The sequence below is a fragment of the Idiotropiscis lumnitzeri genome, chromosome 8 (genome assembly GCF_059441095.1).
Source record: "Idiotropiscis lumnitzeri isolate Australia: NSW breed Sydney's pygmy pipehorse chromosome 8, RoL_Ilum_1.0, whole genome shotgun sequence".
Taxonomy (NCBI): Eukaryota; Metazoa; Chordata; class Actinopteri; order Syngnathiformes; family Syngnathidae; genus Idiotropiscis; species Idiotropiscis lumnitzeri.
The window spans coordinates 29723-173901 of NC_142398.1; the positions used below are offsets into that span (position 1 = coordinate 29723).

Here is a 144179-nt window from a genome sequence, read left to right on the forward strand (position 1 = left end):
ACAACATGGCTAATATAAAGGCATTGGCAAACAAACTTCCATACAGACTTATAGAATCTTGGAGAAAATTTGCCTGCAATCTCCAAGAAAGAACAAATAGAAGAGTGAAGTTTAAGGATTTTGTTGACTTTGTTGACAAGCACGAAAGATTTCTATAAAACAGAAAACAAAATCACAACACACAGAAACAACAAAATCAAAGAAAGTCTTCACAACAGTCATTGTGCCCGCCAAGATGGAAAACAACAAAACCACCACGCCAAAGGCAGAACCTGTTTCAGTGGATGCTATTGCCAAACCATGTGCTAATTGTAATGGAGAGCAACACAGTCTCACAATTGGTAAGGAATTTAGGAGAAAGCATCACAAGGATAAGATTGACTTCTTGAGGAGCAAGGGTCTGTGTTTTGCATGTTTGATGCACGGTCGCATTAGCAGTTGCTGGAAACAAAAGCTTCAATGTCAAGAATGCTCTAGACTGCATCCTACAGCACTACACATTGTCCATAAACTTCTGCAAAGAAACAGCCTAAGACGATTGTGAATAGCAGTACCTATTAAGCGCCCTCGTACAAACAACAGAAACCTGGGGTGTCACTGGGGCCTGTAAATAGGACTGCATCCTTTCAATAATTCCGGTATGGGTCAAGGCACAAAAAGGAACCAAGACAGTGGCGACTTACTGTCCGGTTTAAAAATGCCCTGACGCCTTTTTTAGACTGAAATAACTTACTAAAGTTTTCGTTTTGTGCCATTCAGAATGGGAGAGGGAGCCAGGAGGCGAAACAGCCGTCTTGCCAGTTCAATCCCGCACACCCTCTGACTCTCACCCTCCGTTCTGCCTTTTTATTGAAACTAACTCATCAATAACTAATCACCAGAAGACAGAAAAGCATCAACAACTAATCACCAAGAGACAGAAAAGATCAATAACTCACGGTATAAAGGTCAGTTTAACTAAAGCATCAATAACTAATCACCAGGGACTCCAGCAGGCAGAAAATCATAACCCAAGGTCAGTTTAACTAAACACATCTTCAGGATACGGTGTCTGTGTGTGTGTGTGTTAAAATAACAAGTAAGTGTCTCTGTGTGTGTTCAACATTAATGAGTGTATAAAAACATGATTATGAATACACAAACTGATTACCTATCCTCAGCCCATCTTACATTTCCCTCCTGTTGTGGATTTAAAAATCATGTCCTTACGGCTTTAAGACAGATCATCATAATGAAATCATACAACAGTGTGATCATCAGTGGAGGAGCGAAAACCTCACATTAGGGAAAAATTCCCCTCCTCCCTTCCGGCGTAGAATGAGATCCTCATAATTTGATGACCATCAGGGAATAAAACTTGTCCCTGGGGTGACTTGGTGGAGGCCCTTGCCTCGTTGTAGGAGAGATAAGATAAGATAAGATAAGATAAGATGTCCTTTATTAGTCCCACAATGGGGAAATTTGAGGTGTTACAGCAGCAAAGATATAGATCACACAGAGTCGGCGGCGTAATGTAGCCGTTAATGTATAACATTAGCAGCAGACATTCAGAAAAAGCATGCAAATATACACAGTATAAACGTATCTAAGTGTAAGGAAACACTCCTAATGTTTGTCCATTATACGGAGGGGGAAACGCTGTAATGATAAAAACTACTGAATGATTGAAAATACTGCAATCATAAAAATATTGCAATGATAAAAGTACTGTAATGGTAAGAGTACTGAAATGATAGAAAAGTACTGCATGATAGAAAATACTGCAATGGTAAAAGTACTGTAATAGTAAAAGTACTGCAACGATAGAAAAATACTGCAATGATGAAAGTACTGCAATGGTAAAAGTACTGCAATGGTAAAAGTACTGTAATAGTAAAAGTACCGCAATGATAGAAAAATACTGCAATGATAAAAGTACTGCAATGATAAAAGTACTGTAATAGTGAACATCCTGCAGTGGTAGAAATACTACAGTGATAGAAGTATTGTAATAAGAATACTGTAATGGTAAACAAAATACATCATTGGTCAATATTTAAGTACACCCTTGGCTGAAAGTACAGTAGTAGTTAATATTGCATCCTAGGACTGCACAATTGCACTAATGCCCTCCCGTTTGTAGGCCTGACCCAATGTTCTTGTTAAAAAGTCTGACAGCAGTTGGCAGGAAGGAGCGGCGAAATCTCTCTTTGGTACAGCGAGGGTGTAAAAGTCTGTCACTGAAGGAGCTGTAAAGTGTTCTCAGAGTGTCATTGAATGGGTGGGCTGGTTTGTCCAGCATTGATGACAGTTTTGCCGTCATCCTTCTGCCCCCCACTGAGTCCACAGAGTCCAGGGAGCAGCCCAGGACAGAGCTGGCCCTCCTCACCAGTTTGTCCAGTCTCTTTTTGTCTCGGCCCGAGATGCCTCCTGCCCAGGAGACCACTCCATAGAAGATGACTGATGAAACCACCGAGTCATAGAAGTTCCTGAGGAGTGTTCCCCGAACGCCAAAGGACCTCAGCCGCCTGAGTAGGAAGAGTCTGCTCTGACCCTTCCTATAGAGAGCGTCTGTGTTGTCGCTCCAGTCCAGTTTATTGTTCAGATGAACACCCAGGTACTTGTAAGTTGAGACCCTCTCAACGTCTGTTCCCTGGATATTCACTGGTGCAGGTGGAGAGTGCCGACGCTTGCGGAAATCCACCACCAGCTCTTTGGATTTCCCAGCGTTGATTTGGAGGCGGTTCTGCTGACACCAGTCCACGAACCCCTGCGTAACCCCTCTGTACTCCCGATCGTCATCGTCAGTGATGAGGCCAACAATCGCAGAGTCATCAGAGAACTTCTGCAGGTGACAGGTTGTGGAATTGTATTTGTAGTCCGAGGTGTAGAGGGTGAACAGGAAGGGAGCCAGCACAGTTCCCTGCGGCGCTCCCGTGCTGCAGAGGAGCACGTCAGACACACAGTCCTGTGTTCTCACGTACTGTGGCCGGTTTGTGAGGTAGTTGTGAATCCATGTGATGAGGTGGTGGGCCACTCCCGCCTGCTCCAGCTTGTCTCCCAATAAGGCGGGCTGGATGGTGTTGAAAGCACTTGAGAAATCAAAGAACATGATCCTCACCGTGCCCCCCGCCTTCTCCAGGTGGAAGAGTGAAGTGTGGAGCAGGTAGATGATGGCATCATCCACACTGATGCCAGGCTGGTATGCAAACTGGAGTGGGTCCATTGAGGAGCTGACCAGGGGGCGCAGATGGACGAGGACCAGTCTCTCCAGGGTCTTCATCAGATGAGACGTCAGCGCCACTGGTCTGAAGTTGTTGAGCTCCTTCGGATGGGGTGTCTTTGGAACCGGAACCAGGCAGGATGTTTTCCACAGCTGGGGGACTCTGCCCAGCTTCAAGCTCAGGTTGAACATGTGCTGGACGATTCCACACAGCTGGTCTGCGCAGGATTTGAGGAGCTGGGAGCTGATCCCATCTGGGCCTGCCGCCTTCCTCGCCTTCATCTTCCTCAGCTGGTTCTTCACCTGAGATGTTGTGAGGAACAAGGCTGAGCAGGAGGAAGTGGTGGTTGTCTGATGAGGCTGGGAACTGGAGCCTGTGGAGAGAGAGAGGGGCGAGAGAGGGGGAGAGAGGGTCTTGTTCGCAGTGGCAGGAGGGGTGGGTGGGGGCTGCATCAGGGAAGCCTGAGCGGGGTCAGACATTTGATCAAACCTATTGAAAAATAGGTTCAACTCATTTGCCCACTGAAGCCCCCCCCCCTTCTGGGTCTTACCTGCTTGTCCGTGGCCTGAGATGGTCTTCAGGCCCCTCCAGACATCCCTGGCATTGTTCCGCTGCAGTTGTTCTTCCATCCGCATCCTGTAGGACAGCCGTCCTTACCTCCCGGATCTTCGTGTATGGTGTGTGTGTGTGTGCACGTGTGAGGACAGGGGCAAGAAGTCCATGTGTTTTTACGTTTCAGTGTCCAGTTTGAGTTCGTCATTCTCAACATTAATCAGGTTGTAATGGTACATTTGGGCAACAAACCTACGATTAACCATCGTCTTTGTCATAAAAATAATGCAACATGAACAGACTACACATAACAAAATGAAAACTATAATTATCCCTATATATAGTTTTTTAAATTCTTCATAGTGGTCATAACATCAATAATTGTTTCATTTTTATTAAAAATTTAAATGCAGTAATGTACTCCAATCAAGGCTGATATTCCTTTATGTACGTCATTAATTTCCAAACAATATCTAATCTTTTTGTTCTGTGGCTTCAACATATTTATCATCTCATCAATATTAGCACCACAGAGTACTGAGTTTCGAGATCCTCACAATAGTCGTTCTCAAAATGATATTTTATTTTTATCAATTTAGCTTTGTTAAGGTAAGATATTTTATTGACAATCTAACATTAATATGCAAAGAACATGTACATTAGTACGAAATGTAAAAGAAAATTGTGGTGGGGGGGTGCGAATTGTTTTCTTCTTGGTAGGGGGGGCATGACAGGAAATAATTGAGAACCACTGGTCTAGTCACACACCAGCTCGGGTTCATTCCCTACCAGAGAAATGACATTCCATGTCCCCAGAGCTAGGCGCTTTATGTTGCCGGGGATTGGACTGCCTTTGACTGCCTCCTAGCTCAAAGGAAACCCAAATTCTTTGGTCCCGCCCACTGGTAGTGAGCCGAAGCCCTTGTATTAAATAATAAATAAATACATAAAATAAAAAAATTAATAAATTTAAAAAACGGACCGATCCACTGCTTGGGTTAGTTTGACCCACCTTGAGATCCGTTCCCACTCAGTGACAGTGTCTACAAGCCACTGCCACCAGGCCAGTGAACCCAACGTCCAGGCAGTGACAAAAAACGTGATCAAATTACATTGCTCATCATAAGGTGTTTGTGAGACGCTCTTTGTATGTTTCCTCAATTAAGACCTGTTTTCCATTGGTGTATTTGAAAAAAGTGGTGAACCTGTTAAATTCACTACAAAACGTTCAGAAGATGAAAGTAATGTTTGAAAATATTATTTTTCTATCGACATGCCGGCGGGCGGGCACAGATAGAGAGTGATAAAGCAGCACCACCCGCGCGGGGCGTGCTGACGAAAAGGCAAGCGCTCCTCCTCTCATCGCGTCCTTATTAAGACAGAAAAAAGACGCTGTTGAATTTTACCTATTCGCAGTTCGAGCAGGTGCTTAACGCTGGAGAATATCACCACTTCGAAGTTCGAACTGCTGTTGAAACGGAGAGGTAAGTGTTTTTCGTTGGGTTTTTTTCAAAACATGCGTCGAGTGCATTTGTTCATAGTTAGAGATAGTTGTGTGGAAAACACTATACAAAGTAGCACCATGGATGTGGGCCTACAACACTGGCCTAGCAAACATGTGCTCCTACATTGACATAATTGACGAGCTCCAGTTAAGCATTGAATAATTATAAAACGTCATGGTGCTTTTACTCATTTAAAGAACTAAACCGACGCGTATTGTCATCCGGTGGTCAGGTTTGCATTGAATGTGAGCACGAGGGACGCTAGCTTGTTGCGTTAGCTTTGCGGAGCTAACAGCTTGCACTTTTGTTATAGAACAACAGAATGCAAGTACCATGATAATTTCTGTCATTAATTTTTGTGTAAGACACGATGTTCACTGGTTAATTACATGATTCTTAAAGCAAAGGTTACTGTGAATGCAATTTTGGTAAGATTTTTGTAGTCACACTGCATAAATCTGTCTGTGTCTGTTGTTTAAACTTCAATATAAACTATTTTGGTTGAAATCGTTAATTGGGATGGAGGAATTGATATTTTTTTAATTTATAATTTATTTTTCTTACACTGATATTGTTAAAACTCCATTTAGCCCATAGTATTAATAATTCTCAACACAATACTGTCTTTTTTCTTTATAGAATAAACAATGCCTTCCCTGAGATGCAGGAAGTCCCCAAAGCAGGATACTATTGAACATGCAGTCAAGGGTCTGGACAAGACTGCAGAGTTAGAAGCGAAGTATATAAACTAATTTAAAGGTATGATGTTAACGCTTTTGCTAAGATGTATTATTGTTTTCTGATAACCAAGCTGACATCGTTTTTTAAGTGGTTATTTTACATTAAGAGTGTCTTGACCTTTTCTTTTGCCACTTTTGTCAGTTTCAAGTTATTTCAGTGAGTGTGAAACCTGATGGTAGGAGTTCTATCTAAATTAAGGCTGTACTTGATGACGCCCTCCGGCATTTTTATACCACAATAGACCGGTGAACAAGTCCGATATTGATAGTCTAGTGTAAAGCACGTAATACGTCACAGAGATCACGTGACGCGATCCAATATGACTGTGTACAGTGTATGTCATTGTTTTGAAACTAAATAATCTTAAAGTTTTTTTTTTACGTAACCAGGTGCAATTGACATTTGTACTTTCAGTCCTAATACATACTGGCTAATGCAATGCTGGAAAATGAATTTTGGCTGGTCTGTTCCTTTAAAATCATAAAGAAGGGCTCTGCTCTATCCCTCACAAGAAGCAATGTTTCAAACCACCCTACATTAGTATAGTGGCCCAAATGAATATGATGACTCCTTATTTGTGTGCTTAAAAATATGACGAAGCTAACTTGATTTCCCTGTTAACTAGGTCGAGGAGTATTTACCAAGGCCCCTTTCAGGAAAGACGACTTTATTCTTTATTATGGAGTACAGAGGAAAATTGATAGATTCTGATGAATCTCAACGCAGGAAGATGGATGGAAGAGGCACTGTCTTTTTGTTTGACTTCCGCCGGCAAGAAAAAACTTGGAGGTGAGGCAAAGATTGAGATGTTATCTTATTTTTGTTTTTATTTAAAAAAATAAACACATACTCATCCCATAAGTGTTAGGGGAAAAATCATTCTCTAAGCAAAAATGTATAATTACTTTTATTCATGCGTTGAATCTGTACAAATGAAAATATAGATCATGAAGTCTCAAAGACAAGCTGTTAATAGGGTCTGATTCCAATAGAAATTTCTTGTATGATTTGATTTAGATTTAAAAATTGTGGATTTCCTATTTTTATGTTTTGTGTACACAAGATTGTCTCAAAGATTAATTTCTGACATTGATTGAATAATTGTTTTTTTTTTTTTAATCTATTTTAAGTGTTGATGCAGCTCAAGAAGATGGCAGTCTGGGAAGACTGGTTAATGATGACCACATGCACCCCAACTGTAAAATGAAGAAGATGACAACAGAGGACAGACCACACCTCTGTCTGTTTGCGCTCCGAGACATTGATGTTGGCGAAGAAATAACTTAAGACTATGGACCAGCTGGACTTGGAGAACACAGGTTTGTAAGATGCATCTTTAAGTACAATAACAGAGCCCACTTGTGGTGTTCTGGTGATGTAGTTTCCAATTAGTTTGGCAATCTAATAAATGTATGTGAGGTTTCTATGGAAGTTGAACATGCTGACTGACTGGGGGAGTTCTCCATTGTCCACTATCTGTAATTCAAATTTGTGGGTCTGAGTCAAAGTTTGGCTCTGCAGGAACAACGAACTGGTCAGGGAGTGACAGTATTACAAAGTTCTGCGTTACTCCTTTCTGGGCGGTGGCCCTGTTAGGCCATCATATGCCATATTGCAAATATCCCCATTGTGGGACTAATTAAGGACATCTTTATGTTGTGGTTTCCCTACCAGAACCAGCACCAACCCTGTATATTCATGATATAAAACACTGTTTCAATTTGATATTTAGCCTTTCTATACTGTAAAAATAGAAGACCCCAGGCTTTCCTGCGCGCCCTTGCCCAATTGGTGGTGTTCAGGAGACAACCTGGGACTGAAATATCAGTCACAACCAGTGTTGTTTTCGTCACTGATGACTATGACGAAAATACTTCGTTAACGCCCCTTTTTTAATGACGATGACAAGCTATACGAGGTTCTTTTATGACGAAAACATGACGTGATGTACATGAATTTTTTTCGTTGACTAGACAAAATTGTTAGCATGTGGTTCATAAATTATTTTATGTTGCTTTTAGTGAAATAAAGCCACAACAGTTGCCCAACAAAATGTTTTGCTTCTCTGCTTATTTTGGAGCAGTGAGTATTGATTCCACTGTTGCCACTTTTTTCTGTTTGTAATGAAGAATCCTTAGTAGTCCATCCAAAAGTCTTTGTTATTGGGTGGAAACCTTGAATGCCTTGTTTTAACTCAAATGGACTTAAACCCATCCATCCATCCATCCATCCGTTATCTGTACCGCTTCTCCTCACTAGGGTCGCGGGGGGTGTTGGAGCCTATCCCAGCTGTCTTCGGCAGTAGGCGAGGTACACCCTGAATTGGTGTCCAGCCAATCGCAGGACATGCATAGACGAACAACCATCCACGCTCACACTCATGCCTCGGGGCAATTAGAGTGTCCAAGCAACTTGCCATGCATGTTTTAAGAATATGGGAGGAAACCGGATTACCCAGAGGAAACCCACGCAGGAAGGCCGGAGCCAGAATCGTACCTACGACCTCAATATTGTGAGGCCATCATGCTAACCAGTTGGGCCACCGTGCCGCTTGGACTAAAACCTTTGTGAATAAATTGACGAAAACTAGGGTAAAACTTTTTTTGCGTTTCCGTCGATTAAAACTGGACTAAAACCCTTTTTTTAGTTTTCGTTGACTAAAACTGGACTAAAACTATAACGAATTGGGATGACTAAATGTGATGTAAACAAATCAGCACTTTGTCCAAATGACTTGGACAAAATCTAAAATGCCTGCCAAAAACAACACTGGTCACAACACGTGTCTACAGAAGATTAATTGGCATGGGCGAAATTAATTAGTTTTATTTCATTCATGAGCTTATGTTTTGTTTTGGGTGGCTAAGGCTTAAAATGTGTAAAAATCTAATCCAACCTCAAATATAATTAATTCAATAAATTTATGATGCTACTAAAACATCGAAGCAGCCTCCTCCAGGCTTTACAGACTCAGAAATGGAGGTATGCGTATCGTGTGCTCATCCTGTCGTGTCTCGAGATGTTAAAATTGCAGTTAGATAGACGTGTGCTGATTAGACAAGACTTCTAATATATCTGGTGTCACAGGATATTTGTCAGTGAATGTGTATGTCTGGTTTGAGGCTCACTCAGCTTTTTCTTGTGTTGTGGGGTCCAGTTGAGTTGAATTGCGAGTCAGGTATGTTGGCCATCTGACACCCAACTGTCAGGTTTGCGTTCGTGGGGACCCCGTAGAGCCATTTTTATTGTTGACATAAATCATAGCTAATCATCTTTTCCTTCATTATCATATGAAATACAGTTAGGAGTTGTATGTGCCTTTACTATGTTATAATCTTAGAACCTACCAGCCACTACAGCTGTCCGACAAGAAGACTTTTGGCTGTCCTGTGCTCCATTGCGGCCCTGGTGGCGTTCAAAAGACAACCTGTGACTGAAATATCAGTCACAACATATCTCTACTGAAGATTAATTGTCATGCGCTAAAGTAATTGGTTTTGTTTCATTCGTGAACTTGTTCGTTAAAATGTGTAAAATTCTGATCCATTTTCTTTTTTTTAATTCATTAAATTAATATTCAACTTGTTCATTAGGATGGAGGACAACCGACAATGACTGAATCGGCTGAGGTTGATGCCACCAGAACATCGAAGCAGCCTTCTCAAGGTTTGACAGACTCTGAAAAGGAGGTATGCGTATCATGTGGTCATCCTGTCGTGTCTTGAGATGTTAAAATTACAGTTAGATAGACCTGTGCTGGTTGGACAAGTTTTCTAATATATCTGGACATAAATCGTAGCTAATAATATTTTCCCTCATCATCATATGATATACAGTTATGCGTAGTGTATGTCTTTACTATGTTACAATCTAAGAACCTACCAGCCACTACAGTTCTCTCATTGGGAGACTTAAGCTTTCGTCAGGCTGTCGACTGCTGCATTGCCCTCTTATTGGCTTTAAGTACACAACCTGTAACTGAATTATCTGTCAGAACAGAACCTATGTGTCCACAGCAGGTGATTTGGCATGTGGATTCTTCAGATTTTTAGAAAATAGGTAAAATTGTGATCAAAAGTTTAAAATGTATAAAATTCTGGTATAGTTTGCAATAGTATATCTATTAAATCAATCAAAACTTCTTAACAAGGATGGAGAACATTGGCTGTGACCGAATTGGTTGAGGTTTACATTACCAGGACCATTGAGCAGCCTCCTCGGGATCTACAAATTTAGGAATGAAGATATGCATCCCATGTTACAATCCTGTTATGGCCCGAGGTTTTGAAGTTGCAGTTACATATTGGGCTGGGCGATATGGCTGATAAGTACATAGCGATATAAGTATTTCATATGGGTCCATCGATACACATTGAATTCTTTTTTCAAATTATTTTATTCATTATTTTTTTTATTTTCCAATATTTTCACTGCCCTGTTAAAAAAACATTTAATGTAGTTTTCCTCCCGGGAGCTTTTTGTTACGGTCAATTAAGTGTTTTTGTTAAATATAGCTGCGTAGAATAATTATATGCATTATTATCGGACCACAATGTTTTGGTTTTGCAAATAATTTCCTAAAATCATTCTAATTTTGTTATTACATTATTTTGTCATAATATCATTCATCAATATTTTAGTTTTTTTTTTTTTTCAAATAGAATTAAGACCTTTTTCTGTGCAGATTCCTCTGGGGATTAAGTATTTAATGGGTTCTCAATTTTCTCTTGGACTCTGATGCAACCCAGTCTCCTCCCTTGGACAAAAAATATGGGCTGAATCTTCCTTGGAATAACGACACAGATTCTGACGAATCATTGTCAAATCCTGCCCCTGAACTTTGTGCCTCAGACCCAGACCATATTACTATCCCAAGGCTCAGGAGGACCAAAAGTATACAGGTAAACAACCCATATAGATTTCAGGGAATCTTACAAGCAAATTGCATATATTTTATTGGTCTCCTGCCTTCTATCCTTTATATTTCGTTGTTGTTGTTGTTTTTTAGATTAAAAAAACAGGCTGACTTTGGAATGGATAAGCATTATTACTCCAACTCAGATGACAGTGGAGATGAATATATTCCGGATACAAGTGAGGCCTCTGATTCAGACGGAAGTGAATCTTTGAAAATTGTGGACCCTCTCTTGAAGTCTAAGAATGCCTTCAGAGATTTTTCTCCCACACCACGAATCTCAAAAGCCACCTCAACGCAGGTTGTTAATCAAGGGCGTTCACCCGTTCGGAGGAGTAGCAGCACTGGTGTGATTCTTGAATTCTATGGCTCTTCAAATATTTGTGCAGTTTAACACAAATCATCCAAAATAGAATTCAAGCACATCTGTGACAGAAATTCAAATTCAGAAGTCAAAGAGAGAGAACAAAAAAAAAAATCTAATGCTGCGCTTCTTCCGAAGACATATACTGTAAACATTAAATGTATGTTAGGACAATCTTGAAAAAAGTATTAGAACACCCTTTACTTTTATTTCTTGTTAATTTTATTAACCAAAATATGTCCATTTTTATTACAGATTAATGAATACAAAATTAAAACTCTAATCAGCTACTTTTTAATCGTTATATTTGTATAAACAAATGTTATACATCTGTGTGTTAACTTATACAAGAAATGACGGAAAAGCAAGGGTGGTTTATTATTTTTTTATCGTATATAGTCTGTATAATATCTTTAACCTATGCTGATGCTGTTTAATACTGATTTAAATAATAATAATAATGTCATAATCTGTTGGTTTTACATGAACAAAACCTTTCAAGCACTTTTTAAAATTCTAAATACTACCTCTTGTCAGTAAGTTGGTTCACAGCACTGCCTTGGAGTGAAAGTGTGTAGTGCTGAGACAGTCGGTATGTGCTGAGTCGTCTGACGTTTGTGTGACTGGTACCCAGGAAGGTAGCAAAACCAGGCAGTGTGTATGTCGTACCCAGGAAGGCAGAGAAACCAAGCAATATGTATGTGGTACCCACGAAGGCAGAGAAACTAAGCAGTGTGTATGTGGTACCCGGGAAGGTAGCAAAACCAGGGAGTGTGCATAGATACAGACCCCAAAAGTGATTAAAACCAAATAAAGTCCCCAGAAGATCATCTGTAGTCAGGTGAAGGACCCTGTACTTTGTTCAACTCATTTACTCCCTTAGACGTACAAAGACGTCTTTTAATGCAATGGCGCCCTCTACCAAAGACGTATAAGTACGTTTCCTGTCTTTTTTACGTCATAGTGTACATAAGGGTCTGATGCAACCTCTGACTGAGAATCAGCCTTGTCCGCATTGTGAATCATGTAAAAATCACCCAGCAGGGGGCAGAGGTGCAAAAGATCCGCCTTGAATCTGCGCCAGAGGTACAAATGGGGGGGCGGGATCCTGGGGTAGACTTATAAGTGTGGAGAGCAGCGTGGGTAGCAGCAGCATCGGCAGCACTAGCAGCAGTCGCATTAGTAGCGTTAGCAATGAAATCCTCCAAGCAAATGACGATCGAGGAATGCTTTTTTGTAAAAAAAAGCTTCCTAAAAGCATCAAGGCGATGGAGACGCTTTGGTTGAGAGGATGACGCTTCGTCGTCGTCACAACAAAACGGCGTCTAAAGAGGGTGCGCGTGCCTTGCGGCCTGCATCGCCTGCCTTCGGACAATAGCCAAAGCAGCTGAGAGTCCTCACCAGATCCCCCCGAACGAGGAGGTAAGCGCTCGCAAGTTACCATTGAACATGTGGTTTTACCCCTCATGCTTTTATTGTACATATCATGCATCTTGCGGGCAGAAAATGTCGCGTAAATGTGCAGTTAGACGCGAGCTTGCTCGCTGACTTCCTCGTCCGGCCGCCTCTATTGCACAATTACACGCGAGCGTAAGTCCTCGCCGACGAGGAAGTAAACGCTCGCAAGTTACCATTAAACATGTGGTTTTAGCCCTCATGCTTTTATTGTACATATCATGCATCTTGCGGGCAGAAAATGTCGCGTAAATGTGCAGTTAGACGCAAGCTTGCTCGCTGACTTTCTCGTCCGGGCGCCTATTGCACAATTACACGCGAGCGTAAGTCCTCGCCGACGAGGAAGTAAACGCTCGCAAGTTACCATTGAACATGTGGTTTTAGCCCTCATGCTTTTATTGTACATATCATGCATCTTGCGGGCAGAAAATGTCGCGTAAATGTGCAGTTACGCGCGAGCGCATCTCCTCCCCGACGAGGAAACAACAATACTGAATGGTGTGGTAATCATGCATACTTTCTAAAATTCACAGATTGTGCATCCCGCGGCAAGAAAGTTCCTCCTCGTCTTGTTGGTGTAAAGAAAGGTAAATTATAATATGAAACTTCACACGCCAGCAATAAAATGCAGCAATAAATATATATTTCCAATTGTTTATATTTCTGTAATTTACAGGTTGTGCATCAGGAAGCAGTGGTTCCGGATGGCGTCACACTGGATGGCAACCGAGGAAAATCGACTTTACAGCAACCCCTGGACCACTGAATGCCGCTGCCCATTTGGAGTCTGAGGAGCCAGCTGATTTCCTGCAGCTGTTTCTCACGGATGAGCTTCTGCAGCACATCGCGGATGCCAGCAATCACTTCCCAGACAATTATTTTCACACAAACCCCAGTGGACAAACACAAGCTCGCCTATTTTCCACGGACCAGCAAAGCCAGACCACAACGAAAGTGTCGGGTCTGTTTGTGCAAAGGCAAACGGAGTGAAACAAGAATGTGGTGTGAACTATGTTGTGTGCCCTTGCATCAAGGCAACTGTTTTATTTTATATCACACAAAAAAAAAGTATGTATGACACTGATGTATTTCATTTTTGTACATAGTTCAACAGTTCAGTCGTTTAGTGTTATGTGCAAATAAATTTATTTTATCAAAAACATTTTTTGTGCTTTTTTTTGTTATTTTATAGAAGGCATGCATTATTTAGATGTTAGAGGTGTCATAAAAGCCATAAATAATAGTGTCAAAATTCAAATTATGGTCAAAATGCATCAGTTTACAAAAAGCTCATTTTCTCAGTTTTTTCCCCAGGGATTGGAGTTTTCATGAAATTTAGCTATTTTCAAATGCCGATTGCTCAAGAATGGAAAAAGATAGGAACAAACATTTTTTTCTGTTGAAAGAAGAGAGTCTCATCTTTCTTCGGGTGTGCTCCATGTCTATATAGCATTAGAATACTATATTCTGTGGGCCTTGCAATATTAGTCAAAACCCAGGAAAACGCTGGGATTGAGCGGGTTGCTCCAGTGAAAATGGCTGGTATTTAATGAGTTAAGACTGGTTAGGACATCCGGCTCGCAGTCCCAAGGTGCAGGGTTCGATCCCGGGACCCAGCTTTCCTGTGTGGAGGTTGCATTTGTGAGTGAGTTTGAGCGCAGATGGTTGTTCGTCTTTGCGTGCCCTGCGATTGGCTGGCAACCACTTCAGGGTGTGCCCCGCCTACTGTCCGTTGACAGCTGGGTAGGCTCCAGCACGCTATCCTTGTGAGAATAAGCGGATTGGATATTACATGTATGTGTTTATGCCCTAGGCCAGGCGAGGGCAAACTACGGCCCGGGGGCCACATGCGGCCCGTTAAGTTTTAATCCGGGCCGCCGAACTTGAAAAAAATTTAATGAATAAACCTTGTTAATGTTTTATTTTCTAAACACTGTGGTTTTCAAAGACAAATATTATTGTTGGAATGCTTTTATTCACTTTCATTTAAAATTAAATGTATTTTTTTTCTCAGATGAGGTGAGGTTTCCAAAACACTCCATCCATCTGCTCCTGGTCCGGCCCCTCTGTCATATTTTAGAACCCATTGTGGTCCTCCAATCAAAAACTTTGCCCGCCCCTGCCCTAGGCTTTGTGTCTTTGCTTGGTTGACTGTGTAATGAGTGTATGAATGCATTTCTTTCTACCAGACACCTTGGACTTCCCATGGCAGATTAATAATCTATTTTATCTATCCATCAGGGTCACGAATGTCATTTGATGAGTAGAGAATTTAGAGTCTCCAATTAACCTAATATACATGGATTTGCGCATGGAAACCTGAGAAAAAGCCCTTAGTCCTACTTTTCCATCTGAACCACTTTATCCTCACGAGGGTCACAGCCGTGACATCCCAGCTGACTTCAGAAAGTAAGTGGGCGACGACTCATGATCTCTTGGTTGAATAATATTGTTAGGGGCTCAAAATGGCCCTCTACAATAAAATGGCAGAAGAATATTACATACTCTCTGGCAGAAGAATATTGCGTTTTTTTTGTTTTGTCCAATTAACTTAAATAAAACTTGGGAAAATTTAATGATTACATGTAAACCAGCTGGTCTTCCCCATACCAAGCCCTGGCTAAAACTGACTGAAAAATGCATGATGTGTGCCTTTTAAACTCCTCGGCCCATCCACTATGCCAGGGATGGGCAAACTTTTTGATTGGGAGGGGGGGGGCACAATGAGTCCTAAAATACATTTAATTTTAAACGAAAGTGAACAAAAGCATTACAACAATATATATGTCTTTGAAAAACCACAGTATTTAGAAAATAAACCATTAACAAGGCTTATTCATTTAATTTTTTTCAAGTTTGGGGGGCTGGATTGAAACGTTTAACGGGCCACAAGTGGCCCCCGGGCCGTAGTTTGCCCAAGTGCCCTAAGCCAATTGATTCTAAAAAATAACAGTTTTCTTCATCAAAACAACATTTTATGATCAACATAAATGTTAGTGAGTACATAAAGGTATACTCATTCGATCTATCATAACCCCATGCACTTAGACTGTACAAAAAAAAGAAAATTTTTATTTTAAAACCTAGTATTTCGCCATGACGTCACACGCTAGCGTCAAGTGCTTGGCGCTAAAAACCCGGAAGTAACAGCGGCGCTTGGTTTGAAAGTGGAGAGTTGTGCATGGTAGGCGAATTCGGGAGAAATGTTTGTTGAACACGAGGACTGTGGCGTAGAAGATGGTTTAACAGCGATCTAGTGCGCACCCAACCGTGATGGCTGACCAACGAAATAAATGCGGACCGACGGAGTGGACTGACAGGACGTGGAAAACAGGTGTGTGGCATGTGTGCGTGTGCACGAATGTGGGAGCGCGTTCACTATGGTGGCAGCGATCGCAAAGCAGCAGCACCACTCCTTGACAAAAGTATTGTACTTTCTCTGATGTTTTGGGTTTGCTCTGCTTTGGGGTTTGTAGTTCTGGCCACGCAAAAGTAACAAAGCAAGTTCTTGGATGTCTGCTTTTTTCTTGAACTGTTAATTGGTTAACATCGTGGCTCTTATTTTTATCTAATGTATGGAGTTTGGTGGCTATCTATATGCACAACTATATTAGTTGCACTTGAAATTGCATACAGAAAATTAGTATAAATAGGTTACGCTATAAAGTATAACAATATTAACAATCGTTATTGTTGTTACTGTTTATTTATTTTATTTTGCAATAACTGTGCTCCAAGCTTAGCTGTTGTGCCAGCTGCCAAGTAAAAATATGTAATCTCACTCAATAATAGGAATAAATACTTAACTAACATCTCAATTTTTCGGGTTGGGCTGTGGGGGAGGGGAGGGTGGCTGCCTGACATAAAGCAGACTGTCCTGCACATGCGCAGACCAGCCGAGTGTGTGAAGTGTGCGTAAGTGCAGTACCGGGACCGACCACTAGACAGCGATCCTGAGTAATTTTTCCGCACACACATTTCTAGCACACTCGTCTTGTTTTTGTGACCTTCCTGGGAAGCCCTGAAACTTTGACAGGACCTCCCCCTGAGCTTCTTATCACTGAATTCAATGCTCTTTTTTGTGGGGCCCAGATTTTTGGTCCCCACAAAAATTTTGGTCCCCTACAGTGGGTGTGCTGTCCGATGTTGGTCCCCAACATGTAGCTTATACAAACACACACACACACCCCTACTTGTTTTTGTGACATTGTTGGGCCACCTGAGCAAAACTCACATTGTGGGAACCACCCTTTCTAGTGGTTGTACAGCTCTGAAAAAAATCAGGCAGTGTCCAGGAATTTAGTTAAACACAAAAACCACTTCAAATTACCAATTAATGACCTGGAGGTCAAATGAGTGACTCAAGTGCATGTAATTCAGTCACTGTAGCCCAAAGATTCTCTGGGCCAGTGGATGAACCATTATTCGTCTTGGACAGCATTGAAGCAGGCCGTAGCCTGGTTTCTAAAGCTGAAAGACTTACTGACAGAGTAAAGGAAAATAGAAAGGAGTTAATCACATTAGGTGAAGAAGGCAAGATGAATTTATTCAAGAGAACTGTCAAAGGAAAGTATTTGACCTGCGACGACTTGGATAAAGCAGAAAGAGAACTTGTGAAATACTGTCAAAGGCGAAGTTTCAAAAAAGATTTAGCCATATTTGAAAAACAAAAAAGGGTGAAGAAAAGTAGCCCACTTTACAAGTTCAATATAGTACTTCAAGATGGTGTCATGAGGGTTGGTGGACAGTTGAGCCACGCAGCCATGCCTGAAACAGCAAAACAGCAAGCCATCTTGCCAAGGATTCACATAACACAAAGCTAGTCCTGAGATACATTCATGAGATTACAGCTCACGCTGGAAGGAACCACATGATGGCTAATCTGCATCAACAGTTTTGGATACCTCGAGCTGCTAGAGTCATCAGAAGAGTGCTACCTGACGATCCGCCTTTCAAGAGAATTGGCGTTGATTATTTTGGTCCATTCTAAGTAAGTAGGGTTAGAGGACAAGTAAAGAGATACGGCGTGATTTTTACATGTCTCGCTGTACGAGCCGTACATCTGGAAATTGCATCTTCACGTGACACAGATGCTTGTCTCAACGCAATCCGAAGATTTCTTGTCAGAAGAGGACAAGTGAGAGAGATGTATTCTGATAACGGAACCAACTTTAGATCAGCTGACAGTGAAATGAAGAAATCAATCAAAGAATGGAACACTAAGTAAATCGAGAAACACTTGCTGCAAAAAGGTATTCAGTGGCATAGCAATCCCCCAGCAGGTTCCCACCACGGAGGAAGCTGTGAGCGACTTATTTGGTCTGTGAGAAAAATCCTGAATGTCACTGTAAAAGAACAAATTTCGGGTGAAGAAAGTCAATATACCTTGCTTGGTGAGGCTGAAGCAGTTATAAACAGCAGGCCTATCACAAGGACATCTTCCGACCTCAACGACTTGGAAGCACTCACACCCAACACTCTGTTGTGGCTGAAGGTCAAACCTGAGTTACCTCCTGGAGTCTTCTGTAAAGACGACCAATACGCCCCAATACGTACCTCTGGGAATGAGCTGGTCAGCTCTTTAAAGAGTATTATGTAAGTTGAAATACATTAATCCATTTTTCTTTTTTGGACCATCTTTAACTGTGTAGTGTGTAATGTCTAAAATACAAAATGATCAGATTTTAGGGTGCAGTTGACGACTGTGGCACAGGTCCTCGCTCTACAAGTGCTAATAGTCTTCGGCAAAGAGAAAAATCTGCCATAAGGTACAGAAAACATTGGCATCAGAGTAAATGGATGCATGTTTTTGCAATGTGCGAGGAAACTGGCGAACTCAGAGAAAACTACGCAGGCTTGGGAGAACATGCAAACTCTACACAGGAAGGCCGGAGCCGGAATCGATCCCACAACCTCTGCATTGTGAGACCATCGTGCTCACAAGTCGCCCACCGTGGCGGCCGTCCATTATGAATGCCATCCCACCATCCATTATCTGTACGGCTTCTCCTCACAAGGGTTGCGGGGGGTGCTGGAGCCTATCCCAGCTATCTTGGGGCAGTAGGTGGGGTACACCCTAAACTGGTTGCCAGCCAATCGCAGGTCACACAAAGACAAACAACCATCCGCGCTCACACTCACACCAATTTAGGGTGTCCAAACAACCTGCCATGCATGTGTTTGGAATGTGGGAGGAAACCGGAGAACCCGCGCAGGCGTGTGGGAAACATGCAAACTCCAAACAGGAAAGCCGGAATCAATCCCGCGACCTCTGCATTGTGAGACCATCGTGCTAACAAGTCGCCCACCATGCATCCCTGCTAAATAAATGATTAATTTTTACATTTTAGTATTTGTAAGCGATCTTGTGTTCATGACAGCATTTTCAACAGTGTGGGTGTTTGTATGAAAGCATTTCACTCGTGTATGGGCATGAGCATGTTTCAGTTGTATTTATGAATAACAATAATTTCACAATTGTGCCTGAGCGCCTTTCACTGGTGTGTATGAGAATGTTTCACCTATGTGTATGAGCGCATTTGACGAGTGTATGAGCAACAACTATTTCACTAGTGTGTATGAGAGCGTTTCACTCGTATGTATGATAGTGTTTCATAAGTATGCATGAGCAACAACAATTTCACTGGTGTGTAAGAGTGCATTTCAGAAGTGTGAAGCGATTCCTGACTTTTGTCCCCAACGGCACCTCATACTCCCCATCTCCCGCTCACTTCTCCTGACCCCATGAGCCATCCCCGTTGCTACTACATGGAGATTTGATGTGTTTTTTTGTTTTTTTTGTTATTAGCTTCTTCAACATCTCTTCTGATTCTCATCTCTTCTCTGGCGCTCGTCTCCGCCTGTCTGATTTGAAGTCGACCTCAGAATTTGCACTATTTTGACATGACTTCTGTGGTAATCACTACTGACATATTGTGTCATTTGCTCAATAATACATTAAAATTATAATAAATAATTAAAATGGGTCCGGTGCCGAGCTCTGGCTTCATATCTTTAAAAGTGGTCTTCTCAAATCTGTTACTAATGGCCTCTAAATCAGTTGTGGTAGAGAAGGGGCAAATTAGACCTTATGGCATCTTAATTTGGTCAAGTCTTGTACCCATTTTCAAGGCCAGCGACTATTGCTTTAGCTATATACAAGAAAAGGATTACTCTGAATATACACAACAACAAATTCCAGATGTCCAACCCAAATGTTGTTTCAAAATAATCCAGTTCAGATGATAAACAAATGTATTGGTATGTTGAGGTCATTATTTCAAATCAAAATATACACTTCTTTTTCAGACAATGGGGAGGATCGAAGAAGTGGAAAAGTTGCAGGAGTAACTTCAAAACAATGCAAAGAGACAGAATCTGGAAGAATGTCAAGTTTGTCCATGTTTATATTTCTGGAATTTAGTGGGCGTGCATCTCGAAATGTTTGGGGATGGTTCGGGCTGCCAGACAAGACTTTCACTGCGAGCGCTGGACCACTGGATGCTGCGGCAAACAGCGGACTTCTTGCAGCTATTTATTACCAACAAGCTACTCCTGCACATCAATGATGCGGATGGCACAGACTGCTTTGCAGACAATTATTTTGAGGCAAAACCAAGAGGTCTGTAAGCACTCTGAAAACAAAGTAAAATATTTGACACCCACAGCAAAAAAAGCCATGCTACAGCATAGGGCTGGGCGATAAACCGAAAATTTACCGTTACCGAAATTTATTACAATGACCGAAATCATTTTGCCCATGTCAGTAAATTCGATGAATAAAAAAAGAAAAGCCTTTTGTCTGCGGCAATGTTCATGCCCCTTTAAGACCGCTACAGCGCCTCTAGTCATGTGACTCCACCCGTCTGTCGCTCTCGTTGCTGGCGATTCAAATCCAGAAGCTTTCTCACCACCCACAACACAACCATGCTGTGCTGAAAGTTCAAAGTGAGAAGCAAGGTTCGACAAGTGACAACAGCCCATGAACGGAGGCGACACCATACGAGAGAACGTCTCAGAGGTGGACGCGATAGCTTAGCACATAGCTAAAGATAAAGCTCCTCTAGTTACGTGGCGCGCACAGGATTTAAACGCTTCATGAAAGCCGTATTTCCCGATATGGACTACATCGGGCCGGGAGCTTAGACATGTCAAGCATTTTGCATCTACATCCGACTTGTGGTCGGGTCGCAACATGGATCCCTGATTGAGCCTAACTGTGCATTACATAGATGACAAGTGGCGACTGCGCAGCAGAGTACTCGAGACGGCACATTTTCCCCGATAATACCCACTTGTTTATTTGGCTTGCATTGACATTTTCTTTCATTTTATTTAGCGTTTTTTTATTTGCCATTATTTACATCATGAGAGCATCTTGGCGCAATCTATTTGCAGAAAAAGATTTCGCAAGAGGTACCCTTTTTCTTTGTGACATTGTTCAAGTCATGCAAAGCAAGCTCAGGGTTCGCGGTTAACCGCTTCCCGATTGCCCGGGGCAAGTGAAATTTGGCCACGGGCAAGGTAAAATTATGGGCAACTTGCCCGACCGGGCAAGCATTTTTTAAAGCAGCCAAATATCTTTAATTTTGACGAAAACGGTGGTGTGATCTGTTTGTGTGCACTGTATGGTGATGGTTTAACCCAGACAACCCCTTATGTTTTGGTATGGTCCATTGGCCTTATCGGGGGCAATGGGCGGGCGCTACGGGGATCAGTTAGTTCAGTGAATGTCGAGTTAAAGTGGACGTCAATAAATCCCGCAGTATTGGAACTCGCTGTCGTAGCATCCTCATTTGAAGTTTGAAAAACACAACAAAAACCTACGATATTTTGGCCGAAAATTGGCGACGAGTTCGTTCAAATCCGAACATTTCGGATTCCTCTGACATGACTAAAATAGCTCGAATATTTTTAAGTAGACAATTCAGTTGTGAGTAAGGAAGGGAGTAATATTTGATTATTGGCTGTTAATTCATTAGCTCCATGATGTGACCTGACATAGTGTCAGTGACTGTGTTCTGTTTATGCTATGAAACTTATGGAGGCAGCACCACAGGCACTGGTCTTAAAGGAATACACAAATTTGCCACACTCATAATTTACTCATGTGATTCCTCAATTAATACGCTCTCCTGGACTTAAAATTGATCATCTGGATTGCTGTAATATCATTTTCCCAATTTAACATGCAGATTTGTTAATTATTAAAACTACAATTAACATTTTCAATAACTGCACAGGATGATACATTTGCTCTTGTGAGTAGGGTTTCATGGTTGATGATGAAAACAAGATTAATTTATGCTTATCAGATTATATGTTTATTTACATTTGTGGCGCACATTTTACAACCATAAACATTTTATTCTTAGAGAAAAAAAATTGTCACTTGCCCAAGTCGGGCAAGTAATTTGGCCACTCGGGCAAGGCAAATTTTAGTGGCACTTGCCCTATGGGCAAGCAGTTTTTAAAGTTAACCGCGAACCCTGCAAGCTATTTGGAATGTTCATACAAATGATTTTTGTACTTTTATTTTTCATTGAAAGTAAAGTGTACCAGTTGGTCAATAAAAAAAACAGTCAATATGCAATTCCTGCATTTATTTTGATTTTAGTCCACGTGGGAATTTATCGTGCATTTATCGTTATCGAGGTAAAATTGCTCGATTTCTCGCGATATTGATTTGAGGTCATATCGCCCAGCCCTTCTACAGCATGTATACAGTGTGAGACGTGTTGTGTTCACTTGCTCCAAGGCAATTGTTTTAGTGTATACCACATACCCAACGAATTGTGTAATTTGTATGGCGGGGTGTACACATGCGTTGCAAAAACACATGCACACACTGTCACTCACGCACTTCCGTATATAGTTTATTTCAGCACCTTTTGTCATGCTGTTTTTATTTTATAGAAGGAAAGCATTATTTTGATGTCTGAGCTGTCACAAAAGAAAAAATAGAACTGTTGAAGTCAAGTCAAGCTTGTGCTTGAAATGTTTGTTCTTAGTTTCTCAGTTTTTCGTGAGCAATGGGAATTCAGTTATATTCAAACGCTGTCAGGTAAAGGCTCCATATTTTTATAGCATTATAGCACACTATTCTGTGGGCGCTAGAATTGAAGGGTTTGCGTTAGTAAAAATAGGTGGGATTAAATGAGCTGAAGTGTATCTCTTGAGTGCTCCTTAAATATTTGCCTGTGTTGGTATATTTTATTTTGGTCGTGTCATGTTTATTCTTACGCTGAAAGAGACATGAGGTGTTCGAAAAAAATAAATGATTTTTTTTTCCCGGTCAAAACTACCAATGGTGTCTGTTTTTTTTCCCTCCGTGAAATGTACGAGTTATCACTTTGACGCGCATGATGTCACGTGGCTGGAGGACTGGAAACTTGCACGAACAACATTTACGTTGAAATGTAACAATGACACATATATCGACATCTAACAAACATGCATGGGCATCTAACATTGACACTTACATTGACGTCTATAACATAAACCATTACAATCACATCTAACAAACACGGACATCTAACAGACACATCGACATCCATCATAAACATTTACATAGACATCGACATCTAACCAACCTTTACATAGACATCTTACACACATCGACATCTAACAAACATTTACATAGACATCTAACATAAACACATCTAATATAGACACATAGATTGACATCTAACATCGACACATTGAGATCTAACATAGACATACATTGACATCTAACATAGACTGTTACATCGACAACTAACATCGACACAAGGCTTTGTCAAATGACACGTCATGACGACATATACAGAGACACAAGGCACAACAGCATATTTTTGGTACAAATTGAACCCGATATGTTAGCTACCTCGTTCGACTTAAAGGGTTAGCGAACTTGTTATGGTGGTTGAGGCGTGGTGGCTACCCAGCTCGTGTAGTGTATATTAAACTTAAGTTAATAATTTATGACCAGTAAACACGGATGTTGTAACGCAAAACAATGTTCAAATGTTAGTTTTTTTTCAACACATTTCATGAGAAAAAGCTCTACTTGTCTGTGAGAAATGTATGTTGTAGACCCATTATATAACACAATATTACACAATTTTACATTGGAATTTCATTTAATAAAACATTGACAATTATCTTTACAAACACTGTGTATGATTCATCTTTTCATTTGTTGTTCAATGAGCAAAACAGTGGTGATCAAAACAGTGCAAATTAAATGACATTTTATAGGTATCTGGCTGCAATACAGTGAACCCTCGCTACTTCGCGGTTCACCTTTCGCGGGTTCAGTGCTTCGCGGGTCTAAAAAATATTCGGGGGCATTGTAGTTTCGCCGAGCGGCACGACGGGGCGCTGGAGTGGTTAGACGGCCGGCGTGCGCCGAAGAAGAACGTGGGCGAAGAGGAGAGTGGACAAAGAAGAGCACGTTCCCCCGGGCACGATTTGGGGCGACGTTTCGCGCGGTTCGGACCGTACCAGAGCTCCGGCCAGCGTGCGTGGCAGTTAAGCCGAAGAGGAACAACTTCCGCCCGGGCACTAGCGGGGCGACATTTCGCTCCGTTCGGGACCGTGCGAGAGCTCCGGAGGAGACCGGCCGGCGTGCGTGGTTGTTAAGCCGAAGAGGAACACCTTCCGCCCGGGCATGAGCGGAGCGCGAGGCTGTCAGTTATGAATGAATAAATGAATAAATAAATGAAGAATGCCAGGGCACACCGGACGGCGTACCAGCAGGTAAAAGTCGAAGTAATTAAATAAATACAAAAAGAAGTAATTGAATAAATACAAAAATAATGGCTGGGGAATAAAAAAATGTTTTAATAATTTTTTTTTTTGTTATAACATGAATTTCACCCTCTCTCTCTCTACCCGTATATATATATATATATATATATATATATATATATTATTTTATTTATTTATTTTTTTAAGCATTTTTGAAGGTGCGCCGCTACTTTGCACTTTTTTTTTTTAAGCATTTTTGAAGGTGCGCCGCTACTTCGCACTTTTTTTTTTTAAGCATTTTTGAAGGTGCGCCGCTACTTCGCGGATTTTCAGTTTTCGCGGGTGGTCTCGGTCCCCATTAACCGCGATAACCGAGGGTTCACTGTAGTAAGTTACATTCTAATTTACATTTACAGGTAATGGAAATGACTACTGGTAACCTCAATTTAACTGTATTTCAGTCAGAATGCCTCAAACATCATAAAAAAATAAAACGTTGAGTATTATTTCTCCTTCAAAATGTCAGAAGAAATACTCTATAATGGCCTGACGACATTAACATAGTTTATAGTATATAGCAGGGGTGGGAAAACTTTTTTATTGGCGGGCCACAATGGGTTCTAAAATTTGACAGAGGGGCTGGACCAGGAGCAGATGGATGGAGTGTTTTGGTAACCTCATCTCATCTGAGAAAAAAAATACATTTAATTTTAAATGAAAGTGAACAAAAGCTTGTCTTTGAAAAACCACACTAATTTGAAAATAAAACATTAACAAGGTTTATTTTTTTTTTTTTCAAATTCGGCGGGCCGGATTAAAACGTTTAACGGGCCGCATGTGGCCCCCAGGCCGTAGTTTTCTCACGACGGTATATAGCATAGCGGCATAGGTTCCCTCGTCAACATCAAGTGAGTTACCCTCTTACCAAGACCAAAATACGGGGCTCCCCATCTCCCGGTCACTTCTCCAGACCCCAACAGTCACCCTCGTTGCGAGAACTTTAAGATTCGATGTTTATTTTTTTTCGCTTCTTCAACTTCGTGTCTGATTCTTTTCTCTTCTCTGGCTCCAGGATTCCGCTGTCAATCAGATGACGATTGAGGCGGGACTTCCGGTTCAAAGTCACCCTCAGAGTTTGCAACCATTTGAGATGGCTTCTGTGGTAATAACAACTGTCATAGGTGCAATTTGCTCTATAAAGCATTAAAAAAAAATAATAATAATAAATTACAAAAAATAGTCAAGTACAGCACTCGTCTCATAAACTAGGTAAGAATTTAGCGTTACTAACGTTGCTACACTATAAAGAGTGTTTTACTGACTAGCTAAACCCAGTTTTGGTTTAGCTGTTATAAAAGTTTGGTTTTTTAGTGCTGTAAATGCATTTTCAGCTCGCGCTGTACACATTTGCTATGAGAGGCATTATCTCATAAGGGAAATATTGGACAATCAAATTAATGACTGCCCAGGCATCAGGATGTCTTTTTACACTATATAAAGGTGGAAATTTACATTGGAAACGTTTAGTTTAGCTGTTAATGAAGTTTCGTTTTTTTTAGTGCTGAAAATTCATTGTCTGCTGGCGCTGTACACTTTTTCTAAGTGTTGCAATATCTCATGAAGGAAATACTGGACAATCAAATTAATGACTTTCCAGGCTTCAGGATGCCTTTCTACACTATATAAAGGTGGAAATTTACATTGGAAACGTTTGGTTTAGCTGTTATAAAAGTTTGGTTTTTTAGTGCTGTAAATGCATTTTCAGCTCGCGCTGTACACATTTGCTATGAGAGGCATTATCTCATAAGGGAAATATTGGACAATCAAATTAATGACTGCCCAGGCTTCAGGATGTCTTTTTACACTATATAAAGGTGGAAATTTACATTGGAAACGTTTGGTTTAGCTGTTATAAAAGTTTGTTTTTTTTAGTGCTGAAAATGCATTTTCAGCTCGCACTGTACACATTTGCTATGTGAGGCATTATCTCATAAGGGAAATACTGGACAATCAAATTAATGACTGCCCAGGCTTCAGGATGTCTTTTTACACTATATAAAGGTGGAAATTTACATTGGAAACGTTTGGTTTAGCTGTTATAAAAGTTTGGTTTTTTAGTGCTGAAAATGCATTTTCAGCTCGCACTGTACACATTTGCTATGTGAGGCATTATCTCATAAGGGAAATACTGGACAATCAAATTAATGACTTCCCAGGCTTCAGGATGCCTTTTTACACTCTATAAATGTGGAAATTTACATTGGAAACGTTTGGTTTAGCTGTTAATGAAGTTTCGTTTTTTTAGTGCTGAAAATTCATTGTCTGCTGGCGCTGTACACTTTTTCTAAGTGTTGCAATATCTCATGAAGGAAATACTGGACAATCAAATTAATGACTTTCCAGGCTTCAGGATGCCTTTCTACACTATATAAAGGTGGAAATTTACATTGGAAACGTTTGGTTTAGCTGTTATAAAAGTTTGCTTTTTTAGTGCTGTAAATGCATTTTCAGCTCGCGCTGTACACATTTGCTATGAGAGGCATTATCTCATAAGGGAAATATTGGACAATCAAATTAATGACTGCCCAGGCTTCAGGATGTCTTTTTACACTATATAAAGGTGGAAATATACATTGGAAACGTTTAGTTTAGCTGTTAATGAAGTTTCGTTTTTTTAGTGCTGAAAATTCATTGTCTGCTGGCGCTGTACACTTTTTCTAAGTGTTGCAATATCTCATGAAGGAAATACTGGACAATCAAATTAATGACTTTCCAGGCTTCAGGATGCCTTTCTACACTATATAAAGGTGGAAATTTACATTGGAAACGTTTGGTTTAGCTGTTATAAAAGTTTGTTTTTTTAGTGCTGTAAATGAATTTTCAGCTCGCGCTGTACACATTTGCTATGAGAGGCATTATCTCATAAGGGAAATATTGGACAATCAAATTAATGACTGCCCAGGCTTCAGGATGTCTTTTTACACTATATAAAGGTGGAAATTTACATTGGAAACGTTTGGTTTAGCTGTTATAAAAGTTTGGTTTTTTAGTGCTGAAAATGCATTTTCAGCTCGCACTGTACACATTTGCTATGTGAGGCATTATCTCATAAGGGAAATACTGGACAATCAAATTAATGACTTCCCAGGCTTCAGGATGCCTTTTTACACTCTATAAATGTGGAAATTTACATTGGAAACGTTTGGTTTAGCTGTTAATGAAGTTTCGTTTTTTTAGTGCTGAAAATTCATTGTCTGCTGGCGCTGTACACTTTTTCTAAGTGTTGCAATATCTCATGAAGGAAATACTGGACAATCAAATTAATGACTTTCCAGGCTTCAGGATGCCTTTCTACACTATATAAAGGTGGAAATTTACATTGGAAACGTTTGGTTTAGCTGTTAATGAAGTTTCGTTTTTTTTAGTGCTGAAAATTCATTGTCTGCTGGCGCTGTACACTTTTTCTAAGTGTTGCAATATCTCATGAAGGAAATACTGGACAATCAAATTAATGACTTTCCAGGCTTCAGGATGCCTTTCTACACTATATAAAGGTGGAAATTTACATTGGAAACGTTTGGTTTAGCTGTTATAAAAGTTTGGTTTTTTTAGTGCTGTAAATGCATTTTCAGCTCGCGCTGTACACATTTGCTATGAGAGGCATTATCTCATAAGGGAAATATTGGACAATCAAATTAATGACTGCCCAGGCTTCAGGATGTCTTTTTACACTATATAAAGGTGGAAATTTACATTGGAAACGTTTGGTTTAGCTGTTATAAAAGTTTGTTTTTTTAGTGCTGTAAATGCATTTTCAGCTCGCGCTGTACACATTTGCTATGAGAGGCATTATCTCATAAGGGAAATATTGGACAATCAAATTAATGGCTGCCCAGGCTTCAGGATGTCTTTTTACACTCTATAAAGGTGGAAATTTACATTGGAAACGTTTAGTTTAGCTGTTAATGAAATTTCGTTTTTTTAGTGCTGAAAATTCATTGTCTGCTGGCGCTGTACACTTTTTCTAAGTGTTGCAATATCTCATGAAGGAAATACTGGACAATCAAATTAATGACTTTCCAGGCTTCAGGATGCCTTTCTACACTATATAAAGGTGGAAATTTACATTGGGAACGTTTGGTTTAGCTGTTAATGAAGTTTCGTTTTTTTTAGTGCTGAAAATTCATTGTCTGCTGGCGCTGTACACTTTTTCTAAGTGTTGCAATATCTCATGAAGGAAATACTGGACAATCAAATTAATGACTTTCCAGGCTTCAGGATGCCTTTCTACACTATATAAAGGTAGAAATTTACATTGGAAACGTTTGGTTTAGCTGTTATAAAAGTTTGGTTTTTTAGTGCTGTAAATGCATTTTCAGCTCGCGCTGTACACATTTGCTATGAGAGGCATTATCTCATAAGGGAAATATTGGACAATCAAATTAATGACTGCCCAGGCTTCAGGATGTCTTTTTACACTATATAAAGGTGGAAATTTACATTGGAAACGTTTGGTTTAGCTGTTATAAAAGTTTGGTTTTTTAGTGCTGTAAATGCATTTTCAGCTCGCGCTGTACACATTTGCTATGAGAGGCATTATCTCATAAGGGAAATATTGGACAATCAAATTAATGGCTGCCCAGGCTTCAGGATGTCTTTTTACACTATATAAAGGTGGAAATTTACATTGGAAACGTTTAGTTTAGCTGTTAATGAAGTTTCGGTTTTTTAGTGCTGAAAATTCATTGTCTCCTGGCGCTGTACACTTTTTCTAAGTGTTGCAATATCTCATGAAGGAAATACTGGACAATCAAATTAATGACTTTCCAGGCTTCAGGATGCCTTTCTACACTATATAAAGGTGGAAATTTACATTGGAAACGTTTGGTTTAGCTGTTATAAAAGTTTGGTTTTTTAGTGCTGTAAATGCATTTTCAGCTCGCGCTGTACACATTTGCTATGAGAGGCATTATCTCATAAGGGAAATATTGGACAATCAAATTAATGACTGCCCACGCTTCAGGATGTCTTTTTACACTATATAAAGGTGGAATTTACATTGGAAACGTTTGGTTTAGCTGTTATAAAAGTTTGGTTTTTTAGTGCTGAAAATGCATTTTCAGCTCGCACTGTACACATTTGCTATGTGAGGCATTATCTCATGAAGGAAATACTGGACAATCAAATTAATGACTTCCCAGGCTTCAGGATGCCTTTTTACACTCTATAAATGTGGAAATTTACATTGGAAACGTTTGGTTTAGCTGTTAATGAAGTTTCGTTTTTTTAGTGCTGAAAATTCATTGTCTGCTGGCGCTGTACACTTTTTCTAAGTGTTGCAATATCTCATGAAGGAAATACTGGACAATCAAATTAATGACTTTCCAGGCTTCAGGATGCCTTTCTACACTATATAAAGGTGGAAATGTACATTGGAAACGTTTGGTTTAGCTGTTATAAAAGTTTGGTTTTTTAGTGCTGAAAATGCATTTTCAGCTCGCACTGTACACATTTGCTATGTGAGGCATTATCTCATAAGGGAAATACTGGACAATCAAATTAATGACTGCCCAGGCTTCAGGATGTCTTTTTACACTATATAAAGGTGGAAATTTACATTGGAAACGTTTGGTTTAGCTGTTATAAAAGTTTGGTTTTTTAGTGCTGAAAATGCATTTTCAGCTCGCACTGTACACATTTGCTATGTGAGGCATTATCTCATAAGGGAAATACTGGACAATCAAATTAATGACTTCCCAGGCTTCAGGATGTCTTTTTACACTATATAAAGGTGGAAATTTACATTGGAAACGTTTGGTTTAGCTGTTATAAAAGTTTGGTTTTTTAGTGCTGAAAATGCATTTTCAGCTCGCACTGTACACATTTGCTATGTGAGGCATTATCTCATAAGGGAAATACTGGACAATCAAATTAATGACTTCCCAGGCTTCAGGATGCCTTTTTACACTCTATAAATGTGGAAATTTACATTGGAAACGTTTGGTTTAGATGTTAATGAAGTTTCGTTTTTTTAGTGCTGAAAATTCATTGTCTGCTGGCGCTGTACACTTTTTCTAAGTGTTGCAATATCTCATGAAGGAAATACTGGACAATCAAATTAATGACTTTCCAGGCTTCAGGATGCCTTTCTACACTATATAAAGGTGGAAATTTACATTGGAAACGTTTGGTTTAGCTGTTATAAAAGTTTGTTTTTTTAGTGCTGTAAATGCATTTTCAGCTCGCGCTGTACACATTTGCTATGAGAGGCATTATCTCATAAGGGAAATATTGGACAATCAAATTAATGACTGCCCAGGCTTCAGGATGTCTTTTTACACTATATAAAGGTGGAAATTTACATTGGAAACGTTTAGTTTAGCTGTTATAAAAGTTTGTTTTTTTAGTGCTGTAAATGCATTTTCAGCTCGCGCTGTACACATTTGCTATGTGAGGCATTATCTCATAAGGGAAATACTGGACAATCAAATTAATGACTTCCCAGGCTTCAGGATGCCCTTTTACACTCTATAAATGTGGAAATTTACATTGGAAACGTTTGGTTTAGCTGTTAATGAAGTTTCGTTTTTTTAGTGCTGAAAATTCATTGTCTGCTGGCGCTGTACACTTTTTCTAAGTGTTGCAATATCTCATGAAGGAAATACTGGACAATCAAATTAATGACTTTCCAGGCTTCAGGATGCCTTTCTACACTATATAAAGGTGGAAATTTACATTGGAAACGTTTAGTTTAGCTGTTAATGAAGTTTCGTTTTTTTAGTGCTGAAAATTCATTGTCTGCTGGCGCTGTACACTTTTTCTAAGTGTTGCAATATCTCATGAAGGAAATACTGGACAATCAAATTAATGACTTTCCAGGCTTCAGGATGCCTTTCTACACTATATAAAGGTAGAAATTTACATTGGAAACGTTTGGTTTAGCTGTTATAAAAGTTTGGTTTTTTAGTGCTGTAAATGCATTTTCAGCTCGCGCTGTACACATTTGCTATGAGAGGCATTATCTCATAAGGGAAATATTGGACAATCAAATTAATGACTGCCCAGGCTTCAGGATGTCTTTTTACACTATATAAAGGTGGAAATTTACATTGGAAACGTTTAGTTTAGCTGTTAATGAAGTTTCGTTTTTTTAGTGCTGAAAATTCATTGTCTGCTGGCGCTGTACACTTTTTCTAAGTGTTGCAATATCTCATGAAGGAAATACTGGACAATCAAATTAATGACTTTCCAGGCTTCAGGATGCCTTTCTACACTATATAAAGGTAGAAATTTACATTGGAAACGTTTGGTTTAGCTGTTATAAAAGTTTGGTTTTTTAGTGCTGTAAATGCATTTTCAGCTCGCGCTGTACACATTTGCTATGAGAGGCATTATCTCATAAGGGAAATATTGGACAATCAAATTAATGACTGCCCAGGCTTCAGGATGTCTTTTTACACTATATAAAGGTGGAAATTTACATTGGAAACGTTTGGTTTAGCTGTTATAAAAGTTTGGTTTTTTAGTGCTGTAAATGCATTTTCAGCTCGCGCTGTACACATTTGCTATGAGAGGCATTATCTCATAAGGGAAATATTGGACAATCAAATTAATGGCTGCCCAGGCTTCAGGATGTCTTTTTACACTATATAAAGGTGGAAATTTACATTGGAAACGTTTAGTTTAGCTGTTAATGAAGTTTCGGTTTTTTAGTGCTGAAAATTCATTGTCTGCTGGTGCTGTACACTTTTTCTAAGTGTTGCAATATCTCATGAAGGAAATACTGGACAATCAAATTAATCACTTTCCAGGCTTCAGGATGCCTTTCTACACTATATAAAGGTGGAAATTTACATTGGAAACGTTTGGTTTAGCTGTTATAAAAGTTTGGTTTTTTAGTGCTGTAAATGCATTTTCAGCTCGCGCTGTACACATTTGCTATGAGAGGCATTATCTCATAAGGGAAATATTGGACAATCAAATTAATGACTGCCCAGGCTTCAGGATGTCTTTTTACACTATATAAAGGTGGAATTTACATTGGAAACGTTTGGTTTAGCTGTTATAAAAGTTTGGTTTTTTAGTGCTGAAAATGCATTTTGAGCTCGCACTGTACACATTTGCTATGTGAGGCATTATCTCATGAAGGAAATACTGGACAATCAAATTAATGACTTTCCAGGCTTCAGGATGCCTTTTTACACTATATAAAGGTGGAAATTTACATTGGAAAGTTTGGTTTAGCTGTTATAAAAGTTTGTTTTTTTAGTGCTGTAAATGCATTTTCAGCTCGCGCTGTACACATTTGCTATGAGAGGCATTATCTCATAAAGGAAATATTGGACAATCGAATTAATGACTGCCCAGGCTTCAGGATGTCTTTTTACACTATATAAAGGTGGAAATTTACATTGGAAACGTTTGGTTTAGCTGTTATAAAAGTTTGGTTTTTTAGTGCTGAAAATGCATTTTCAGCTCGCACTGTACACATTTGCTATGTGAGGCATTATCTCATAAGGGAAATACTGGACAATCAAATTAATGACTTCCCAGGCTTCAGGATGCCTTTTTACACTCTATAAATGTGGAAATTTACATTGGAAACGTTTGGTTTAGCTGTTAATGAAGTTTCGTTTTTTTAGTGCTGAAAATTCATTGTCTGCTGGCGCTGTACACTTTTTCTAAGTGTTGCAATATCTCATGAAGGAAATACTGGACAATCAAATTAATGACTTTCCAGGCTTCAGGATGCCTTTCTACACTATATAAAGGTGGAAATTTACATTGGAAACGTTTGGTTTAGCTGTTATAAAAGTTTGGTTTTTTAGTGCTGTAAATGCATTTTCAGCTCGCGCTGTACACATTTGCTATGAGAGGCATTATCTCATAAGGGAAATATTGGACAATCAAATTAATGACTGCCCAGGCTTCAGGATGTCTTTTTACACTATATAAAGGTGGAAATTTACATTGGAAACGTTTGGTTTAGCTGTTATAAAAGTTTGGTTTTTTAGTGCTGTAAATGCATTTTCAGCTCGCGCTGTACACATTTGCTATGAGAGGCATTATCTCATAAGGGAAATATTGGACAATCAAATTAATGGCTGCCCAGGCTTCAGGATGTCTTTTTACTCTATATAAAGGTGGAAATTTATATTGGAAACGTTTAGTTTAGCTGTTAATGAAGTTTCGTTTTTTTAGTGCTGAAAATTCATTGTCTGCTGGCGCTGTACACTTTTTCTAAGTGTTGCAATATCTCATGAAGGAAATACTGGACAATCAAATTAATGACTTTCCAGGCTTCAGGATGCCTTTCTACACTATATAAAGGTAGAAATTTACATTGGAAACGTTTGGTTTAGCTGTTATAAAAGTTTGGTTTTTTAGTGCTGTAAATGCATTTTCAGCTCGCGCTGTACACATTTGCTATGAGAGGCATTATCTCATAAGGGAATATTGGACAATCGAATTAATGACTGCCCAGGCTTCAGGATGTCTTTTTACACTATATAAAGGTGGAATTTACATTGGAAACGTTTGGTTTAGCTGTTATAAAAGTTTGGTTTTTTAGTGCTGAAAATTGCATTTTCAGCTCGCACTGTACACATTTGCTATGTGAGGCATTATCTCATGAAGGAAATACTGGACAATCAAATTAATGACTTTCCAGGCTTCAGGATGCCTTTTTACACTATATAAAGGTGGAAATTTACATTGGAAAGTTTGGTTTAGCTGTTATAAAAGTTTGGTTTTTTAGTGCTGTAAATGCATTTTCAGCTTGCGCTGTACACATTTGCCTATGAGAGGCATTATCTCATAAAGGAAATATTGGACAATCGAATTAATGACTGCCCAGGCTTCAGGATGTCTTTTTACACTATATAAAGGTGGAAATTTACATTGGAAACGTTTGGTTTAGCTGTTATAAAAGTTTGGTTTTTTAGTGCTGAAAATGCATTTTCAGCTCGCACTGTACACATTTGCTATGTGAGGCATTATCTCATAAGGGAAATACTGGACAATCAAATTAATGACTTCCCAGGCTTCAGGATGCCTTTTTACACTCTATAAATGTGGAAATTTACATTGGAAACGTTTGGTTTAGCTGTTAATGAAGTTTCGTTTTTTTAGTGCTGAAAATGCATTTTCAGCTCGCACTGTACACATTTGCTATGTGAGGCATTATCTCATAAGGGAAATACTGGACAATCAAATTAATGACTTCCCAGGCTTCAGGATGCCTTTTTACACTATATAAAGGTGGAAATTTACATTGGAAAGTTTGGTTTAGCTGTTATAAAAGTTTGGTTTTTTAGTGCTGTAAATGCATTTTCAGCTCGCGCTGTACACATTTGCCTATGAGAGGCATTATCTCATAAAGGAAATATTGGACAATCGAATTAATGACTGCCCAGGCTTCAGGATGTCTTTTTACACTATATAAAGGTGGAAATTTACATTGGAAACGTTTGGTTTAGCTGTTATAAAAGTTTGGTTTTTTAGTGCTGAAAATGCATTTTCAGCTCGCACTGTACACATTTGCTATGTGAGGCATTATCTCATAAGGGAAATACTGGACAATCAAATTAATGACTTCCCAGGCTTCAGGATGCCTTTTTACACTCTATAAATGTGGAAATTTACATTGGAAACGTTTGGTTTAGCTGTTAATGAAGTTTCGTTTTTTTAGTGCTGAAAATTCATTGTCTGCTGGCGCTGTACACTTTTTCTAAGTGTTGCAATATCTCATGAAGGAAATACTGGACAATCAAATTAATGACTTTCCAGGCTTCAGGATGCCTTTCTACACTATATAAAGGTGGAAATTTACATTGGAAACGTTTGGTTTAGCTGTTATAAAAGTTTGGTTTTTTAGTGCTGTAAATGCATTTTCAGCTCGCGCTGTACACATTTGCTATGTGAGGCATTATCTCATAAGGGAAATACTGGACAATCAAATTAATGACTTCCCAGGCTTCAGGATGCCTTTTTACACTCTATAAATGTGGAAATTTACATTGGAAACGTTTGGTTTAGCTGTTAATGAAGTTTCGTTTTTTTAGTGCTGAAAATTCATTGTCTGCTGGCGCTGTACACTTTTTCTAAGTTTTGCAATATCTCATGTAGGAAATACTGGACAATCAAATTAATGACTTTCCAGGCTTCAGGATGCCTTTCTACACTATATAAAGGTGGAAATTTACATTGGAAACGTTTGGTTTAGCTGTTATAAAAGTTTGTTTTTTTAGTGCTGTAAATGCATTTTCAGCTCGCGCTGTACACATTTGCTATGTGAGGCATTATCTCATAAGGGAAATACTGGACAATCAAATTAATGACTGCCCAGGCTTCAGGATGTCTTTTTACACTATATAAAGGTGGAAATTTACATTGGAAACGTTTGGTTTAGCTGTTATAAAAGTTTGGTTTTTTTAGTGCTGAAAATTCATTGTCTGCTGGCGCTGTACACTTTTTCTAAGTGTTGCAATATCTCATGAAGGAAATACTGGACAATCAAATTAATGACTTTCCAGGCTCCAGGATGCCTTTCTACACTATATAAAGGTGGAAATTTACATTGGAAACGTTTGGTTTAGCTGTTATAAAAGTTTGTTTTTTTAGTGCTGTAAATGCATTTTCAGCTCGCGCTGTACACATTTGCTATGAGAGGCATTATCTCATAAGGGAAATATTGGACAATCAAATTAATGACTGCCCAGGCTTCAGGATGTCTTTTTACACTATATAAAGGTGGAAATTTACATTGGAAACGTTTAGTTTAGCTGTTAATGAAGTTTCGTTTTTTTAGTGCTGAAAATTCATTGTCTACTGGCGCTGTACACTTTTTCTAAGTGTTGCAATATCTCATGAAGGAAATACTGGACAATCAAATTAATGACTTTCCAGGCTTCAGGATGCCTTTCTCCACTATATAAAGGTGGAAATTTACATTGGAAACGTTTGGTTTAGCTGTTATAAAAGTTTGGTTTTTTAGTGCTGTAAATGCATTTTCAGCTCGCGCTGTACACATTTGCTATGAGAGGCATTATCTCATAAGGGAAATATTGGACAATCAAATTAATGACTGCCCAGGCTTCAGGATGTCTTTTTACACTATATAAAGGTGGAAATTTACATTGGAAACGTTTGGTTTAGCTGTTATAAAAGTTTGGTTTTTTAGTGCTGAAAATGCATTTTCAGCTCGCACTGTACACATTTGCTATGTGAGGCATTATCTCATAAGGGAAATACTGGACAATCAAATTAATGACTTCCCAGGCTTCAAGATGCATTTTTACACTCTATAAATGTGGAAATTTACATTGGAAACGTTTGGTTTAGCTGTTAATGAAGTTTCGTTTTTTTAGTGCTGAAAATTCATTGTCTGCTGGCGCTGTACACCTTTTCTAAGTGTTGCAATATCTCATGAAGGAAATACTGGACTATCAAATTAATGACTTTCCAGGCTTCAGGATGCCTTTCTACACTATATAAAGGTGGAAATTTACATTGGAAACGTTTGGTTTAGCTGTTATAAAAGTTTGGGTTTTTAGTGCTGTAAATGCATTTTCAGCTCGCGCTGTACACATTTGCTATGAGAGGCATTATCTCATAAGGGAAATATTGGACAATCAAATTAATGACTGCCCAGGCTTCAGGATGTCTTTTTACACTATATAAAGGTGGAAATTTACATTGGAAACGTTTAGTTTAGCTGTTATAAAAGTTTGTTTTTTTAGTGCTGTAAATGCATTTTCAGCTCGCGCTGTACACATTTGCTATGAGAGGCATTATCTCATAAGGGAAATATTGGACAATCAAATTAATGACTGCCCAGGCTTCAGGATGTCTTTTTACACTATATAAAGGTGGAATTTACATTGGAAACGTTTGGTTTAGCTGTTATAAAAGTTTGGTTTTTTAGTGCTGAAAATGCATTTTCAGCTCGCACTGTACACATTTGCTATGTGAGGCATTATCTCATGAAGGAAATACTGGACAATCAAATTAATGACTTTCCAGGCTTCAGGATGCCTTTTTACACTATATAAAGGTGGAAATTTACATTGGAAAGTTTGGTTTAGCTGTTATAAAAGTTTGTTTTTTTAGTGCTGTAAATGCATTTTCAGCTCGCACTGTACACATTTGCTATGTGAGGCATTATCTCATGAAGGAAATACTGGACAATCAAATTAATGACTTTCCAGGCTTCAGGATGCCTTTTTACACTATATAAAGGTGGAAATTTACATTGGAAAGTTTGGTTTAGCTGTTATAAAAGTTTGTTTTTTTAGTGCTGTAAATGCATTTTCAGCTCGCGCTGTACACATTTGCTATGAGAGGCATTATCTCATAAAGGAAATATTGGACAATCGAATTAATGACTGCCCAGGCTTCAGGATGTCTTTTTACACTATATAAAGGTGGAAATTTACATTGGAAACGTTTGGTTTAGCTGTTATAAAAGTTTGGTTTTTTAGTGCTGAAAATGCATTTTCAGCTCGCACTGTACACATTTGCTATGTGAGGCATTATCTCATAAGGGAAATACTGGACAATCAAATTAATGACTTCCCAGGCTTCAGGATGCCTTTTTACACTCTATAAATGTGGAAATTTACATTGGAAACGTTTGGTTTAGCTGTTAATGAAGTTTCGTTTTTTTAGTGCTGAAAATTCATTGTCTGCTGGCGCTGTACACTTTTTCTAAGTGTTGCAATATCTCATGAAGGAAATACTGGACAATCAAATTAATGACTTTCCAGGCTTCAGGATGCCTTTCTACACTATATAAAGGTGGAAATTTACATTGGAAACGTTTGGTTTAGCTGTTATAAAAGTTTGGTTTTTTTAGTGCTGTAAATGCATTTTCAGCTCGCGCTGTACACATTTGCTATGAGAGGCATTATCTCATAAGGGAAATATTGGACAATCAAATTAATGACTGCCCAGGCTTCAGGATGTCTTTTTACACTATATAAAGGTGGAAATTTACATTGGAAACGTTTGGTTTAGCTGTTATAAAAGTTTGGTTTTTTAGTGCTGTAAATGCATTTTCAGCTCGCGCTGTACACATTTGCTATGAGAGGCATTATCTCATAAGGGAAATATTGGACAATCAAATTAATGGCTGCCCAGGCTTCAGGATGTCTTTTTACTCTATATAAAGGTGGAAATTTACATTGGAAACGTTTAGTTTAGCTGTTAATGAAGTCTCGTTTTTTTAGTGCTGAAAATTCATTGTCTGCTGGCGCTGTACACTTTTTCTAAGTGTTGCAATATCTCATGAAGGAAATACTGGACAATCAAATTAATGACTTTCCAGGCTTCAGGATGCCTTTCTACACTATATAAAGGTAGAAATTTACATTGGAAACGTTTGGTTTAGCTGTTATAAAAGTTTGGTTTTTTAGTGCTGTAAAGCATTTTCAGCTCGCGCTGTACACATTTGCTATGAGAGGCATTATCTCATAAGGGAATATTGGACAATCGAATTAATGACTGCCCAGGCTTCAGGATGTCTTTTTACACTATATAAAGGTGGAATTTACATTGGAAACGTTTGGTTTAGCTGTTATAAAAGTTTGGTTTTTTAGTGCTGAAAATTGCATTTTCAGCTCGCACTGTACACATTTGCTATGTGAGGCATTATCTCATGAAGGAAATACTGGACAATCAAATTAATGACTTTCCAGGCTTCAGGATGCCTTTTTACACTATATAAAGGTGGAAATTTACATTGGAAAGTTTGGTTTAGCTGTTATAAAAGTTTGGTTTTTTAGTGCTGTAAATGCATTTTCAGCTCGCGCTGTACACATTTGCCTATGAGAGGCATTATCTCATAAAGGAAATATTGGACAATCGAATTAATGACTGCCCAGGCTTCAGGATGTCTTTTTACACTATATAAAGGTGGAAATTTACATTGGAAACGTTTGGTTTAGCTGTTATAAAAGTTTGGTTTTTTAGTGCTGAAAATGCATTTTCAGCTCGCACTGTACACATTTGCTATGTGAGGCATTATCTCATAAGGGAAATACTGGACAATCAAATTAATGACTTCCCAGGCTTCGGGATGCCTTTTTACACTCTATAAATGTGGAAATTTACATTGGAAACGTTTGGTTTAGCTGTTAATGAAGTTTCGTTTTTTTAGTGCTGAAAATTCATTGTCTGCTGGCGCTGTACACTTTTTCTAAGTGTTGCAATATCTCATGAAGGAAATACTGGACAATCAAATTAATGACTTTCCAGGCTTCAGGATGCCTTTCTACACTATATAAAGGTGGAAATTTACATTGGAAACGTTTGGTTTAGCTGTTATAAAAGTTTGGTTTTTTAGTGCTGTAAATGCATTTTCAGCTCGCGCTGTACACATTTGCTATGAGAGGCATTATCTCATAAGGGAAATATTGGACAATCAAATTAATGACTGCCCAGGCTTCAGGATGTCTTTTTACACTATATAAAGGTGGAAATTTACATTGGAAACGTTTGGTTTAGCTGTTATAAAAGTTTGGTTTTTTAGTGCTGTAAATGCATTTTCAGCTCGCGCTGTACACATTTGCTATGAGAGGCATTATCTCATAAGGGAAATATTGGACAATCAAATTAATGGCTGCCCAGGCTTCAGGATGTCTTTTTACTCTATATAAAGGTGGAAATTTACATTGGAAACGTTTAGTTTAGCTGTTAATGAAGTTTCGTTTTTTTAGTGCTGAAAATTCATTGTCTGCTGGCGCTGTACACTTTTTCTAAGTGTTGCAATATCTCATGAAGGAAATACTGGACAATCAAATCAATGACTTTCCAGGCTTCAGGATGCCTTTCTACACTATATAAAGGTGGAAATTTACATTGGAAACGTTTGGTTTAGCTGTTATAAAAGTTTGGTTTTTTAGTGCTGTAAATGCATTTTCAGCTCGAACTGTACACATTTGCTATGTGAGGCATTATCTCATAAGGGAAATACTGGACAATCAAATTAATGACTTCCCAGGCTTCAGGATGCCTTTTTACACTCTATAAATGTGGAAATTTACATTGGAAACGTTTGGTTTAGCTGTTAATGAAGTTTCGTTTTTTTAGTGCTGAAAATTCATTGTCTGCTGGCCTGTACACCTTTTCTAAGTGTTGCAATATCTCATGAAGGAAATACTGGACAATCAAATTAATGACTTTCCAGGCTTCAGGATGCCTTTCTACACTATATAAAGGTGGAAATTTACATTGGAAACGTTTGGTTTAGCTGTTATAAAAGTTTGGTTTTTTAGTGCTGTAAATGCATTTTCAGCTCGCGCTGTACACATTTGCTATGTGAGGCATTATCTCATAAGGGAAATACTGGACAATCAAATTAATGACTGCCCAGGCTTCAGGATGTCTTTTTACACTATATAAAGGTGGAAATTTACATTGGAAACGTTTGGTTTAGCTGTTATAAAAGTTTGGTTTTTTAGTGCTGAAAATGCATTTTCAGCTCGCACTGTACACATTTGCTATGTGAGGCATTATCTCATAAGGGAAATACTGGACAATCAAATTAATGACTTCCCAGGCTTCAGGATGCCTTTTTACACTCTATAAATGTGGAAATTTACATTGGAAACGTTTGGTTTAGCTGTTAATGAAGTTTCGTTTTTTTAGTGCTGAAAATTCATTGTCTGCTGGCGCTGTACACTTTTTCTAAGTGTTGCAATATCTCATGAAGGAAATACTGGACAATCAAATTAATGACTTTCCAGGCTTCAGGATGCCTTTCTACACTATATAAAGGTGGAAATTTACATTGGAAACGTTTGGTTTAGCTGTTATAAAAGTTTGGTTTTTTAGTGCTGTAAATGCATTTTCAGCTCGCGCTGTACACATTTGCTATGAGAGGCATTATCTCATAAGGGAAATATTGGACAATCAAATTAATGACTGCCCAGGCTTCAGGATGTCTTTTTACACTATATAAAGGTGGAAATTTACATTGGAAACGTTTGGTTTAGCTGTTATAAAAGTTTGTTTTTTTAGTGCTGTAAATGCATTTTCAGCTCGCACTGTACACATTTGCTATGAGAGGCATTATCTCATAAGGGAAATATTGGACAATCAAATTAATGACTGCCCAGGCTTCAGGATGTCTTTTTACACTATATAAAGGTGGAAATTTACATTGGAAACGTTTACTTTAGCTGTTAATGAAGTTTCGTTTATTTAGTGCTGAAAATTCATTGTCTGCTGGCGCTGTACACTTTTTCTAAGTGTTGCAATATCTCATGAAGGAAATACTGGACAATCAAATTAATGACTTTCCAGGCTTCAGGATGCCTTTCTACACTATATAAAGGTGGAAATTTACATTGGAAACGTTTGGTTTAGCTGTTATAAAAGTTTGGTTTTTTAGTGCTGTAAATGCATTTTCAGCTCGCGCTGTACACATTTGCTATGAGAGGCATTATCTCATAAGGGAAATATTGGACAATCAAATTAATGACTGCCCAGGCTTCAGGATGTCTTTTTACACTATATAAAGGTGGAAATTTACATTGGAAACGTTTGGTTTAGCTGTTATAAAAGTTTGGTTTTTTAGTGCTGTAAATGCATTTTCAGCTCGCGCTGTACACATTTGCTATGAGAGGCATTATCTCATAAGGGAAATATTGGACAATCAAATTAATGGCTGCCCAGGCTTCAGGATGTCTTTTTACTCTATATAAAGGTGGAAATTTACATTGGAAACGTTTAGTTTAGCTGTTAATGAAGTTTCGTTTTTTTAGTGCTGAAAATTCATTGTCTGCTGGCGCTGTACACTTTTTCTAAGTGTTGCAATATCTCATGAAGGAAATACTGGACAATCAAATCAATGACTTTCCAGGCTTCAGGATGCCTTTCTACACTATATAAAGGTGGAAATTTACATTGGAAACGTTTGGTTTAGCTGTTATAAAAGTTTGGTTTTTTAGTGCTGTAAATGCATTTTCAGCTCGAACTGTACACATTTGCTATGTGAGGCATTATCTCATAAGGGAAATACTGGACAATCAAATTAATGACTTCCCAGGCTTCAGGATGCCTTTTTACACTCTATAAATGTGGAAATTTACATTGGAAACGTTTGGTTTAGCTGTTAATGAAGTTTCGTTTTTTTAGTGCTGAAAATTCATTGTCTGCTGGCCTGTACACCTTTTCTAAGTGTTGCAATATCTCATGAAGGAAATACTGGACAATCAAATTAATGACTTTCCAGGCTTCAGGATGCCTTTCTACACTATATAAAGGTGGAAATTTACATTGGAAACGTTTGGTTTAGCTGTTATAAAAGTTTGGTTTTTTAGTGCTGAAAATGCATTTTCAGCTCGCACTGTACACATTTGCTATGTGAGGCATTATCTCATAAGGGAAATACTGGACAATCAAATTAATGACTTCCCAGGCTTCGGGATGCCTTTTTACACTCTATAAATGTGGAAATTTACATTGGAAACGTTTGGTTTAGCTGTTAATGAAGTTTCGTTTTTTTAGTGCTGAAAATTCATTGTCTGCTGGCGCTGTACACTTTTTCTAAGTGTTGCAATATCTCATGAAGGAAATACTGGACAATCAAATTAATGACTTTCCAGGCTTCAGGATGCCTTTCTACACTATATAAAGGTGGAAATTTACATTGGAAACGTTTGGTTTAGCTGTTATAAAAGTTTGGTTTTTTAGTGCTGTAAATGCATTTTCAGCTCGCGCTGTACACATTTGCTATGAGAGGCATTATCTCATAAGGGAAATATTGGACAATCAAATTAATGACTGCCCAGGCTTCAGGATGTCTTTTTACACTATATAAAGGTGGAAATTTACATTGGAAACGTTTGGTTTAGCTGTTATAAAAGTTTGGTTTTTTAGTGCTGAAAATGCATTTTCAGCTCGCACTGTACACATTTGCTATGTGAGGCATTATCTCATAAGGGAAATACTGGACAATCAAATTAATGACTTCCCAGGCTTCGGGATGCCTTTTTACACTCTATAAATGTGGAAATTTACATTGGAAACGTTTGGTTTAGCTGTTAATGAAGTTTCGTTTTTTTAGTGCTGAAAATTCATTGTCTGCTGGCGCTGTACACTTTTTCTAAGTGTTGCAATATCTCATGAAGGAAATACTGGACAATCAAATTAATGACTTTCCAGGCTTCAGGATGCCTTTCTACACTATATAAAGGTGGAAATTTACATTGGAAACGTTTGGTTTAGCTGTTATAAAAGTTTGGTTTTTTAGTGCTGTAAATGCATTTTCAGCTCGCGCTGTACACATTTGCTATGAGAGGCATTATCTCATAAGGGAAATATTGGACAATCAAATTAATGACTGCCCAGGCTTCAGGATGTCTTTTTACACTATATAAAGGTGGAAATTTACATTGGAAACGTTTGGTTTAGCTGTTATAAAAGTTTGGTTTTTTAGTGCTGTAAATGCATTTTCAGCTCGCGCTGTACACATTTGCTATGAGAGGCATTATCTCATAAGGGAAATATTGGACAATCAAATTAATGGCTGCCCAGGCTTCAGGATGTCTTTTTACTCTATATAAAGGTGGAAATTTACATTGGAAACGTTTAGTTTAGCTGTTAATGAAGTTTCGTTTTTTTAGTGCTGAAAATTCATTGTCTGCTGGCGCTGTACACTTTTTCTAAGTGTTGCAATATCTCATGAAGGAAATACTGGACAATCAAATCAATGACTTTCCAGGCTTCAGGATGCCTTTCTACACTATATAAAGGTGGAAATTTACATTGGAAACGTTTGGTTTAGCTGTTATAAAAGTTTGGTTTTTTAGTGCTGTAAATGCATTTTCAGCTCGAACTGTACACATTTGCTATGTGAGGCATTATCTCATAAGGGAAATACTGGACAATCAAATTAATGACTTCCCAGGCTTCAGGATGCCTTTTTACACTCTATAAATGTGGAAATTTACATTGGAAACGTTTGGTTTAGCTGTTAATGAAGTTTCGTTTTTTTAGTGCTGAAAATTCATTGTCTGCTGGCCTGTACACCTTTTCTAAGTGTTGCAATATCTCATGAAGGAAATACTGGACAATCAAATTAATGACTTTCCAGGCTTCAGGATGCCTTTCTACACTATATAAAGGTGGAAATTTACATTGGAAACGTTTGGTTTAGCTGTTATAAAAGTTTGGTTTTTTAGTGCTGTAAATGCATTTTCAGCTCGCGCTGTACACATTTGCTATGTGAGGCATTATCTCATAAGGGAAATACTGGACAATCAAATTAATGACTGCCCAGGCTTCAGGATGTCTTTTTACACTATATAAAGGTGGAAATTTACATTGGAAACGTTTGGTTTAGCTGTTATAAAAGTTTGGTTTTTTAGTGCTGAAAATGCATTTTCAGCTCGCACTGTACACATTTGCTATGTGAGGCATTATCTCATAAGGGAAATACTGGACAATCAAATTAATGACTTCCCAGGCTTCAGGATGCCTTTTTACACTCTATAAATGTGGAAATTTACATTGGAAACGTTTGGTTTAGCTGTTAATGAAGTTTCGTTTTTTTAGTGCTGAAAATTCATTGTCTGCTGGCGCTGTACACTTTTTCTAAGTGTTGCAATATCTCATGAAGGAAATACTGGACAATCAAATTAATGACTTTCCAGGCTTCAGGATGCCTTTCTACACTATATAAAGGTGGAAATTTACATTGGAAACGTTTGGTTTAGCTGTTATAAAAGTTTGGTTTTTTAGTGCTGTAAATGCATTTTCAGCTCGCGCTGTACACATTTGCTATGAGAGGCATTATCTCATAAGGGAAATATTGGACAATCAAATTAATGACTGCCCAGGCTTCAGGATGTCTTTTTACACTATATAAAGGTGGAAATTTACATTGGAAACGTTTAGTTTAGCTGTTAATGAAGTTTCGTTTTTTTAGTGCTGGAAATTCATTGTCTGCTGGCGCTGTACACTTTTTCTAAGTGTTGCAATATCTCATGAAGGAAATACTGGACAATCAAATTAATGACTTTCCAGGCTTCAGGATGCCTTTCTACACTATATAAAGGTGGAAATTTACATTGGAAACGTTTGGTTTAGCTGTTATAAAAGTTTGGTTTTTTAGTGCTGTAAATGCATTTTCAGCTCGCGCTGTACACATTTGCTATGAGAGGCATTATCTCATAAGGGAAATATTGGACAATCAAATTAATGACTGCCCAGGCTTCAGGATGTCTTTTTACACTACATAAAGGTGGAAATTTACATTGGAAACGTTTAGTTTAGCTGTTAATGAAGTTTCGGTTTTTTAGTGCTGAAAATTCATTGTCTGCTGGCGCTGTACACTTTTTCTAAGTGTTGCAATATCTCATGAAGGAAATACTGGACAATCAAATTAATCACTTTCCAGGCTTCAGGATGCCTTTCTACACTATATAAAGGTGGAAATTTACATTGGAAACGTTTGGTTTAGCTGTTATAAAAGTTTGGTTTTTTAGTGCTGTAGATGCATTTTCAACTCGCGCTGTACACATTTGCTATGTGAGGCATTATCTCATAAGGGAAATACTGGACAATCAAATTAATGACTTCCCAGGCTTCAGGATGCCTTTTTACACTCTATAAATGTGGAAATTTACATTGGAAACGTTTGGTTTAGCTGTTAATGAAGTTTCGTTTTTTTAGTGCTGAAAATTCATTGTCTGCTGGCGCTGTACACTTTTTCTAAGTTTTGCAATATCTCATGTAGGAAATACTGGACAATCAAATTAATGACTTTCCAGGCTTCAGGATGCCTTTCTACACTATATAAAGGTGGAAATTTACATTGGAAACGTTTGGTTTAGCTGTTATAAAAGTTTGTTTTTTTAGTGCTGTAAATGCATTTTCAGCTCGCGCTGTACACATTTGCTATGTGAGGCATTATCTCATAAGGGAAATACTGGACAATCAAATTAATGACTGCCCAGGCTTCAGGATGTCTTTTTACACTATATAAAGGTGGAAATTTACATTGGAAACGTTTGGTTTAGCTGTTATAAAAGTTTGGTTTTTTTAGTGCTGAAAATTCATTGTCTGCTGGCGCTGTACACTTTTTCTAAGTGTTGCAATATCTCATGAAGGAAATACTGGACAATCAAATTAATGACTTTCCAGGCTCCAGGATGCCTTTCTACACTATATAAAGGTGGAAATTTACATTGGAAACGTTTGGTTTAGCTGTTATAAAAGTTTGGTTTTTTAGTGCTGTAAATGCATTTTCAGCTCGCGCTGTACACATTTGCTATGAGAGGCATTATCTCATAAGGGAAATATTGGACAATCAAATTAATGACTGCCCAGGCTTCAGGATGTCTTTTTACACTATATAAAGGTGGAAATTTACATTGGAAACTTTTAGTTTAGCTGTTAATGAAGTTTCGTTTTTTTAGTGCTGAAAATTCATTGTCTACTGGCGCTGTACACTTTTTCTAAGTGTTGCAATATCTCATGAAGGAAATACTGGACAATCAAATTAATGACTTTCCAGGCTTCAGGATGCCTTTCTACACTATATAAAGGTGGAAATTTACATTGGAAACGTTTGGTTTAGCTGTTATAAAAGTTTGGTTTTTTAGTGCTGTAAATGCATTTTCAGCTCGCGCTGTACACATTTGCTATGAGAGGCATTATCTCATAAGGGAAATATTGGACAATCAAATTAATGACTGCCCAGGCTTCAGGGTGTCTTTTTACACTATATAAAGGTGGAAATTTACATTGGAAACGTTTGGTTTAGCTGTTATAAAAGTTTGGTTTTTTAGTGCTGAAAATGCATTTTCAGCTCGCACTGTACACATTTGCTATGTGAGGCATTATCTCATAAGGGAAATACTGGACAATCAAATTAATGACTTCCCAGGCTTCAGGTTTCATTTTTACACTCTATAAATGTGGAAATTTACATTGGAAACGTTTGGTTTAGCTGTTAATGAAGTTTCGTTTTTTTAGTGCTGAAAATTCATTGTCTGCTGGCGCTGTACACCTTTTCTAAGTGTTGCAATATCTCATGAAGGAAATACTGGACAATCAAATTAATGACTTTCCAGGCTTCAGGATGCCTTTCTACACTATATAAAGGTGGAAATTTACATTGGAAACGTTTGGTTTAGCTGTTATAAAAGTTTGGGTTTTTAGTGCTGTAAATGCATTTTCAGCTCGCGCTGTACACATTTGCTATGAGAGGCATTATCTCATAAGGGAAATATTGGACAATCAAATTAATGACTGCCCAGGCTTCAGGATGTCTTTTTACACTATATAAAGGTGGAAATTTACATTGGAAACGTTTAGTTTAGCTGTTATAAAAGTTTGTTTTTTTAGTGCTGTAAATGCATTTTCAGCTCGCGCTGTACACATTTGCTATGAGAGGCATTATCTCATAAGGGAAATATTGGACAATCAAATTAATGACTGCCCAGGCTTCAGGATGTCTTTTTACACTATATAAAGGTGGAAATTTACATTGGAAACGTTTAGTTTAGCTGTTATAAAAGTTTGTTTTTTTAGTGCTGAAAATGCATTTTCAGCTCGCACTGTACACATTTGCTATGTGAGGCATTATCTCATAAGGGAAATACTGGACAATCAAATTAATGACTTCCCAGGCTTCAGGATGCCTTTTTACACTCTATAAATGTGGAAATTTACATTGGAAACGTTTGGTTTAGCTGTTAATGAATTTTCGTTTTTTTAGTGCTGAAAATTCATTGTCTGCTGGCGCTGTACACTTTTTCTAAGTGTTGCAATATCTCATGAAGGAAATACTGGACAATCAAATTAATGACTTTCCAGGCTTCAGGATGCCTTTCTACACTATATAAAGGTGGAAATTTACATTGGAAACGTTTGGTTTAGCTGTTATAAAAGTTTGGTTTTTTAGTGCTGTAAATGCATTTTCAGCTCGCGCTGTACACATTTGCTATGAGAGGCATTATCTCATAAGGGAAATATTGGACAATCAAATTAATGACTGCCCAGGCTTCAGAATGTCTTTTTACACTATATAAAGGTGGAAATTTACATTGGAAACGTTTAGTTTAGCTGTTAATGAAGTTTCGTTTTTTTAGTGCTGAAAATTCATTGTCTGCTGGCGCTGTACACTTTTTCTAAGTGTTGCAATATCTCATGAAGGAAATACTGGACAATCAAATTAATGACTTTCCAGGCTTCAGGATGCCTTTCTACACTATATAAAGGTAGAAATTTACATTGGAAACGTTTGGTTTAGCTGTTATAAAAGTTTGGTTTTTTAGTGCTGTAAATGCATTTTCAGCTCGCGCTGTACACATTTGCTATGAGAGGCATTATCTCATAAGGGAAATATTGGACAATCAAATTAATGACTGCGCAGGCTTCAGGATGTCTTTTTACACTATATAAAGGTGGAATTTACATTGGAAACGTTTGGTTTAGGTGTTATATAAGTTTGGTTTTTTAGTGCTGAAAATGCATTTTCAGCTCGCACTGTACACATTTGCTATGTGAGGCATTATCTCATAAGGGAAATACTGGACAATCAAATTAATGACTTCCCAGGCTTCAGGATGCCTTTTTACACTCTATAAATGTGGAAATTTACATTGGAAACGTTTGGTTTAGCTGTTAATGAAGTTTCGTTTTTTTAGTGCTGAAAATTCATTGTCTGCTGGCGCTGTACACTTTTTCTAAGTTTTGCAATATCTCATGTAGGAAATACTGGACAATCAAATTAATGACTTTCCAGGCTTCAGGATGCCTTTCTACACTATATAAAGGTGGAAATTTACATTGGAAACGTTTGGTTTAGCTGTTATAAAAGTTTGGTTTTTTAGTGCTGTAAATGCATTTTCAGCTCGCGCTGTACACATTTGCTATGAGAGGCATTATCTCATAAGGGAAATATTGGACAATCAAATTAATGACTGCCCAGGCTTCAGGATGCCTTTTTACACTCTATAAATGTGGAAATTTACATTGGAAACGTTTGGTTTAGCTGTTAATGAAGTTTCGTTTTTTTTAGTGCTGAAAATTCATTGTCTGCTGGCGTTGTACACTTTTTCTAAGTGTTGCAATATCTCATGAAGGAAATACTGGACAATCAAATTAATGACTTTCCAGGCTTCAGGATGCCTTTCTACACTATATAAAGGTGGAAATTTACATTTGAAACGTTTGGTTTAGCTGTTATAAAAGTTTGGTTTTTTAGTGCTGAAAATGCATTTTCAGCTCGCGCTGTACACATTTGCTATGAGAGGCATTATCTCATAAGGGAAATATTGGACAATCAAATTAATGACTGCCCAGGCTTCAGGATGTCTTTTTACACTATATAAAGGTGGAAATTTACATTGGAAACGTTTGGTTTAGCTGTTATAAAAGTTTGGTTTTTTAGTGCTGTAAATGCATTTTCAGCTCGCGCTGTACACATTAGCTATGAGAGGCATTATCTCATAAGGGAAATATTGGACAATCAAATTAATGACTGCCCAGGCTTCAGGATGTCTTTTTACACTATATAAAGGTGGAAATTTACATTGGAAACGTTTGGTTTAGGTGTTATATAAGTTTGGTTTTTTAGTGCTGAAAATGCATTTTCAGCTCGCACTGTACACATTTGCTATGTGAGGCATTATCTCATAAGGGAAATACTGGACAATCAAATTAATGACTTCCCAGGCTTCAGGATGCCTTTTTACACTCTATAAATGTGGAAATTTACATTGGAAACGTTTGGTTTAGCTGTTAATGAAGTTTCGTTTTTTTAGTGCTGAAAATTCATTGTCTGCTGGCGCTGTACACTTTTTCTAAGTTTTGCAATATCTCATGTAGGAAATACTGGACAATCAAATTAATGACTTTCCAGGCTTCAGGATGCCTTTCTACACTATATAAAGGTGGAAATTTACATTGGAAACGTTTGGTTTAGCTGTTATAAAAGTTTGTTTTTTTAGTGCTGTAAATGCATTTTCAGCTCGCGCTGTACACATTTGCTATGTGAGGCATTATCTCATAAGGGAAATACTGGACAATCAAATTAATGACTGCCCAGGCTTCAGGATGTCTTTTTACACTATATAAAGGTGGAAATTTACATTGGAAACGTTTGGTTTAGCTGTTATAAAAGTTTGGTTTTTTTAGTGCTGAAAATTCATTGTCTGCTGGCGCTGTACACTTTTTCTAAGTGTTGCAATATCTCATGAAGGAAATACTGGACAATCAAATTAATGACTTTCCAGGCTCCAGGATGCCTTTCTACACTATATAAAGGTGGAAATTTACATTGGAAACGTTTGGTTTAGCTGTTATAAAAGTTTGGTTTTTTAGTGCTGTAAATGCATTTTCAGCTCGCGCTGTACACATTTGCTATGAGAGGCATTATCTCATAAGGGAAATATTGGACAATCAAATTAATGACTGCCCAGGCTTCAGGATGTCTTTTTACACTATATAAAGGTGGAAATTTACATTGGAAACGTTTAGTTTAGCTGTTAATGAAGTTTCGTTTTTTTAGTGCTGAAAATTCATTGTCTACTGGCGCTGTACACTTTTTCTAAGTGTTGCAATATCTCATGAAGGAAATACTGGACAATCAAATTAATGACTTTCCAGGCTTCAGGATGCCTTTCTACACTATATAAAGGTGGAAATTTACATTGGAAACGTTTGGTTTAGCTGTTATAAAAGTTTGGTTTTTTAGTGCTGTAAATGCATTTTCAGCTCGCGCTGTACACATTTGCTATGAGAGGCATTATCTCATAAGGGAAATATTGGACAATCAAATTAATGACTGCCCAGGCTTCAGGATGTCTTTTTACACTATATAAAGGTGGAAATTTACATTGGAAACGTTTGGTTTAGCTGTTATAAAAGTTTGGTTTTTTAGTGCTGAAAATGCATTTTCAGCTCGCACTGTACACATTTGCTATGTGAGGCATTATCTCATAAGGGAAATACTGGATAATCAAATTAATGACTTCCCAGGCTTCAGGATGCATTTTTACACTCTATAAATGTGGAAATTTACATTGGAAACGTTTGGTTTAGCTGTTAATGAAGTTTCGTTTTTTTAGTGCTGAAAATTCATTGTCTGCTGGCGCTGTACACCTTTTCTAAGTGTTGCAATATCTCATGAAGGAAATACTGGACAATCAAATTAATGACTTTCCAGGCTTCAGGATGCCTTTCTACACTATATAAAGGTGGAAATTTACATTGGAAACGTTTGGTTTAGCTGTTATAAAAGTTTGGGTTTTTAGTGCTGTAAATGCATTTTCAGCTCGCGCTGTACACATTTGCTATGAGAGGCATTATCTCATAAGGGAAATATTGGACAATCAAATTAATGACTGCCCAGGCTTCAGGATGTCTTTTTACACTATATAAAGGTGGAAATTTACATTGGAAACGTTTAGTTTAGCTGTTATAAAAGTTTGTTTTTTTAGTGCTGAAAATGCATTTTCAGCTCGCACTGTACACATTTGCTATGTGAGGCATTATCTCATAAGGGAAATACTGGACAATCAAATTAATGACTTCCCAGGCTTCAGGATGCCTTTTTACACTCTATAAATGTGGAAATTTACATTGGAAACGTTTGGTTTAGCTGTTAATGAAGTTTCGTTTTTTTAGTGCTGAAAATTCATTGTCTGCTGGCGCTGTACACTTTTTCTAAGTGTTGCAATATCTCATGAAGGAAATACTGGACAATCAAATTAATGACTTTCCAGGCTTCAGGATGCCTTTCTACACTATATAAAGGTGGAAATTTACATTGGAAACGTTTGGTTTAGCTGTTATAAAAGTTTGGTTTTTTAGTGCTGTAAATGCATTTTCAGCTCGCGCTGTACACATTTGCTATGAGAGGCATTATCTCATAAGGGAAATATTGGACAATCAAATTAATGACTGCCCAGGCTTCAGAATGTCTTTTTACACTATATAAAGGTGGAAATTTACATTGGAAACGTTTAGTTTAGCTGTTAATGAAGTTTCGTTTTTTTAGTGCTGAAAATTCATTGTCTGCTGGCGCTGTACACTTTTTCTAAGTGTTGCAATATCTCATGAAGGAAATACTGGACAATCAAATTAATGACTTTCCAGGCTTCAGGATGCCTTTCTACACTATATAAAGGTAGAAATTTACATTGGAAACGTTTAGTTTAGCTGTTAATGAAGTTTCGGTTTTTTAGTGCTGAAAATTCATTGTCTGCTGGCGCTGTACACTTTTTCTAAGTGTTGCAATATCTCATGAAGGAAATACTGGACAATCAAATTAAAGACTTTCCAGGCTTCAGGATGCCTTTTTACACTATATAAAGGTGGAAATTTATATTGGAAACGTTTGGTTTAGCTGTTATAAATGTTTGGTTTTTTAGTGCTGTAAATGCATTTTCAGCTCGCGCTGTACACATTTGCTATGAGAGGCATTATCTCATAAGGGAAATATTGGACAATCAAATTAATGACTGCCCAGGCTTCAGGATGTCTTTTTACACTATATAAAGGTGGAAATTTACATTGGAAACGTTTAGTTTAGCTGTTATAAAAGTTTGTTTTTTTAGTGCTGAAAATGCATTTTCAGCTCGCACTGTACACATTTGCTATGTGAGGCATTATCTCATAAGGGAAATACTGGACAATCAAATTAATGACTTCCCAGGCTTCAGGATGCCTTTTTACACTCTATAAATGTGGAAATTTACATTGGAAACGTTTGGTTTAGCTGTTAATGAAGTTTCGTTTTTTTAGTGCTGAAAATTCATTGTCTGCTGGCGCTGTACACTTTTTCTAAGTGTTGCAATATCTCATGAAGGAAATACTGGACAATCAAATTAATGACTTTCCAGGCTTCAGGATGCCTTTCTACACTATATAAAGGTGGAAATTTACATTGGAAACGTTTGGTTTAGCTGTTATAAAAGTTTGGTTTTTTAGTGCTGTAAATGCATTTTCAGCTCGCGCTGTACACATTTGCTATGAGAGGCATTATCTCATAAGGGAAATATTGGACAATCAAATTAATGACTGCCCAGGCTTCAGAATGTCTTTTTACACTATATAAAGGTGGAAATTTACATTGGAAACGTTTAGTTTAGCTGTTAATGAAGTTTCGTTTTTTTAGTGCTGAAAATTCATTGTCTGCTGGCGCTGTACACTTTTTCTAAGTGTTGCAATATCTCATGAAGGAAATACTGGACAATCAAATTAATGACTTTCCAGGCTTCAGGATGCCTTTCTACACTATATAAAGGTAGAAATTTACATTGGAAACGTTTAGTTTAGCTGTTAATGAAGTTTCGGTTTTTTAGTGCTGAAAATTCATTGTCTGCTGGCGCTGTACACTTTTTCTAAGTGTTGCAATATCTCATGAAGGAAATACTGGACAATCAAATTAAAGACTTTCCAGGCTTCAGGATGCCTTTTTACACTATATAAAGGTGGAAATTTATATTGGAAACGTTTGGTTTAGCTGTTATAAATGTTTGGTTTTTTAGTGCTGTAAATGCATTTTCAGCTCGCGCTGTACACATTTGCTATGAGAGGCATTATCTCATAAGGGAAATATTGGACAATCAAATTAATGACTGCCCAGGCTTCAGGATGTCTTTTTACACTATATAAAGGTGGAAATTTACATTGGAAACGTTTGGTTTAGCTGTTATAAAAGTTTGGTTTTTTAGTGCTGTAAATGCATTTTCAGCTCGCGCTGTACACATTTGCTATGAGAGGCATTATCTCATAAGGGAAATATTGGACAATCAAATTAATGACTGCCCAGGCTTCAGGATGTCTTTTTACACTATATAAAGGTGGAAATTTACATTGGAAACGTTTGGTTTAGGTGTTATATAAGTTTGGTTTTTTAGTGCTGAAAATGCATTTTCAGCTCGCACTGTACACATTTGCTATGTGAGGCATTATCTCATAAGGGAAATACTGGACAATCAAATTAATGACTTCCCAGGCTTCAGGATGCCTTTTTACACTCTATAAATGTGGAAATTTACATTGGAAACGTTTGGTTTAGCTGTTAATGAAGTTTCGTTTTTTTAGTGCTGAAAATTCATTGTCTGCTGGCGCTGTACACTTTTTCTAAGTTTTGCAATATCTCATGTAGGAAATACTGGACAATCAAATTAATGACTTTCCAGGCTTCAGGATGCCTTTCTACACTATATAAAGGTGGAAATTTACATTGGAAACGTTTGGTTTAGCTGTTATAAAAGTTTGTTTTTTTAGTGCTGTAAATGCATTTTCAGCTCGCGCTGTACACATTTGCTATGTGAGGCATTATCTCATAAGGGAAATACTGGACAATCAAATTAATGACTGCCCAGGCTTCAGGATGTCTTTTTACACTATATAAAGGTGGAAATTTACATTGGAAACGTTTGGTTTAGCTGTTATAAAAGTTTGGTTTTTTTAGTGCTGAAAATTCATTGTCTGCTGGCGCTGTACACTTTTTCTAAGTGTTGCAATATCTCATGAAGGAAATACTGGACAATCAAATTAATGACTTTCCAGGCTCCAGGATGCCTTTCTACACTATATAAAGGTGGAAATTTACATTGGAAACGTTTGGTTTAGCTGTTATAAAAGTTTGGTTTTTTAGTGCTGTAAATGCATTTTCAGCTCGCGCTGTACACATTTGCTATGAGAGGCATTATCTCATAAGGGAAATATTGGACAATCAAATTAATGACTGCCCAGGCTTCAGGATGTCTTTTTACACTATATAAAGGTGGAAATTTACATTGGAAACGTTTAGTTTAGCTGTTAATGAAGTTTCGTTTTTTTAGTGCTGAAAATTCATTGTCTACTGGCGCTGTACACTTTTTCTAAGTGTTGCAATATCTCATGAAGGAAATACTGGACAATCAAATTAATGACTTTCCAGGCTTCAGGATGCCTTTCTACACTATATAAAGGTGGAAATTTACATTGGAAACGTTTGGTTTAGCTGTTATAAAAGTTTGGTTTTTTAGTGCTGTAAATGCATTTTCAGCTCGCGCTGTACACATTTGCTATGAGAGGCATTATCTCATAAGGGAAATATTGGACAATCAAATTAATGACTGCCCAGGCGTCAGGATGTCTTTTTACACTATATAAAGGTGGAAATTTACATTGGAAACGTTTGGTTTAGCTGTTATAAAAGTTTGGTTTTTTAGTGCTGAAAATGCATTTTCAGCTCGCACTGTACACATTTGCTATGTGAGGCATTATCTCATAAGGGAAATACTGGACAATCAAATTAATGACTTCCCAGGCTTCAGGATGCATTTTTACACTCTATAAATGTGGAAATTTACATTGGAAACGTTTGGTTTAGCTGTTAATGAAGTTTCGTTTTTTTAGTGCTGAAAATTCATTGTCTGCTGGCGCTGTACACCTTTTCTAAGTGTTGCAATATCTCATGAAGGAAATACTGGACAATCAAATTAATGACTTTCCAGGCTTCAGGATGCCTTTCTACACTATATAAAGGTGGAAATTTACATTGGAAACGTTTGGTTTAGCTGTTATAAAAGTTTGGGTTTTTAGTGCTGTAAATGCATTTTCAGCTCGCGCTGTACACATTTGCTATGAGAGGCATTATCTCATAAGGGAAATATTGGACAATCAAATTAATGACTGCCCAGGCTTCAGGATGTCTTTTTACACTATATAAAGGTGGAAATTTACATTGGAAAAGTTTAGTTTAGCTGTTATAAAAGTTTGTTTTTTTAGTGCTGAAAATGCATTTTCAGCTCGCACTGTACACATTTGCTATGTGAGGCATTATCTCATAAGGGAAATACTGGACAATCAAATTAATGACTTCCCAGGCTTCAGGATGCCTTTTTACACTCTATAAATGTGGAAATTTACATTGGAAACGTTTGGTTTAGCTGTTAATGAAGTTTCGTTTTTTTAGTGCTGAAAATTCATTGTCTGCTGGCGCTGTACACTTTTTCTAAGTGTTGCAATATCTCATGAAGGAAATACTGGACAATCAAATTAATGACTTTCCAGGCTTCAGGATGCCTTTCTACACTATATAAAGGTGGAAATTTACATTGGAAACGTTTGGTTTAGCTGTTATAAAAGTTTGGTTTTTTAGTGCTGTAAATGCATTTTCAGCTCGCGCTGTACACATTTGCTATGAGAGGCATTATCTCATAAGGGAAATATTGGACAATAAAATTAATGACTGCCCAGGCTTCAGAATGTCTTTTTACACTATATAAAGGTGGAAATTTACATTGGAAACGTTTAGTTTAGCTGTTAATGAAGTTTCGTTTTTTTAGTGCTGAAAATTCATTGTCTGCTGGCGCTGTACACTTTTTCTAAGTGTTGCAATATCTCATGAAGGAAATACTGGACAATCAAATTAATGACTTTCCAGGCTTCAGGATGCCTTTCTACACTATATAAAGGTAGAAATTTACATTGGAAACGTTTAGTTTAGCTGTTAATGAAGTTTCGGTTTTTTAGTGCTGAAAATTCATTGTCTGCTGGCGCTGTACACTTTTTCTAAGTGTTGCAATATCTCATGAAGGAAATACTGGACAATCAAATTAAAGACTTTCCAGGCTTCAGGATGCCTTTTTACACTATATAAAGGTGGAAATTTATATTGGAAACGTTTGGTTTAGCTGTTATAAAAGTTTGGTTTTTTAGTGCTGTAAATGCATTTTCAGCTCGCGCTGTACACATTTGCTATGAGAGGCATTATCTCATAAGGGAAATATTGGACAATCAAATTAATGACTGCCCAGGCTTCAGGATGTCTTTTTACACTATATAAAGGTGGAAATTTACATTGGAAACGTTTGGTTTAGCTGTTATAAAAGTTTGGTTTTTTAGTGCTGTAAATGCATTTTCAGCTCGCGCTGTACACATTTGCTATGAGAGGCATTATCTCATAAGGGAAATATTGGACAATCAAATTAATGGCTGCCCGGGCTTCAGGATGTCTTTTTACACTATATAAAGGTGGAAATTTACATTGGAAACGTTTAGTTTAGCTGTTAATGAAGTTTCGTTTTTTTAGTGCTGAAAATTCATTGTCTGCTGGCGCTGTACACTTTTTCTAAATGTTGCAATATCTCATGAAGGAAATACTGGACAATCAAATTAATGACTTTCCAGGCTTCAGGATGCCTTTCTACACTATATAAAGGTGGAAATTTACATTGGAAACGTTTGGTTTAGCTGTTATAAAAGTTTGGTTTTTTAGTGCTGTAAATGCATTTTCAGCTCGCGCTGTACACATTTGCTATGAGAGGCATTATCTCATAAGGGAAATATTGGACAATCAAATTAATGACTTTCCAGGCTTCAGGATGCCTTTCTACACTATATAAAGGTGGAAATTTACATTGGAAACGTTTGGTTTAGCTGTTATAAAAGTTTGGTTTTTTAGTGCTGTAAATGCATTTTCAGCTCGCGCTGTACACATTTGCTATGAGAGGCATTATCTCATAAGGGAAATATTGGACAATCAAATTAATGACTGCCCAGGCTTCAGGATGTCTTTTTACACTATATAAAGGTGGAAATTTACATTGGAAACGTTTGGTTTAGCTGTTATAAAAGTTTGTTTTTTTAGTGCTGTAAATGCATTTTCAGCTCGCACTGTACACATTTGCTATGAGAGGCATTATCTCATAAGGGAAATATTGGACAATCAAATTAATGACTGCCCAGGCTTCAGGATGTCTTTTTACACTATATAAAGGTGGAAATTTACATTGGAAACGTTTACTTTAGCTGTTAATGAAGTTTCGTTTATTTAGTGCTGAAAATTCATTGTCTGCTGGCGCTGTACACTTTTTCTAAGTGTTGCAATATCTCATGAAGGAAATACTGGACAATCAAATTAATGACTTTCCAGGCTTCAGGATGCCTTTCTACACTATATAAAGGTGGAAATTTACATTGGAAACGTTTGGTTTAGCTGTTATAAAAGTTTGTTTTTTTAGTGCTGTAAATGCATTTTCAGCTCGCACTGTACACATTTGCTATGTGAGGCATTATCTCATAAGGGAAATACTGGACAATCAAATTAATGACTTCCCAGGCTTCAGGATGCCTTTTTACACTCTATAAATGTGGAAATTTACATTGGAAACGTTTGGTTTAGCTGTTAATGAAGTTTCGTTTTTTTAGTGCTGAAAATTCATTGTCTGCTGGCGCTGTACACTTTTTCTAAGTGTTGCAATATCTCATGAAGGAAATACTGGACAATCAAATTAATGACTTTCCAGGCTTCAGGATGCCTTTCTACACTATATAAAGGTGGAAATTTACATTGGAAACGTTTGGTTTAGCTGTTATAAAAGTTTGGTTTTTTAGTGCTGTAAATGCATTTTCAGCTCGCGCTGTACACATTTGCTATGAGAGGCATTATCTCATAAGGGAAATATTGGACAATCAAATTAATGACTGCCCAGGCTTCAGGATGTCTTTTTACACTATATAAAGGTGGAAATTTACATTGGAAACGTTTGGTTTAGCTGTTATAAAAGTTTGTTTTTTTAGTGCTGTAAATGCATTTTCAGCTCGCGCTGTACACATTTGCTATGTGAGGCATTATCTCATAAGGGAAATACTGGACAATCAAATTAATGACTGCCCAGGCTTCAGGATGTCTTTTTACACTATATAAAGGTGGAAATTTACATTGGAAACGTTTGGTTTAGCTGTTATAAAAGTTTGTTTTTTTTAGTGCTGAAAATGCATTTTCAGCTCGCACTGTACACATTTGCTAAGTGTTGCAATATCTCATGAAGGAAATACTGGACAATCAAATTAATGACTTTCCAGGCTTCAGGATGCCTTTCTACACTATATAAAGGTGGAAATTTACAATTGAAACGTTTGGTTTAGCTGTTATAAAAGTTTGGTTTTTTAGTGCTGTAAATGCATTTTCAGCTCGCGCTGTACACATTTGCTATGAGAGGCATTATCTCATAAGGGAAATATTGGACAATCAAATTAATGACTGCCCAGGCTTCAGGATGTCTTTTTACACTATATAAAGGTGGACATTTACATTGGAAACGTTTAGTTCAGCTGTTAATGAAGTTTCGTTTTTTTAGTGCTGAAAATTCATTGTCTGCTGGCGCTGTACACTTTTTCTAAGTGTTGCAATATCTCATGAAGGAAATACTGGACAATCAAATTAATGACTTTCCAGGCTTCAGGATGCCTTTCTACACTATATAAAGGTGGAAATTTACATTGGAAACGTTTGGTTTAGCTGTTATAAAAGTTTGGGTTTTTAGTGCTGTAAATGCATTTTCAGCTCGCGCTGTACACATTTGCTATGAGAGGCATTATCTCATAAGGGAAATATTGGACAATCAAATTAATGACTGCCCAGGCTTCAGGATGTCTTTTTACACTATATAAAGGTGGAAATTTACATTGGAAACGTTTAGTTTAGCTGTTATAAAAGTTTGTTTTTTTAGTGCTGTAAATGCATTTTCAGCTCGCGCTGTACACATTTGCTATGAGAGGCATTATCTCATAAGGGAAATATTGGACAATCAAATTAATGACTGCCCAGGCTTCAGGATGTCTTTTTACACTATATAAAGGTGGAAATTTACATTGGAAACGTTTAGTTTAGCTGTTATAAAAGTTTGTTTTTTTAGTGCTGAAAATGCATTTTCAGCTCGCACTGTACACATTTGCTATGTGAGGCATTATCTCATAAGGGAAATACTGGACAATCAAATTAATGACTTCCCAGGCTTCAGGATGCCTTTTTACACTCTATAAATGTGGAAATTTACATTGGAAACGTTTGGTTTAGCTGTTAATGAAGTTTCGTTTTTTTAGTGCTGAAAATTCATTGTCTGCTGGCGCTGTACACTTTTTCTAAGTGTTGCAATATCTCATGAAGGAAATACTGGACAATCAAATTAATGACTTTCCAGGCTTCAGGATGCCTTTCTACACTATATAAAGGTAGAAATTTACATTGGAAACGTTTGGTTTAGCTGTTATAAAAGTTTGGTTTTTTAGTGCTGTAAATGCATTTTCAGCTCGCGCTGTACACATTTGCTATGAGAGGCATTATCTCATAAGGGAAATATTGGACAATCAAATTAATGACTGCCCAGGCTTCAGGATGTCTTTTTACACTATATAAAGGTGGAAATTTACATTGGAAACGTTTGGTTTAGCTGTTATAAAAGTTTGTTTTTTTAGTGCTGTAAATGCATTTTCAGCTCGCACTGTACACATTTGCTATGAGAGGCATTATCTCATAAGGGAAATATTGGACAATCAAATTAATGACTGCCCAGGCTTCAGGATGTCTTTTTACACTATATAAGGGTGGAAATTTACATTGGAAACGTTTAGTTTAGCTGTTAATGAAGTTTCGTTTTTTTAGTGCTGAAAATTCATTGTCTGCTGGCGCTGTACACATTTGCTATGTGAGGCATTATCTCATAAGGGAAATACTGGACAATCAAATTAATGACTGCCCAGGCATCAGGATGTCTTTTTACACTATATAAAGGTGGAAATTTACATTGGAAACGTTTGGTTTAGCTGTTATAAAAGTTTGGTTTTTTAGTGCTGAAAATGCATTTTCAGCTCGCACTGTACACATTTGCTATGTGAGGCATTATCTCATAAGGGAAATACTGGACAATCAAATTAATGACTGCCCAGGCTTCAGGATGCCTTTTTACACTCTATAAATGTGGAAATTTACATTGGAAACGTTTGGTTTAGCTGTTAATGAAGTTTCGTTTTTTAGTGCTGAAAATTCATTGTCTGCTGGCGCTCTACACTTTTTCTAAGTGTTGCAATATCTCATGAAGGAAATACTGGACAATCAAATTAATGACTTTCCAGGCTTCAGGATGCCTTTCTACACTATATAAAGGTGGAAATTTACAATTGAAACGTTTGGTTTAGCTGTTATAAAAGTTTGGTTTTTTAGTGCTGTAAATGCATTTTCAGCTCGCGCTGTACACATTTGCTATGAGAGGCATTATCTCATAAGGGAAATATTGGACAATCAAATTAATGACTGCCCAGGCTTCAGGATGTCTTTTTACACTATATAAAGGTGGACATTTACATTGGAAACGTTTAGTTCAGCTGTTAATGAAGTTTCGTTTTTTTAGTGCTGAAAATTCATTGTCTGCTGGCGCTGTACACTTTTTCTAAGTGTTGCAATATCTCATGAAGGAAATACTGGACAATCAAATTAATGACTTTCCAGGCTTCAGGAGGCCTTTCTACACTATATAAAGGTGGAAATTTACATTGGAAACGTTTGGTTTAGCTGTTATAAAAGTTTGGGTTTTTAGTGCTGTAAATGCATTTTCAGCTCGCGCTGTACACATTTGCTATGAGAGGCATTATCTCATAAGGGAAATATTGGACAATCAAATTAATGACTGCCCAGGCTTCAGGATGTCTTTTTACACTATATAAAGGTGGAAATTTACATTGGAAACGTTTAGTTTAGCTGTTATAAAAGTTTGTTTTTTTAGTGCTGTAAATGCATTTTCAGCTCGCGCTGTACACATTTGCTATGAGAGGCATTATCTCATAAGGGAAATATTGGACAATCAAATTAATGACTGCCCAGGCTTCAGGATGTCTTTTTACACTATATAAAGGTGGAAATTTACATTGGAAACGTTTAGTTTAGCTGTTATAAAAGTTTGTTTTTTTAGTGCTGAAAATGCATTTTCAGCTCGCACTGTACACATTTGCTATGTGAGGCATTATCTCATAAGGGAAATACTGGACAATCAAATTAATGACTTCCCAGGCTTCAGGATGCCTTTTTACACTCTATAAATGTGGAAATTTACATTGGAAACGTTTGGTTTAGCTGTTAATGAAGTTTCGTTTTTTTAGTGCTGAAAATTCATTGTCTGCTGGCGCTGTACACTTTTTCTAAGTGTTGCAATATCTCATGAAGGAAATACTGGACAATCAAATTAATGACTTTCCAGGCTTCAGGATGCCTTTCTACACTATATAAAGGTGGAAATTTACATTAGAAACGTTTGGTTTAGCTGTTATAAAAGTTTGGTTTTTTAGTGCTGTAAATGCATTTTCAGCTCGCGCTGTACACATTTGCTATGAGAGGCATTATCTCATAAGGGAAATATTGGACAATCAAATTAATGACTGCCCAGGCTTCAGAATGTCTTTTTACACTATATAAAGGTGGAAATTTACATTGGAAACGTTTAGTTTAGCTGTTAATGAAGTTTCGTTTTTTTAGTGCTGAAAATTCATTGTCTGCTGGCGCTGTACACTTTTTCTAAGTGTTGCAATATCTCATGAAGGAAATACTGGACAATCAAATTAATGACTTTCCAGGCTTCAGGATGCCTTTCTACACTATATAAAGGTAGAAATTTACATTGGAAACGTTTGGTTTAGCTGTTATAAAAGTTTGGTTTTTTAGTGCTGTAAATGCATTTTCAGCTCGCGCTGTACACATTTGCTATGAGAGGCATTATCTCATAAGGGAAATATTGGACAATCAAATTAATGACTGCGCAGGCTTCAGGATGTCTTTTTACACTATATAAAGGTGGAATTTACATTGGAAACGTTTGGTTTAGGTGTTATATAAGTTTGGTTTTTTAGTGCTGAAAATGCATTTTCAGCTCGCACTGTACACATTTGCTATGTGAGGCATTATCTCATAAGGGAAATACTGGACAATCAAATTAATGACTTCCCAGGCTTCAGGATGCCTTTTTACACTCTATAAATGTGGAAATTTACATTGGAAACGTTTGGTTTAGCTGTTAATGAAGTTTCGTTTTTTTAGTGCTGAAAATTCATTGTCTGCTGGCGCTGTACACTTTTTCTAAGTTTTGCAATATCTCATGTAGGAAATACTGGACAATCAAATTAATGACTTTCCAGGCTTCAGGATGCCTTTCTACACTATATAAAGGTGGAAATTTACATTGGAAACGTTTGGTTTAGCTGTTATAAAAGTTTGGTTTTTTAGTGCTGTAAATGCATTTTCAGCTCGCGCTGTACACATTTGCTATGAGAGGCATTATCTCATAAGGGAAATATTGGACAATCAAATTAATGACTGCCCAGGCTTCAGGATGCCTTTTTACACTCTATAAATGTGGAAATTTACATTGGAAACGTTTGGTTTAGCTGTTAATGAAGTTTCGTTTTTTTTAGTGCTGAAAATTCATTGTCTGCTGGCGTTGTACACTTTTTCTAAGTGTTGCAATATCTCATGAAGGAAATACTGGACAATCAAATTAATGACTTTCCAGGCTTCAGGATGCCTTTCTACACTATATAAAGGTGGAAATTTACATTTGAAACGTTTGGTTTAGCTGTTATAAAAGTTTGGTTTTTTAGTGCTGAAAATGCATTTTCAGCTCGCGCTGTACACATTTGCTATGAGAGGCATTATCTCATAAGGGAAATATTGGACAATCAAATTAATGACTGCCCAGGCTTCAGGATGTCTTTTTACACTATATAAAGGTGGAAATTTACATTGGAAACGTTTGGTTTAGCTGTTATAAAAGTTTGGTTTTTTAGTGCTGTAAATGCATTTTCAGCTCGCGCTGTACACTTTTTCTAAGTGTTGCAATATCTCATGAAGGAAATACTGGACAATCAAATTAATGACTTTCCAGGCTTCAGGATGCCTTTCTACACTATATAAAGGTGGAAATTTACATTGGAAACGTTTGGTTTAGCTGTTATAAAAGTTTGGGTTTTTAGTGCTGTAAATGCATTTTCAGCTCGCGCCTTACACATTTGCTATGAGAGGCATTATCTCATAAGGGAAATATTGGACAATCAAATTAATGACTGCCCAGGCTTCAGGATGTCTTTTTACACTATATAAAGGTGGAAATTTACATTGGAAACGTTTAGTTTAGCTGTTATAAAAGTTTGTTTTTTTAGTGCTGAAAATGCATTTTCAGCTCGCACTGTACACATTTGCTATGTGAGGCATTATCTCATAAGGGAAATACTGGACAATCAAATTAATGACTTCCCAGGCTTCAGGATGCCTTTTTACACTCTATAAATGTGGAAATTTACATTGGAAACGTTTGGTTTAGCTGTTAATGAAGTTTCGTTTTTTTAGTGCTGAAAATTCATTGTCTGCTGGCGCTGTACACTTTTTCTAAGTGTTGCAATATCTCATGAAGGAAATACTGGACAATCAAATTAATGACTTTCCAGGCTTCAGGATGCCTTTCTACACTATATAAAGGTGGAAATTTACATTGGAAACGTTTGGTTTAGCTGTTATAAAAGTTTGGTTTTTTAGTGCTGTAAATGCATTTTCAGCTCGCGCTGTACACATTTGCTATGAGAGGCATTATCTCATAAGGGAAATATTGGACAATCAAATTAATGACTGCCCAGGCTTCAGAATGTCTTTTTACAATATATAAAGGTGGAAATTTACATTGGAAACGTTTAGTTTAGCTGTTAATGAAGTTTCGTTTTTTTAGTGCTGAAAATTCATTGTCTGCTGGCGCTGTACACTTTTTCTAAATGTTGCAATATCTCATGAAGGAAATACTGGACAATCAAATTAATGACTTTCCAGGCTTCAGGATGCCTTTCTACACTATATAAAGGTGGAAATTTACATTGGAAACGTTTGGTTTAGCTGTTATAAAAGTTTGTTTTTTTAGTGCTGTAAATGCATTTTCAGCTCGCACTGTACACATTTGCTATGTGAGGCATTATCTCATAAGGGAAATACTGGACAATCAAATTAATGACTTCCCAGGCTTCAGGATGCCTTTTTACACTCTATAAATGTGGAAATTTACATTGGAAACGTTTGGTTTAGCTGTTAATGAAGTTTCGTTTTTTTAGTGCTGAAAATTCATTGTCTGCTGGCGCTGTACACTTTTTCTAAGTGTTGCAATATCTCATGAAGGAAATACTGGACAATCAAATTAATGACTTTCCAGGCTTCAGGATGCCTTTCTACACTATATAAAGGTGGAAATTTACATTGGAAACGTTTGGTTTAGCTGTTATAAAAGTTTGGTTTTTTAGTGCTGTAAATGCATTTTCAGCTCGCGCTGTACACATTTGCTATGAGAGGCATTATCTCATAAGGGAAATATTGGACAATCAAATTAATGACTGCCCAGGCTTCAGGATGTCTTTTTACACTATATAAAGGTGGAAATTTACATTGGAAACGTTTGGTTTAGCTGTTATAAAAGTTTGTTTTTTTAGTGCTGTAAATGCATTTTCAGCTCGCACTGTACACATTTGCTATGAGAGGCATTATCTCATAAGGGAAATATTGGACAATCAAATTAATGACTGCCCAGGCTTCAGGATGTCTTTTTACACTATATAAGGGTGGAAATTTACATTGGAAACGTTTAGTTTAGCTGTTAATGAAGTTTCGTTTTTTTAGTGCTGAAAATTCATTGTCTGCTGGCGCTGTACACATTTGCTATGTGAGGCATTATCTCATAAGGGAAATACTGGACAATCAAATTAATGACTGCCCAGGCTTCAGGATGTCTTTTTACACTATATAAAGGTGGAAATTTACATTGGAAACGTTTGGTTTAGCTGTTATAAAAGTTTGGTTTTTTAGTGCTGAAAATGCATTTTCAGCTCGCACTGTACACATTTGCTATGTGAGGCATTATCTCATAAGGGAAATACTGGACAATCAAATTAATGACTGCCCAGGCTTCAGGATGCCTTTTTACACTCTATAAATGTGGAAATTTACATTGGAAACGTTTGGTTTAGCTGTTAATGAAGTTTCGTTTTTTTAGTGCTGAAAATTCATTGTCTGCTGGCGCTGTACACTTTTTCTAAGTTTTGCAATATCTCATGTAGGAAATACTGGACAATCAAATTAATGACTTTCCAGGCTTCAGGATGCCTTTCTACACTATATAAAGGTGGAAATTTACATTGGAAACGTTTGGTTTAGCTGTTATAAAAGTTTGTTTTTTTAGTGCTGTAAATGCATTTTCAGCTCGCGCTGTACACATTTGCTATGTGAGGCATTATCTCATAAGGGAAATACTGGACAATCAAATTAATGACTGCCCAGGCTTCAGGATGTCTTTTTACACTATATAAAGGTGGAAATTTACATTGGAAACGTTTGGTTTAGCTGTTATAAAAGTTTGGTTTTTTTAGTGCTGAAAATTCATTGTCTGCTGGCGCTGTACACTTTTTCTAAGTGTTGCAATATCTCATGAAGGAAATACTGGACAATCAAATTAATGACTTTCCAGGCTTCAGGATGCCTTTCTACACTATATAAAGGTGGAAATTTACATTGGAAACGTTTGGTTTAGCTGTTATAAAAGTTTGGTTTTTTAGTGCTGTAAATGCATTTTCAGCTCGCGCTGTACACATTTGCTATGAGAGGCATTATCTCATAAGGGAAATATTGGACAATCAAATTAATGACTGCCCAGGCTTCAGGATGTCTTTTTACACTATATAAAGGTGGAAATTTACATTGGAAACGTTTGGTTTAGCTGTTATAAAAGTTTGGTTTTTTAGTGCTGAAAATGCATTTTCAGCTCGCACTGTACACATTTGCTATGTGAGGCATTATCTCATAAGGGAAATACTGGACAATCAAATTAATGACTTCCCAGGCTTCAGGATGCATTTTTACACTCTATAAATGTGGAAATTTACATTGGAAACGTTTGGTTTAGCTGTTAATGAAGTTTCGTTTTTTTAGTGCTGAAAATTCATTGTCTGCTGGCGCTGTACACCTTTTCTAAGTGTTGCAATATCTCATGAAGGAAATACTGGACAATCAAATTAATGACTTTCCAGGCTTCAGGATGCCTTTCTACACTATATAAAGGTGGAAATTTACATTGGAAACGTTTGGTTTAGCTGTTATAAAAGTTTGGGTTTTTAGTGCTGTAAATGCATTTTCAGCTCGCGCTGTACACATTTGCTATGAGAGGCATTATCTCATAAGGGAAATATTGGACAATCAAATTAATGACTGCCCAGGCTTCAGGATGTCTTTTTACACTATATAAAGGTGGAAATTTCCATTGGAAACGTTTAGTTTAGCTGTTATAAAAGTTTGTTTTTTTAGTGCTGTAAATGCATTTTCAGCTCGCGCTGTACACATTTGCTATGAGAGGCATTATCTCATAAGGGAAATATTGGACAATCAAATTAATGACTGCCCAGGCTTCAGGATGTCTTTTTACACTATATAAAGGTGGAAATTTACATTGGAAACGTTTAGTTTAGCTGTTATAAAAGTTTGTTTTTTTAGTGCTGAAAATGCATTTTCAGCTCGCACTGTACACATTTGCTATGTGAGGCATTATCTCATAAGGGAAATACTGGACAATCAAATTAATGACTTCCCAGGCTTCAGGATGCCTTTTTACACTCTATAAATGTGGAAATTTACATTGGAAACGTTTGGTTTAGCTGTTAATGAAGTTTCGTTTTTTTAGTGCTGAAAATTCATTGTCTGCTGGCGCTGTACACTTTTTCTAAGTGTTGCAATATCTCATGAAGGAAATACTGGACAATCAAATTAATGACTTTCCAGGCTTCAGGATGCCTTTCTACACTATATAAAGGTGGAAATTTACATTGGAAACGTTTGGTTTAGCTGTTATAAAAGTTTGGTTTTTTAGTGCTGTAAATGCATTTTCAGCTCGCGCTGTACACATTTGCTATGAGAGGCATTATCTCATAAGGGAAATATTGGACAATCAAATTAATGACTGCCCAGTTTTCAGAATGTCTTTTTACACTATATAAAGGTGGAAATTTACATTGGAAACGTTTAGTTTAGCTGTTAATGAAGTTTCGTTTTTTTAGTGCTGAAAATTCATTGTCTGCTGGCGCTGTACACTTTTTCTAAGTGTTGCAATATCTCATGAAGGAAATACTGGACAATCAAATTAATGACTTTCCAGGCTTCAGGATGCCTTTCTACACTATATAAAGGTAGAAATTTACATTGGAAACGTTTGGTTTAGCTGTTATAAAAGTTTGGTTTTTTAGTGCTGTAAATGCATTTTCAGCTCGCGCTGTACACATTTGCTATGAGAGGCATTATCTCATAAGGGAAATATTGGACAATCAAATTAATGACTGCCCAGGCTTCAGGATGTCTTTTTACACTCTATAAAGGTGGAAATTTACATTGGAAACGTTTGGTTTAGCTGTTATAAAAGTTTGTTTTTTTAGTGCTGTAAATGCATTTTCAGCTCGCGCTGTACACATTTGCTATGAGAGGCATTATCTCATAAGGGAAATATTGGACAATCAAATTAATGGCTGCCCAGGCTTCAGGATGTCTTTTTACACTATATAAAGGTGGAAATTTACATTGGAAACGTTTAGTTTAGCTGTTAATGAAGTTTCGGTTTTTTAGTGCTGAAAATTCATTGTCTGCTGGCGCTGTACACTTTTTCTAAGTGTTGCAATATCTCATGAAGGAAATACTGGACAATCAAATTAATGACTTTCCAGGCTTCAGGATGCCTTTCTACACTATATAAAGGTGGGAATTTACATTGGAAACGTTTGGTTTAGCTGTTATAAAAGTTTGGTTTTTTTAGTGCTGAAAATGCATTTTCAGCTCGCACTGTACACATTTGCTATGTGAGGCATTATCTCATGAAGGAAATACTGGACAATCAAATTAAAGACTTTCCAGGCTTCAGGATGCCTTTTTACACTATATAAAGGTGGAAATTTACATTGGAAACGTTTGGTTTAGCTGTTATAAAAGTTTGGTTTTTTAGTGCTGTAAATGCATTTTCAGCTCGCGCTGTACACATTTTCTATGAGAGGCATTATCTCATAAGGGAAATATTGGACAATCAAATTAATGACTGCCCAGGCTTCAGGATGTCTTTTTACACTATATAAAGGTGGAAATTTACATTGGAAACATTTAGTTTAACTGTTAATGAAGTTTCGTTTTTTTAGTGCTGAAAATTCATTGTCTGCTGGCGCTGTACACTTTTTCTAAGTGCTGCAATATCTCATGAAGGAAATACTGGACAATCAAATTAATGACTTTCCAGGCTTCAGGATGCCTTTCTACACTATATAAAGGTGGAAATTTACATTGGAAACGTTTGGTTTAGCTGTTATAAAAGTTTGGTTTTTTAGTGCTGTAAATGCATTTTCAGCTCGCGCTGTACACATTTGCTATGAGAGGCATTATCTCATAAGGGAAATATTGGACAATCAAATTAATGACTGCCCAGGCTTCAGGATGTCTTTTTACACTATATAAAGGTGGAAATTTACATTGGAAACGTTTGGTTTAGCTGTTATAAAAGTTTGGTTTTTTAGTGCTGTAAATGCATTTTCAGCTCGCGCTGTACACATTTGCTATGAGAGGCATTATCTCATAAGGGAAATATTGGACAATCAAATTAATGGCTGCCCGGGCTTCAGGATGTCTTTTTACACTATATAAAGGTGGAAATTTACATTGGAAACGTTTAGTTTAGCTGTTAATGAAGTTTCGTTTTTTTAGTGCTGAAAATTCATTGTCTGCTGGCGCTGTACACTTTTTCTAAATGTTGCAATATCTCATGAAGGAAATACTGGACAATCAAATTAATGACTTTCCAGGCTTCAGGATGCCTTTCTACACTATATAAAGGTGGAAATTTACATTGGAAACGTTTGGTTTAGCTGTTATAAAAGTTTGGTTTTTTAGTGCTGTAAATGCATTTTCAGCTCGCGCTGTACACATTTGCTATGAGAGGCATTATCTCATAAGGGAAATATTGGACAATCAAATTAATGGCTGCCCAGGCTTCAGGATGTCTTTTTACACTATATAAAGGTGGAAATTTACATTGGAAACGTTTAGTTTAGCTGTTAATGAAGTTTCGGTTTTTTAGTGCTGAAAATTCATTGTCTGCTGGCGCTGTACACTTTTTCTAAGTGTTGCAATATCTCATGAAGGAAATACTGGACAATCAAATTAATGACTTTCCAGGCTTCAGGATGCCTTTCTACACTATATAAAGGTGGAAATTTACATTGGAAACGTTTGGTTTAGCTGTTATAAAAGTTTGGTTTTTTTAGTGCTGAAAATGCATTTTCAGCTCGCACTGTACACATTTGCTATGTGAGGCATTATCTCATGAAGGAAATACTGGACAATCAAATTAAAGACTTTCCAGGCTTCAGGATGCCTTTTTACACTATATAAAGGTGGAAATTTACATTGGAAACGTTTGGTTTAGCTGTTATAAAAGTTTGGTTTTTTAGTGCTGTAAATGCATTTTCAGCTCGCGCTGTACACATTTTCTATGAGAGGCATTATCTCATAAGGGAAATATTGGACAATCAAATTAATGACTGCCCAGGCTTCAGGATGTCTTTTTACACTATATAAAGGTGGAAATTTACATTGGAAACATTTAGTTTAACTGTTAATGAAGTTTCGTTTTTTTAGTGCTGAAAATTCATTGTCTGCTGGCGCTGTACACTTTTTCTAAGTGTTGCAATATCTCATGAAGGAAATACTGGACAATCAAATTAATGACTTTCCAGGCTTCAGGATGCCTTTCTACACTATATAAAGGTGGAAATTTACATTGGAAACGTTTGGTTTAGCTGTTATAAAAGTTTGGTTTTTTAGTGCTGTAAATGCATTTTCAGCTCGCGCTGTACACATTTGCTATGAGAGGCATTATCTCATAAGGGAAATATTGGACAATCAAATTAATGACTGCCCAGGCTTCAGGATGTCTTTTTACACTATATAAAGGTGGAAATTTACATTGGAAACGTTTGGTTTAGCTGTTATAAAAGTTTGGTTTTTTAGTGCTGTAAATGCATTTTCAGTTCGCGCTGTACACATTTGCTATGAGAGGCATTATCTCATAAGGGAAATATTGGACAATCAAATTAATGGCTGCCCGGGCTTCAGGATGTCTTTTTACACTATATAAAGGTGGAAATTTACATTGGAAACGTTTAGTTTAGCTGTTAATGAAGTTTCGTTTTTTTAGTGCTGAAAATTCATTGTCTGCTGGCGCTGTACACTTTTTCTAAATGTTGCAATATCTCATGAAGGAAATACTGGACAATCAAATTAATGACTTTCCAGGCTTCAGGATGCCTTTCTACACTATATAAAGGTGGAAATTTACATTGGAAACGTTTGGTTTAGCTGTTATAAAAGTTTGGTTTTTTAGTGCTGTAAATGCATTTTCAGCTCGCGCTGTACACATTTGCTATGAGAGGCATTATCTCATAAGGGAAATATTGGACAATCAAATTAATGACTGCCCAGGCTTCAGGATGTCTTTTTACACTATATAAAGGAGGAAATTTACATTGGAAACGTTTGGTTTAGGTGTTATAAAAGTTTGGTTTTTTAGTGCTGAAAATGCATTTTCAGCTCGCGCTGTACACATTTGCAATGAGAGGCATTATCTCATAAGGGAAATACTGGACAATCAAATTAATGACTTCCCAGGCTTCAGGATGCCTTTTTACACTCTATAAATGTGGAAATTTACATTGGAAACGTTTGGTTTAGCTGTTATAAAAGTTTGTTTTTTTAGTGCTGTAAATGCATTTTCAGCTCGCACTGTACACATTTGCTATGAGAGGCATTATCTCATAAGGGAAATATTGGACAATCAAATTAATGACTGCCCAGGCTTCAGGATGTCTTTTTACACTATATAAAGGTGGAAATTTACATTGGAAACGTTTACTTTAGCTGTTAATGAAGTTTCGTTTATTTAGTGCTGAAAATTCATTGTCTGCTGGCGCTGTACACTTTTTCTAAGTGTTGCAATATCTCATGAAGGAAATACTGGACAATCAAATTAATGACTTTCCAGGCTTCAGGATGCCTTTCTACACTATATAAAGGTGGAAATTTACATTGGAAACGTTTGGTTTAGCTGTTATAAAAGTTTGTTTTTTTAGTGCTGTAAATGCATTTTCAGCTCGCACTGTACACATTTGCTATGTGAGGCATTATCTCATAAGGGAAATACTGGACAATCAAATTAATGACTTCCCAGGCTTCAGGATGCCTTTTTACACTCTATAAATGTGGAAATTTACATTGGAAACGTTTGGTTTAGCTGTTAATGAAGTTTCGTTTTTTTAGTGCTGAAAATTCATTGTCTGCTGGCGCTGTACACTTTTTCTAAGTGTTGCAATATCTCATGAAGGAAATACTGGACAATCAAATTAATGACTTTCCAGGCTTCAGGATGCCTTTCTACACTATATAAAGGTGGAAATTTACATTGGAAACGTTTGGTTTAGCTGTTATAAAAGTTTGGTTTTTTAGTGCTGTAAATGCATTTTCAGCTCGCGCTGTACACATTTGCTATGAGAGGCATTATCTCATAAGGGAAATATTGGACAATCAAATTAATGACTGCCCAGGCTTCAGGATGTCTTTTTACACTATATAAAGGTGGAAATTTACATTGGAAACGTTTGGTTTAGCTGTTATAAAAGTTTGGTTTTTTAGTGCTGTAAATGCATTTTCAGCTCGCGCTGTACACATTTGCTATGTGAGGCATTATCTCATAAGGGAAATACTGGACAATCAAATTAATGACTGCCCAGGCTTCAGGATGTCTTTTTACACTATATAAAGGTGGAAATTTACATTGGAAACGTTTGGTTTAGCTGTTATAAAAGTTTGTTTTTTTTAGTGCTGAAAATGCATTTTCAGCTCGCACTGTACACATTTGCTAAGTGTTGCAATATCTCATGAAGGAAATACTGGACAATCAAATTAATGACTTTCCAGGCTTCAGGATGCCTTTCTACACTATATAAAGGTGGAAATTTACAATTGAAACGTTTGGTTTAGCTGTTATAAAAGTTTGGTTTTTTAGTGCTGTAAATGCATTTTCAGCTCGCGCTGTACACATTTGCTATGAGAGGCATTATCTCATAAGGGAAATATTGGACAATCAAATTAATGACTGCCCAGGCTTCAGGATGTCTTTTTACACTATATAAAGGTGGACATTTACATTGGAAACGTTTAGTTCAGCTGTTAATGAAGTTTCGTTTTTTTAGTGCTGAAAATTCATTGTCTGCTGGCGCTGTACACTTTTTCTAAGTGTTGCAATATCTCATGAAGGAAATACTGGACAATCAAATTAATGACTTTCCAGGCTTCAGGATGCCTTTCTACACTATATAAAGGTGGAAATTTACATTGGAAACGTTTGGTTTAGCTGTTATAAAAGTTTGGGTTTTTAGTGCTGTAAATGCATTTTCAGCTCGCGCTGTACACATTTGCTATGAGAGGCATTATCTCATAAGGGAAATATTGGACAATCAAATTAATGACTGCCCAGGCTTCAGGATGTCTTTTTACACTATATAAAGGTGGAAATTTACATTGGAAACGTTTAGTTTAGCTGTTATAAAAGTTTGTTTTTTTAGTGCTGTAAATGCATTTTCAGCTCGCGCTGTACACATTTGCTATGAGAGGCATTATCTCATAAGGGAAATATTGGACAATCAAATTAATGACTGCCCAGGCTTCAGGATGTCTTTTTACACTATATAAAGGTGGAAATTTACATTGGAAACGTTTAGTTTAGCTGTTATAAAAGTTTGTTTTTTTAGTGCTGAAAATGCATTTTCAGCTCGCACTGTACACATTTGCTATGTGAGGCATTATCTCATAAGGGAAATACTGGACAATCAAATTAATGACTTCCCAGGCTTCAGGATGCCTTTTTACACTCTATAAATGTGGAAATTTACATTGGAAACGTTTGGTTTAGCTGTTAATGAAGTTTCGTTTTTTTAGTGCTGAAAATTCATTGTCTGCTGGCGCTGTACACTTTTTCTAAGTGTTGCAATATCTCATGAAGGAAATACTGGACAATCAAATTAATGACTTTCCAGGCTTCAGGATGCCTTTCTACACTATATAAAGGTAGAAATTTACATTGGAAACGTTTGGTTTAGCTGTTATAAAAGTTTGGTTTTTTAGTGCTGTAAATGCATTTTCAGCTCGCGCTGTACACATTTGCTATGAGAGGCATTATCTCATAAGGGAAATATTGGACAATCAAATTAATGACTGCCCAGGCTTCAGGATGTCTTTTTACACTATATAAAGGTGGAAATTTACATTGGAAACGTTTGGTTTAGCTGTTATAAAAGTTTGTTTTTTTAGTGCTGTAAATGCATTTTCAGCTCGCACTGTACACATTTGCTATGAGAGGCATTATCTCATAAGGGAAATATTGGACAATCAAATTAATGACTGCCCAGGCTTCAGGATGTCTTTTTACACTATATAAGGGTGGAAATTTACATTGGAAACGTTTAGTTTAGCTGTTAATGAAGTTTCGTTTTTTTAGTGCTGAAAATTCATTGTCTGCTGGCGCTGTACACATTTGCTATGTGAGGCATTATCTCATAAGGGAAATACTGGACAATCAAATTAATGACTGCCCAGGCATCAGGATGTCTTTTTACACTATATAAAGGTGGAAATTTACATTGGAAACGTTTGGTTTAGCTGTTATAAAAGTTTGGTTTTTTAGTGCTGAAAATGCATTTTCAGCTCGCACTGTACACATTTGCTATGTGAGGCATTATCTCATAAGGGAAATACTGGACAATCAAATTAATGACTGCCCAGGCTTCAGGATGCCTTTTTACACTCTATAAATGTGGAAATTTACATTGGAAACGTTTGATTTAGCTGTTAATGAAGTTTCGTTTTTTTAGTGCTGAAAATTCATTGTCTGCTGGCGCTCTACACTTTTTCTAAGTGTTGCAATATCTCATGAAGGAAATACTGGACAATCAAATTAATGACTTTCCAGGCTTCAGGATGCCTTTCTACACTATATAAAGGTGGAAATTTACAATTGAAACGTTTGGTTTAGCTGTTATAAAAGTTTGGTTTTTTAGTGCTGTAAATGCATTTTCAGCTCGCGCTGTACACATTTGCTATGAGAGGCATTATCTCATAAGGGAAATATTGGACAATCAAATTAATGACTGCCCAGGCTTCAGGATGTCTTTTTACACTATATAAAGGTGGACATTTACATTGGAAACGTTTAGTTCAGCTGTTAATGAAGTTTCGTTTTTTTAGTGCTGAAAATTCATTGTCTGCTGGCGCTGTACACTTTTTCTAAGTGTTGCAATATCTCATGAAGGAAATACTGGACAATCAAATTAATGACTTTCCAGGCTTCAGGATGCCTTTCTACACTATATAAAGGTGGAAATTTACATTGGAAACGTTTGGTCTAGCTGTTATAAAAGTTTGGGTTTTTAGTGCTGTAAATGCATTTTCAGCTCGCGCTGTACACATTTGCTATGAGAGGCATTATCTCATAAGGGAAATATTGGACAATCAAATTAATGACTGCCCAGGCTTCAGGATGTCTTTTTACACTATATAAAGGTGGAAATTTACATTGGAAACGTTTAGTTTAGCTGTTATAAAAGTTTGTTTTTTTAGTGCTGTAAATGCATTTTCAGCTCGCGCTGTACACATTTGCTATGAGAGGCATTATCTCATAAGGGAAATATTGGACAATCAAATTAATGACTGCCCAGGCTTCAGGATGTCTTTTTACACTATATAAAGGTGGAAATTTACATTGGAAACGTTTAGTTTAGCTGTTATAAAAGTTTGTTTTTTTAGTGCTGAAAATGCATTTTCAGCTCGCACTGTACACATTTGCTATGTGAGGCATTATCTCATAAGGGAAATACTGGACAATCAAATTAATGACTTCCCAGGCTTCAGGATGCCTTTTTACACTCTATAAATGTGGAAATTTACATTGGAAACGTTTGGTTTAGCTGTTAATGAAGTTTCGTTTTTTTAGTGCTGAAAATTCATTGTCTGCTGGCGCTGTACACTTTTTCTAAGTGTTGCAATATCTCATGAAGGAAATACTGGACAATCAAATTAATGACTTTCCAGGCTTCAGGATGCCTTTCTACACTATATAAAGGTGGAAATTTACATTAGAAACGTTTGGTTTAGCTGTTATAAAAGTTTGGTTTTTTAGTGCTGTAAATGCATTTTCAGCTCGCGCTGTACACATTTGCTATGAGAGGCATTATCTCATAAGGGAAATATTGGACAATCAAATTAATGACTGCGCAGGCTTCAGGATGTCTTTTTACACTATATAAAGGTGGAATTTACATTGGAAACGTTTGGTTTAGGTGTTATATAAGTTTGGTTTTTTAGTGCTGAAAATGCATTTTCAGCTCGCACTGTACACATTTGCTATGTGAGGCATTATCTCATAAGGGAAATACTGGACAATCAAATTAATGACTTCCCAGGCTTCAGGATGCCTTTTTACACTCTATAAATGTGGAAATTTACATTGGAAACGTTTGGTTTAGCTGTTAATGAAGTTTCGTTTTTTTAGTGCTGAAAATTCATTGTCTGCTGGCGCTGTACACTTTTTCTAAGTTTTGCAATATCTCATGTAGGAAATACTGGACAATCAAATTAATGACTTTCCAGGCTTCAGGATGCCTTTCTACACTATATAAAGGTGGAAATTTACATTGGAAACGTTTGGTTTAGCTGTTATAAAAGTTTGGTTTTTTAGTGCTGTAAATGCATTTTCAGCTCGCGCTGTACACATTTGCTATGAGAGGCATTATCTCATAAGGGAAATATTGGACAATCAAATTAATGACTGCCCAGGCTTCAGGATGCCTTTTTACACTCTATAAATGTGGAAATTTACATTGGAAACGTTTGGTTTAGCTGTTAATGAAGTTTCGTTTTTTTTAGTGCTGAAAATTCATTGTCTGCTGGCGTTGTACACTTTTTCTAAGTGTTGCAATATCTCATGAAGGAAATACTGGACAATCAAATTAATGACTTTCCAGGCTTCAGGATGCCTTTCTACACTATATAAAGGTGGAAATTTACATTTGAAACGTTTGGTTTAGCTGTTATAAAAGTTTGGTTTTTTAGTGCTGAAAATGCATTTTCAGCTCGCGCTGTACACATTTGCTATGAGAGGCATTATCTCATAAGGGAAATATTGGACAATCAAATTAATGACTGCCCAGGCTTCAGGATGTCTTTTTACACTATATAAAGGTGGAAATTTACATTGGAAACGTTTGGTTTAGCTGTTATAAAAGTTTGGTTTTTTAGTGCTGTAAATGCATTTTCAGCTCGCGCTGTACACTTTTTCTAAGTGTTGCAATATCTCATGAAGGAAATACTGGACAATCAAATTAATGACTTTCCAGGCTTCAGGATGCCTTTCTACACTCTATAAATGTGGAAATTTACATTGGAAACGTTTGGTTTAGCTGTTAATGAAGTTTCGTTTTTTTAGTGCTGAAAATTCATTGTCTGCTGGCGCTGTACACTTTTTCTAAGTGTTGCAATATCTCATGAAGGAAATACTGGACAATCAAATTAATGACTTTCCAGGCTTCAGGATGCCTTTCTACACTATATAAAGGTGGAAATTTACATTGGAAACGTTTGGTTTAGCTGTTATAAAAGTTTGGTTTTTTAGTGCTGTAAATGCATTTTCAGCTCGCGCTGTACACATTTGCTATGAGAGGCATTATCTCATAAGGGAAATATTGGACAATCAAATTAATGACTGCCCAGGCTTCAGAATGTCTTTTTACAATATATAAAGGTGGAAATTTACATTGGAAACGTTTAGTTTAGCTGTTAATGAAGTTTCGTTTTTTTAGTGCTGAAAATTCATTGTCTGCTGGCGCTGTACACTTTTTCTAAATGTTGCAATATCTCATGAAGGAAATACTGGACAATCAAATTAATGACTTTCCAGGCTTCAGGATGCCTTTCTACACTATATAAAGGTAGAAATTTACATTGGAAACGTTTGGTTTAGCTGTTATAAAAGTTTGGTTTTTTAGTGCTGTAAATGCATTTTCAGCTCGCGCTGTACACATTTGCTATGAGAGGCATTATCTCATAAGGGAAATATTGGACAATCAAATTAATGACTGCGCAGGCTTCAGGATGTCTTTTTACACTATATAAAGGTGGAAATTTACATTGGAAACGTTTGGTTTAGCTGTTATAAAAGTTTGGTTTTTTAGTGCTGTAAATGCATTTTCAGCTCGCGCTGTACACATTTGCTATGAGAGGCATTATCTCATAAGGGAAATATTGGACAATCAAATTAATGGCTGCCCAGGCTTCAGGATGTCTTTTTACACTATATAAAGGTGGAAATTTACATTGGAAACGTTTAGTTTAGCTGTTAATGAAGTTTCGTTTTTTTAGTGCTGAAAATTCATTGTCTGCTGGCGCTGTACACTTTTTCTAAGTTTTGCAATATCTCATGTAGGAAATACTGGACAATCAAATTAATGACTTTCCAGGCTTCAGGATGCCTTTCTACACTATATAAAGGTGGAAATTTACATTGGAAACGTTTGGTTTAGCTGTTATAAAAGTTTGGTTTTTTAGTGCTGTAAATGCATTTTCAGCTCGCGCTGTACACATTTGCTATGAGAGGCATTATCTCATAAGGGAAATATTGGACAATCAAATTAATGACTGCCCAGGCTTCAGGATGCCTTTTTACACTCTATAAATGTGGAAATTTACATTGGAAACGTTTGGTTTAGCTGTTAATGAAGTTTCGTTTTTTTTAGTGCTGAAAATTCATTGTCTGCTGGCGTTGTACACTTTTTCTAAGTGTTGCAATATCTCATGAAGGAAATACTGGACAATCAAATTAATGACTTTCCAGGCTTCAGGATGCCTTTCTACACTATATAAAGGTGGAAATTTACATTTGAAACGTTTGGTTTAGCTGTTATAAAAGTTTGGTTTTTTAGTGCTGAAAATGCATTTTCAGCTCGCGCTGTACACATTTGCTATGAGAGGCATTATCTCATAAGGGAAATATTGGACAATCAAATTAATGACTGCCCAGGCTTCAGGATGTCTTTTTACACTATATAAAGGTGGAAATTTACATTGGAAACGTTTGGTTTAGCTGTTATAAAAGTTTGGTTTTTTAGTGCTGTAAATGCATTTTCAGCTCGCGCTGTACACATTTGCAATGAGAGGCATTATCTCATAAGGGAAATACTGGACAATCAAATTAATGACTTCCCAGGCTTCAGGATGCCTTTTTACACTCTATAAATGTGGAAATTTACATTGGAAACGTTTGGTTTAGCTGTTAATGAAGTTTCGTTTTTTTTAGTGCTGAAAATTCATTGTCTGCTGGCGCTGTACACTTTTTCTAAGTGTTGCAATATCTCATGAAGGAAATACTGGACAATCAAATTAATGACTTTCCAGGCTTCAGGATGCCTTTCTACACTATATAAAGGTGGAAATTTACATTGGAAACGTTTGGTTTAGCTGTTATAAAAGTTTGGTTTTTTAGTGCTGTAAATGCATTTTCAGCTCGCGCTGTACACATTTGCTATGAGAGGCATTATCTCATAAGGGAAATATTGGACAATCAAATTAATGACTGCCCAGGCTTCAGGATGTCTTTTTACACTATATAAAGGTGGAAATTTACATTGGAAACGTTTGGTTTAGCTGTTATAAAAGTTTGTTTTTTTAGTGCTGTAAATGCATTTTCAGCTCGCACTGTACACATTTGCTATGAGAGGCATTATCTCATAAGGGAAATATTGGACAATCAAATTAATGACTGCCCAGGCTTCAGGATGTCTTTTTACACTATATAAAGGTGGAAATTTACATTGGAAACGTTTACTTTAGCTGTTAATGAAGTTTCGTTTATTTAGTGCTGAAAATTCATTGTCTGCTGGCGCTGTACACTTTTTCTAAGTGTTGCAATATCTCATGAAGGAAATACTGGACAATCAAATTAATGACTTTCCAGGCTTCAGGATGCCTTTCTACACTATATAAAGGTGGAAATTTACATTGGAAACGTTTGGTTTAGCTGTTATAAAAGTTTGTTTTTTTAGTGCTGTAAATGCATTTTCAGCTCGCACTGTACACATTTGCTATGTGAGGCATTATCTCATAAGGGAAATACTGGACAATCAAATTAATGACTTCCCAGGCTTCAGGATGCCTTTTTACACTCTATAAATGTGGAAATTTACATTGGAAACGTTTGGTTTAGCTGTTAATGAAGTTTCGTTTTTTTAGTGCTGAAAATTCATTGTCTGCTGGCGCTGTACACTTTTTCTAAGTGTTGCAATATCTCATGAAGGAAATACTGGACAATCAAATTAATGACTTTCCAGGCTTCAGGATGCCTTTCTACACTATATAAAGGTGGAAATTTACATTGGAAACGTTTGGTTTAGCTGTTATAAAAGTTTGGTTTTTTAGTGCTGTAAATGCATTTTCAGCTCGCGCTGTACACATTTGCTATGAGAGGCATTATCTCATAAGGGAAATATTGGACAATCAAATTAATGACTGCCCAGGCTTCAGGATGTCTTTTTACACTATATAAAGGTGGAAATTTACATTGGAAACGTTTGGTTTAGCTGTTATAAAAGTTTGTTTTTTTAGTGCTGTAAATGCATTTTCAGCTCGCACTGTACACATTTGCTATGAGAGGCATTATCTCATAAGGGAAATATTGGACAATCAAATTAATGACTGCCCAGGCTTCAGGATGTCTTTTTACACTATATAAGGGTGGAAATTTACATTGGAAACGTTTAGTTTAGCTGTTAATGAAGTTTCGTTTTTTTAGTGCTGAAAATTCATTGTCTGCTGGCGCTGTACACATTTGCTATGTGAGGCATTATCTCATAAGGGAAATACTGGACAATCAAATTAATGACTGCCCAGGCTTCAGGATGTCTTTTTACACTATATAAAGGTGGAAATTTACATTGGAAACGTTTGGTTTAGCTGTTATAAAAGTTTGGTTTTTTAGTGCTGAAAATGCATTTTCAGCTCGCACTGTACACATTTGCTATGTGAGGCATTATCTCATAAGGGAAATACTGGACAATCAAATTAATGACTGCCCAGGCTTCAGGATGCCTTTTTACACTCTATAAATGTGGAAATTTACATTGGAAACGTTTGGTTTAGCTGTTAATGAAGTTTCGTTTTTTTAGTGCTGAAAATTCATTGTCTGCTGGCGCTGTACACTTTTTCTAAGTGTTGCAATATCTCATGAAGGAAATACTGGACAATCAAATTAATGACTTTCCAGGCATCAGGATGCCTTTCTACACTATATAAAGGTGGAAATTTACAATTGAAACGTTTGGTTTAGCTGTTATAAAAGTTTGGTTTTTTAGTGCTGTAAATGCATTTTCAGCTCGCGCTGTACACATTTGCTATGAGAGGCATTATCTCATAAGGGAAATATTGGACAATCAAATTAATGACTGCCCAGGCTTCAGGATGTCTTTTTACACTATATAAAGGTGGAAATTTACATTGGAAACGTTTAGTTTAGCTGTTATAAAAGTTTGTTTTTTTAGTGCTGTAAATGCATTTTCAGCTCGCGCTGTACACATTTGCTATGAGAGGCATTATCTCATAAGGGAAATATTGGACAATCAAATTAATGACTGCCCAGGCTTCAGGATGTCTTTTTACACTATATAAAGGTGGAAATTTACATTGGAAACGTTTAGTTTAGCTGTTATAAAAGTTTGTTTTTTTAGTGCTGAAAATGCATTTTCAGCTCGCACTGTACACATTTGCTATGTGAGGCATTATCTCATAAGGGAAATACTGGACAATCAAATTAATGACTTCCCAGGCTTCAGGATGCCTTTTTACACTCTATAAATGTGGAAATTTACATTGGAAACGTTTGGTTTAGCTGTTAATGAAGTTTCGTTTTTTTAGTGCTGAAAATTCATTGTCTGCTGGCGCTGTACACTTTTTCTAAGTTTTGCAATATCTCATGTAGGAAATACTGGACAATCAAATTAATGACTTTCCAGGCTTCAGGATGCCTTTCTACACTATATAAAGGTGGAAATTTACATTGGAAACGTTTGGTTTAGCTGTTATAAAAGTTTGTTTTTTTAGTGCTGTAAATGCATTTTCAGCTCGCGCTGTACACATTTGCTATGTGAGGCATTATCTCATAAGGGAAATACTGGACAATCAAATTAATGACTGCCCAGGCTTCAGGATGTCTTTTTACACTATATAAAGGTGGAAATTTACATTGGAAACGTTTGGTTTAGCTGTTATAAAAGTTTGTTTTTTTTAGTGCTGAAAATTCATTGTCTGCTGGCGCTGTACACTTTTTCTAAGTGTTGCAATATCTCATGAAGGAAATACTGGACAATCAAATTAATGACTTTCCAGGCTTCAGGATGCCTTTCTACACTATATAAAGGTGGAAATTTACATTGGAAACGTTTGGTTTAGCTGTTATAAAAGTTTGGTTTTTTAGTGCTGTAAATGCATTTTCAGCTCGCGCTGTACACATTTGCTATGAGAGGCATTATCTCATAAGGGAAATATTGGACAATCAAATTAATGACTGCCCAGGCTTCAGGATGTCTTTTTACACTATATAAAGGTGGAAATTTACATTGGAAACGTTTGGTTTAGCTGTTAATGAAGTTTCGTTTTTTTAGTGCTGAAAATTCATTGTCTGCTGGCGCTGTACACTTTTTCTAAGTGTTGCAATATCTCATGAAGGAAATACTGGACAATCAAATTAATGACTTTCCAGGCATCAGGATGCCTTTCTACACTATATAAAGGTGGAAATTTACAATTGAAACGTTTGGTTTAGCTGTTATAAAAGTTTGTTTTTTTAGTGCTGTAAATGCATTTTCAGCTCGCGCTGTACACATTTGCTATGAGAGGCATTATCTCATAAGGGAAATATTGGACAATCAAATTAATGACTGCCCAGGCTTCAGGATGTCTTTTTACACTATATAAAGGTGGAAATTTACATTGGAAACGTTTAGTTTAGCTGTTATAAAAGTTTGTTTTTTTAGTGCTGAAAATGCATTTTCAGCTCGCACTGTACACATTTGCTATGTGAGGCATTATCTCATAAGGGAAATACTGGACAATCAAATTAATGACTTCCCAGGCTTCAGGATGCCTTTTTACACTCTATAAATGTGGAAATTTACATTGGAAACGTTTGGTTTAGCTGTTAATGAAGTTTCGTTTTTTTAGTGCTGAAAATTCATTGTCTGCTGGCGCTGTACACTTTTTCTAAGTTTTGCAATATCTCATGTAGGAAATACTGGACAATCAAATTAATGACTTTCCAGGCTTCAGGATGCCTTTCTACACTATATAAAGGTGGAAATTTACATTGGAAACGTTTGGTTTAGCTGTTATAAAAGTTTGTTTTTTTAGTGCTGTAAATGCATTTTCAGCTCGCGCTGTACACATTTGCTATGTGAGGCATTATCTCATAAGGGAAATACTGGACAATCAAATTAATGACTGCCCAGGCTTCAGGATGTCTTTTTACACTATATAAAGGTGGAAATTTACATTGGAAACGTTTGGTTTAGCTGTTATAAAAGTTTGTTTTTTTTAGTGCTGAAAATTCATTGTCTGCTGGCGCTGTACACTTTTTCTAAGTGTTGCAATATCTCATGAAGGAAATACTGGACAATCAAATTAATGACTTTCCAGGCTTCAGGATGCCTTTCTACACTATATAAAGGTGGAAATTTACATTGGAAACGTTTGGTTTAGCTGTTATAAAAGTTTGGTTTTTTAGTGCTGTAAATGCATTTTCAGCTCGCGCTGTACACATTTGCTATGAGAGGCATTATCTCATAAGGGAAATATTGGACAATCAAATTAATGACTGCCCAGGCTTCAGGATGTCTTTTTACACTATATAAAGGTGGAAATTTACATTGGAAACGTTTGGTTTAGCTGTTATAAAAGTTTGGTTTTTTAGTGCTGAAAATGCATTTTCAGCTCGCACTGTACACATTTGCTATGTGAGGCATTATCTCATAAGGGAAATACTGGACAATCAAATTAATGACTTCCCAGGCTTCAGGATGCATTTTTACACTCTATAAATGTGGAAATTTACATTGGAAACGTTTGGTTTAGCTGTTAATGAAGTTTCGTTTTTTTAGTGCTGAAAATTCATTGTCTGCTGGCGCTGTACACCTTTTCTAAGTGTTGCAATATCTCATGAAGGAAATACTGGACAATCAAATTAATGACTTTCCAGGCTTCAGGATGCCTTTCTACACTATATAAAGGTGGAAATTTACATTGGAAACGTTTGGTTTAGCTGTTATAAAAGTTTGGGTTTTTAGTGCTGTAAATGCATTTTCAGCTCGCGCTGTACACATTTGCTATGAGAGGCATTATCTCATAAGGGAAATATTGGACAATCAAATTAATGACTGCCCAGGCTTCAGGATGTCTTTTTACACTATATAAAGGTGGAAATTTACATTGGAAACGTTTAGTTTAGCTGTTATAAAAGTTTGTTTTTTTAGTGCTGTAAATGCATTTTCAGCTCGCGCTGTACACATTTGCTATGAGAGGCATTATCTCATAAGGGAAATATTGGACAATCAAATTAATGACTGCCCAGGCTTCAGGATGTCTTTTTACACTATATAAAGGTGGAAATTTACATTGGAAACGTTTAGTTTAGCTGTTATAAAAGTTTGTTTTTTTAGTGCTGAAAATGCATTTTCAGCTCGCACTGTACACATTTGCTATGTGAGGCATTATCTCATAAGGGAAATACTGGACAATCAAATTAATGACTTCCCAGGCTTCAGGATGCCTTTTTACACTCTATAAATGTGGAAATTTACATTGGAAACGTTTGGTTTAGCTGTTAATGAAGTTTCGTTTTTTTAGTGCTGAAAATTCATTGTCTGCTGGCGCTGTACACTTTTTCTAAGTGTTGCAATATCTCATGAAGGAAATACTGGACAATCAAATTAATGACTTTCCAGGCTTCAGGATGCCTTTCTACACTATATAAAGGTGGAAATTTACATTGGAAACGTTTGGTTTAGCTGTTATAAAAGTTTGGTTTTTTAGTGCTGTAAATGCATTTTCAGCTCGCGCTGTACACATTTGCTATGAGAGGCATTATCTCATAAGGGAAATATTGGACAATCAAATTAATGACTGCCCAGTTTTCAGAATGTCTTTTTACACTATATAAAGGTGGAAATTTACATTGGAAACGTTTAGTTTAGCTGTTAATGAAGTTTCGTTTTTTTAGTGCTGAAAATTCATTGTCTGCTGGCGCTGTACACTTTTTCTAAGTGTTGCAATATCTCATGAAGGAAATACTGGACAATCAAATTAATGACTTTCCAGGCTTCAGGATGCCTTTCTACACTATATAAAGGTAGAAATTTACATTGGAAACGTTTGGTTTAGCTGTTATAAAAGTTTGGTTTTTTAGTGCTGTAAATGCATTTTCAGCTCGCGCTGTACACATTTGCTATGAGAGGCATTATCTCATAAGGGAAATATTGGACAATCAAATTAATGACTGCCCAGGCTTCAGGATGTCTTTTTACACTCTATAAAGGTGGAAATTTACATTGGAAACGTTTGGTTTAGCTGTTATAAAAGTTTGTTTTTTTAGTGCTGTAAATGCATTTTCAGCTCGCGCTGTACACATTTGCTATGAGAGGCATTATCTCATAAGGGAAATATTGGACAATCAAATTAATGGCTGCCCAGGCTTCAGGATGTCTTTTTACACTATATAAAGGTGGAAATTTACATTGGAAACGTTTAGTTTAGCTGTTAATGAAGTTTCGGTTTTTTAGTGCTGAAAATTCATTGTCTGCTGGCGCTGTACACTTTTTCTAAGTGTTGCAATATCTCATGAAGGAAATACTGGACAATCAAATTAATGACTTTCCAGGCTTCAGGATGCCTTTCTACACTATATAAAGGTGGAAATTTACATTGGAAACGTTTGGTTTAGCTGTTATAAAAGTTTGGTTTTTTTAGTGCTGAAAATGCATTTTCAGCTCGCACTGTACACATTTGCTATGTGAGGCATTATCTCATGAAGGAAATACTGGACAATCAAATTAAAGACTTTCCAGGCTTCAGGATGCCTTTTTACACTATATAAAGGTGGAAATTTACATTGGAAACGTTTGGTTTAGCTGTTATAAAAGTTTGGTTTTTTAGTGCTGTAAATGCATTTTCAGCTCGCGCTGTACACATTTTCTATGAGAGGCATTATCTCATAAGGGAAATATTGGACAATCAAATTAATGACTGCCCAGGCTTCAGGATGTCTTTTTACACTATATAAAGGTGGAAATTTACATTGGAAACATTTAGTTTAGCTGTTAATGAAGTTTCGTTTTTTTAGTGCTGAAAATTCATTGTCTGCTGGCGCTGTACACTTTTTCTAAGTGTTGCAATATCTCATGAAGGAAATACTGGACAATCAAATTAATGACTTTCCAGGCTTCAGGATGCCTTTCTACACTATATAAAGGTGGAAATTTACATTGGAAACGTTTGGTTTAGCTGTTATAAAAGTTTGGTTTTTTAGTGCTGTAAATGCATTTTCAGCTCGCGCTGTACACATTTGCTATGAGAGGCATTATCTCATAAGGGAAATATTGGACAATCAAATTAATGACTGCCCAGGCTTCAGGATGTCTTTTTACACTATATAAAGGTGGAAATTTACATTGGAAACGTTTGGTTTAGCTGTTATAAAAGTTTGGTTTTTTAGTGCTGTAAATGCATTTTCAGCTCGCGCTGTACACATTTGCTATGAGAGGCATTATCTCATAAGGGAAATATTGGACAATCAAATTAATGGCTGCCCGGGCTTCAGGATGTCTTTTTACACTATATAAAGGTGGAAATTTACATTGGAAACGTTTAGTTTAGCTGTTAATGAAGTTTCGTTTTTTTAGTGCTGAAAATTCATTGTCTGCTGGCGCTGTACACTTTTTCTAAATGTTGCAATATCTCATGAAGGAAATACTGGACAATCAAATTAATGACTTTCCAGGCTTCAGGATGCCTTTCTACACTATATAAAGGTGGAAATTTACATTGGAAACGTTTGGTTTAGCTGTTATAAAAGTTTGGTTTTTTAGTGCTGTAAATGCATTTTCAGCTCGCGCTGTACACATTTGCTATGAGAGGCATTATCTCATAAGGGAAATATTGGACAATCAAATTAATGACTGCCCAGGCTTCAGGATGTCTTTTTACACTATATAAAGGAGGAAATTTACATTGGAAACGTTTGGTTTAGGTGTTATAAAAGTTTGTTTTTTTAGTGCTGAAAATGCATTTTCAGCTCGCGCTGTACACATTTGCAATGAGAGGCATTATCTCATAAGGGAAATACTGGACAATCAAATTAATGACTTCCCAGGCTTCAGGATGCCTTTTTACACTCTATAAATGTGGAAATTTACATTGGAAACGTTTGGTTTAGCTGTTAATGAAGTTTCGTTTTTTTTAGTGCTGAAAATTCATTGTCTGCTGGCGCTGTACACTTTTTCTAAGTGTTGCAATATCTCATGAAGGAAATACTGGACAATCAAATTAATGACTTTCCAGGCTTCAGGATGCCTTTCTACACTATATAAAGGTGGAAATTTACATTGGAAACGTTTGGTTTAGCTGTTATAAAAGTTTGGTTTTTTAGTGCTGTAAATGCATTTTCAGCTCGCGCTGTACACATTTGCTATGAGAGGCATTATCTCATAAGGGAAATATTGGACAATCAAATTAATGACTGCCCAGGCTTCAGGATGTCTTTTTACACTATATAAAGGTGGAAATTTACATTGGAAACGTTTGGTTTAGCTGTTATAAAAGTTTGTTTTTTTAGTGCTGTAAATGCATTTTCAGCTCGCACTGTACACATTTGCTATGAGAGGCATTATCTCATAAGGGAAATATTGGACAATCAAATTAATGACTGCCCAGGCTTCAGGATGTCTTTTTACACTATATAAAGGTGGAAATTTACATTGGAAACGTTTACTTTAGCTGTTAATGAAGTTTCGTTTATTTAGTGCTGAAAATTCATTGTCTGCTGGCGCTGTACACTTTTTCTAAGTGTTGCAATATCTCATGAAGGAAATACTGGACAATCAAATTAATGACTTTCCAGGCTTCAGGATGCCTTTCTACACTATATAAAGGTGGAAATTTACATTGGAAACGTTTGGTTTAGCTGTTATAAAAGTTTGTTTTTTTAGTGCTGTAAATGCATTTTCAGCTCGCACTGTACACATTTGCTATGTGAGGCATTATCTCATAAGGGAAATACTGGACAATCAAATTAATGACTTCCCAGGCTTCAGGATGCCTTTTTACACTCTATAAATGTGGAAATTTACATTGGAAACGTTTGGTTTAGCTGTTAATGAAGTTTCGTTTTTTTAGTGCTGAAAATTCATTGTCTGCTGGCGCTGTACACTTTTTCTAAGTGTTGCAATATCTCATGAAGGAAATACTGGACAATCAAATTAATGACTTTCCAGGCTTCAGGATGCCTTTCTACACTATATAAAGGTGGAAATTTACATTGGAAACGTTTGGTTTAGCTGTTATAAAAGTTTGGTTTTTTAGTGCTGTAAATGCATTTTCAGCTCGCGCTGTACACATTTGCTATGAGAGGCATTATCTCATAAGGGAAATATTGGACAATCAAATTAATGACTGCCCAGGCTTCAGGATGTCTTTTTACACTATATAAAGGTGGAAATTTACATTGGAAACGTTTGGTTTAGCTGTTATAAAAGTTTGGTTTTTTAGTGCTGTAAATGCATTTTCAGCTCGCGCTGTACACATTTGCTATGTGAGGCATTATCTCATAAGGGAAATACTGGACAATCAAATTAATGACTGCCCAGGCTTCAGGATGTCTTTTTACACTATATAAAGGTGGAAATTTACATTGGAAACGTTTGGTTTAGCTGTTATAAAAGTTTGTTTTTTTTAGTGCTGAAAATGCATTTTCAGCTCGCACTGTACACATTTGCTAAGTGTTGCAATATCTCATGAAGGAAATAATGGACAATCAAATTAATGACTTTCCAGGCTTCAGGATGCCTTTCTACACTATATAAAGGTGGAAATTTACAATTGAAACGTTTGGTTTAGCTGTTATAAAAGTTTGGTTTTTTAGTGCTGTAAATGCATTTTCAGCTCGCGCTGTACACATTTGCTATGAGAGGCATTATCTCATAAGGGAAATATTGGACAATCAAATTAATGACTGCCCAGGCTTCAGGATGTCTTTTTACACTATATAAAGGTGGAAATTTACATTGGAAACGTTTAGTTTAGCTGTTATAAAAGTTTGTTTTTTTAGTGCTGAAAATGCATTTTCAGCTCGCACTGTACACATTTGCTATGTGAGGCATTATCTCATAAGGGAAATACTGGACAATCAAATTAATGACTTCCCAGGCTTCAGGATGCCTTTTTACACTCTATAAATGTGGAAATTTACATTGGAAACGTTTGGTTTAGCTGTTAATGAAGTTTCGTTTTTTTAGTGCTGAAAATTCATTGTCTGCTGGCGCTGTACACTTTTTCTAAGTGTTGCAATATCTCATGAAGGAAATACTGGACAATCAAATTAATGACTTTCCAGGCTTCAGGATGCCTTTCTACACTATATAAAGGTGGAAATTTACATTAGAAACGTTTGGTTTAGCTGTTATAAAAGTTTGGTTTTTTAGTGCTGTAAATGCATTTTCAGCTCGCGCTGTACACATTTGCTATGAGAGGCATTATCTCATAAGGGAAATATTGGACAATCAAATTAATGACTGCGCAGGCTTCAGGATGTCTTTTTACACTATATAAAGGTGGAATTTACATTGGAAACGTTTGGTTTAGGTGTTATATAAGTTTGGTTTTTTAGTGCTGAAAATGCATTTTCAGCTCGCACTGTACACATTTGCTATGTGAGGCATTATCTCATAAGGGAAATACTGGACAATCAAATTAATGACTTCCCAGGCTTCAGGATGCCTTTTTACACTCTATAAATGTGGAAATTTACATTGGAAACGTTTGGTTTAGCTGTTAATGAAGTTTCGTTTTTTTAGTGCTGAAAATTCATTGTCTGCTGGCGCTGTACACTTTTTCTAAGTTTTGCAATATCTCATGTAGGAAATACTGGACAATCAAATTAATGACTTTCCAGGCTTCAGGATGCCTTTCTACACTATATAAAGGTGGAAATTTACATTGGAAACGTTTGGTTTAGCTGTTATAAAAGTTTGGTTTTTTAGTGCTGTAAATGCATTTTCAGCTCGCGCTGTACACATTTGCTATGAGAGGCATTATCTCATAAGGGAAATATTGGACAATCAAATTAATGACTGCCCAGGCTTCAGGATGCCTTTTTACACTCTATAAATGTGGAAATTTACATTGGAAACGTTTGGTTTAGCTGTTAATGAAGTTTCGTTTTTTTTAGTGCTGAAAATTCATTGTCTGCTGGCGTTGTACACTTTTTCTAAGTGTTGCAATATCTCATGAAGGAAATACTGGACAATCAAATTAATGACTTTCCAGGCTTCAGGATGCCTTTCTACACTATATAAAGGTGGAAATTTACATTTGAAACGTTTGGTTTAGCTGTTATAAAAGTTTGGTTTTTTAGTGCTGAAAATGCATTTTCAGCTCGCGCTGTACACATTTGCTATGAGAGGCATTATCTCATAAGGGAAATATTGGACAATCAAATTAATGACTGCCCAGGCTTCAGGATGTCTTTTTACACTATATAAAGGTGGAAATTTACATTGGAAACGTTTGGTTTAGCTGTTATAAAAGTTTGGTTTTTTAGTGCTGTAAATGCATTTTCAGCTCGCGCTGTACACTTTTTCTAAGTGTTGCAATATCTCATGAAGGAAATACTGGACAATCAAATTAATGACTTTCCAGGCTTCAGGATGCCTTTCTACACTATATAAAGGTGGAAATTTACATTGGAAACGTTTGGTTTAGCTGTTATAAAAGTTTGGGTTTTTAGTGCTGTAAATGCATTTTCAGCTCGCGCCTTACACATTTGCTATGAGAGGCATTATCTCATAAGGGAAATATTGGACAATCAAATTAATGACTGCCCAGGCTTCAGGATGTCTTTTTACACTATATAAAGGTGGAAATTTACATTGGAAACGTTTAGTTTAGCTGTTATAAAAGTTTGTTTTTTTAGTGCTGAAAATGCATTTTCAGCTCGCACTGTACACATTTGCTATGTGAGGCATTATCTCATAAGGGAAATACTGGACAATCAAATTAATGACTTCCCAGGCTTCAGGATGCCTTTTTACACTCTATAAATGTGGAAATTTACATTGGAAACGTTTGGTTTAGCTGTTAATGAAGTTTCGTTTTTTTAGTGCTGAAAATTCATTGTCTGCTGGCGCTGTACACTTTTTCTAAGTGTTGCAATATCTCATGAAGGAAATACTGGACAATCAAATTAATGACTTTCCAGGCTTCAGGATGCCTTTCTACACTATATAAAGGTGGAAATTTACATTGGAAACGTTTGGTTTAGCTGTTATAAAAGTTTGGTTTTTTAGTGCTGTAAATGCATTTTCAGCTCGCGCTGTACACATTTGCTATGAGAGGCATTATCTCATAAGGGAAATATTGGACAATCAAATTAATGACTGCCCAGGCTTCAGAATGTCTTTTTACAATATATAAAGGTGGAAATTTACATTGGAAACGTTTAGTTTAGCTGTTAATGAAGTTTCGTTTTTTTAGTGCTGAAAATTCATTGTCTGCTGGCGCTGTACACTTTTTCTAAATGTTGCAATATCTCATGAAGGAAATACTGGACAATCAAATTAATGACTTTCCAGGCTTCAGGATGCCTTTCTACACTATATAAAGGTAGAAATTTACATTGGAAACGTTTGGTTTAGCTGTTATAAAAGTTTGGTTTTTTAGTGCTGTAAATGCATTTTCAGCTCGCGCTGTACACATTTGCTATGAGAGGCATTATCTCATAAGGGAAATATTGGACAATCAAATTAATGACTGCCCAGGCTTCAGGATGTCTTTTTACACTCTATAAAGGTGGAAATTTACATTGGAAACGTTTGGTTTAGCTGTTATAAAAGTTTGGTTTTTTAGTGCTGTAAATGCATTTTCAGCTCGCGCTGTACACATTTGCTATGAGAGGCATTATCTCATAAGGGAAATATTGGACAATCAAATTAATGGCTGCCCAGGCTTCAGGATGTCTTTTTACACTATATAAAGGTGGAAATTTACATTGGAAACGTTTAGTTTAGCTGTTAATGAAGTTTCGGTTTTTTAGTGCTGAAAATTCATTGTCTGCTGGCGCTGTACACTTTTTCTAAGTGTTGCAATATCTCATGAAGGAAATACTGGACAATCAAATTAAAGACTTTCCAGGCTTCAGGATGCCTTTTTACACTATATAAAGGTGGAAATTTACATTGGAAACGTTTGGTTTAGCTGTTATAAAAGTTTGGTTTTTTAGTGCTGTAAATGCATTTTCAGCTCGCGCTGTACACATTTGCTATGAGAGGCATTATCTCATAAGGGAAATATTGGACAATCAAATTAATGACTGCCCAGGCTTCAGGATGTCTTTTTACACTATATAAAGGTGGAAATTTACATTGGAAACATTTAGTTTAGCTGTTAATGAAGTTTCGTTTTTTTAGTGCTGAAAATTCATTGTCTGCTGGCGCTGTACACTTTTTCTAAGTGTTGCAATATCTCATGAAGGAAATACTGGACAATCAAATTAATGACTTTCCAGGCTTCAGGATGCCTTTCTACACTATATAAAGGTGGAAATTTACATTGGAAACGTTTGGTTTAGCTGTTATAAAAGTTTGGTTTTTTAGTGCTGTAAATGCATTTTCAGCTCGCGCTGTACACATTTGCTATGAGAGGCATTATCTCATAAGGGAAATATTGGACAATCAAATTAATGACTGCCCAGGCTTCAGGATGTCTTTTTACACTATATAAAGGAGGAAATTTACATTGGAAACGTTTGGTTTAGCTGTTATAAAAGTTTGGTTTTTTAGTGCTGAAAATGCATTTTCAGCTCGCGCTGTACACATTTGCAATGAGAGGCATTATCTCATAAGGGAAATACTGGACAATCAAATTAATGACTTCCCAGGCTTCAGGATGCCTTTTTACACTCTATAAATGTGGAAATTTACATTGGAAACGTTTGGTTTAGCTGTTAATGAAGTTTCGTTTTTTTTAGTGCTGAAAATTCATTGTCTGCTGGCGCTGTACACTTTTTCTAAGTGTTGCAATATCTCATGAAGGAAATACTGGACAATCAAATTAATGACTTTCCAGGCTTCAGGATGCCTTTCTACACTATATAAAGGTGGAAATTTACATTGGAAACGTTTGGTTTAGCTGTTATAAAAGTTTGGTTTTTTAGTGCTGTAAATGCATTTTCAGCTCGCGCTGTACACATTTGCTATGAGAGGCATTATCTCATAAGGGAAATATTGGACAATCAAATTAATGACTGCCCAGGCTTCAGGATGTCTTTTTACACTATATAAAGGTGGAAATTTACATTGGAAACGTTTGGTTTAGCTGTTATAAAAGTTTGTTTTTTTAGTGCTGTAAATGCATTTTCAGCTCGCACTGTACACATTTGCTATGAGAGGCATTATCTCATAAGGGAAATATTGGACAATCAAATTAATGACTGCCCAGGCTTCAGGATGTCTTTTTACACTATATAAAGGTGGAAATTTACATTGGAAACGTTTACTTTAGCTGTTAATGAAGTTTCGTTTATTTAGTGCTGAAAATTCATTGTCTGCTGGCGCTGTACACTTTTTCTAAGTTTTGCAATATCTCATGAAGGAAATACTGGACAATCAAATTAATGACTTTCCAGGCTTCAGGATGCCTTTCTACACTATATAAAGGTGGAAATTTACATTGGAAACGTTTGGTTTAGCTGTTATAAAAGTTTGTTTTTTTAGTGCTGTAAATGCATTTTCAGCTCGCACTGTACACATTTGCTATGTGAGGCATTATCTCATAAGGGAAATACTGGACAATCAAATTAATGACTTCCCAGGCTTCAGGATGCCTTTTTACACTCTATAAATGTGGAAATTTACATTGGAAACGTTTGGTTTAGCTGTTAATGAAGTTTCGTTTTTTTAGTGCTGAAAATTCATTGTCTGCTGGCGCTGTACACTTTTTCTAAGTGTTGCAATATCTCATGAAGGAAATACTGGACAATCAAATTAATGACTTTCCAGGCTTCAGGATGCCTTTCTACACTATATAAAGGTGGAAATTTACATTGGAAACGTTTGGTTTAGCTGTTATAAAAGTTTGGTTTTTTAGTGCTGTAAATGCATTTTCAGCTCGCGCTGTACACATTTGCTATGAGAGGCATTATCTCATAAGGGAAATATTGGACAATCAAATTAATGACTGCCCAGGCTTCAGGATGTCTTTTTACACTATATAAAGGTGGAAATTTACATTGGAAACGTTTGGTTTAGCTGTTATAAAAGTTTGTTTTTTTAGTGCTGTAAATGCATTTTCAGCTCGCACTGTACACATTTGCTATGAGAGGCATTATCTCATAAGGGAAATATTGGACAATCAAATTAATGACTGCCCAGGCTTCAGGATGTCTTTTTACACTATATAAGGGTGGAAATTTACATTGGAAACGTTTAGTTTAGCTGTTAATGAAGTTTCGTTTTTTTAGTGCTGAAAATTCATTGTCTGCTGGCGCTGTACACATTTGCTATGTGAGGCATTATCTCATAAGGGAAATACTGGACAATCAAATTAATGACTGCCCAGGCTTCAGGATGTCTTTTTACACTATATAAAGGTGGAAATTTACATTGGAAACGTTTGGTTTAGCTGTTATAAAAGTTTGGTTTTTTAGTGCTGAAAATGCATTTTCAGCTCGCACTGTACACATTTGCTATGTGAGGCATTATCTCATAAGGGAAATACTGGACAATCAAATTAATGACTGCCCAGGCTTCAGGATGCCTTTTTACACTCTATAAATGTGGAAATTTACATTGGAAACGTTTGGTTTAGCTGTTAATGAAGTTTCGTTTTTTTAGTGCTGAAAATTCATTGTCTGCTGGCGCTGTACACTTTTTCTAAGTGTTGCAATATCTCATGAAGGAAATACTGGACAATCAAATTAATGACTTTCCAGGCATCAGGATGCCTTTCTACACTATATAAAGGTGGAAATTTACAATTGAAACGTTTGGTTTAGCTGTTATAAAAGTTTGGTTTTTTAGTGCTGTAAATGCATTTTCAGCTCGCGCTGTACACATTTGCTATGAGAGGCATTATCTCATAAGGGAAATATTGGACAATCAAATTAATGACTGCCCAGGCTTCAGGATGTCTTTTTACACTATATAAAGGTGGAAATTTACATTGGAAACGTTTAGTTTAGCTGTTATAAAAGTTTGTTTTTTTAGTGCTGTAAATGCATTTTCAGCTCGCGCTGTACACATTTGCTATGAGAGGCATTATCTCATAAGGGAAATATTGGACAATCAAATTAATGACTGCCCAGGCTTCAGGATGTCTTTTTACACTATATAAAGGTGGAAATTTACATTGGAAACGTTTAGTTTAGCTGTTATAAAAGTTTGTTTTTTTAGTGCTGAAAATGCATTTTCAGCTCGCACTGTACACATTTGCTATGTGAGGCATTATCTCATAAGGGAAATACTGGACAATCAAATTAATGACTTCCCAGGCTTCAGGATGCCTTTTTACACTCTATAAATGTGGAAATTTACATTGGAAACGTTTGGTTTAGCTGTTAATGAAGTTTCGTTTTTTTAGTGCTGAAAATTCATTGTCTGCTGGCGCTGTACACTTTTTCTAAGTTTTGCAATATCTCATGTAGGAAATACTGGACAATCAAATTAATGACTTTCCAGGCTTCAGGATGCCTTTCTACACTATATAAAGGTGGAAATTTACATTGGAAACGTTTGGTTTAGCTGTTATAAAAGTTTGTTTTTTTAGTGCTGTAAATGCATTTTCAGCTCGCGCTGTACACATTTGCTATGTGAGGCATTATCTCATAAGGGAAATACTGGACAATCAAATTAATGACTGCCCAGGCTTCAGGATGTCTTTTTACACTATATAAAGGTGGAAATTTACATTGGAAACGTTTGGTTTAGCTGTTATAAAAGTTTGTTTTTTTTAGTGCTGAAAATTCATTGTCTGCTGGCGCTGTACACTTTTTCTAAGTGTTGCAATATCTCATGAAGGAAATACTGGACAATCAAATTAATGACTTTCCAGGCTTCAGGATGCCTTTCTACACTATATAAAGGTGGAAATTTACATTGGAAACGTTTGGTTTAGCTGTTATAAAAGTTTGGTTTTTTAGTGCTGTAAATGCATTTTCAGCTCGCGCTGTACACATTTGCTATGAGAGGCATTATCTCATAAGGGAAATATTGGACAATCAAATTAATGACTGCCCAGGCTTCAGGATGTCTTTTTACACTATATAAAGGTGGAAATTTACATTGGAAACGTTTGGTTTAGCTGTTATAAAAGTTTGGTTTTTTAGTGCTGAAAATGCATTTTCAGCTCGCACTGTACACATTTGCTATGTGAGGCATTATCTCATAAGGGAAATACTGGACAATCAAATTAATGACTTCCCAGGCTTCAGGATGCATTTTTACACTCTATAAATGTGGAAATTTACATTGGAAACGTTTGGTTTAGCTGTTAATGAAGTTTCGTTTTTTTAGTGCTGAAAATTCATTGTCTGCTGGCGCTGTACACCTTTTCTAAGTGTTGCAATATCTCATGAAGGAAATACTGGACAATCAAATTAATGACTTTCCAGGCTTCAGGATGCCTTTCTACACTATATAAAGGTGGAAATTTACATTGGAAACGTTTGGTTTAGCTGTTATAAAAGTTTGGGTTTTTAGTGCTGTAAATGCATTTTCAGCTCGCGCTGTACACATTTGCTATGAGAGGCATTATCTCATAAGGGAAATATTGGACAATCAAATTAATGACTGCCCAGGCTTCAGGATGTCTTTTTACACTATATAAAGGTGGAAATTTACATTGGAAACGTTTAGTTTAGCTGTTATAAAAGTTTGTTTTTTTAGTGCTGTAAATGCATTTTCAGCTCGCGCTGTACACATTTGCTATGAGAGGCATTATCTCATAAGGGAAATATTGGACAATCAAATTAATGACTGCCCAGGCTTCAGGATGTCTTTTTACACTATATAAAGGTGGAAATTTACATTGGAAACGTTTAGTTTAGCTGTTATAAAAGTTTGTTTTTTTAGTGCTGAAAATGCATTTTCAGCTCGCACTGTACACATTTGCTATGTGAGGCATTATCTCATAAGGGAAATACTGGACAATCAAATTAATGACTTCCCAGGCTTCAGGATGCCTTTTTACACTCTATAAATGTGGAAATTTACATTGGAAACGTTTGGTTTAGCTGTTAATGAAGTTTCGTTTTTTTAGTGCTGAAAATTCATTGTCTGCTGGCGCTGTACACTTTTTCTAAGTGTTGCAATATCTCATGAAGGAAATACTGGACAATCAAATTAATGACTTTCCAGGCTTCAGGATGCCTTTCTACACTATATAAAGGTGGAAATTTACATTGGAAACGTTTGGTTTAGCTGTTATAAAAGTTTGTTTTTTTAGTGCTGTAAATGCATTTTCAGCTCGCGCTGTACACATTTGCTATGAGAGGCATTATCTCATAAGGGAAATATTGGACAATCAAATTAATGACTGCCCAGTTTTCAGAATGTCTTTTTACACTATATAAAGGTGGAAATTTACATTGGAAACGTTTAGTTTAGCTGTTAATGAAGTTTCGTTTTTTTAGTGCTGAAAATTCATTGTCTGCTGGCGCTGTACACTTTTTCTAAGTGTTGCAATATCTCATGAAGGAAATACTGGACAATCAAATTAATGACTTTCCAGGCTTCAGGATGCCTTTCTACACTATATAAAGGTAGAAATTTACATTGGAAACGTTTGGTTTAGCTGTTATAAAAGTTTGGTTTTTTAGTGCTGTAAATGCATTTTCAGCTCGCGCTGTACACATTTGCTATGAGAGGCATTATCTCATAAGGGAAATATTGGACAATCAAATTAATGACTGCCCAGGCTTCAGGATGTCTTTTTACACTCTATAAAGGTGGAAATTTACATTGGAAACGTTTGGTTTAGCTGTTATAAAAGTTTGTTTTTTTAGTGCTGTAAATGCATTTTCAGCTCGCGCTGTACACATTTGCTATGAGAGGCATTATCTCATAAGGGAAATATTGGACAATCAAATTAATGGCTGCCCAGGCTTCAGGATGTCTTTTTACACTATATAAAGGTGGAAATTTACATTGGAAACGTTTAGTTTAGCTGTTAATGAAGTTTCGGTTTTTTAGTGCTGAAAATTCATTGTCTGCTGGCGCTGTACACTTTTTCTAAGTGTTGCAATATCTCATGAAGGAAATACTGGACAATCAAATTAATGACTTTCCAGGCTTCAGGATGCCTTTCTACACTATATAAAGGTGGAAATTTACATTGGAAACGTTTGGTTTAGCTGTTATAAAAGTTTGGTTTTTTTAGTGCTGAAAATGCATTTTCAGCTCGCACTGTACACATTTGCTATGTGAGGCATTATCTCATGAAGGAAATACTGGACAATCAAATTAAAGACTTTCTGTGGGGGTTCGGGTTAGGGGGCCTGCCAAGCTTTTTCCCTTTTCCCTAGGTTCCGGCTGTTTTCCGCCAGGCACGCCTCCGACCGGAGAGGGCGTCGGCTCCTGCGCACCTGCTGCCCATCATCAGCAATCACCGCGGGGGTTTAAAGCTCAGCGCTGCCAGGAGCCAGACGCCGGATTATTCCGTGACCTACCTCGGTACCCGGTCCACGTCGACGTTCGCCTCGTGCACGTCCGCGCTTTGTGTTATGCAACCCGAGTTAACCATTGTCTTTCCTCGCTCTCCCTCCAGCCGCCCAGCGCCAGCCCGAGCCCGATCCTCCGCCGCCAGCCGCCGAGCCCCGGAGCGTCGATCGCACCTCGTACGCCCGTACGCCGCCTGCCTGCCCTTCTCAGCCTCCGCCGGCTCGCCGCCGCCTTCGCCTCCACGCCGCTCTCCGCGCCCGCGTTCCTCCCGCCACAGCGCCGGTGTACACTCAGCGCGCCGTCTCCGCTGCACCTCCGCGAGCGCACATCTCGCCACCCCGGCGCTGACTCGCCGCTCCTCCACCTGTCCTCCTGCCCTGCTACCGGCACCCGTTCCTCTCCCCCCGAACCCTTCAATAAATCCTCCTCAACCATCCTCGCTTGCTCTTGGGTCCAGTTTTCCTTTCTCACGGTTCCCTGAACCGTTACAGAATAATCCGGCCCCAATGGACCCAGCGAGCTCGGATTCCCTCCAAGAGGCCCTCTCCCACCAAGGCAGACAGCTGGGAAGACACGAGAGGATGATGCAGGAGTTCATGGACTCCGTCCAGGCTCTCCACCACCAACTCGCGCTCCTTTCGAAGCAGGTCAGCTCTCTTCCCTCTGCTTCCGGCCTCCCGGAGGGCACCTCCCCGGTCCCTTCTCCCCCTCCTCCGCCCGCCGTGTTCCCTTCGAGCGGCAGGGAACCCCATGTCCCCACTCCCGAGCCGTTTTCCGGTGATCTGGGCTCTTGTAGCCAGTTCATATTGAGCACCTCGTTGGTGTTCGATCTCCAACCCCAAAGTTACCCGACCGATCGAGCTCGCATCGCCTACATGGTGAACCTGCTCCGCGGCCGCGCCGCGAAATGGGCCACCGCCTTGTGGGAGGCATCGGTCCCGGCGATGGCCTCCTACTCCGACTTCTGCCAAGAGTTGCGGCGGGTATTCGACCATCCCGTCAAGGGACGCGAGGCCACCCGCCGATTGCTCGCACTCCGGCAGGGTTCCCGCTCCGCCGCCGACTTTTCGGTGGAGTTCCGCATTCTCGCCCACGAGTGCGGGTGGAACGAGCCCGCCCTTCGGGGAGTGTTCCTCAACGGGCTGACGGACCAGCTCAAGGATGAGCTGGCCGTTCGGGATGAGACCGCCTCTCTCGAAGACCTCATTGCCCTGGCTATTAAGGTAGACAACCGGTTGCGGGAGCGGCAGTCCGAGCGGACGCGTAGGTCGCCCCGTCCGGCGGCACGCGCTTCCGCACCTTCCGTCGACCCCCCTCCGCGACTACCGGTTACGCCTCCCGTCGGACAGGAGGAGCCCATGCAGCTGGGGAGAACCCGCCTGGATCCTCAGGAACGCCAGAGGCGCCTCTCGAGCCAGCTATGCCTCTATTGTGGCAACCCCGGTCACTACATCGCCGCTTGCCACGTGAAGCCAAAAGAGGGGGGCTCGCCGCTGATCAGGAGTCCCGCGGCGAGCCATAACGTGTCAGCTACGGGCTCCTCTTCACGCATGTCCATCCCAGCCCGCCTCCTCTGGCAGACCCAATCCCTCTCGGTCGCCGTACTGGTGGACTCCGGAGCGGATGGGAACTTCCTGGACCTGGCTCTGGCTCGCCGGCTGGGTGTCCCCCTGGAGCCTCTCCCTTCCCCACGGCGCGTGGTGGCTCTGGATGGACGCCTCATCTCCCAGGTCTTCCATCAAACGGGACCCCTAACCCTTATTGTTTCCGGTAACCACCGGGAGACCATCCAGCTCCTCCTAATCCACTCGCCACAAGTCCCCCTGGTCCTGGGTTTCCCGTGGCTCCAGCTACACAACCCCGCGATAGACTGGAGGAGATGTGCAATCACCGGGTGGAGCGAGCTTTGCCACTCACAGTGCCTTCTGTCCGCCGACCCCGCTCCCCGATCGGTTCCTCGCTCCCCGGCTCCACCCGACCTGGCGTCCGTCCCCACGGACTACCATGACCTGGCCCAGGTTTTCTGCAAAGACCTCGCCCGCACCCTTCCTCCCCATCGGCCCTATGACTGCGCCATAGACCTCTTTCCCGGAGCTCCGCTGCCCAGCTCCCGGCTGTACAACATCTCCCGTCCCGAGAAGGAGGCCCTCGAGACCTACATCCGCGACTCCCTGGCGGCCGGTCTGATTCGGCCCTCTTCCTCGCCCCTGGGAGCGGGTTTCTTTTTTGTCAAGAAGAAAGACTCCTCCCTTCGCCCTTGCATTGACTTCAAGGCTCTCAACGGCATCACAGTCAAAAATAAGACCTCTCTGCCCCTCATAGACCCCTCGTTCGAGCCCCTCTGCGAAGCCCAGGTCTTCTCCAAGCTCGATCTCCGGAACGCCTACCATTTGGTCCGCATCCGCGAGGGCGATGAATGGAAGACTGCCTTCAATACCCCCCTTGGACATTTTGAGTATCTCGTCATGCCCTTCGGCCTCACCAATGCCCCCGCCGTTTTTCAAGCTCTCATGACCGACATTCTCCGTGATATGCTCAACCGTTTCGTCTTTATTTACCTGGATGACATCCTCATCTTCTCCCGATCCCTCGAGGACCACCGCCGCCACGTCCGATCAGTCCTCCAGCGCCTGCTGGAAAACCGCCTGTTCGTGAAACCGGAGAAATGCGAGTTCCACGTCCCATCGATCCATTTCCTGGGCTACGTCATCGCCCAGGGTCAACTCCAGCCGGATCCCGCCAAGATCCAGGCGGTGGTGGAGTGGCCTACTCCCACTACTCGCAAGGAACTCCAACGCTTCCTGGGGTTCGCTAATTTCTACCGTCGATTCATCCGCAATTACAGCAAGGTTGCTAGTCCTCTCACGGCCCTCACCTCCACCCTCACCCCCTTTCAGTGGACTCCGGCAGCGGCTCAAGCTTTCGGGCATCTTAAGGAAGCCTTCACCAGCGCTCCGGTCCTCAGACACCCCGATCCCGCACTCCAGTTCGTGGTGGAGGTGGATGCTTCCGACACGGGGGCGGGAGCGGTGCTCTCCCAGCGGGACCCCGACACCCAGAAGACTCATCCATGCGCCTTCTTCTCCCGACGCCTGTCCCCCGCCGAGAAGAACTATGACGTCGGCAATCGGGAGTTGCTGGCAGTCGTCTGGGCTCTCCAGGAGTGGCGGCACTGGCTGGAGGGCACCGCCGTCCCCTTCCTCGTCTGGACCGACCACAAAAATCTGGCCTACCTGCAGTCAGCCAAGCGGATGAACCCCCGTCAAGCCCGTTGGCACCTCTTCTTGAGCCGATTCAACTTCACCCTTTCCTTCCGTCCCGGGTCGAACAACGGCAAGGCGGACGCCCTCTCCCGGATGTTCGCTCCGCCTGCCAGTCCAGAGAACACACAGACCATTCTCCCGTCCTCCTGTCTCCTGGGGGCGGCCTCCTGGGAGATCGAGCGCACGGTTCGCGAGGCGCAGAAAACCCAACCCGATCCCCGACCTGACCCCTCGGACCTCCTCTTCGTCCCCGATGCCGCACGCTCCCAGGTCCTCCAGTGGGGGCACTCCTCCTCGCTCACCTGCCACCCTGGCGTCACGCGCACCCTTCGCTTCCTCCAAGCGCACTTCTGGTGGCCCAGTATGACAAGAGACACGCGAGAATTCGTGCTGGCCTGCTCGGTTTGCGCCCGCGGAAAGGCCTCACACTCGGCTCCGGCCGGTCTTCTCCACCCTCTGCCTATCCCGAGCCGCCCCTGGTCCCACATCGCTGTGGACTTCGTCACGGGTCTTCCTTCGTCCAAAGGACACACAGTTATCCTCACCATTATCGACCGCTTCTCCAAGAGCGTCCACTTCGTTCCCCTTCCCAAGCTACCCACCGCCTTGGAGACAGCCACACTCCTGACCCAGCACGTTTTCCGGCTCCACGGCCTCCCGCAAGACATCGTCTCCGACCGGGGCCCCCAGTTCTCTTCCCAGGTCTGGAGGGAGTTCTGTAAGGCAGTGGGCGCCACAGCCAGCCTTTCCTCCGGTTACCACCCGCAGACCAACGGGCAGACCGAGCGGGCCAATCAACACCTGGAGGCAGCGCTGCGGTGCGTGGTGGCCCGGAACCCCGAGACATGGAGCGAGGCTCTCGCATGGATCGAGTACGCCCACAACTCCCTCTCCTGCGCCTCGACAGGTATGTCGCCGTTCATGGCCTGTCTTGGCTACCAACCTCCCCTTTTTACGGAGCAGGAGCGTGCAGTGGCGGTTCCCTCGGTGGAGGAACACATCAGTCGGGCCAAGGCCGTCTGGGCAGAGGTCAAGGCCTCCCTCACCCGCTCGGCGCAACGCAACAAGCGCCTGGCGGACCGTCGTCGAACCCCAGCTCCCGACTACCAGCCCGGTCAGCAGGTCTGGCTCTCGACCCGCGACCTTCCCCTCCAGACCGATTCACGTAAGCTGTCTCCGCGCTACATTGGTCCCTTTCCCATCACCAAGATCATTAACCCCTGTTCTGTCAGACTAAAGCTCCCCGATTCCCTCAAGATCCACCCCACCTTCCACGTTTCTCTCCTCAAGCCGGTCTCTTCCAGCGTCCTAAGCCCTCCGACCATCTCCCCTCCACCCCCCCTGATGATCGACGACCACCCAGCCTTCACGGTCTCCAAAGTGTTGGACGTTAGACGTCGGGGGAGGGGGTTTCAGTTCCTCGTGGACTGGGAGGGGTACGGTCCGGAGGAACGTTCTTGGATCTCCCGCAAGCTTTTCATTGACGACTCCCCGATCCGGGAGTTTTACGCCACACACCCGGACAAACCAGGAAGGACGCCAGGAGGCGTCCGTTGAGGGGGGGGTACTGTGGGGGTTCGGGTTAGGGGGCCTGCCAAGCTTTTTCCCTTTTCCCTAGGTTCCGGCTGTTTTCCGCCAGGCACGCCTCCGACCGGAGAGGGCGTCGGCTCCTGCGCACCTGCTGCCCATCATCAGCAATCACCGCGGGGGTTTAAAGCTCAGCGCTGCCAGGAGCCAGACGCCGGATTATTCCGTGACCTACCTCGGTACCCGGTCCACGTCGACGTTCGCCTCGTGCACGTCCGCGCTTTGTGTTATGCAACCCGAGTTAACCATTGTCTTTCCTCGCTCTCCCTCCAGCCGCCCAGCGCCAGCCCGAGCCCGATCCTCCGCCGCCAGCCGCCGAGCCCCGGAGCGTCGATCGCACCTCGTACGCCCGTACGCCGCCTGCCTGCCCTTCTCAGCCTCCGCCGGCTCGCCGCCGCCTTCGCCTCCACGCCGCTCTCCGCGCCCGCGTTCCTCCCGCCACAGCGCCGGTGTACACTCAGCGCGCCGTCTCCGCTGCACCTCCGCGAGCGCACATCTCGCCACCCCGGCGCTGACTCGCCGCTCCTCCACCTGTCCTCCTGCCCTGCTACCGGCACCCGTTCCTCTCCCCCCGAACCCTTCAATAAATCCTCCTCAACCATCCTCGCTTGCTCTTGGGTCCAGTTTTCCTTTCTCACGGTTCCCTGAACCGTTACACTTTCCAGGCTTCAGGATGCCTTTTTACACTATATAAAGGTGGAAATTTACATTGGAAACGTTTGGTTTAGCTGTTATAAAAGTTTGGTTTTTTAGTGCTGTAAATGCATTTTCAGCTCGCGCTGTACACATTTTCTATGAGAGGCATTATCTCATAAGGGAAATATTGGACAATCAAATTAATGACTGCCCAGGCTTCAGGATGTCTTTTTACACTATATAAAGGTGGAAATTTACATTGGAAACATTTAGTTTAGCTGTTAATGAAGTTTCGTTTTTTTAGTGCTGAAAATTCATTGTCTGCTGGCGCTGTACACTTTTTCTAAGTGTTGCAATATCTCATGAAGGAAATACTGGACAATCAAATTAATGACTTTCCAGGCTTCAGGATGCCTTTCTACACTATATAAAGGTGGAAATTTACATTGGAAACGTTTGGTTTAGCTGTTATAAAAGTTTGGTTTTTTAGTGCTGTAAATGCATTTTCAGCTCGCGCTGTACACATTTGCTATGAGAGGCATTATCTCATAAGGGAAATATTGGACAATCAAATTAATGACTGCCCAGGCTTCAGGATGTCTTTTTACACTATATAAAGGTGGAAATTTACATTGGAAACGTTTGGTTTAGCTGTTATAAAAGTTTGGTTTTTTAGTGCTGTAAATGCATTTTCAGCTCGCGCTGTACACATTTGCTATGAGAGGCATTATCTCATAAGGGAAATATTGGACAATCAAATTAATGGCTGCCCGGGCTTCAGGATGTCTTTTTACACTATATAAAGGTGGAAATTTACATTGGAAACGTTTAGTTTAGCAGTTAATGAAGTTTCGTTTTTTTAGTGCTGAAAATTCATTGTCTGCTGGCGCTGTACACTTTTTCTAAATGTTGCAATATCTCATGAAGGAAATACTGGACAATCAAATTAATGACTTTCCAGGCTTCAGGATGCCTTTCTACACTATATAAAGGTGGAAATTTACATTGGAAACGTTTGGTTTAGCTGTTATAAAAGTTTGGTTTTTTAGTGCTGTAAATGCATTTTCAGCTCGCGCTGTACACATTTGCTATGAGAGGCATTATCTCATAAGGGAAATATTGGACAATCAAATTAATGACTGCCCAGGCTTCAGGATGTCTTTTTACACTATATAAAGGAGGAAATTTACATTGGAAACGTTTGGTTTAGGTGTTATAAAAGTTTGTTTTTTTAGTGCTGAAAATGCATTTTCAGCTCGCGCTGTACACATTTGCAATGAGAGGCATTATCTCATAAGGGAAATACTGGACAATCAAATTAATGACTTCCCAGGCTTCAGGATGCCTTTTTACACTCTATAAATGTGGAAATTTACATTGGAAACGTTTGGTTTAGCTGTTAATGAAGTTTCGTTTTTTTTAGTGCTGAAAATTCATTGTCTGCTGGCGCTGTACACTTTTTCTAAGTGTTGCAATATCTCATGAAGGAAATACTGGACAATCAAATTAATGACTTTCCAGGCTTCAGGATGCCTTTCTACACTATATAAAGGTGGAAATTTACATTGGAAACGTTTGGTTTAGCTGTTATAAAAGTTTGGTTTTTTAGTGCTGTAAATGCATTTTCAGCTCGCGCTGTACACATTTGCTATGAGAGGCATTATCTCATAAGGGAAATATTGGACAATCAAATTAATGACTGCCCAGGCTTCAGGATGTCTTTTTACACTATATAAAGGTGGAAATTTACATTGGAAACGTTTGGTTTAGCTGTTATAAAAGTTTGTTTTTTTAGTGCTGTAAATGCATTTTCAGCTCGCACTGTACACATTTGCTATGAGAGGCATTATCTCATAAGGGAAATATTGGACAATCAAATTAATGACTGCCCAGGCTTCAGGATGTCTTTTTACACTATATAAAGGTGGAAATTTACATTGGAAACGTTTACTTTAGCTGTTAATGAAGTTTCGTTTATTTAGTGCTGAAAATTCATTGTCTGCTGGCGCTGTACACTTTTTCTAAGTGTTGCAATATCTCATGAAGGAAATACTGGACAATCAAATTAATGACTTTCCAGGCTTCAGGATGCCTTTCTACACTATATAAAGGTGGAAATTTACATTGGAAACGTTTGGTTTAGCTGTTATAAAAGTTTGTTTTTTTAGTGCTGTAAATGCATTTTCAGCTCGCACTGTACACATTTGCTATGTGAGGCATTATCTCATAAGGGAAATACTGGACAATCAAATTAATGACTTCCCAGGCTTCAGGATGCCTTTTTACACTCTATAAATGTGGAAATTTACATTGGAAACGTTTGGTTTAGCTGTTAATGAAGTTTCGTTTTTTTAGTGCTGAAAATTCATTGTCTGCTGGCGCTGTACACTTTTTCTAAGTGTTGCAATATCTCATGAAGGAAATACTGGACAATCAAATTAATGACTTTCCAGGCTTCAGGATGCCTTTCTACACTATATAAAGGTGGAAATTTACATTGGAAACGTTTGGTTTAGCTGTTATAAAAGTTTGGTTTTTTAGTGCTGTAAATGCATTTTCAGCTCGCGCTGTACACATTTGCTATGAGAGGCATTATCTCATAAGGGAAATATTGGACAATCAAATTAATGACTGCCCAGGCTTCAGGATGTCTTTTTACACTATATAAAGGTGGAAATTTACATTGGAAACGTTTGGTTTAGCTGTTATAAAAGTTTGGTTTTTTAGTGCTGTAAATGCATTTTCAGCTCGCGCTGTACACATTTGCTATGTGAGGCATTATCTCATAAGGGAAATACTGGACAATCAAATTAATGACTGCCCAGGCTTCAGGATGTCTTTTTACACTATATAAAGGTGGAAATTTACATTGGAAACGTTTGGTTTAGCTGTTATAAAAGTTTGTTTTTTTTAGTGCTGAAAATGCATTTTCAGCTCGCACTGTACACATTTGCTAAGTGTTGCAATATCTCATGAAGGAAATACTGGACAATCAAATTAATGACTTTCCAGGCTTCAGGATGCCTTTCTACACTATATAAAGGTGGAAATTTACAATTGAAACGTTTGGTTTAGCTGTTATAAAAGTTTGGTTTTTTAGTGCTGTAAATGCATTTTCAGCTCGCGCTGTACACATTTGCTATGAGAGGCATTATCTCATAAGGGAAATATTGGACAATCAAATTAATGACTGCCCAGGCTTCAGGATGTCTTTTTACACTATATAAAGGTGGACATTTACATTGGAAACGTTTAGTTCAGCTGTTAATGAAGTTTCGTTTTTTTAGTGCTGAAAATTCATTGTCTGCTGGCGCTGTACACTTTTTCTAAGTGTTGCAATATCTCATGAAGGAAATACTGGACAATCAAATTAATGACTTTCCAGGCTTCAGGATGCCTTTCTACACTATATAAAGGTGGAAATTTACATTGGAAACGTTTGGTTTAGCTGTTATAAAAGTTTGGGTTTTTAGTGCTGTAAATGCATTTTCAGCTCGCGCTGTACACATTTGCTATGAGAGGCATTATCTCATAAGGGAAATATTGGACAATCAAATTAATGACTGCCCAGGCTTCAGGATGTCTTTTTACACTATATAAAGGTGGAAATTTACATTGGAAACGTTTAGTTTAGCTGTTATAAAAGTTTGTTTTTTTAGTGCTGTAAATGCATTTTCAGCTCGCGCTGTACACATTTGCTATGAGAGGCATTATCTCATAAGGGAAATATTGGACAATCAAATTAATGACTGCCCAGGCTTCAGGATGTCTTTTTACACTATATAAAGGTGGAAATTTACATTGGAAACGTTTAGTTTAGCTGTTATAAAAGTTTGTTTTTTTAGTGCTGAAAATGCATTTTCAGCTCGCACTGTACACATTTGCTATGTGAGGCATTATCTCATAAGGGAAATACTGGACAATCAAATTAATGACTTCCCAGGCTTCAGGATGCCTTTTTACACTCTATAAATGTGGAAATTTACATTGGAAACGTTTGGTTTAGCTGTTAATGAAGTTTCGTTTTTTTAGTGCTGAAAATTCATTGTCTGCTGGCGCTGTACACTTTTTCTAAGTGTTGCAATATCTCATGAAGGAAATACTGGACAATCAAATTAATGACTTTCCAGGCTTCAGGATGCCTTTCTACACTATATAAAGGTAGAAATTTACATTGGAAACGTTTGGTTTAGCTGTTATAAAAGTTTGGTTTTTTAGTGCTGTAAATGCATTTTCAGCTCGCGCTGTACACATTTGCTATGAGAGGCATTATCTCATAAGGGAAATATTGGACAATCAAATTAATGACTGCCCAGGCTTCAGGATGTCTTTTTACACTATATAAAGGTGGAAATTTACATTGGAAACGTTTGGTTTAGCTGTTATAAAAGTTTGTTTTTTTAGTGCTGTAAATGCATTTTCAGCTCGCACTGTACACATTTGCTATGAGAGGCATTATCTCATAAGGGAAATATTGGACAATCAAATTAATGACTGCCCAGGCTTCAGGATGTCTTTTTACACTATATAAGGGTGGAAATTTACATTGGAAACGTTTAGTTTAGCTGTTAATGAAGTTTCGTTTTTTTAGTGCTGAAAATTCATTGTCTGCTGGCGCTGTACACATTTGCTATGTGAGGCATTATCTCATAAGGGAAATACTGGACAATCAAATTAATGACTGCCCAGGCATCAGGATGTCTTTTTACACTATATAAAGGTGGAAATTTACATTGGAAACGTTTGGTTTAGCTGTTATAAAAGTTTGGTTTTTTAGTGCTGAAAATGCATTTTCAGCTCGCGCTGTACACATTTGCTATGAGAGGCATTATCTCATAAGGGAAATATTGGACAATCAAATTAATGACTGCCCAGGCTTCAGGATGTCTTTTTACACTATATAAAGGTGGAAATTTACATTGGAAACGTTTGGTTTAGCTGTTATAAAAGTTTGGGTTTTTAGTGCTGTAAATGCATTTTCAGCTCGCGCTGTACACATTTGCTATGAGAGGCATTATCTCATAAGGGAAATATTGGACAATCAAATTAATGACTGCCCAGGCTTCAGGATGTCTTTTTACACTATATAAAGGTGGAAATTTACATTGGAAACGTTTAGTTTAGCTGTTATAAAAGTTTGTTTTTTTAGTGCTGTAAATGCATTTTCAGCTCGCGCTGTACACATTTGCTATGAGAGGCATTATCTCATAAGGGAAATATTGGACAATCAAATTAATGACTGCCCAGGCTTCAGGATGTCTTTTTACACTATATAAAGGTGGAAATTTACATTGGAAACGTTTAGTTTAGCTGTTATAAAAGTTTGTTTTTTTAGTGCTGAAAATGCATTTTCAGCTCGCACTGTACACATTTGCTATGTGAGGCATTATCTCATAAGGGAAATACTGGACAATCAAATTAATGACTTCCCAGGCTTCAGGATGCCTTTTTACACTCTATAAATGTGGAAATTTACATTGGAAACGTTTGGTTTAGCTGTTAATGAAGTTTCGTTTTTTTAGTGCTGAAAATTCATTGTCTGCTGGCGCTGTACACTTTTTCTAAGTGTTGCAATATCTCATGAAGGAAATACTGGACAATCAAATTAATGACTTTCCAGGCTTCAGGATGCCTTTCTACACTATATAAAGGTGGAAATTTACATTAGAAACGTTTGGTTTAGCTGTTATAAAAGTTTGGTTTTTTAGTGCTGTAAATGCATTTTCAGCTCGCGCTGTACACATTTGCTATGAGAGGCATTATCTCATAAGGGAAATATTGGACAATCAAATTAATGACTGCGCAGGCTTCAGGATGTCTTTTTACACTATATAAAGGTGGAATTTACATTGGAAACGTTTGGTTTAGGTGTTATATAAGTTTGGTTTTTTAGTGCTGAAAATGCATTTTCAGCTCGCACTGTACACATTTGCTATGTGAGGCATTATCTCATAAGGGAAATACTGGACAATCAAATTAATGACTTCCCAGGCTTCAGGATGCCTTTTTACACTCTATAAATGTGGAAATTTACATTGGAAACGTTTGGTTTAGCTGTTAATGAAGTTTCGTTTTTTTAGTGCTGAAAATTCATTGTCTGCTGGCGCTGTACACTTTTTCTAAGTTTTGCAATATCTCATGTAGGAAATACTGGACAATCAAATTAATGACTTTCCAGGCTTCAGGATGCCTTTCTACACTATATAAAGGTGGAAATTTACATTGGAAACGTTTGGTTTAGCTGTTATAAAAGTTTGGTTTTTTAGTGCTGTAAATGCATTTTCAGCTCGCGCTGTACACATTTGCTATGAGAGGCATTATCTCATAAGGGAAATATTGGACAATCAAATTAATGACTGCCCAGGCTTCAGGATGCCTTTTTACACTCTATAAATGTGGAAATTTACATTGGAAACGTTTGGTTTAGCTGTTAATGAAGTTTCGTTTTTTTTAGTGCTGAAAATTCATTGTCTGCTGGCGTTGTACACTTTTTCTAAGTGTTGCAATATCTCATGAAGGAAATACTGGACAATCAAATTAATGACTTTCCAGGCTTCAGGATGCCTTTCTACACTATATAAAGGTGGAAATTTACATTTGAAACGTTTGGTTTAGCTGTTATAAAAGTTTGGTTTTTTAGTGCTGAAAATGCATTTTCAGCTCGCGCTGTACACATTTGCTATGAGAGGCATTATCTCATAAGGGAAATATTGGACAATCAAATTAATGACTGCCCAGGCTTCAGGATGTCTTTTTACACTATATAAAGGTGGAAATTTACATTGGAAACGTTTGGTTTAGCTGTTATAAAAGTTTGGTTTTTTAGTGCTGTAAATGCATTTTCAGCTCGCGCTGTACACTTTTTCTAAGTGTTGCAATATCTCATGAAGGAAATACTGGACAATCAAATTAATGACTTTCCAGGCTTCAGGATGCCTTTCTACACTATATAAAGGTGGAAATTTACATTGGAAACGTTTGGTTTAGCTGTTATAAAAGTTTGGGTTTTTAGTGCTGTAAATGCATTTTCAGCTCGCGCCTTACACATTTGCTATGAGAGGCATTATCTCATAAGGGAAATATTGGACAATCAAATTAATGACTGCCCAGGCTTCAGGATGTCTTTTTACACTATATAAAGGTGGAAATTTACATTGGAAACGTTTAGTTTAGCTGTTATAAAAGTTTGTTTTTTTAGTGCTGAAAATGCATTTTCAGCTCGCACTGTACACATTTGCTATGTGAGGCATTATCTCATAAGGGAAATACTGGACAATCAAATTAATGACTTCTCAGGCTTCAGGATGCCTTTTTACACTCTATAAATGTGGAAATTTACATTGGAAACGTTTGGTTTAGCTGTTAATGAAGTTTCGTTTTTTTAGTGCTGAAAATTCATTGTCTGCTGGCGCTGTACACTTTTTCTAAGTGTTGCAATATCTCATGAAGGAAATACTGGACAATCAAATTAATGACTTTCCAGGCTTCAGGATGCCTTTCTACACTATATAAAGGTGGAAATTTACATTGGAAACGTTTGGTTTAGCTGTTATAAAAGTTTGGTTTTTTAGTGCTGTAAATGCATTTTCAGCTCGCGCTGTACACATTTGCTATGAGAGGCATTATCTCATAAGGGAAATATTGGACAATCAAATTAATGACTGCCCAGGCTTCAGAATGTCTTTTTACAATATATAAAGGTGGAAATTTACATTGGAAACGTTTAGTTTAGCTGTTAATGAAGTTTCGTTTTTTTAGTGCTGAAAATTCATTGTCTGCTGGCGCTGTACACTTTTTCTAAATGTTGCAATATCTCATGAAGGAAATACTGGACAATCAAATTAATGACTTTCCAGGCTTCAGGATGCCTTTCTACACTATATAAAGGTAGAAATTTACATTGGAAACGTTTGGTTTAGCTGTTATAAAAGTTCGGTTTTTTAGTGCTGTAAATGCATTTTCAGCTCGCGCTGTACACATTTGCTATGAGAGGCATTATCTCATAAGGGAAATATTGGACAATCAAATTAATGACTGCCCAGGCTTCAGGATGTCTTTTTACACTCTATAAAGGTGGAAATTTACATTGGAAACGTTTGGTTTAGCTGTTATAAAAGTTTGGTTTTTTAGTGCTGTAAATGCATTTTCAGCTCGCGCTGTACACATTTGCTATGAGAGGCATTATCTCATAAGGGAAATATTGGACAATCAAATTAATGGCTGCCCAGGCTTCAGGATGTCTTTTTACACTATATAAAGGTGGAAATTTACATTGGAAACGTTTAGTTTAGCTGTTAATGAAGTTTCGGTTTTTTAGTGCTGAAAATTCATTGTCTGCTGGCGCTGTACACTTTTTCTAAGTGTTGCAATATCTCATGAAGGAAATACTGGACAATCAAATTAAAGACTTTCCAGGTTTCAGGATGCCTTTTTACACTATATAAAGGTGGAAATTTACATTGGAAACGTTTGGTTTAGCTGTTATAAAAGTTTGGTTTTTTAGTGCTGTAAATGCATTTTCAGCTCGCGCTGTACACATTTGCTATGAGAGGCATTATCTCATAAGGGAAATATTGGACAATCAAATTAATGACTGCCCAGGCTTCAGGATGTCTTTTTACACTATATAAAGGTGGAAATTTACATTGGAAACATTTAGTTTAGCTGTTAATGAAGTTTCGTTTTTTTAGTGCTGAAAATTCATTGTCTGCTGGCGCTGTACACTTTTTCTAAGTGTTGCAATATCTCATGAAGGAAATACTGGACAATCAAATTAATGACTTTCCAGGCTTCAGGATGCCTTTCTACACTATATAAAGGTGGAAATTTACATTGGAAACGTTTGGTTTAGCTGTTATAAAAGTTTGGTTTTTTAGTGCTGTAAATGCATTTTCAGCTCGCGCTGTACACATTTGCTATGAGAGGCATTATCTCATAAGGGAAATATTGGACAATCAAATTAATGACTGCCCAGGCTTCAGGATGTCTTTTTACACTATATAAAGGAGGAAATTTACATTGGAAACGTTTGGTTTAGCTGTTATAAAAGTTTGGTTTTTTAGTGCTGAAAATGCATTTTCAGCTCGCGCTGTACACATTTGCAATGAGAGGCATTATCTCATAAGGGAAATACTGGACAATCAAATTAATGACTTCCCAGGCTTCAGGATGCCTTTTTACACTCTATAAATGTGGAAATTTACATTGGAAACGTTTGGTTTAGCTGTTAATGAAGTTTCGTTTTTTTTAGTGCTGAAAATTCATTGTCTGCTGGCGCTGTACACTTTTTCTAAGTGTTGCAATATCTCATGAAGGAAATACTGGACAATCAAATTAATGACTTTCCAGGCTTCAGGATGCCTTTCTACACTATATAAAGGTGGAAATTTACATTGGAAACGTTTGGTTTAGCTGTTATAAAAGTTTGGTTTTTTAGTGCTGTAAATGCATTTTCAGCTCGCGCTGTACACATTTGCTATGAGAGGCATTATCTCATAAGGGAAATATTGGACAATCAAATTAATGACTGCCCAGGCTTCAGGATGTCTTTTTACACTATATAAAGGTGGAAATTTACATTGGAAACGTTTGGTTTAGCTGTTATAAAAGTTTGTTTTTTTAGTGCTGTAAATGCATTTTCAGCTCGCACTGTACACATTTGCTATGAGAGGCATTATCTCATAAGGGAAATATTGGACAATCAAATTAATGACTGCCCAGGCTTCAGGATGTCTTTTTACACTATATAAAGGTGGAAATTTACATTGGAAACGTTTACTTTAGCTGTTAATGAAGTTTCGTTTATTTAGTGCTGAAAATTCATTGTCTGCTGGCGCTGTACACTTTTTCTAAGTGTTGCAATATCTCATGAAGGAAATACTGGACAATCAAATTAATGACTTTCCAGGCTTCAGGATGCCTTTCTACACTATATAAAGGTGGAAATTTACATTGGAAACGTTTGGTTTAGCTGTTATAAAAGTTTGTTTTTTTAGTGCTGTAAATGCATTTTCAGCTCGCACTGTACACATTTGCTATGTGAGGCATTATCTCATAAGGGAAATACTGGACAATCAAATTAATGACTTCCCAGGCTTCAGGATGCCTTTTTACACTCTATAAATGTGGAAATTTACATTGGAAACGTTTGGTTTAGCTGTTAATGAAGTTTCGTTTTTTTAGTGCTGAAAATTCATTGTCTGCTGGCGCTGTACACTTTTTCTAAGTGTTGCAATATCTCATGAAGGAAATACTGGACAATCAAATTAATGACTTTCCAGGCTTCAGGATGCCTTTCTACACTATATAAAGGTGGAAATTTACATTGGAAACGTTTGGTTTAGCTGTTATAAAAGTTTGGTTTTTTAGTGCTGTAAATGCATTTTCAGCTCGCGCTGTACACATTTGCTATGAGAGGCATTATCTCATAAGGGAAATATTGGACAATCAAATTAATGACTGCCCAGGCTTCAGGATGTCTTTTTACACTATATAAAGGTGGAAATTTACATTGGAAACGTTTGGTTTAGCTGTTATAAAAGTTTGTTTTTTTAGTGCTGTAAATGCATTTTCAGCTCGCACTGTACACATTTGCTATGAGAGGCATTATCTCATAAGGGAAATATTGGACAATCAAATTAATGACTGCCCAGGCTTCAGGATGTCTTTTTACACTATATAAGGGTGGAAATTTACATTGGAAACGTTTAGTTTAGCTGTTAATGAAGTTTCGTTTTTTTAGTGCTGAAAATTCATTGTCTGCTGGCGCTGTACACATTTGCTATGTGAGGCATTATCTCATAAGGGAAATACTGGACAATCAAATTAATGACTGCCCAGGCTTCAGGATGTCTTTTTACACTATATAAAGGTGGAAATTTACATTGGAAACGTTTGGTTTAGCTGTTATAAAAGTTTGGTTTTTTAGTGCTGAAAATGCATTTTCAGCTCGCACTGTACACATTTGCTATGTGAGGCATTATCTCATAAGGGAAATACTGGACAATCAAATTAATGACTGCCCAGGCTTCAGGATGCCTTTTTACACTCTATAAATGTGGAAATTTACATTGGAAACGTTTGGTTTAGCTGTTAATGAAGTTTCGTTTTTTTAGTGCTGAAAATTCATTGTCTGCTGGCGCTGTACACTTTTTCTAAGTGTTGCAATATCTCATGAAGGAAATACTGGACAATCAAATTAATGACTTTCCAGGCATCAGGATGCCTTTCTACACTATATAAAGGTGGAAATTTACAATTGAAACGTTTGGTTTAGCTGTTATAAAAGTTTGGTTTTTTAGTGCTGTAAATGCATTTTCAGCTCGCGCTGTACACATTTGCTATGAGAGGCATTATCTCATAAGGGAAATATTGGACAATCAAATTAATGACTGCCCAGGCTTCAGGATGTCTTTTTACACTATATAAAGGTGGAAATTTACATTGGAAACGTTTAGTTTAGCTGTTATAAAAGTTTGTTTTTTTAGTGCTGTAAATGCATTTTCAGCTCGCGCTGTACACATTTGCTATGAGAGGCATTATCTCATAAGGGAAATATTGGACAATCAAATTAATGACTGCCCAGGCTTCAGGATGTCTTTTTACACTATATAAAGGTGGAAATTTACATTGGAAACGTTTGGTTTAGCTGTTATAAAAGTTTGTTTTTTTAGTGCTGTAAATGCATTTTCAGCTCGCACTGTACACATTTGCTATGAGAGGCATTATCTCATAAGGGAAATATTGGACAATCAAATTAATGACTGCCCAGGCTTCAGGATGTCTTTTTACACTATATAAGGGTGGAAATTTACATTGGAAACGTTTAGTTTAGCTGTTAATGAAGTTTCGTTTTTTTAGTGCTGAAAATTCATTGTCTGCTGGCGCTGTACACATTTGCTATGTGAGGCATTATCTCATAAGGGAAATACTGGACAATCAAATTAATGACTGCCCAGGCTTCAGGATGTCTTTTTACACTATATAAAGGTGGAAATTTACATTGGAAACGTTTGGTTTAGCTGTTATAAAAGTTTGGTTTTTTAGTGCTGAAAATGCATTTTCAGCTCGCACTGTACACATTTGCTATGTGAGGCATTATCTCATAAGGGAAATACTGGACAATCAAATTAATGACTGCCCAGGCTTCAGGATGCCTTTTTACACTCTATAAATGTGGAAATTTACATTGGAAACGTTTGGTTTAGCTGTTAATGAAGTTTCGTTTTTTTAGTGCTGAAAATTCATTGTCTGCTGGCGCTGTACACTTTTTCTAAGTGTTGCAATATCTCATGAAGGAAATACTGGACAATCAAATTAATGACTTTCCAGGCATCAGGATGCCTTTCTACACTATATAAAGGTGGAAATTTACAATTGAAACGTTTGGTTTAGCTGTTATAAAAGTTTGGTTTTTTAGTGCTGTAAATGCATTTTCAGCTCGCGCTGTACACATTTGCTATGAGAGGCATTATCTCATAAGGGAAATATTGGACAATCAAATTAATGACTGCCCAGGCTTCAGGATGTCTTTTTACACTATATAAAGGTGGAAATTTACATTGGAAACGTTTAGTTTAGCTGTTATAAAAGTTTGTTTTTTTAGTGCTGTAAATGCATTTTCAGCTCGCGCTGTACACATTTGCTATGAGAGGCATTATCTCATAAGGGAAATATTGGACAATCAAATTAATGACTGCCCAGGCTTCAGGATGTCTTTTTACACTATATAAAGGTGGAAATTTACATTGGAAACGTTTAGTTTAGCTGTTATAAAAGTTTGTTTTTTTAGTGCTGAAAATGCATTTTCAGCTCGCACTGTACACATTTGCTATGTGAGGCATTATCTCATAAGGGAAATACTGGACAATCAAATTAATGACTTCCCAGGCTTCAGGATGCCTTTTTACACTCTATAAATGTGGAAATTTACATTGGAAACGTTTGGTTTAGCTGTTAATGAAGTTTCGTTTTTTTAGTGCTGAAAATTCATTGTCTGCTGGCGCTGTACACTTTTTCTAAGTTTTGCAATATCTCATGTAGGAAATACTGGACAATCAAATTAATGACTTTCCAGGCTTCAGGATGCCTTTCTACACTATATAAAGGTGGAAATTTACATTGGAAACGTTTGGTTTAGCTGTTATAAAAGTTTGTTTTTTTAGTGCTGTAAATGCATTTTCAGCTCGCGCTGTACACATTTGCTATGTGAGGCATTATCTCATAAGGGAAATACTGGACAATCAAATTAATGACTGCCCAGGCTTCAGGATGTCTTTTTACACTATATAAAGTGGAAATTTACATTGGAAACGTTTGGTTTAGCTGTTATAAAAGTTTGTTTTTTTTAGTGCTGAAAATTCATTGTCTGCTGGCGCTGTACACTTTTTCTAAGTGTTGCAATATCTCATGAAGGAAATACTGGACAATCAAATTAATGACTTTCCAGGCTTCAGGATGCCTTTCTACACTATATAAAGGTGGAAATTTACATTGGAAACGTTTGGTTTAGCTGTTATAAAAGTTTGGTTTTTTAGTGCTGTAAATGCATTTTCAGCTCGCGCTGTACACATTTGCTATGAGAGGCATTATCTCATAAGGGAAATATTGGACAATCAAATTAATGACTGCCCAGGCTTCAGGATGTCTTTTTACACTATATAAAGGTGGAAATTTACATTGGAAACGTTTGGTTTAGCTGTTATAAAAGTTTGGTTTTTTAGTGCTGAAAATGCATTTTCAGCTCGCACTGTACACATTTGCTATGTGAGGCATTATCTCATAAGGGAAATACTGGACAATCAAATTAATGACTTCCCAGGCTTCAGGATGCATTTTTACACTCTATAAATGTGGAAATTTACATTGGAAACGTTTGGTTTAGCTGTTAATGAAGTTTCGTTTTTTTAGTGCTGAAAATTCATTGTCTGCTGGCGCTGTACACCTTTTCTAAGTGTTGCAATATCTCATGAAGGAAATACTGGACAATCAAATTAATGACTTTCCAGGCTTCAGGATGCCTTTCTACACTATATAAAGGTGGAAATTTACATTGGAAACGTTTGGTTTAGCTGTTATAAAAGTTTGATTTTTTTAGTGCTGAAAATGCATTTTCAGCTCGCACTGTACACATTTGCTATGTGAGGCATTATCTCATGAAGGAAATACTGGACAATCAAATTAAAGACTTTCCAGGCTTTCAGGATGCCTTTTTACACTATATAAAGGTGGAAATTTACATTGGAAACGTTTGGTTTAGCTGTTATAAAAGTTTGGTTTTTTAGTGCTGTAAATGCATTTTCAGCTCGCGCTGTACACATTTTCTATGAGAGGCATTATCTCATAAGGGAAATATTGGACAATCAAATTAATGACTGCCCAGGCTTCAGGATGTCTTTTTACACTATATAAAGGTGGAAATTTACATTGGAAACATTTAGTTTAGCTGTTAATGAAGTTTCGTTTTTTTAGTGCTGAAAATTCATTGTCTGCTGGCGCTGTACACTTTTTCTAAGTGTTGCAATATCTCATGAAGGAAATACTGGACAATCAAATTAATGACTTTCCAGGCTTCAGGATGCCTTTCTACACTATATAAAGGTGGAAATTTACATTGGAAACGTTTGGTTTAGCTGTTATAAAAGTTTGGTTTTTTAGTGCTGTAAATGCATTTTCAGCTCGCGCTGTACACATTTGCTATGAGAGGCATTATCTCATAAGGGAAATATTGGACAATCAAATTAATGACTGCCCAGGCTTCAGGATGTATTTTTACACTATATAAAGGTGGAAATTTACATTGGAAACGTTTGGTTTAGCTGTTATAAAAGTTTGGTTTTTTAGTGCTGTAAATGCATTTTCAGCTCGCGCTGTACACATTTGCTATGAGAGGCATTATCTCATAAGGGAAATATTGGACAATCAAATTAATGGCTGCCCGGGCTTCAGGATGTCTTTTTACACTATATAAAGGTGGAAATTTACATTGGAAACGTTTAGTTTAGCTGTTAATGAAGTTTCGTTTTTTTAGTGCTGAAAATTCATTGTCTGCTGGCGCTGTACACTTTTTCTAAATGTTGCAATATCTCATGAAGGAAATACTGGACAATCAAATTAATGACTTTCCAGGCTTCAGGATGCCTTTCTACACTATATAAAGGTGGAAATTTACATTGGAAACGTTTGGTTTAGCTGTTATAAAAGTTTGGTTTTTTAGTGCTGTAAATGCATTTTCAGCTCGCGCTGTACACATTTGCTATGAGAGGCATTATCTCATAAGGGAAATATTGGACAATCAAATTAATGACTGCCCAGGCTTCAGGATGTCTTTTTACACTATATAAAGGAGGAAATTTACATTGGAAACGTTTGGTTTAGGTGTTATAAAAGTTTGTTTTTTTAGTGCTGAAAATGCATTTTCAGCTCGCGCTGTACACATTTGCAATGAGAGGCATTATCTCATAAGGGAAATACTGGACAATCAAATTAATGACTTCCCAGGCTTCAGGATGCCTTTTTACACTCTATAAATGTGGAAATTTACATTGGAAACGTTTGGTTTAGCTGTTAATGAAGTTTCGTTTTTTTTAGTGCTGAAAATTCATTGTCTGCTGGCGCTGTACACTTTTTCTAAGTGTTGCAATATCTCATGAAGGAAATACTGGACAATCAAATTAATGACTTTCCAGGATTCAGGATGCCTTTCTACACTATATAAAGGTGGAAATTTACATTGGAAACGTTTGGTTTAGCTGTTATAAAAGTTTGGTTTTTTAGTGCTGTAAATGCATTTTCAGCTCGCGCTGTACACATTTGCTATGAGAGGCATTATCTCATAAGGGAAATATTGGACAATCAAATTAATGACTGCCCAGGCTTCAGGATGTCTTTTTACACTATATAAAGGTGGAAATTTACATTGGAAACGATTGGTTTAGCTGTTATAAAAGTTTGTTTTTTTAGTGCTGTAAATGCATTTTCAGCTCGCACTGTACACATTTGCTATGAGAGGCATTATCTCATAAGGGAAATATTGGACAATCAAATTAATGGCTGCCCAGGCTTCAGGATGTCTTTTTACACTATATAAAGGTGGAAATTTACATTGGAAACGTTTACTTTAGCTGTTAATGAAGTTTCGTTTATTTAGTGCTGAAAATTCATTGTCTGCTGGCGCTGTACACTTTTTCTAAGTGTTGCAATATCTCATGAAGGAAATACTGGACAATCAAATTAATGACTTTCCAGGCTTCAGGATGCCTTTCTACACTATATAAAGGTGGAAATTTACATTGGAAACGTTTGGTTTAGCTGTTATAAAAGTTTGTTTTTTTAGTGCTGTAAATGCATTTTCAGCTCGCACTGTACACATTTGCTATGTGAGGCATTATCTCATAAGGGAAATACTGGACAATCAAATTAATGACTTCCCAGGCTTCAGGATGCCTTTTTACACTCTATAAATGTGGAAATTTACATTGGAAACGTTTGGTTTAGCTGTTAATGAAGTTTCGTTTTTTTAGTGCTGAAAATTCATTGTCTGCTGGCGCTGTACACTTTTTCTAAGTGTTGCAATATCTCATGAAGGAAATACTGGACAATCAAATTAATGACTGCCCAGGCTTCAGGATGTCTTTTTACACTATATAAAGGTGGAAATTTACATTGGAAACGTTTGGTTTAGCTGTTATAAAAGTTTGGTTTTTTAGTGCTGTAAATGCATTTTCAGCTCGCGCTGTACACTTTTTCTAAGTGTTGCAATATCTCATGAAGGAAATACTGGACAATCAAATTAATGACTTTCCAGGCTTCAGGATGCCTTTCTACACTATATAAAGGTGGAAATTTACATTGGAAACGTTTGGTTTAGCTGTTATAAAAGTTTGGGTTTTTAGTGCTGTAAATGCATTTTCAGCTCGCGCCTTACACATTTGCTATGAGAGGCATTATCTCATAAGGGAAATATTGGACAATCAAATTAATGACTGCCCAGGCTTCAGGATGTCTTTTTACACTATATAAAGGTGGAAATTTACATTGGAAACGTTTAGTTTAGCTGTTATAAAAGTTTGTTTTTTTAGTGCTGAAAATGCATTTTCAGCTCGCACTGTACACATTTGCTATGTGAGGCATTATCTCATAAGGGAAATACTGGACAATCAAATTAATGACTTCTCAGGCTTCAGGATGCCTTTTTACACTCTATAAATGTGGAAATTTACATTGGAAACGTTTGGTTTAGCTGTTAATGAAGTTTCGTTTTTTTAATGCTGAAAATTCATTGTCTGCTGGCGCTGTACACTTTTTCTAAGTGTTGCAATATCTCATGAAGGAAATACTGGACAATCAAATTAATGACTTTCCAGGCTTCAGGATGCCTTTCTACACTATATAAAGGTGGAAATTTACATTGGAAACGTTTGGTTTAGCTGTTATAAAAGTTTGGTTTTTTAGTGCTGTAAATGCATTTTCAGCTCGCGCTGTACACATTTGCTATGAGAGGCATTATCTCATAAGGGAAATATTGGACAATCAAATTAATGACTGCCCAGGCTTCAGAATGTCTTTTTACAATATATAAAGGTGGAAATTTACATTGGAAACGTTTAGTTTAGCTGTTAATGAAGTTTCGTTTTTTTAGTGCTGAAAATTCATTGTCTGCTGGCGCTGTACACTTTTTCTAAATGTTGCAATATCTCATGAAGGAAATACTGGACAATCAAATTAATGACTTTCCAGGCTTCAGGATGCCTTTCTACACTATATAAAGGTAGAAATTTACATTGGAAACGTTTGGTTTAGCTGTTATAAAAGTTTGGTTTTTTAGTGCTGTAAATGCATTTTCAGCTCGCGCTGTACACATTTGCTATGAGAGGCATTATCTCATAAGGGAAATATTGGACAATCAAATTAATGACTGCCCAGGCTTCAGGATGTCTTTTTACACTCTATAAAGGTGGAAATTTACATTGGAAACGTTTGGTTTAGCTGTTATAAAAGTTTGGTTTTTTAGTGCTGTAAATGCATTTTCAGCTCGCGCTGTACACATTTGCTATGAGAGGCATTATCTCATAAGGGAAATATTGGACAATCAAATTAATGGCTGCCCAGGCTTCAGGATGTCTTTTTACACTATATAAAGGTGGAAATTTACATTGGAAACGTTTAGTTTAGCTGTTAATGAAGTTTCGGTTTTTTAGTGCTGAAAATTCATTGTCTGCTGGCGCTGTACACTTTTTCTAAGTGTTGCAATATCTCATGAAGGAAATACTGGACAATCAAATTAAAGACTTTCCAGGCTTCAGGATGCCTTTTTACACTATATAAAGGTGGAAATTTACATTGGAAACGTTTGGTTTAGCTGTTATAAAAGTTTGGTTTTTTAGTGCTGTAAATGCATTTTCAGCTCGCGCTGTACACATTTGCTATGAGAGGCATTATCTCATAAGGGAAATATTGGACAATCAAATTAATGACTGCCCAGGCTTCAGGATGTCTTTTTACACTATATAAAGGTGGAAATTTACATTGGAAACATTTAGTTTAGCTGTTAATGAAGTTTCGTTTTTTTAGTGCTGAAAATTCATTGTCTGCTGGCGCTGTACACTTTTTCTAAGTGTTGCAATATCTCATGAAGGAAATACTGGACAATCAAATTAATGACTTTCCAGGCTTCAGGATGCCTTTCTACACTATATAAAGGTGGAAATTTACATTGGAAACGTTTGGTTTAGCTGTTATAAAAGTTTGGTTTTTTAGTGCTGTAAATGCATTTTCAGCTCGCGCTGTACACATTTGCTATGAGAGGCATTATCTCATAAGGGAAATATTGGACAATCAAATTAATGACTGCCCAGGCTTCAGGATGTCTTTTTACACTATATAAAGGTGGAAATTTACATTGGAAACGTTTGGTTTAGCTGTTATAAAAGTTTGTTTTTTTAGTGCTGTAAATGCATTTTCAGCTCGCACTGTACACATTTGCTATGAGAGGCATTATCTCATAAGGGAAATATTGGACAATCAAATTAATGACTGCCCAGGCTTCAGGATGTCTTTTTACACTATATAAGGGTGGAAATTTACATTGGAAACGTTTAGTTTAGCTGTTAATGAAGTTTCGTTTTTTTAGTGCTGAAAATTCATTGTCTGCTGGCGCTGTACACATTTGCTATGTGAGGCATTATCTCATAAGGGAAATACTGGACAATCAAATTAATGACTGCCCAGGCTTCAGGATGTCTTTTTACACTATATAAAGGTGGAAATTTACATTGGAAACGTTTGGTTTAGCTGTTATAAAAGTTTGGTTTTTTAGTGCTGAAAATGCATTTTCAGCTCGCACTGTACACATTTGCTATGTGAGGCATTATCTCATAAGGGAAATACTGGACGATCAAATTAATGACTGCCCAGGCTTCAGGATGCCTTTTTACACTCTATAAATGTGGAAATTTACATTGGAAACGTTTGGTTTAGCTGTTAATGAAGTTTCGTTTTTTTAGTGCTGAAAATTCATTGTCTGCTGGCGCTGTACACTTTTTCTAAGTGTTGCAATATCTCATGAAGGAAATACTGGACAATCAAATTAATGACTTTCCAGGCATCAGGATGCCTTTCTACACTATATAAAGGTGGAAATTTACAATTGAAACGTTTGGTTTAGCTGTTATAAAAGTTTGGTTTTTTAGTGCTGTAAATGCATTTTCAGCTCGCGCTGTACACATTTGCTATGAGAGGCATTATCTCATAAGGGAAATATTGGACAATCAAATTAATGACTGCCCAGGCTTCAGGATGTCTTTTTACACTATATAAAGGTGGAAATTTACATTGGAAACGTTTAGTTTAGCTGTTATAAAAGTTTGTTTTTTTAGTGCTGTAAATGCATTTTCAGCTCGCGCTGTACACATTTGCTATGAGAGGCATTATCTCATAAGGGAAATATTGGACAATCAAATTAATGACTGCCCAGGCTTCAGGATGTCTTTTTACACTATATAAAGGTGGAAATTTACATTGGAAACGTTTGGTTTAGCTGTTATAAAAGTTTGTTTTTTTAGTGCTGTAAATGCATTTTCAGCTCGCACTGTACACATTTGCTATGAGAGGCATTATCTCATAAGGGAAATATTGGACAATCAAATTAATGACTGCCCAGGCTTCAGGATGTCTTTTTACACTATATAAGGGTGGAAATTTACATTGGAAACGTTTAGTTTAGCTGTTAATGAAGTTTCGTTTTTTTAGTGCTGAAAATTCATTGTCTGCTGGCGCTGTACACATTTGCTATGTGAGGCATTATCTCATAAGGGAAATACTGGACAATCAAATTAATGACTGCCCAGGCTTCAGGATGTCTTTTTACACTATATAAAGGTGGAAATTTACATTGGAAACGTTTGGTTTAGCTGTTATAAAAGTTTGGTTTTTTAGTGCTGAAAATGCATTTTCAGCTCGCACTGTACACATTTGCTATGTGAGGCATTATCTCATAAGGGAAATACTGGACAATCAAATTAATGACTGCCCAGGCTTCAGGATGCCTTTTTACACTCTATAAATGTGGAAATTTACATTGGAAACGTTTGGTTTAGCTGTTAATGAAGTTTCGTTTTTTTAGTGCTGAAAATTCATTGTCTGCTGGCGCTGTACACTTTTTCTAAGTGTTGCAATATCTCATGAAGGAAATACTGGACAATCAAATTAATGACTTTCCAGGCATCAGGATGCCTTTCTACACTATATAAAGGTGGAAATTTACAATTGAAACGTTTGGTTTAGCTGTTATAAAAGTTTGGTTTTTTAGTGCTGTAAATGCATTTTCAGCTCGCGCTGTACACATTTGCTATGAGAGGCATTATCTCATAAGGGAAATATTGGACAATCAAATTAATGACTGCCCAGGCTTCAGGATGTCTTTTTACACTATATAAAGGTGGAAATTTACATTGGAAACGTTTAGTTTAGCTGTTATAAAAGTTTGTTTTTTTAGTGCTGTAAATGCATTTTCAGCTCGCGCTGTACACATTTGCTATGAGAGGCATTATCTCATAAGGGAAATATTGGACAATCAAATTAATGACTGCCCAGGCTTCAGGATGTCTTTTTACACTATATAAAGGTGGAAATTTACATTGGAAACGTTTAGTTTAGCTGTTATAAAAGTTTGTTTTTTTAGTGCTGAAAATGCATTTTCAGCTCGCACTGTACACATTTGCTATGTGAGGCATTATCTCATAAGGGAAATACTGGACAATCAAATTAATGACTTCCCAGGCTTCAGGATGCCTTTTTACACTCTATAAATGTGGAAATTTACATTGGAAACGTTTGGTTTAGCTGTTAATGAAGTTTCGTTTTTTTAGTGCTGAAAATTCATTGTCTGCTGGCGCTGTACACTTTTTCTAAGTTTTGCAATATCTCATGTAGGAAATACTGGACAATCAAATTAATGACTTTCCAGGCTTCAGGATGCCTTTCTACACTATATAAAGGTGGAAATTTACATTGGAAACGTTTGGTTTAGCTGTTATAAAAGTTTGTTTTTTTAGTGCTGTAAATGCATTTTCAGCTCGCGCTGTACACATTTGCTATGTGAGGCATTATCTCATAAGGGAAATACTGGACAATCAAATTAATGACTGCCCAGGCTTCAGGATGTCTTTTTACACTATATAAAGTGGAAATTTACATTGGAAACGTTTGGTTTAGCTGTTATAAAAGTTTGTTTTTTTTAGTGCTGAAAATTCATTGTCTGCTGGCGCTGTACACTTTTTCTAAGTGTTGCAATATCTCATGAAGGAAATACTGGACAATCAAATTAATGACTTTCCAGGCTTCAGGATGCCTTTCTACACTATATAAAGGTGGAAATTTACATTGGAAACGTTTGGTTTAGCTGTTATAAAAGTTTGGTTTTTTAGTGCTGTAAATGCATTTTCAGCTCGCGCTGTACACATTTGCTATGAGAGGCATTATCTCATAAGGGAAATATTGGACAATCAAATTAATGACTGCCCAGGCTTCAGGATGTCTTTTTACACTATATAAAGGTGGAAATTTACATTGGAAACGTTTGGTTTAGCTGTTATAAAAGTTTGGTTTTTTAGTGCTGAAAATGCATTTTCAGCTCGCACTGTACACATTTGCTATGTGAGGCATTATCTCATAAGGGAAATACTGGACAATCAAATTAATGACTTCCCAGGCTTCAGGATGCATTTTTACACTCTATAAATGTGGAAATTTACATTGGAAACGTTTGGTTTAGCTGTTAATGAAGTTTCGTTTTTTTAGTGCTGAAAATTCATTGTCTGCTGGCGCTGTACACCTTTTCTAAGTGTTGCAATATCTCATGAAGGAAATACTGGACAATCAAATTAATGACTTTCCAGGCTTCAGGATGCCTTTCTACACTATATAAAGGTGGAAATTTACATTGGAAACGTTTGGTTTAGCTGTTATAAAAGTTTGGTTTTTTTAGTGCTGAAAATGCATTTTCAGCTCGCACTGTACACATTTGCTATGTGAGGCATTATCTCATGAAGGAAATACTGGACAATCAAATTAAAGACTTTCCAGGCTTCAGGATGCCTTTTTACACTATATAAAGGTGGAAATTTACATTGGAAACGTTTGGTTTAGCTGTTATAAAAGTTTGGTTTTTTAGTGCTGTAAATGCATTTTCAGCTCGCGCTGTACACATTTTCTATGAGAGGCATTATCTCATAAGGGAAATATTGGACAATCAAATTAATGACTGCCCAGGCTTCAGGATGTCTTTTTACACTATATAAAGGTGGAAATTTACATTGGAAACATTTAGTTTAGCTGTTAATGAAGTTTCGTTTTTTTAGTGCTGAAAATTCATTGTCTGCTGGCGCTGTACACTTTTTCTAAGTGTTGCAATATCTCATGAAGGAAATACTGGACAATCAAATTAATGACTTTCCAGGCTTCAGGATGCCTTTCTACACTATATAAAGGTGGAAATTTACATTGGAAACGTTTGGTTTAGCTGTTATAAAAGTTTGTTTTTTTAGTGCTGTAAATGCATTTTCAGCTCGCGCTGTACACATTTGCTATGAGAGGCATTATCTCATAAGGGAAATATTGGACAATCAAATTAATGACTGCCCAGGCTTCAGGATGTCTTTTTACACTATATAAAGGTGGAAATTTACATTGGAAACGTTTGGTTTAGCTGTTATAAAAGTTTGGTTTTTTAGTGCTGTAAATGCATTTTCAGCTCGCGCTGTACACATTTGCTATGAGAGGCATTATCTCATAAGGGAAATATTGGACAATCAAATTAATGGCTGCCCGGGCTTCAGGATGTCTTTTTACACTATATAAAGGTGGAAATTTACATTGGAAACGTTTAGTTTAGCTGTTAATGAAGTTTCGTTTTTTTAGTGCTGAAAATTCATTGTCTGCTGGCGCTGTACACTTTTTCTAAATGTTGCAATATCTCATGAAGGAAATACTGGACAATCAAATTAATGACTTTCCAGGCTTCAGGATGCCTTTCTACACTATATAAAGGTGGAAATTTACATTGGAAACGTTTGGTTTAGCTGTTATAAAAGTTTGGTTTTTTAGTGCTGTAAATGCATTTTCAGCTCGCGCTGTACACATTTGCTATGAGAGGCATTATCTCATAAGGGAAATATTGGACAATCAAATTAATGACTGCCCAGGCTTCAGGATGTCTTTTTACACTATATAAAGGAGGAAATTTACATTGGAAACGTTTGGTTTAGGTGTTATAAAAGTTTGTTTTTTTAGTGCTGAAAATGCATTTTCAGCTCGCGCTGTACACATTTGCAATGAGAGGCATTATCTCATAAGGGAAATACTGGACAATCAAATTAATGACTTCCCAGGCTTCAGGATGCCTTTTTACACTCTATAAATGTGGAAATTTACATTGGAAACGTTTGGTTTAGCTGTTAATGAAGTTTCGTTTTTTTTAGTGCTGAAAATTCATTGTCTGCTGGCGCTGTACACTTTTTCTAAGTGTTGCAATATCTCATGAAGGAAATACTGGACAATCAAATTAATGACTTTCCAGGCTTCAGGATGCCTTTCTACACTATATAAAGGTGGAAATTTACATTGGAAACGTTTGGTTTAGCTGTTATAAAAGTTTGGTTTTTTAGTGCTGTAAATGCATTTTCAGCTCGCGCTGTACACATTTGCTATGAGAGGCATTATCTCATAAGGGAAATATTGGACAATCAAATTAATGACTGCCCAGGCTTCAGGATGTCTTTTTACACTATATAAAGGTGGAAATTTACATTGGAAACGATTGGTTTAGCTGTTATAAAAGTTTGTTTTTTTAGTGCTGTAAATGCATTTTCAGCTCGCACTGTACACATTTGCTATGAGAGGCATTATCTCATAAGGGAAATATTGGACAATCAAATTAATGGCTGCCCAGGCTTCAGGATGTCTTTTTACACTATATAAAGGTGGAAATTTACATTGGAAACGTTTACTTTAGCTGTTAATGAAGTTTCGTTTATTTAGTGCTGAAAATTCATTGTCTGCTGGCGCTGTACACTTTTTCTAAGTGTTGCAATATCTCATGAAGGAAATACTGGACAATCAAATTAATGACTTTCCAGGCTTCAGGATGCCTTTCTACACTATATAAAGGTGGAAATTTACATTGGAAACGTTTGGTTTAGCTGTTATAAAAGTTTGTTTTTTTAGTGCTGTAAATGCATTTTCAGCTCGCACTGTACACATTTGCTATGTGAGGCATTATCTCATAAGGGAAATACTGGACAATCAAATTAATGACTTCCCAGGCTTCAGGATGCCTTTTTACACTCTATAAATGTGGAAATTTACATTGGAAACGTTTGGTTTAGCTGTTAATGAAGTTTCGTTTTTTTAGTGCTGAAAATTCATTGTCTGCTGGCGCTGTACACTTTTTCTAAGTGTTGCAATATCTCATGAAGGAAATACTGGACAATCAAATTAATGACTTTCCAGGCTTCAGGATGCCTTTCTACACTATATAAAGGTGGAAATTTACATTGGAAACGTTTGGTTTAGCTGTTATAAAAGTTTGGTTTTTTAGTGCTGTAAATGCATTTTCAGCTCGCGCTGTACACATTTGCTATGAGAGGCATTATCTCATAAGGGAAATATTGGACAATCAAATTAATGACTGCCCAGGCTTCAGGATGTCTTTTTACACTATATAAAGGTGGAAATTTACATTGGAAACGTTTGGTTTAGCTGTTATAAAAGTTTGTTTTTTTAGTGCTGTAAATGCATTTTCAGCTCGCACTGTACACATTTGCTATGAGAGGCATTATCTCATAAGGGAAATATTGGACAATCAAATTAATGACTGCCCAGGCTTCAGGATGTCTTTTTACACTATATAAGGGTGGAAATTTACATTGGAAACGTTTAGTTTAGCTGTTAATGAAGTTTCGTTTTTTTAGTGCTGAAAATTCATTGTCTGCTGGCGCTGTACACTTTTTCTAAGTGTTGCAATATCTCATGAAGGAAATACTGGACAATCAAATTAATGACTTTCCAGGCTTCAGGATGCCTTTCTACACTATATAAAGGTGGAAATGTACATTGGAAACGTTTGGTTTAGCTGTTATAAAAGTTTGTTTTTTTAGTGCTGTAAATGCATTTTCAGCTCGCGCTGTACACATTTGCTATGAGAGGCATTATCTCATAAGGGAAATATTGGACAATCAAATTAATGACTGCCCAGGCTTCAGGATGTCTTTTTACACTATATAAAGGTGGAAATTTACATTGGAAACGTTTGGTTTAGCTGTTATAAAAGTTTGTTTTTTTTAGTGCTGAAAATGCATTTTCAGCTCGCACTGTACACATTTGCTATGTGAGGCATTATCTCATAAGGGAAATACTGGACAATCAAATTAATGACTGCCCAGGCTTCAGGATGTCTTTTTACACTATATAAAGGTGGAAATTTACATTGGAAACGTTTGGTTTAGCTGTTATAAAAGTTTGGTTTTTTAGTGCTGAAAATGCATTTTCAGCTCGCACTGTACACATTTGCTATGTGAGGCATTATCTCATAAGGGAAATACTGGACAATCAAATTAATGACTGCCCAGGCTTCAGGATGCCTTTTTACACTCTATAAATGTGGAAATTTACATTGGAAACGTTTGGTTTAGCTGTTAATGAAGTTTCGTTTTTTTAGTGCTGAAAATTCATTGTCTGCTGGCGCTGTACACTTTTTCTAAGTGTTGCAATATCTTTTGAAGGATATATTGGACAATCAAATTAATGACTTTCCAGGCTTCAGGATGCCTTTCTACACTATATAAAGGTGGAAATTTACATTGGAAACGTTTGGTTTAGCTGTTAATGAAGTTTCGTTTTTTTTAGTGCTGAAAATTCATTGTCTGCTGGCGCTGTACACTTTTTCTAAGTGTTGCAATATCTCATGAAGGAAATACTGGTCAATCAAATTAATGACTTTCCAGGCTTCAGGATGCCTTTCTACACTATATAAAGGTGGAAATTTACATTGGAAACGTTTGGTTTAGCTGTTATAAAAGTTTGTTTTTTTAGTGCTGTAAATGCATTTTCAGCTCGCGCTGTACACATTTGCTATGAGAGGCATTATCTCATAAGGGAAATATTGGACAATCAAATTAATGACTGCCCAGGCTTCAGGATGTCTTTTTACACTATATAAAGGTGGAAATTTACATTGGAAACGTTTGGTTTAGCTGTTATAAAAGTTTGTTTTTTTAGTGCTGTAAATGCATTTTCAGCTCGCGCTGTACACATTTGCTATGAGAGGCATTATCTCATAAGGGAAATATTGGACAATCAAATTAATGACTGCCCAGGCTTCAGGATGTCTTTTTACACTATATAAAAGTGGAAATTTACATTGGAAACGTTTAGTTTAGCTGTTAATGAAGTTTCGTTTTTTTAGTGCTGAAAATTCATTGTTCTGCTGGCGCTGTACACTTTTTCTAAGTGTTGCAATATCTCATGAAGGAAATACTGGACAATCAAATTAATGACTTTCCAGGCTTCAGGATGCCTTTCTACACTATATAAAGGTGGAAATTTACATTGGAAACGTTTGGTTTAGCTGTTATAAATAGTTTGTTTTTTTAGTGCTGTAAATGCATTTTCAGCTCGCACTGTACACATTTGCTATGTGAGGCATTATCTCATAAGGGAAATACTGGACAATCAAATTAATGACTTCCCAGGCTTCAGGATGCCTTTTTACACTCTATAAATGTGGAAATTTACATTGGAAACGTTTGGTTTAGCTGTTAATGAAGTTTCGTTTTTTTAGTGCTGAAAATTCATTGTCTGCTGGCGCTGTACACTTTTTCTAAGTGTTGCAATATCTCATGAAGGAAATACTGGACAATCAAATTAATGACTTTCCAGGCTTCAGGATGCCTTTCTACACTATATAAAGGTGGAAATTTACATTGGAAACGTTTGGTTTAGCTGTTATAAAAGTTTGGTTTTTTAGTGCTGTAAATGCATTTTCAGCTCGCGCTGTACACATTTGCTATGAGAGGCATTATCTCATAAGGGAAATATTGGACAATCAAATTAATGGCTGCCCAGGCTTCATTTTTACACTATATAAAGGTGGAAATTTACATTGGAAACGTTTAGTTTAGCTGTTAATGAAGTTTCGTTTTTTTAGTGCTGAAAATTCATTGTCTGCTGGCGCTGTACACTTTTTCTAAGTGTTGCAATATCTCATGAAGGAAATACTGGACAATCAAATTAATGACTTTCCAGGCTTCAGGATGCCTTTCTACACTATATAAAGGTGGAAATTTACATTGGAAACGTTTGGTTTAGCTGTTATAAAAGTTTGGTTTTTTAGAACTGTAAATGCATTTTCAGCTCGCACTGTACACATTTGCTATGTGAGGCATTATCTCATAAGGGAAATACTGGACAATCAAATTTATGACTTCCCAGGCTTCAGGATGCCTTTTTACACTCTATAAATGTGGAAATTTACATTGGAAACGTTTGGTTTAGCTGTTAATGAAGTTTCGTTTTTTTAGTGCTGAAAATTCATTGTCTGCTGGCGCTGTACACTTTTTCTAAGTGTTGCAATATCTCATGAAGGAAATACTGGACAATCAAATTAATGACTTTCCAGGCTTCAGGATGCCTTTCTACACTATATAAAGGTGGAAATTTACATTGGAAACGTTTGGTTTAGCTGTTATAAAAGTTTGGTTTTTTAGTGCTGTAAATGCATTTTCAGCTCGCGCTGTACACATTTGCTATGAGAGGCATTATCTCATAAGGGAAATATTGGACAATCAAATTAATGACTGCCCAGGCTTCAGGATGTCTTTTTACACTATATAAGGGTGGAAATTTACATTGGAAACGTTTAGTTTAGCTGTTAATGAAGTTTCGTTTTTTTAGTGTTGAAAATTCATTGTCTGCTGGCGCTGTACACTTTTTCTAAGTGTTGCAATATCTCATGAAGGAAATACTGGACAATCAAATTAATGACTTTCCAGGCTTCAGGATGCCTTTCTACACTATATAAAGGTGGAAATTTACATTGGAAACGTTTAGTTTAGCTGTTAATGAAGTTTCGTTTTTTTAGTGCTGAAAATTCATTGTCTGCTGGCGCTGTACACTTTTTCTAAATGTTGCAATATCTCATGAAGGAAATACTGGACAATCAAATTAATGACTTTCCAGGCTTCAGGATGCCTTTCTACACTATATAAAGGTGGAAATTTACATTGGAAACGTTTGGTTTAGCTGTTATAAAAGTTTGGTTTTTTAGTGCTGTAAATGCATTTTCAGCTCGCGCTGTACACATTTGCTATGAGAGGCATTATCTCATAAGGGAAATATTGGACAATCAAATTAATGACTGCCCAGGCTTCAGGATGTCTTTTTACACTATATAAAGGTGGAAATTTACATTGGAAACGATTGGTTTAGCTGTTATAAAAGTTTGTTTTTTTAGTGCTGTAAATGCATTTTCAGCTCGCACTGTACACATTTGCTATGAGAGGCATTATCTCATAAGGGAAATATTGGACAATCAAATTAATGGCTGCCCAGGCTTCAGGATGTCTTTTTACACTATATAAAGGTGGAAATTTACATTGGAAACGTTTACTTTAGCTGTTAATGAAGTTTCGTTTATTTAGTGCTGAAAATTCATTGTCTGCTGGCGCTGTACACTTTTTCTAAGTGTTGCAATATCTCATGAAGGAAATACTGGACAATCAAATTAATGACTTTCCAGGCTTCAGGATGCCTTTCTACACTATATAAAGGTGGAAATTTACATTGGAAACGTTTGGTTTAGCTGTTATAAAAGTTTGGTTTTTTAGTGCTGTAAATGCATTTTCAGCTCGCGCTGTACACATTTGCTATGAGAGGCATTATCTCATAAGGGAAATATTGGACAATCAAATTAATGACTGCCCAGGCTTCAGGATGTCTTTTTACACTATATAAAGGTGGAAATTTACATTGGAAACGATTGGTTTAGCTGTTATAAAAGTTTGTTTTTTTAGTGCTGTAAATGCATTTTCAGCTCGCACTGTACACATTTGCTATGAGAGGCATTATCTCATAAGGGAAATATTGGACAATCAAATTAATGGCTGCCCAGGCTTCAGGATGTCTTTTTACACTATATAAAGGTGGAAATTTACATTGGAAACGTTTACTTTAGCTGTTAATGAAGTTTCGTTTATTTAGTGCTGAAAATTCATTGTCTGCTGGCGCTGTACACTTTTTCTAAGTGTTGCAATATCTCATGAAGGAAATACTGGACAATCAAATTAATGACTTTCCAGGCTTCAGGATGCCTTTCTACACTATATAAAGGTGGAAATTTACATTGGAAACGTTTGGTTTAGCTGTTATAAAAGTTTGTTTTTTTAGTGCTGTAAATGCATTTTCAGCTCGCACTGTACACATTTGCTATGTGAGGCATTATCTCATAAGGGAAATACTGGACAATCAAATTAATGACTTCCCAGGCTTCAGGATGCCTTTTTACACTCTATAAATGTGGAAATTTACATTGGAAACGTTTGGTTTAGCTGTTAATGAAGTTTCGTTTTTTTAGTGCTGAAAATTCATTGTCTGCTGGCGCTGTACACTTTTTCTAAGTGTTGCAATATCTCATGAAGGAAATACTGGACAATCAAATTAATGACTTTCCAGGCTTCAGGATGCCTTTCTACACTATATAAAGGTGGAAATTTACATTGGAAACGTTTGGTTTAGCTGTTATAAAAGTTTGGTTTTTTAGTGCTGTAAATGCATTTTCAGCTCGCGCTGTACACATTTGCTATGAGAGGCATTATCTCATAAGGGAAATATTGGACAATCAAATTAATGACTGCCCAGGCTTCAGGATGTCTTTTTACACTATATAAAGGTGGAAATTTACATTGGAAACGTTTGGTTTAGCTGTTATAAAAGTTTGTTTTTTTAGTGCTGTAAATGCATTTTCAGCTCGCACTGTACACATTTGCTATGAGAGGCATTATCTCATAAGGGAAATATTGGACAATCAAATTAATGACTGCCCAGGCTTCAGGATGTCTTTTTACACTATATAAGGGTGGAAATTTACATTGGAAACGTTTAGTTTAGCTGTTAATGAAGTTTCGTTTTTTTAGTGCTGAAAATTCATTGTCTGCTGGCGCTGTACACTTTTTCTAAGTGTTGCAATATCTCATGAAGGAAATACTGGACAATCAAATTAATGACTTTCCAGGCTTCAGGATGCCTTTCTACACTATATAAAGGTGGAAATGTACATTGGAAACGTTTGGTTTAGCTGTTATAAAAGTTTGTTTTTTTAGTGCTGTAAATGCATTTTCAGCTCGCGCTGTACACATTTGCTATGAGAGGCATTATCTCATAAGGGAAATATTGGACAATCAAATTAATGACTGCCCAGGCTTCAGGATGTCTTTTTACACTATATAAAGGTGGAAATTTACATTGGAAACGTTTGGTTTAGCTGTTATAAAAGTTTGTTTTTTTTAGTGCTGAAAATGCATTTTCAGCTCGCACTGTACACATTTGCTATGTGAGGCATTATCTCATAAGGGAAATACTGGACAATCAAATTAATGACTGCCCAGGCTTCAGGATGTCTTTTTACACTATATAAAGGTGGAAATTTACATTGGAAACGTTTGGTTTAGCTGTTATAAAAGTTTGGTTTTTTAGTGCTGAAAATGCATTTTCAGCTCGCACTGTACACATTTGCTATGTGAGGCATTATCTCATAAGGGAAATACTGGACAATCAAATTAATGACTGCCCAGGCTTCAGGATGCCTTTTTACACTCTATAAATGTGGAAATTTACATTGGAAACGTTTGGTTTAGCTGTTAATGAAGTTTTGTTTTTTTAGTGCTGAAAATTCATTGTCTGCTGGCGCTGTACACTTTTTCTAAGTGTTGCAATATCTCATGAAGGAAATACTGGACAATCAAATTAATGACTTTCCAGGCTTCAGGATGCCTTTCTACACTATATAAAGGTGGAAATTTACATTTGAAACGTTTGGTTTAGCTGTTATAAAAGTTTGGTTTTTTAGTGCTGTAAATGCATTTTCAGCTCGCACTGTACACATTTGCTATGTGAGGCATTATCTCATAAGGGAAATACTGGACAATCAAATTAATGACTTCCCAGGCTTCAGGATGCCTTTTTACACTCTATAAATGTGGAAATTTACATTGGAAACGTTTGGTTTAGCTGTTAATGAAGTTTCGTTTTTTTAGTGCTGAAAATTCATTGTCTGCTGGCGCTGTACACTTTTTCTAAGTGTTGCAATATCTCATGAAGGAAATACTGGACAATCAAATTAATGACTTTCCAGGCTTCAGGATGCCTTTCTACACTATATAAAGGTGGAAATTTACATTGGAAACGTTTGGTTTAGCTGTTATAAAAGTTTGGTTTTTTAGTGCTGTAAATGCATTTTCAGCTCGCGCTGTACACATTTGCTATGAGAGGCATTATCTCATAAGGGAAATATTGGACAATCAAATTAATGACTGCCCAGGCTTCAGGATGTCTTTTTACACTATATAAAGGTGGAAATTTACATTGGAAACGTTTGGTTTAGCTGTTATAAAAGTTTGTTTTTTTAGTGCTGTAAATGCATTTTCAGCTCGCACTGTACACATTTGCTATGAGAGGCATTATCTCATAAGGGAAATATTGGACAATCAAATTAATGACTGCCCAGGCTTCAGGATGTCTTTTTACACTATATAAGGGTGGAAATTTACATTGGAAACGTTTAGTTTAGCTGTTAATGAAGTTTCGTTTTTTTAGTGCTGAAAATTCATTGTCTGCTGGCGCTGTACACTTTTTCTAAGTGTTGCAATATCTCATGAAGGAAATACTGGACAATCAAATTAATGACTTTCCAGGCTTCAGGATGCCTTTCTACACTATATAAAGGTGGAAATGTACATTGGAAACGTTTGGTTTAGCTGTTATAAAAGTTTGTTTTTTTAGTGCTGTAAATGCATTTTCAGCTCGCGCTGTACACATTTGCTATGAGAGGCATTATCTCATAAGGGAAATATTGGACAATCAAATTAATGACTGCCCAGGCTTCAGGATGTCTTTTTACACTATATAAAGGTGGAAATTTACATTGGAAACGTTTGGTTTAGCTGTTATAAAAGTTTGTTTTTTTTAGTGCTGAAAATGCATTTTCAGCTCGCACTGTACACATTTGCTATGTGAGGCATTATCTCATAAGGGAAATACTGGACAATCAAATTAATGACTGCCCAGGCTTCAGGATGTCTTTTTACACTATATAAAGGTGGAAATTTACATTGGAAACGTTTGGTTTAGCTGTTATAAAAGTTTGGTTTTTTAGTGCTGAAAATGCATTTTCAGCTCGCACTGTACACATTTGCTATGTGAGGCATTATCTCATAAGGGAAATACTGGACAATCAAATTAATGACTGCCCAGGCTTCAGGATGCCTTTTTACACTCTATAAATGTGGAAATTTACATTGGAAACGTTTGGTTTAGCTGTTAATGAAGTTTCGTTTTTTTAGTGCTGAAAATTCATTGTCTGCTGGCGCTGTACACTTTTTCTAAGTGTTGCAATATCTCATGAAGGAAATACTGGACAATCAAATTAATGACTTTCCAGGCTTCAGGATGCCTTTCTACACTATATAAAGGTGGAAATTTACATTTGAAACGTTTGGTTTAGCTGTTATAAAAGTTTGGTTTTTTAGTGCTGTAAATGCATTTTCAGCTCGCGCTGTACACATTTGCTATGAGAGGCATTATCTCATAAGGGAAATATTGGACAATCAAATTAATGACTGCCCAGGCTTCAGGATGTCTTTTTACACTATATAAAGGTGGAAATTTACATTGGAAACGTTTGGTTTAGCTGTTATAAAAGTTTGGTTTTTTAGTGCTGAAAATGCATTTTCAGCTCGCACTGTACACATTTGCTATGTGAGGCATTATCTCATAAGGGAAATACTGGACAATCAAATTAATGACTTCCCAGGCTTCAGGATGCCTTTTTACACTCTATAAATGTGGAAATTTACATTGGAAACGTTTGGTTTAGCTGTTAATGAAGTTTCGTTTTTTTAGTGCTGAAAATTCATTGTCTGCTGGCGCTGTACACTTTTTCTAAGTGTTGCAATATCTCATGAAGGAAATACTGGTCAATCAAATTAATGACTTTCCAGGCTTCAGGATGCCTTTCTACACTATATAAAGGTGGAAATTTACATTGGAAACGTTTGGTTTAGCTGTTATAAAAGTTTGTTTTTTTAGTGCTGTAAATGCATTTTCAGCTCGCGCTGTACACATTTGCTATGAGAGGCATTATCTCATAAGGGAAATATTGGACAATCAAATTAATGACTGCCCAGGCTTCAGGATGTCTTTTTACACTATATAAAGGTGGAAATTTACATTGGAAACGTTTGGTTTAGCTGTTATAAAAGTTTGTTTTTTTAGTGCTGTAAATGCATTTTCAGCTCGCGCTGTACACATTTGCTATGAGAGGCATTATCTCATAAGGGAAATATTGGACAATCAAATTAATGGCTGCCCAGGCTTCAGGATGTCTTTTTACACTATATAAAGGTGGAAATTTACATTGGAAACGTTTAGTTTAGCTGTTAATGAAGTTTCGTTTTTTTAGTGCTGAAAATTCATTGTCTGCTGGCGCTGTACACTTTTTCTAAGTGTTGCAATATCTCATGAAGGAAATACTGGACAATCAAATTAATGACTTTCCAGGCTTCAGATGCCTTTCTACACTATATAAAGGTGGAAATTTACATTGGAAACGTTTGGTTTAGCTGTTATAAATAGTTTGTTTTTTTAGTGCTGTAAATGCATTTTCAGCTCGCGCTGTACACATTTGCTATGAGAGGCATTATCTCATAAGGGAAATATTGGACAATCAAATTAATGGCTGCCCAGGCTTCATTTTTACACTATATAAAGGTGGAAATTTACATTGGAAACGTTTAGTTTAGCTGGTAATGAAGTTTCGTTTTTTTAGTGCTGAAAATTCATTGTCTGCTGGCGCTGTACACTTTTTCTAAGTGTTGCAATATCTCATGAAGGAAATACTGGACAATCAAATTAATGACTTTCCAGGCTTCAGGATGCCTTTCTACACTATATAAAGGTGGAAATTTACATTGGAAACGTTTGGTTTAGCTGTTATAAAAGTTTGGTTTTTTAGAACTGTAAATGCATTTTCAGCTCGCACTGTACACATTTGCTATGTGAGGCATTATCTCATAAGGGAAATACTGGACAATCAAATTTATGACTTCCCAGGCTTCAGGATGCCTTTTTACACTCTATAAATGTGGAAATTTACATTGGAAACGTTTGGTTTAGCTGTTAATGAAGTTTCGTTTTTTTAGTGCTGAAAATTCATTGTCTGCTGGCGCTGTACACTTTTTCTAAGTGTTGCAATATCTCATGAAGGAAATACTGGACAATCAAATTAATGACTTTCCAGGCTTCAGGATGCCTTTCTACACTATATAAAGGTGGAAATTTACATTGGAAACGTTTGGTTTAGCTGTTATAAAAGTTTGGTTTTTTAGTGCTGTAAATGCATTTTCAGCTCGCGCTGTATACATTTGCTATGAGAGGCATTATCTCATAAGGGAAATATTGGACAATCAAATTAATGACTGCCCAGGCTTCAGGATGTCTTTTTACACTATATAAGGGTGGAAATTTACATTGGAAACGTTTAGTTTAGCTGTTAATGAAGTTTCGTTTTTTTAGTGTTGAAAATTCATTGTCTGCTGGCGCTGTACACTTTTTCTAAGTGTTGCAATATCTCATGAAGGAAATACTGGACAATCAAATTAATGACTTTCCAGGCTTCAGGATGCCTTTCTACACTATATAAAGGTGGAAATGTACATTGGAAACGTTTGGTTTAGCTGTTATAAAAGTTTGGTTTTTTAGTGCTGTAAATGCATTTTCAGCTCGCGCTGTACACATTTGCTATGAGAGGCATTATCTCAGAAGGGAAATATTGGACAATCAAATTAATGACTGCCCAGGCTTCAGGATGTCTTTTTACACTATATAAAGGTGGAAATTTACATTGGAAACGTTTGGTTTAGCTGTTATAAAAGTTTGGTTTTTTTAGTGCTGAAAATGCATTTTCAGCTCGCACTGTACACATTTGCTGTGTGAGGCATTATCTCATAAGGGAAATACTGGACAATCAAATTAATGACTGCCCAGGCTTCAGGATGTCTTTTTACACTATATAAAGGTGGAAATTTACATTGGAAACGTTTGGTTTAGCTGTTATAAAAGTTTGGTTTTTTAGTGCTGAAAATGCATTTTTAGCTCGCACTGTACACATTTGCTATGTGAGGCATTATCTCATAAGGGAAATACTGGACAATCAAATTAATGACTTCCCAGGCTTCGGGATGCCTTTTTACACTCTATAAATGTGGAAATTTACATTGGAAACGTTTGGTTTAGCTGTTAATGAAGTTTCGTTTTTTTAGTGCTGAAAATTCATTGTCTGCTGGCGCTGTACACTTTTTCTAAGTGTTGCAATATCTCATGAAGGAAATACTGGACAATCAAATTAATGACTTTCCAGGCTTCAGGATGCCTTTCTACACTATATAAAGGTGGAAATGTACATTGGAAACATTTGGTTTAGCTGTTATAAAAGTTTGGTTTTTTAGTGCTGTAAATGCATTTTCAGCTCGCGCTGTACACATTTGCTATGAGAGGCATTATCTCAGAAGGGAAATATTGGACAATCAAATTAATGACTGCCCAGGCTTCAGGATGTCTTTTTACACTATATAAAGGTGGAAATTTACATTGGAAACGTTTGGTTTAGCTGTTATAAAAGTTTGGTTTTTTTAGTGCTGAAAATGCATTTTCAGCTCGCACTGTACACATTTGCTGTGTGAGGCATTATCTCATAAGGGAAATACTGGACAATCAAATTAATGACTGCCCAGGCTTCAGGATGTCTTTTTACACTATATAAAGGTGGAAATTTACATTGGAAACGTTTGGTTTAGCTGTTATAAAAGTTTGTTTTTTTAGTGCTGAAAATGCATTTTCAGCTCGCACTGTACACATTTGCTATGTGAGGCATTATCTCATAAGGGAAATACTGGACAATCAAATTAATGACTTCCCAGGCTTCAGGATGCCTTTTTACACTATAAATGTGGAAATTTACATTGGAAACGTTTGGTTTAGCTGTTAATGAAGTTTCGTTTTTTTAGTGCTGAAAATTCATTGTCTGCTGGCGCTGTACACTTTTTCTAAGTGTTGCAATATCTCATGAAGGAAATACTGGACAATCAAATTAATGACTTTCCAGGCTTCAGGATGCCTTTCTACACTATATAAAGGTGGAAATTTACATTGGAAACGTTTGGTTTAGCTGTTATAAAAGTTTGGTTTTTTAGTGCTGTAAATGCATTTTCAGCTCGCGCTGTACACATTTGCTATGAGAGGCATTATCTCATAAGGGAAATATTGGACAATCAAATTAATGACTGCCCAGGCTTCAGGATGTCTTTTTACACTATATAAGGGTGGAAATTTACATTGGAAACGTTTAGTTTAGCTGTTAATGAAGTTTCGTTTTTTTAGTGCTGAAAATTCATTGTCTGCTGGCGCTGTACACTTTTTCTAAGTGTTGCAATATCTCATGAAGGAAATACTGGACAATCAAATTAATGACTTTCCAGGCTTCAGGATGCCTTTCTACACTATATAAAGGTGGAAATGTACATTGGAAACGTTTGGTTTAGCTGTTATAAAAGTTTGGTTTTTTAGTGCTGTAAATGCATTTTCAGCTCGCGCTGTACACATTTGCTATGAGAGGCATTATCTCAGAAGGGAAATATTGGACAATCAAATTAATGACTGCCCAGGCTTCAGGATGTCTTTTTACACTATATAAAGGTGGAAATTTACATTGGAAACGTTTGGTTTAGCTGTTATAAAAGTTTGGTTTTTTTAGTGCTGAAAATGCATTTTCAGCTCGCACTGTACACATTTGCTGTGTGAGGCATTATCTCATAAGGGAAATACTGGACAATCAAATTAATGACTGCCCAGGCTTCAGGATGTCTTTTTACACTATATAAAGGTGGAAATTTACATTGGAAACGTTTGGTTTAGCTGTTATAAAAGTTTGGTTTTTTAGTGCTGAAAATGCATTTTCAGCTCGCACTGTACACATTTGCTATGTGAGGCATTATCTCATAAGGGAAATACTGGACAATCAAATTAATGACTTCCCAGGCTTCAGGATGCCTTTTTACACTCTATAAATGTGGAAATTTACATTGGAAACGTTTGGTTTAGCTGTTAATGAAGTTTCGTTTTTTTAGTGCTGAAAATTCATTGTCTGCTGGCGCTGTACACTTTTTCTAAGTGTTGCAATATCTCATGAAGGAAATACTGGACAATCAAATTAATGACTTTCCAGGCTTCAGGATGCCTTTCTACACTATATAAAGGTGGAAATTTACATTGGAAACGTTTGGTTTAGCTGTTATAAAAGTTTGGTTTTTTAGTGCTGTAAATGCATTTTCAGCTCGCGCTGTACACATTTGCTATGAGAGGCATTATCTCATAAGGGAAATATTGGACAATCAAATTAATGACTGCCCAGGCTTCAGGATGTCTTTTTACACTATATAAAGGTGGAAATTTACATTGGAAACGTTTGGTTTAGCTGTTATAAAAGTTTGTTTTTTTAGTGCTGTAAATGCATTTTCAGCTCGCACTGTACACATTTGCTATGAGAGGCATTATCTCATAAGGGAAATATTGGACAATCAAATTAATGACTGCCCAGGCTTCAGGATGTCTTTTTACACTATATAAGGGTGGAAATTTACATTGGAAACGTTTAGTTTAGCTGTTAATGAAGTTTCGTTTTTTTAGTGCTGAAAATTCATTGTCTGCTGGCGCTGTACACTTTTTCTAAGTGTTGCAATATCTCATGAAGGAAATACTGGACAATCAAATTAATGACTTTCCAGGCTTCAGGATGCCTTTCTACACTATATAAAGGTGGAAATGTACATTGGAAACGTTTGGTTTAGCTGTTATAAAAGTTTGTTTTTTTAGTGCTGTAAATGCATTTTCAGCTCGCGCTGTACACATTTGCTATGAGAGGCATTATCTCATAAGGGAAATATTGGACAATCAAATTAATGACTGCCCAGGCTTCAGGATGTCTTTTTACACTATATAAAGGTGGAAATTTACATTGGAAACGTTTGGTTTAGCTGTTATAAAAGTTTGTTTTTTTTAGTGCTGAAAATGCATTTTCAGCTCGCACTGTACACATTTGCTATGTGAGGCATTATCTCATAAGGGAAATACTGGACAATCAAATTAATGACTGCCCAGGCTTCAGGATGTCTTTTTACACTATATAAAGGTGGAAATTTACATTGGAAACGTTTGGTTTAGCTGTTATAAAAGTTTGGTTTTTTAGTGCTGAAAATGCATTTTCAGCTCGCACTGTACACATTTGCTATGTGAGGCATTATCTCATAAGGGAAATACTGGACAATCAAATTAATGACTGCCCAGGCTTCAGGATGCCTTTTTACACTCTATAAATGTGGAAATTTACATTGGAAACGTTTGGTTTAGCTGTTAATGAAGTTTTGTTTTTTTAGTGCTGAAAATTCATTGTCTGCTGGCGCTGTACACTTTTTCTAAGTGTTGCAATATCTCATGAAGGAAATACTGGACAATCAA

General features: G+C 37.4%; 1 protein-coding gene across 1 annotated transcript; it reads left to right on the forward strand.

The window, feature by feature from the left end:
* The first annotated feature begins 5063 nt into the window (after window positions 1-5063).
* LOC148331460 (uncharacterized) lies at window positions 5064-99708 on the forward strand. The gene is made up of 9 exons (XM_088302219.1): window positions 5064-5239; window positions 5900-6019; window positions 6627-6790; window positions 7132-7320; window positions 9595-9667; window positions 10853-10902; window positions 11010-11304; window positions 99246-99372; window positions 99467-99708. The coding sequence occupies exons 5-9, from the start codon at window positions 9635-9637 to the stop codon at window positions 99706-99708; spliced, it is 747 nt and encodes a 248-aa protein (XP_088158345.1). The 5' UTR covers window positions 5064-5239; window positions 5900-6019; window positions 6627-6790; window positions 7132-7320; window positions 9595-9634.
* The last annotated feature ends 44471 nt before the right edge of the window (window positions 99709-144179 follow it).

What these genes read in the sequence shown, in the direction of transcription:
- LOC148331460 (XM_088302219.1), top strand. Translation starts at nt 9,635, where the DNA reads ATGCCACCAGAACATCGAAGCAGCCTTCTCAAG. An exon ending in GCTCTTCAAATATTTGTGCA is followed by an intron (nt 11,305 to 99,245) that starts GTTTAACACAAA and finishes GTTTTCCGCCAG; the next exon opens with GCACGCCTCCGACCGGAGAG. An exon ending in TTATTCCGTGACCTACCTCG is followed by an intron (nt 99,373 to 99,466) that starts GTACCCGGTCCA and finishes CTCTCCCTCCAG; the next exon opens with CCGCCCAGCGCCAGCCCGAG.